The 144179-nt window shown below is 47.9% G+C and overlaps 1 protein-coding gene across 1 annotated transcript; it reads left to right on the top strand.

The window, feature by feature from the left end:
* Positions 1–1923: 1923 nt before the first annotated feature.
* Positions 1924–78192, top strand: NME4 (NME/NM23 nucleoside diphosphate kinase 4). The gene is made up of 5 exons (XM_078664320.1): positions 1924–2227; positions 45099–45229; positions 48028–48129; positions 74288–74400; positions 77765–78192. Exons 1-5 carry the CDS (start codon positions 2098–2100, stop codon positions 77883–77885), a joined length of 597 nt encoding a protein of 198 aa, XP_078520446.1. The 5' UTR covers positions 1924–2097; the 3' UTR covers positions 77886–78192.
* The last annotated feature ends 65987 nt before the right edge of the window (positions 78193–144179 follow it).

Consider the following 144179-nt stretch of genomic DNA (forward strand, 5'->3'; position numbering starts at 1 on the left):
ATTTTAATGAACAGTCCTTATAATTTTTGTTTCTGACCTATTTACGGCATTTCGCACAGTACAGCCTTCAATTTCAGTTCCGATTCACATTCTGTACCATTCCAACATGGTGCGCCCAAGACATAGTCCTTCATTTGTGTTTGCTATCTTTTCGCGGTCATAACTTCCCCCTAGCGAGTCATTTCCTGCTAGTTGTTTACCACACCGGCACTGCTGAGCACTTGCATGAACACACGCGTCTACGAATAACGGTAAGAACACTTCCCCGACTTTACACCTAGTCGCCTCTGTTTTTATCGACAAGAGACAAGTAATAGCCTCGTACTCTTTGTTTTTCACAGAGAGACACTCAAGGAAGTCAACGCGGTAATATCGCTTTTCAATCTTTGAGCACGGGTGCACATTAATAGTAATTTCGACCATAACTGTTTGGGTTAATTTATCCCCCGCAGGTTCTCGATTTGGGAAGGTTTATCGTCCGACACTTAGAACGTCTTTTGCGCATTAAAAGTCTCTTGCGCATGTAAGTTTTTTATGCATGTCCCTCACAAAGTTTCTCTCTCGCTAGACATCACTCCCGCTTTTTTTAATGGTTACGCATGGCATGATGAAAACACTTAGTGTCACTCGTGTACATTGAAAGCATGGCAAGATAATGTACGTCATAAGCAGAGTTTAACACAGACGAGGTAATCCCTCACAAGGGCTCAAGCACGGGACATTTTCCCCTGTCACTTTTTCCCTACGTTTAAGCATGTGATATTGCGCACTTAGAATGTGATGTTTAAATGATCATGCTTTCCGGGTGTTTAGTTTATGCATGTAACAAGGTTATGCTCTACCAATCCTGACCCCTCTCTAGTGTAACCCTGTATCCTCTGCCGCTATGAGAGATTTAAAACCATGTTGTGTTGTCCTGCAGATTCCCCTGACGAAGGGCACCAGACTTTGCCCGAAATGCATTGGGATGCGCTATATAACAATGCTGCTCAACATTGATGCTTGTGAATTGTCAACAACATATAATGTTTTTTCTAGAAAATCTTCAAAGGAATTATAAATTGAATAAAACAAGAATGTTTCGAAATGTCTATTGATACATGATTACAATGTTTAAAGTTATGAATTTGAGTTGAACAGACTGTAAACTAGTTGAACTTTGGATTTACACTCTGTATGAGTGATTAGAGCAGTGCATCAGTGTCCTGGACAGCGTCCAGGAATTTCATTATACTTTCAGAATAAGGGTCTCAGCAGAACCCCTTTAACCGATGCACGCCATGGTCAAACCATTGAATGTAGAACAGAATATTTGAGTACATGATTAACTAGACTATTGAGTGCAAACGCTGCTGCGTTAATCCCTCTGTTTCCCCAATGGCTTATGTCAGCACCTTAATATAGATGCCATCGAAAGTAGACATTTTGTCTTCGATGTTGTAATCATGCAGTTATTCTGGAGATGTCAATTATTGTGATGTCAGCAGAGTTACGGTTATTTGACATCATATACTGGGAAAATTCAGGGTCAAAGACCATATGATGTCACTTTCTGGAAAGACATTACGATGTAAGGGTGATGATGTCACTTTCGCAACTCCTGACATTTTTGGTCAATATATACCCATGAGGCCTTATTTATGAAGGCCTTGCGCCGCCGGTGCGTCACTTTTTCCCATTTTAAAAGTGGCGCACCGGCGGCGCAAGGCCTTCATAAATAAGGCCCATGGTGTTTATGAATGGTTAAAATAACTCGACCACAATTAAAAAAAAAAAAAAGTAGCGTCTCATTTTCTTAAATTTAATATTTGATGCAGAGGGTGAATAAAAACAATACACGGGAAATGAATGCACTGTTTCTGACTTGGCTGCACCAGACTCTGGAGTGAGTTCAAAGGGACAGAGACCTGCTGGGAGAGGGGGACCCGGCCGGCGGTGGGTGGGAGCTGGTTGCCCTGGTCCCCCGTGGATAGGGGTTGGCCGGACCCAAGGAGGGAGGGGACTGCGCCGACTCTGGCGCGAGCCGGGCAGCGTGGCGGTGGGAGAGGCTGCCGTCCTCGCTCCGGAGAGGTCAGCGCAGGGTTACCGGGGCGGACCATGGCTCTCTTCCTGCCGCGCGGGCTGCTCCGGAGCCTCCGGGCGAGCTTCAACCGGCCCCGGCCCGGGGGAGAGCAGGGGCTCCCTGCCGCCGCCTGGAGGATGCACCGGGGCAGAAGCTACAGCAGCGGTGAGTGCGCAGCGGGGCTAGAGAGCGATGGTAATGAGGAGAGGCTCCCCAACACCCCATGGAGAAAAAACATGGAAAAACAGCTTATTTGCTCCTAGTTTCAAAACTCGGCCCCCCACAAAACTACAAATAATGGTACTAGCTAACTTCGTGGCTCCAACTCGGCCCTGTGGGTACATCGTCATGTGGTCCGCGCATATGGGGATGCAACAAGTTTGTTTCTGTAGCCGCTGCCGCCTCACCCTGCTCGCGTGGGGGGCTCCCCAGCACCCGCGGAAGACGTTAGTATGGTGCAGAGCTCCCCACCCACAGAGCACGGCTCTCCTCGCGGAGGCTCCCTTCCCCCACCGCCAGGGCCTGCCTTTAGTCACGGCGCTTCCTCGAACCCTCCGCGGCCACTGGAGCCGCCCTGACACCCACCCGGGGGGCGGCTGCGTGGAGGAGGGGGCGCGAGCGGTGCGGCAGACCCCGTTTCCCTCGTGTTTTCATACTTTAATCCTTGTTTAACGTGTGTGCGGTTTGAGATCACTTTGAATGCATGGAAGCGACTTTCCTTGCTTTCTTGTTGGTCGCCGCTGGGACGTTCTTTTCACTCATTTACGTCCTATCTGCTCCTTGAAACCCGCCTCGGGGTTCCAGGCACCCTCTGTGTTGAATCTGCTGCCACATCAATGGAAGCCATGTGAGAGATGTTTACCGCTCTGTCCGCCCGCGTGCATGGAGGCAGTCGATAACGTGTCATTTAGTGTGGGTTGTAACTGGTCAGGCCAGATGTTGAACAGCGCCAGAAGGGAGATGGCAATAACTTGTATTTTTCGCCCGTACTTAATACCTGACGTCTGCGTTTCGACTCGCGGTAACTAAGTACGTTTCTCCCTCAACTTTGTTGTCACTTACTTCTCAACAACCCCGCGTCATCATTTTACTAAAGATTTCAGGAAGGATGTGGTAGGTTCTAGGGCTGTTGCGGGCCAAGTCTTCTGAAAATACGGGCTTGACTAAAAAGCAAAGACAAAGCATAACATTGTTACAGAAAGCAATGTGTCAGGAAGTGGCATACGCATCACGAGTGAAAATCCTCTATTTTGTTGCTCAAGTCTGGGTACAATCTTAACAAGTTAAAACAGTGTGTATGTGCACACAACACAAGCCTAGTCTAGTTAAAAGAACACTATATGTTTGAAAAAATCCTAATGTCGAATAAAACCAATAAATTGCTGTAGATTTAAATGCACGTTAAGGAGAGCAGACATCGCATTAGGAAGCTAGGCTGATTTCCTTTAGACATGGAACTAATTTGTTTGATATTAGGGATCACTGCAAAGGCTAGACAAATAAACGACACGACATTGCCCCCATGTTTTTCATTAGTTTTGGATTTCTATAAGGTTTATGAAACTCCCATGCTTGACTCACGAGTCACAGCACCAGCCATCGAAAGACGTACACGAGGTAGCACATTCAAAAAAATCGTCTAAAATGAAACAAATATTTCTCAGCATCTCAAATAAATACATACTCATATAATTGAATGACATTCACTGAAAGTAAGTTTTAAAAAAAAAAAATGAAACTTTGGCAAAAATTCCCATGACCTGACAACATTGACACGTTATTCAAAATGTCAGTTTGTCATGTTATTTATTTCTATAGGCTATATTGTTATTAAATGTTAGCACGGTCGTTTACATTAACCATGTACTTGAGGATTTTATCCTGCGCTAAATTACTTCATTGTGCTCTCGTATTGTATGGCTAAGCAAAATGACAGTGAAGTGATGGGCCGTGGATCACACAGTTTGGTCAAGTGGGAAGTCAGGATTTTTCATCCCGAATAGCATATTGTGCAGTTTAGAAACTCTAAAAGTACATCCAGCTCTATTCTGTTTAATACGAAGTCATTGCTATGCGTTCAGCTATTCAACTAGTGATACTATGGGGAGTTCATCACCTTTAACCAGACTGACACTATACGCATATGTGTGTGCAGTCAGTTAAAAAAGCTTTATTCGGTTTGTATAACACGACCATATAAGCTGAACAATATTATTAAAATAAAAATACAAGGTTAAAATGTTATTACTCTTTCTAATTAGTCGTCATAAACACAAATGTATCATGCTCCTCTTCTTATACAATTGTTATGAATTTATTTTCACGGATCGAACTTCATGGAAACCTATTACTAAACTGAAAACACACTATTATAAATTCAAGTAATAAATACTTCAAAAAGTAAACAGTTTATACAGTATGCAATAATAACCTACACAAACGGTATACTAATGCTTTATACTAAAGTGCATAGTGCTAAAAAGTATGTGCCAAGGTCCAGATGTGCAAAAATCGCTATATCTAATTCCCTTATACAGTACTCGAAAAATTGTGCAAATTCTCTATAAAGTGGCATATGCATAAGTGCAAAATTACGATTTAGGATAAAATTTCACAATACTATCGGTTATCTAGCAGCTCTGCATTTCATTATAGTTTTCGCAACATAACAAACAGATAACTGGGCTTTCAAGTGGACTTTTACAGTACATAGGGCGCTCCCAATCTGCTATAAAGTGACATATGCATAAGTGCAAATTAGCATTATAAAACACAATTTCACAGTACTATCAATTTTCTAGCAGCTCTACATTTCATTATAAAATTTGCAACATACAAACAGATATCTGGGCTCTCAAATGAACATAATAATTTCATGGCATTTGCAGTTAATCGGATGTTATATTTTAAAAGGATAGGCTTTAGATAACATTTCCTAAAAAATACATAAAAGTTACAAAATAATAAGAAATGGCAGCAACTCTGTTTTGAGATATTATCACATGGGCACTTCTCATTAGGGCTTTTTCCTATTACAGGGAAGGCTACGAGGTGGTGGGCGATTCCCAACCTAAGGCGTGTTAGTACAAATCGATGTGAGGGTCTTGACACATCTACCAAGTATGCCTGAAACCCACTTTTAAGTTCAAGTTGCCTAAAAAAGACAAATGTCTTTTGGGTCCTGATTAATTTAACTCGTTCCCCCCTCTTGTAAGATAGAAAGGAGTCTTTTATCTCTTTTTTAGAAAATGGTATTGGGTATTCAGACTCCTCAAAGATATTAAAATCAAATAATAAGTTATACCAATAAGTAATATAACTTAACCATGGTATGCGGGAACAGTAATCCAACTTTAGACAGTCCCTGATTATGGACTGTGTGAACTCCGTTTCGCTCTTGGACCATATGGAGCGCCATAGAAGTAGGGGACGTAAAGCAGCCAAATCGGATATATAATTAAGGCCAGTTTCTTGATGAATTAACTCAGTGGAGGCTGAAGCCGGGGCACTCAACAACCGTTTGAGGAAACTGTTTTCGTCTGTTTGGAGTTGGACTGCAGAAGAGTGGCCCCATACAGGGCTGAGGAAACACATCTTGTGTTATATATGGTCACCATGTCCTTTACCCTACGGTCCCCTAGTTTGGCAGCAAACCTAAATATACCATTCGTGTTCCTGACCATCTTATATCTAATATTTTCTTGTTCGCCAGTCCATTTGCCATTTCCCTCAAAGGTGATACCTAAATAACAAAAGGTTTTAACAGCTTGTATTTTAGAACCATCTAAAAAAAAAAAGGGCCTTGATGACTTAATTTTCTTCCCACATATCATGATATATGTTTTAGATTTATTAATTAAAAGTTTCCTGCCTTTAATAAAATCTGTAAAATTATTAATAAGCCGTTGAAGGCCTAACGGGGTATGGGAAATTAAAACAGCATCATCGGCATATAATAATACCGGCACAACCTTGTTGTCTATCGTTGATGCGTCTGCTGAGTTTTAATTTAATACCGTAGCTATTTGGTTAATAAAAAGGGAAAATAAAAGAGGGGCCAAAGCACACCCTTGCCTAATGCCTCTTCTCACAGCAAAAAAGGGTGTTAGTTCGCCAGTTGGCCCATATCGAACACTGCAGGATAGTTTCTCATATACTCGTGCTAAAAAGAACACTATCTCTTTTGGGGCCCCAGATTCGAGCAGTACGGTCCACAGAAGAGAGTGGACCACTAAATCAAACGCACTGCTCCCTTTCACTACTGTGTATTTGTTAAGGAGTAGGTCCAGATTCACGCATTGTTCTAGGGTGCCTAGGCTCTTCCTGAATCCATACTGAACAGGAGATAAAATCTTATAATCTGAGGCCCAGGTTTCCAGTCTTTTTAAAAGCACCCTACTCATCACCTTTATAGATGAATCCAACCGTGATATTGGACGGTTATTACAGGCTTCAGAACGAGAACCCTTTTTGTAAAGTGGGACAATTAATGATTGGCCCCAAGATGTTGGGAAATTCCCCAAAGCTGCAGTGTTAAAAATCCTTGTACGGATCGGGGCCCATAAATCCATTGCGTTCCTATATAAATCAATCAGAACCCCGTCCGGGCCCAGTGCCTTCCCCCCATTGCTATTTACTAGCCCTTCCTGCACCTCTTCAACATCAATTAACATTGGTAATGTGGGCCACGTAAAATCATCATTTGAAAATGAAGTTAATAACACCCTATCCGGATTAAAAATTAAAAAAAAATGTTTGATCCATTCTGTGCAATTTACGTAGGACGTCAATTCAGGAGTACAGTTATCTTTTAAAAAAGGACTATTTACAGTTTCCCAAAAAAGTTTACTATTCTTGGTATTGGCTGCCATACTTAGTTTGTCCCAGGCATCTACTCGCAGCTCTTTTTTGTGGGCCAATACAGCTTGCTTATATTCAATTCTTAACTCATGGACATGCAGTTGGTTACGAGGTTTAGTCCCCAGTGCCAGTTTCAACTTATGCAATTCCTGGGTACATTTGGAGTCAAACCACCTCGTGCCAGCCTTTTTCTGACCTTTAGTATTTCTGGTTAATATACTCTTAATTTCTCTGTTAATATCAGAGAATGTAGTTAGCAGGATGTCGGGGAGGACCTCTTCACTAAGGCAGTAGTCTATTTTCTTTTCTGCAGTTAGTGACCACTTCCTTTTGGACTTTGGGTGGGTCTAATCCATCCCACTTAATTCTCATTCCATTGGGCCTGACAGGGAGGATATCAAAGATACAGTCCTCGGTATTAGTTAATTTGTTACCCCAATCTAAAAGTACTATGGAAATACTGTTGTGGTCACAGACCGCCTGTTCAGATATCCAAAGGTCAGTATAGAAACTGTTTTTAGAAATTAAAATATGGTCTATGTAACTGTTCCCGTTTCTCCCAGTAAAAGTTGGACATTTAATATGGCCCTTTCTCATAGAACAGTCTAATAAATCAAGGTCGAACTTTGCCATTATCGTATTTAGGGTCATACCATATCTACAATGGGGAAAATGTAACAAATAATCATTGTTCCCAACAGTAGTATTGTGGGCCTACATAAACCCACATGAATTGGTTTGTATTGCGGGGCAGACTCGGATATTAAAATCGCCAGCCCACAAAATGATGGCAAGTTTACTAGAGAGTGTCAGTGCCCTGTCTATCTCCTTATCCAGTGCATCTAATAGTGCTCCCCTATCATTAATGAAAATATTATTGTAATGATTGATTAAAACCAGATCCTTGCCCTGTGGGAGCTCATGTCTCAGCACTTGGCTATGATTACCAATAGATGAGTAACTGATAATTTGACACCCAATTAATTTATTTGATATAAGCAGCAGCAGTCCACCCTTAGCTCTTCCTGCTGGGGAGGGTATAGCATTTAGACAATGGGATGTATAACCTTCCACTACAACCTGATCTGTACTCCAAGTTTCCTGTATACAAATAAAGTCGTTACCACAAGTGATAACATCCTGCCAAAAGGGGGTATCTAATTTTCTGCCAAGGCCTGCAATATTCCATGTTGTAAGTGTATAACCCTCCTGTATTACTGTTTGTATTCCTTGGCTAGCAGTTGGATTTATGGCCATTGCCACATTCTCTGGAAACTCGTCACCCTGTTGCCTAGTCTTGTTTTTTTTTTAGCAGAGTTTGATAGTATGATCACCATTTTCACTGTTGTCAGAACATATATACACCTTATTGGGGTCTGTATATGGGGGTTGTGTATCACTTATTTAATTTCCCCTTTTAGTTGATCTATGAACTACCCTCATACCTAGCTCATCCTTTGGGGGTACCCCCTCAAGACTTATATGTCAATCATTGTCCTCCATCGGGCTCAAGGACTGGAATCTATTATACAATGGAATGGAGAAACGTGTGGGGCAGGCTACTGATGGGGGCAATAGGTTAATATTAGAGTGATAAGCCATATGGTTGGTAGCCAAATCACTTGTCTGTAAAAATAGCCAAATGGGAATAGTGTTATATTAAAATCCCAACATGAGGGAGGGGGAGCATTAAGTAAGGTTTTGTGTGCCCAACCCGGCGACCTAAAATTATTACACAGTCTCCATCAAATATTTTTGGTAAGGGGCCTATCCACCCCACTCTTTGTGTAAGTATTATCTGTTCTGCCTCTATTGGTGGGAAGCCACAGTTTTTTGATAGCCAATAAAGAGTTTTATTTTTTAGGGTTTCATATGTTTCTGGTTGACCGTCCCGCAGTTTAGGTACATTAGAAAGGACTGCGACATATGCTCCACATTCTGGCGGTAAGTTTATAACTGCTGGTGTGTCAGTAACTTTAGGGTTAACTGGATTACGTGGCCCTTTTGTCTGCTCCGTGGAGTTCTCCCTTGGTTTCCCATTGCCTATCTATCGGTGGAATTACACTATTCTCCTGTGGTGGTTTATTTAGTATTTCTAAACTTTCACCATCATCTGGTTTTCTGGCTACAGTCATGTCTGTACTAGGCCCAGCCGTCGCTAGAATTGGCTGGGTAGTCTTTGCCTGATTAGCAATAACATTATTTGTGGTCACACTAGCCTGGTCCTTGGGGTTGGCTAATTGATCTCTCAATCTAAGTTTGTCCACATGCCCACTAAGGTTGTGTAACTCTCTTGCCAAGTTATCGATTTTATAATGTAGCGGCAAAACTAATTTGTTTATCTTTTCCATAAAAACATCCATACTGAATGTAAGATTGGGTTGTTCATTACCGGAAGCAGCTCCCTGTTTCGCCAAGGTCCCTCTTGTGTTAATTTGCTTTTCCTTAGCTGGCTTTCCTTGTCCCTGGCCTGAAATTTTCTTTTTACACCCTTTGGTTATATTTGCAGGTGGGGGCGAAGGGGACAGGTTAGATAAATTCGGTGCAACTGAGATACGTGAGAGGCAAGAATTCTCAGCTCCAACTGTGACTGTATCAGGTGTCACTTCTATTGTATCGGTGGCCCAGTCTGCAGAGATCAGTCCTTCCTCTCTATTTCTATGGATCTCTGCAATCAAACTAACTTGTTCCCCTCCCTTTGAGCCAGTACCCATTGATATACGTCTTTCTGTGCGGTCTATTTCTTCCGCCAAAGCGCTAACTGCTTTGGTCAAATAAGTATCACTCGAATTATGTGTTTTATCCATTAGGGGTTTTACACGACGTCTAGTCATGTTTAAATAGCAATGTATACTATAAGTCAAAAATCAAAATCAAAAGCAGCAATCTATATGGGGCAATAGATATAAGATGGTACTAGCCAACACCTCCTACTGTGTCGTATGACTTATAGAACCATATGAAAAACAGGATATAACCCCACAATCTTACTCGGTTAGCAAATGTCAATATGGTGGCCCAGCCGGCCTCAGACGGCCCGCCCTTTGCCCACACGCATCCCGCGACGCGGGGGCTGACCTTGATTTTAAGCACCTCCGGGCGCTGAATAGGCGGGTGTGGCTACCTGCCGCAAGTGCCCCTGGGAATTGGAGTGTCGCCCCCTCCCCGCGGCTGTGCCGGGATGGCAAGAGGCTGCGGCGGCGGGGGGGAGACACAAACGCCAGGAGCAGGGAGCCAAAACCAGCGGTGAGTGGCTGAAGCAGGGAAAAGGCTGCAGGCAAAGTCTATCCCGGTACATAAAATGTAAACATGTGCTTTTCTGTTTGGAATATTCTGGTGGATACTGAAGATCAAGCACCAGTGATAGAGCACATCTATCTGGAAAAAAAATCCTGCTTTTCACAATTGTCACCCTGACGGCCTTTAACCTAAGGAGCAAACTCATGGGCTCCAAGACCTGAGGTCTTTTTTCCCCGGAGAGGTGTTGAGACACTCCTAAAATCAATCTTTTTCTCAAGCCAGCAGAGACAGAAGTTGCCCTGTAGCAAGCAATGATTGAAGAATGGTGCTGCTGACCAATTCCCTGAGGCTTCAAGAAGGGTTGTCCACACATAACCTATAAATTGAGCTGGCTTGGTCTTGTCCAATATGGAAATCACTGTTGATCAGATTCTTAATTCTGGTTTTCCCTAAAGTGTTTTTCCTCTATACTTAAGTTTTTAAAGATAATTTAGGTCCCCATCAAATACCGGTAGATTAAAAATGGCTGCCCTACTTTGAAAGTCACGACAGATTTACAGCCCTTCACTCCTAGTTTACTCCCCCAGTTCTACAGAAGCTGCGACTTTGTGCATTTGGCACTGGTTCAGTATCTCAGCCAAATTTCAAATGTTCTTAAATTAAACTGCTTTGGGGATCTAAAGAGATGCTTGGCCGCATAGAAGAGAGGAATCAAAATTTGTTTTGGGGAGCATGGCTTGGGTGGGACTTTTGAGAAACGCTTTATTTGTAGTTTGAAAAATGTTCTATGTAGTTGTTTTTTAAATTTTATTATTATATTTTATGTAGTCTGGCAATTCACCTTGTTAGTTTTGTGGCTTTTAGCAAGGTAGTGGCTCGTGTCCTTTGTCAACAGCTAGAGTGCCCATGTCTGTGTATCTGTGCTCCCATGCAACTCTTTTATTGTGGAGTGGCAGTGTGTGTGTCCTGTAACTTCCCAGGTCTGGCATTTTTTTAGGTCTTGCCTGAGCCAGAGCATGCGTTGCTCTGCGAGACATTTTAGTAAGCGGGTTTTGAAAGTGCTACCACAGGCTTTTGGTGTCCTTAAGCTTGCGGTTACGCACGCGTGCAGCCGCCATCTGTCTTTCCTCTGTCACAGGTCATTAAGTGCATCGCGATCACTTTCGCGGCCCTGCACGGCGCAGATGCGCCATCTGGTTTTCCTCTCTCCCTTTGCGCTCGCACAACACTCGCGCCACACAACACCCGGTCGCGGCCGCACGTTTTCTTTTTGCTGGCGGCCAATGCTTGTTTCTTCTTTTCCTGGTGCCCTGCATGCGAACTTCCATCGCCACCCTGATGAGCAATGATCGCATATATGCACCTTTGTGGTGCACGTTTTCTATTTCACTTTCCCTTTGGTTTAATGCGGCAACCCTGTCCTGCTGTACTGTAGAGCTCTGCCTCCCTCACCAGGCATGCTGTGCCACCACTGACCTTCCCAGCCGAATGGACCCAGGTTGCTTGCAGCCGTTATTCAGTAAAAACGAGAGGTATTCACATGGTGCACGTGTGTCTAGTCACAGGAGAACCCCCTCATTACTCTGCCATTTGTTACCCATCGCACGATTCGTGCAGCCCGCCTCCTCTGCGTTAATTAAATTGAGTTTTGAAATGGCTAGTGACCGTGCATTAGAACAATAAAGGTTGCCTCCCTCTGTCTTCAATCGACCCTCTCAAAAATGGGACATGGCTGAATTTAGGAAAATCTACCGGGAGATATGACGAAAAACCGGGACTTTCCCCTCGACACCGGGACTCCTGGCACCTCTCGGAGGAGCATGCCCTTGTGTGACTTGTTTCCCTTTGCCTTCCCAGCGCACCGCAGCTCCACAGGTGAGTATGTGTTGTGCTCTCTGTGATCAAAAGCTTCCTGACCTGCACACTTGTCCCCGAATGTGCATTCTACCCTGTACAGGTGAGTGCAGTGTGCTCAGTCATCGCAGAGCTATCTCTCAGATTACCCGCCTGCTGCAGCCCTCCGCTTTATTTTCCCTCTCCATTGGATTATTGGGAAAAATATAAATCACTGTATACTATTAGATTAACTCCAGCTCAGCCTCAGATTATATATGCGCGTGTTCGCCTTTTGATGGCGGAGTTATTAAAATGAGCTCAGAACAAGCACCTGCCACCGTGAATAATTAATGCACCTTCTGGGCGCTTCCTTCAGCGCTGCTTCTCTCCCTCCCACTACCTCTGAGTGCCTCCCCTCCCACCACCTCAGTGCCTCCCCTCCCACCAGCCCACTCTTCTCTCCCTCCTGCTACCTCTGTGTCCATCCCCTCCCACCCACCCGCGCTGCTTCTCTCTCCTTCCACCCGCGCTGCTTCTCTCTCCTTCCACCCGCGCTGCTTCTCTCCCTCCCACTACCTCTGTGTCCCTCTCCTCTCACCCATGCTGCTTCTCTCTCCTTCTACCCTAGTTTTACTAGAACCCAGGCGTTTTGGTGCTTGTGGCACGCACAGAGCCTTGCTTCTCTCCCTCCCACTACCTCAGAGTGCCTCCCCTCCCACCACCTCAGTGCCTCTCCTCCCACCAGCCCACTCTTCTCTCCCTCCTGCTACCTCTGTGTCCCTCCCTCCCACCCACCCGCGCTGCTTCTCTCTCCTTCCACCCGCGCTGCTTCTCTCTCCTTCCACCCGCGCTGCTTCTCTCCCTCCCACTACCTCTGTGTCCATCTCCTCTCACCCTTGCTGCTTCTCTCTCCTTCTACCCTAGTTTTACTAGAACCTAGGCATTTTGGTGCTTGTGGCACGCACATAGCCTTGCTCCCTTTCTTTCTCTAGCCACTTCAATGTTAGTTTCAGCATTTACACCCGCAAAAACGATTTTTTAGGGCATTTTCTTTCTAGTTGAAGAACCTATGTTGCGTCTTTGTAAAAAACACATTTTTTATGTCATTGAAATGAGTATAATTATGCAAAAACGCTCTGCATTTATTTTTATTCCCCAGTCATTTCACTGATTTACACAAATGAGTTCCTGGTTGTTGCAAACGAAATAAACCTCCTGTCATTAAATCAGCATGTATTTTTTCGCATTGTCTGTTTTCTATTTTCATGTTGATACCGGGAGGCAGTGGGCAGACCTTCAGACGGACACTGTCAGCTTCTTATATTGAGAACTGTGAGGGTGAGGGCAAAATTGGACCCTCGTTGCATCTGCTTTTTAGAACTTTTGGTGTTGAGCACCAGCAGGACCCGGCCTACTTAAAGCCCTTGCTGACGTGATATGTCAGTGATAGATATCTGATAACCGTGCACAGGACATGAAGCAGAGGGAATTATCTCATGTATAGTGGCCTGGATAACAGAAAATGCTATCACGAGAAATAAACAATATGGCTTAAATGAGTGAGGCACAGTGCAAAGAATTGTAGTAACACTTGCAGTCCAAATTAGAACATCTTTGTGGCTATCCCCAATACCTCGTTCACTTCTTTGTAAAGGTGTAATCACAATCGGTGTTCAAATGGAACACTCGCAGTCATTCAGTACCTGTTACCTGATGTTGATAAGTGCCAGCCATCAGGGCTTAAGTGGCACAGGTCTTGCCAGTGCTGAGCACCGGCAGTTCCAACAAGCATTGGCATAGCCAATAGGTCTCACATTTGGGATCTTATAAGTGCTTTGCCATGCAACAGTTGATGTTGTTGCACCAAGGATATTATGCTGCATAACTAAACACTTATAAGGTACCAAAGGCGAGACCTATTGGCTATGACAATCCTTGTTTTGTTTGTGTCGTCCTGTAGCTTCCCAAGAGTGGCATACAGGGGCTCTGCTGCCAATGGTGCAGCGGGTGCTATGGCACCTGAACCCAGAGGCTTTAGGCGTGCACTGAACCCAGTTTCGTATTTATTAGCCATCCAACAGTATGGAGACCCATTTTCCATGCCATGCCCACACCACTCTTGGTATACCACTGGTGGTAGAACAGTGGATACCATATGTTTGGGAATCGAATCTGATATTAAACATTTCAGATCATGCAAAGTGAAATACAGGTCTTTCAAAGGCCAACACGCCCACCCACCGTGCAGCACCATTGCTGGTGTAAGGTAGAACTCTCACATGCCCAATCCCCTTTATTACCTCTGGCAACTGCCAAGAGCAATTGATTTAATAAAAAAGGTATGTATGATTACAGATGCTTCCAGCCAGGCCTCTTCATCCATTGGTCTGTTGCTGTGTCATTCATATTTTTATTCCGCAGGGGGTAATGCAATAGTCTATGACAACAAAACTGGGTGTTAAGTGGTAAAAGGCATTGTATGCATCACACTTGATTTGCATTTATGCAAATTATAGTTATTTTGTGCACTTAAATATATTTAGAATCTTCATGTTTAAAAAAAAAACAGTTGCCTCCCTTGATTTGTACAGCATTTAGCTTGACGATGTTCCGCGGGGACTGTCCCGCCAAGCAAGATTAGAGTTGCATTGATTGAAGCCAACCAGTCTCCAGGGGTGTGCTGGACAATGCACTTTCTAAACTGAACCGTAGGGTGGTAGAAAAGCATAGAATGCTGACTGTGAAGTCTCTTTAGCAGTCTCTTTCTATTGGGCATTTGTAAACTTCAAGCATGCATTCGTGGTTTCCTTGGGGTGTTTCCATTTTGCATGGCTGGTAGCGGTGCCACAAATTCTGCTCCATTGTCAGTATTTAGGCAGAAGACTGACTCCCTAAATCAGACTGTAATGGAACTTGCTGGGCCACTTCTAGCTTAATATTGAGCCCCAAGTCACAGTTATGCGGCAGTAAGGGATCAAAATATTTGTCATTTTTGACTAAATTATGCAGCAAGAAAAACTAATTATGCTATACATTGTGGCACAATCTGTAATATTGGGATATTTTACACAGTTATTTGTCTCGGCTAAAGTTTGATATCTTTAACACCGGGATACAGCAAACCTCAGCTGAAATGTGTCGCCATTTATTCTTTGCATCGGGTCTGACACAAAACAGCCTTACGTGTTCGGCTTGTGTTTTTTAGTGTGTGTTAAAAAAGAGATTGTTCCTGGTGAAAACTCCAAATTATGTTGTAAAGGCTTTATTGTGTGGCAAGTGCAGTAAGTTAATGAGTATTGCATTGCAAAATTTGTATAGAGCTTTACTACCTCTGCGGGGCACAGAAGCACTTGCTTTCAAAGGTAGCATAGTAAAGTATGTAAAGGTATGTGGTTAGATGAGTATGTAAAGGTTTGTGGTTAGAAGCATGTTTGTTTTGATCCAGTGTGAGTAGTGTTTCCATGCAATTAATTAGAAAAATTTAATAAACACAATTACAAAAAATCCAATAAGGTGAGATCGAGAGATGAATTTAAAAAAGTTTTAAATAGGTATAGCGCAAATAAGTACAAAGTGTCAATGATGTCAATGGTCATGGTAGACCGGGACCTAGGCACAATTTGACATTGACCGCCATATAGCGGGTGTGAGATACACCTAACCAGGTTCGTCCTGGTCAGAGGTTTTACTTTCTATGTTTAAAGTATTTTATTAAGACATTACAAAAAAAAAGGAAATGGAAGCAGTCGTCTCAAAGAATCAGTGCCATGGTACAACTATACAGGAGCGCAACCAGCGCGCAAAGGCTCTGCAATCGTAGTGTCCATCTGAGCGTGGTGCTTGGTGCGTATGCAGCAACAACAACTTCAAGAACAAACTACCCCTTTTCGAACTCCCCCCTCCCTTCCCATCCCCTCGAGCCCCCTCCCGCCCTCCCCTCGTACAGTGCTAAATTCCCCCACCTGTGTCACCTCCCTCAGTTCGTACTTCCCTCCCATCTGACCGCAACTCTAGACTAATTGGTTAGCGGGACCCGCCGGTGATGTTAATCTCAACAATCGGAGATATCGGGGGCATGTAAGTTCTGTAAATTCCGTTACAAGTAGGGAGTGAAACGACTGCCACAGGTCATTAAACTGCTCCACCTCTCCCGCCACCATGAGCGACAACTTCTCCATCCCCAGGACATGCCACAACCTATGCAGCCAACCCGTAGTGGAGGGGAGTGTGGTGGTGCGCCAGTGAATGAGTATGTTTTGGACAGCAGAGCCCAGTGCAATCGCAATCTGCCTACCCCTGCGAGATTTCAGAGGGTACATCAGCTCGTTGGGCAAGCCCAACAGGACATATGCGGGGAAGCGAGGCAGTTCAATGTCAAAGCGTGAGTCAATCTCGTCCAAGACTTCTCTCCAATAGGGGCCTAGCAGGGGGCAGTCCCATAAAACATGTGTAAGTGTGCCTATCTGCCCACAATCCCGACAACAAGTGTTCTCAATGTTACGGTTCATTTCATGCAGTCTCTCTGGTGTATAATACCAATATGTGGATACCTTAGTGAACGTCTCCGTGAGTCCGGTGTGGTACGCGGAGTGTCGTGCCCGGTAGGAAATGTGGTCCCATTCTGTGTGACTTAGGGCCCTCCCCAGTTCACGTTCCCAGCGTTCCCTTCCCAGGTTATAAATATGAGAGGAGGAAGGCTGCAGTAACTTATATAGATCCGAGATGAGTTTTGAGTCTGAGGTGCGTGTCACGAGCCACTTCTCATAAGGCCGGAGCCTTCTGTCCGCCGATTCGCGCACCTGCGGCTGGAGTGCCCAATGACGCACTTGCATATACCGCATCCTTTCCGTTTTGGGCAGTTGGTATTCTCGCCTGAATTCTTGAAACGGGCTGACGCCGTCCGGGTTGTACACGTGGAACAGCGCACTGCATCCCGCCAGCGCGCGAAAGCCCCGGGCTCCATCCCGGGATGAAAATCTGGGTTCCCAACCAATGGCGTGAATGGCGAGGGGAAGGTAGTGAGATCATGCGCAACATTAGTAGCGTCCCACACTCGCATCGGGACTCGCGTGGCGAAGGACGCATACAGGTTGGGGGGACGATGAGCCCTGCGCATGAAGGGCACTTCCTGCAAAGTCAGGCCCGCGACCGCCTGGTCCTGAAAAAGCCAGTGCTTATCTGACTCCCACTTGCTCTACTCCACGAGATATCGTAGTTGTACCGCCTGGAAATACTTGCGTAAGTCCGGTATGCCCAGTCCTCCAGCCTCAGGGGCCAGTGTGGATAAGGCTCTCTTGAGTCTGGGCTTGCAGCCCTGCCAGATGAAGCGTGCAAGGTCCGCTTGAGTCTGCTGGATCCACCCTTTCGGGGGTTGGAGCGGCAGAGCCCGGAATAGGTATAGCACCTGCGGCAGGAGAGTCATCTTCACTGCGGCTATTCTGCCCAGCCAAGACAGCGTTCCCCTGCTCCACCGGCCCAGCTCCTCTTTAATTTTTCTTCCTATGGCCGCATAGTTGGCGGTCACCATAGCGGGTAGGGTGGGTGCCAATAGTATGCCCAGGTATGGCACCAGGTCTTTAGATCAGTGCATGGGGAAGAGGTCCTGCAAAGCGGTTCTTGTGGCAGCAGTCAATGAAACGCCAAGGGCCGCCGATTTCCCCATATTCATCTTGAAGCCTGCGACGGCGGCGAAATCCTCTAGCTCAGCGATACAAGCAGGGTGTGCCCTCCTTGGATCAGCCAGCGTTAATATAATGTCGTCTGCGTAAAGGCTAATGGTGTGCGTATACCTCCCCATCCGTATGCCAGTCGCATTCGGATTTTGGCGTATCCTTTGGGCGAGGGGCTCCATATAGAGAGCGAAGAGCAGCAGGGACAATGGGCACCCTTGTCTGGTGCCCCGCTCTATCGCAAATCTCGGAGAGCTACAGCCATTCACCCGTACTACCGCAGACGGAAATCTGTAGCAGTTGAATACTAGGGTGCGAAATTTCTCTCCTATGCCCACCTTCGATAGAACCCTCTCCAAGTAAGGCCAGTGTACCCGGTCGAAGGCCTTCTCCGCGTCGACAGCTAGCAGCATCCTCTCCCCGGGGATCCGGGAGGCCTTCTCCAGAATATGAACCACTCTCTTGGTATTGTCCACCGTTTGCCTCCCGGGGACAAACCCCGCCTGGTCCGGATCCACCAGCCCCGGTAGATGAGGAGCCAGGCGGGCCGCCAGGATCCCAGTGTACAATTTGAGGTCGATGTTTAAAAGAGAGATCGGCCTGTACGAGCTGCATTGAGTCCGGTCCTTCCCTGATTTGGGGATGACCGACACCGTTGCCTGGAGTAGATCCGGAGGGATAGCTCCAGGGGCGGAGAAGGAATTGAAGAGGCGTGTAAGGATAGGCGCCAACGCGGGGCAAAACGTTTTATAAAAAAGGGACGTGTGACCGTCCGGGCCCGGAGCCTTCCCGTGTTTGAGCTTGGAGATGGCTATGATCACCTCCTCAACTCGAATGTCTCGTTCCAGATGTTCCGCCTGTCCCGCGGTGAGGGAGGGAAGGTCAACCGAGTCCAGATACTCTGCCTCCGCCTGCGCCGATGGGGGCTCGCTCGCGTACAGTTCGGCGTAGAACCGACGGAAACCCTCCGCTATCTGGCTATCCTTCGTGGTTGTCACCCCAGCGGAGACCGATATCTCCTTCACCAAGTGTCTTTGATGCGCCACTCGGAGCTTGTTCGCCAGTAGCCGGCCACACTTATCGCCGCCCGTGTAGTACGCGTGTTTGAAGCGTAACGCAGCGTATTCCGCCCTGTCCATGTCTAACGCTGACAGGAGCTTCCTCGCTGCCTTTAATTGCTTCCAGACTCTGGGGGCCCCCGTTCTCTGATGTACCTGTTCCAGCTCACGCACCTTACGGGTGAGTTCGTCCCGCTTTTGCTGCCGCGCTCTATTCTCCGCCGAGGAGATAGCAATGAATTCTCCTCGGAGCACCGCCTTCAGTGCTGCCCACTGTGTCGCCCGGGTGGTGTCAGCATTATCATTGTGCGTCTGGTAATCGCGAATTGCGTCCTGTATGTGCTTCACCACCACCTTCTTATGCAGAAGTGTGTCCCTGAGGCGCCACACCCCGCGTGAGGGAGACATCAGTGGTAGCCGGAAACTGCCCGCAACGGGGGCGTGGTCCGATAGTGAGAGAACCCCTATTTCCGAGGCTATGGCCAGGTCACAGACCAGTCCCGTGACCAGAAGGTGGTCCAGTCTTGCGTAGGTCTTATGTGCATGTGAGTAATAGGAGTAGTCCCGGGCGGTAGGGTGGAAGCGGCGCCATAGATCGTGGAGATCTAGTTCGCCCAGCTGGGAGGTTTTACTTTCTAACTTTAATACTTTTAAGTCCCAGTCCACCGAAGGAGTACACATAAACGCCCCCTCAGAACTCAAGAACAGCACTTGGAGACTCACAGGGTGTCAAGCAGAGGCCAAAAGTAGGTTCCGGGTTCAGCTAGCGCTGGGCACTTGCATTAAAGGCTTGTTGTAGACGTGTAGCTTTAGAAGAGGGTTCGCATTATGGCCCTTTGAGGCCACTTCTTTGTCCTGGGTTTCAAGAGGGATCATGTCCAGATCTTTGAGGCTCCTCTCAGGTCACAGACAGCAGGTCCAGTCCTCTTCTGTTCTTACTGAGGTCCAAGTATGTTATTCTGATCCTCCACAGGTCCAAGAGGTGTTCGGCAGTGGGTATCTGGAGACGCCACATTTATGCCTGGCACAAGCTAATGGATGGAATTGACTCCTGGGCATGCCCTGACCAGTGGGGTAAAAGTTCCTGGGGCCAACCCTACCCAGTTTGGGCATTTGCAGAGTCATTGGTCACACTAAACTTGGGCTCCGAGGGCTGGAGGTGTGTGTTGGGGGTGCATTACTTTAATCCTAGTGTCTTCCTACACTATACAAACATCCAATTTGAAGCTGCCCCAGTACACACAAATACAGAAGTCCGGTGGAACAAAGCAAGCCCTTCAGCAACTAGACGGTGGCTATACAAGAATTATTTTGCCACCCAATTTTACTTCATTTCAAGTGCTCCCCAAAGTGTAATATGTAAACACAGCAGACCTGTCAAGCAGGATTTGACGTTTAAGCAGGATTGGACACATTATTGTCAAAAAGGATGCTTCCAGTCAAGCTCTACATAGTTTGGAATGGTCCAAGGAGTCATCACAGCTCATTCAGGTCAGCCTATTGCTTGCTTTGGTAGCCATTTCGCATATTTTTCTGATTTGAATGCTAATTAGTGGCTGGCAAAAGTTTGAAAGCAAGTACAAATTAGCTTCCAGGAATGCCAGGCAGTCAAAAGGTAACATTCTAAAAGTTACTTTTCTTTAATATTCATTAAACATCTATCTTCACCATTGAATTGGTTTTGTATTCACTTAAAAATATTTATTTTTTCTAGCTAGTCCCTTTCCTGAGTTACAGTATTAGGATTTTCAATCTGTTCTCCAGTTTTCTACATAGAGCAAGTAGGCCTGCTACAGTAAAAATAAAAATATACCTTTTGTATGTGAGTCACTGAAAGGACGTTAACATTAAATTTCTGTCTCTTACTTTTAAAGGGCGGCTTCTTCCTGAAAACGGAGAAGTGTCGCTCCATTGCCATAAATGCCCTCCCAGGAAAGCCCTCAAAATGAAAAATGGAATGTTGATAGTTAATTTATTAACATTTTATTTTTCATCCACCTGTCCTGAACAGTGTTGGGCAGGGCCAGTGCTGCTGAGTGGCAGCAGTGAGCTGTGCACTTCAGTTTAAAGTGCGCATGTCTTTTTGGTTGGCCGTCTTACGACGGCTTGCCAGACATTCATGTTTTAAACTTCCCTAACCTAGCTGTCTTAAGACCACTGGATTAGACCAAGTGCATGCCTCCAGTGCCCTTGAGAGCGCTGAGAGAGGCCTCTCCCTTCAGTCCTGGCTCTGCTCTCATGCTGGTAAGAGCAGCGTCCAGATTGGTTAGGGGAATTTGCTGGAGACCGAGCAGAATACAGACGGAGTGTGGAGGACATTGAACGTCATACAGCAAGCATGGTAAGTGGTTATTTCTTTATATTTACACTCCTCACTCACGAATCATGAATGCACTGATCACACATTTGCCCCTCCCACCCCGTCTGACTACTTGCCAGCCGTTGCTGCTTTTAAATACCATGCACCCTGCCTTGTGGGTGACAAGACCTACTTACGGTTGACTTATTAAAATTTAAAAGGTGGGGTATAACCTAAAAGAAGGCTTTATTTTGACTGATCGAATTGCAGTTTTTACCCTGCTACGATTGGCGTACACTGGTAGACCAGGAAGGCATGTTTGCACTGACATTGTAGTAAATGACCCACAGGTGCTGCAATCCACTCATGGCATCTAATTTCCAGGCCCTGGGTACATTATGTACCATACACTAGAGACTTCTAGGTAAGTTAGATATATCAGTTAGAAATATGCCCATTTGACCATGTTTAAAGACGGAACACATACAGTTTACTACTGATTTGCAAGGGTAAAGTGCACAGAATTCTAATACAAGCAACATTAAAAGGTCCAGCAATAGGTGAAACGTCCTGGTTACCATACAGAAAAGGAGGATTTCCTACACATCTTATGGTCACAGCTGGTTACCGTACCAGGTTGTCCATTAAAAAAAAAAAAAAAAATATATATATATATTTATGGTCCTGAGCGACATAGGTTCCCGAGAGAGAGGTCCCCTGAAAATCTGGAATGTACTTTGTTACAATAATTCCTTCGAGTATGAATCATTGGAAATTCCACGGAATCTTATCATTCCAGTGGTCCTGAAACGAGTTCAGTACTTTGGATGGGCACCGTGTGGGCTTTTTGTGCACATTTCAGCACATAGCAACCTCAAGGCTAAGGAATGAAGCCCCAAAAGTAGTCCTTGTCGTCTTCACTCTGGTTTCTCTTCGTGGTGTTCACGTAAAAAGCAGGAAAAAAGGCAGTGCTATGCACTGCTGCTCTCTGCTCCAAGAATGTTGATGTTATTCGGTGCCAGCACAACATATACACAGGAAATGTGTTCCTCTCCCCCTACTGAATCACTTGCAGGTCTAGCCTCACCCCCAGTTTTCCCACTGACGCGTGCCATTGTTTTTATGATTTCAGGGGTTACTCCATGAGATAAGTGGTTACCAGCATGCAGGTCATCTAGGGTTACCATTAAAAGGTAGAATTGAAATGGAACCCAGCTCAAGAGGACTGTTACTGATTGGTCCTTGACTTTATGCAACATGCTTTAGAGCTTCGAATCCAGTAAGATTACCCCCCTCCTCCCCCAATGCTTCTGGATATTCAACTGAGCGGGTGCTCTGTTTTGTATTGATGGTAGAGTGTGGGTTTATAGGGTGATCCATGTGGGAAACGTTTGGGTGATGAGCACGCAGTGGTTAAAGTGCATTAAAAAAAAAAGATGGAATCTGAATGCAATGGGGGCGGGCTCAAAGGTGTGGCTAAAAAACTAAATATTTTTTTAATAAATTGGTCTTTCACCCTCAGGTAGCTACATATAAAATAAAGCGCAGCTTAAATGAAAAATACATTTTTAAAATATGTTACTCAGTTGGAAATGCATTACTGCTCAGTTTAAAACCTCTATTAGCTAATGTACTACAGAGGTATGTGTCTATAATTAGAGAGCCACAGAATTAAATCTTGGTTGATGCAGTGGAGAATAGCAACTTGTGTATTTTTAGTTATGAGGTCACAGCCTGCGATAAAAAGCACGGAGAATATGCAAGCCACTAATTTAAAGTTGCATTACACACAGTAAAACATAGACTTCTACAATTAGAGTAACAAGGTTTAAGACAAAAAGGTGTTTCCAAAATAAAGATTTTAGTAATACCCATGTTCACTCTTTGCACTACCATTCAAAAATATTTTGTTTTGGTCATCCCGAAGCTTCTAGTGATGAGATCAATTGAAGCCAGTACCCGCTCAAAGCATCCCTTACATTTGCAGAATTCGCTGGTTGCAGAAATTTGCATTTCTTCGAAATGTAAAAGACATCTGAAATGGAATAAGGTTTCATCTCAAGAAATTAAACTAATTAGCATCAGGGAAGTTGTCATGACAAGTACATTAGAGCTATAGGCAACCCTGCTGATCACTGAGTCCTGTGTAGGAGCTTCCCTAGTTCATTCTCGCACAATAGTGCACCTAAGCACTTTCTTTTTAGCCACTGATAACCATATCAAAACCAAGGCCCCCCAAAAAAAGGCAACAACCTGTGGTTCACTAAGAAATGCAGGTTAAAAAGGCGGACTCTAGCTGTTGCGATCAGGACAAAGAACCGTAATGTGGTTATATCAGCAAGAAAGGAGTATAAGGTTGCCCGTCACTGTGCCAAAATTGAGTGGGATGAATCATACTGGCAGGGTTTGAAAGCTACCAGCCTGGAGAAAAACAAGAACCAGTTTTGTTCCTTAGTAAGCATGGACAACACTAGACATCCCTCCACTGTATCTAACCACATTACCAGCCAAAAGTGGTAAGACCATTTCAGGAAACTATATTCCGCTCCCATTGACGGATGTCTGGAGGAGTTCAGCGACTCCACAGACACCCCTCTGGTAGGGAATACGAGAGAACCATATTCTATGGCCGAAATTGAAATGGCAATAACAAAAATAGTTCCTGAAAAGACTCCTGGACCCGATGGTCTTCCTGGCGACCTCTTTCTGGCTGTTCCAAAAAACTGGTAGCGCCACATCCAACGCTTGATGAACGCCATAGTTAATGGATGCCCTATCCCGGATTCCTGGAAAGGTGCGACGGTGGTCCCGATATTCAAGAAGGGGGACAGGGAAGACCCATCAAACTACAGGCCAATAAGCTTAATCAATGCTATGCAAAAACTGGTAGGTAGGATCCTCCTCCATAGAATACACACTTGGGTTGAAGAGGAAGATGTCCTTTCCCAATACCAGGCCGGGTTCAGGTCTAATACAGGAACGATTGGCAAAGTTTTTAGATTATTACTCATATATTGGAAGGTCGTTGTCATTGGCAAGGATAGCCTTTACCTTGCATTCATCAACTTGAAAACCGCTTTTTACCTTGTACCCAGGATAGGATTATGGCAGACTTTAAGGGATTTGGGTATTCGTCCCCCAGTACTCTATTTTTTAATTCGCTTACATGAAGGAAATTATGCCCAAGTGAGATGGGGGCACCAAGGGCAAGTCACTGAGAAGATCCCAGTCGGCAGAGGAGTACGCCAGGGCTGCACCCTGTTCTCCTTATATGTCAATGGGTGGTGATATTTCTTCGGGAGGTCTCGGCCTATGCATCAATCCTGGCGGGCGACAAAGTCCCAACCCTCTTGTTTGCCGACGACACCCTGTTGGTGTCGAAAACTCCATCTGGGTTACAAAAATTGTTAAATAGATACAAATTCTTTTGTGACTCTCGGGGTTTAGTTATAATCGCCACTAAAACAAAATGTATGGCTTTTACTCCTCACAAGTCTTTTAAAAACAACCTAATGCTAAAAGACACCTTACTGGAGACAGTAAATATGTTTTGGGCATAAGGCTTTCTGACAAAATGCATTGGAAGCCCCACTTAGCGAAGATGCTCATGAACCATACGCGTGTAGTTGGGGCTTTAAGTAAAGAACACCGGTCTTCGTACAGTAGGTCGGTTGCACCAGCCCTCGCAATTTACGATGCCAAAGCAGTCAGCTCCGCACTGTATGGTGCGGAGTCTGGGGCGTTGAAAACATTGAGGATATCTGCAGATTTGAGCACAAGTTCCTGAGGGACCTGGTGATGCTTCCTTGCAACACCCCTCTAACTCCCTTAATGTTTGACATGGGTAGACGGCTGCTCAGGCATATTGCTAAGTTGCGCCCATTGCTCTTTTGGGCTCCCGTAATGTGCACCCCTGAGCTCGCAAATTATGCTGCTCCCCTGATTGAGGTGCCTAATCTAGATGTGGAGCACAGGGTCAAGTGGATATCCAATGTTGGAAAGACGCTGACTAAGCTGGACCTTTCGAATTTATGGGAAACACGAACACCCCCCCCCCCCCCCCCCCCCCCCCCCCCCACCAAACAAGCTAGAGCTGAAGCATATCTATTGGAACTGGGTTGATTCCAATGAGCTAAGCAAAACAAATTTGGGGAGATTGACAGATGAGTTCTTCAGTCTTAAACAGTGTAGAGCCCTAGAGCCTTACCTAGATATTATCCAGGTTCCACGTGATAGGCTGCTATACACCCAATTTAGGCTAGGCACACATCCAGTACATGCTGCAAAAATCTAAATGGAGTACTCGCGAACATCGAATCGAGGCTTGCCCTTGTTGTAGAGCCCTGTCGGAAAGTGTGTCCCACGTTTTATTTGCATGCCTGGCTTATTCCACTGCAAGGTCAAACTGTTAATCCATGGGCAAACGTGACCACAAGGTCGCCCTGCGTATTCTTAAAACTGACTCAAGGCAGCGCGTTTTTTTCCTGTGGGGTGGCCAAGTTCTTGAATATCAGACATAAAGCTTTGAAGGACTCTCACATGCCGAGTGAAAAGTGATAATGGCAGCTCCTCAATCATTTCAGATCTATCATAATATGTTGAGGAGCCCACTAATTTTGAACCCCTCGTGGAACGTATGCGTTAAAAAAAAAAGTGTCCAATTTCGAGATACATTCCCCTTGTTTGTTAGAGTTCCTCTATAGTTTGTACATATTTACGTCTTACATATTACTGTTTGGTGGTGTTTTAACGCCTCCCCTTCTACTGTTTTATTCATTCTTGTTTTTACAATTTTAACAAAAGGAAAAATCATTACTCTGGCCCTTTTTAGGTCGAGCTAGAACAGCGCATCGGCTGTTGCTCGACTTATAGTAAAGGGGCTTTTCAAAGTGCGATCCACCGGCCTAAAGCTTGCGTTCATGGGGCCTAAAGCTTGCGTTCATGTGGCCTAAAGCTTGCGTTCATGGGGCCTAAAGCTTGCGTTCATGTGAACGCGCGCAGATGCCATCTGCCTTAAACAGCCTGCCCATTTGGCAAAAGCCTCTTCCAGCTACAGTAATGAGCCGCTGTGCCGGGCTCCAACTTGTTTTCCTTACTAGTATCCTCCCTTACTGCATAACCTTTTATAAATTTAGCAACTTGAAAACTCAGTTTAATCATGTTTTAACTTGATGCGAACCCCCACAGATTTTTTATGTTTTGTATGTTTGTTGCATATTGCTTTTATGATAAAAGTGATCAAATAAAGCATTATTTGATTTGATTAGATCAATGAAGCCAGTACCCGCTCCAGGCATCCTTACATTTGCAGAATTCGCTGGTTGCAGGAATTGGCATTTCATTTAACCCCTTCGGTGCTGATGACGGAACCGCTCCGTCATCAGCCGCGGTCGCGCTGTGCTGATGACGGAGCGGTTCCGTCATGGCCCGCCCAGCTCGATAGAACGCTCATGCGCGGCGCGAATTCCGCGCCTGCGCTGAGGGTTCTATTGAGCGGGGCGGGCCGTGACTGAACCGCTCCGTCACGAGCACAGCTCAACCGACGCTGGTGACGGAGCAGTTCCGTCACCAGCATGCGCCCGCCGCGTGGCCACTCAAAACCCGTAGCACTGCGGCGGAATAGCCGCCGCAGTGAAGGTCCGCAGTGAAGGTGTTAAACAAGCTGACTCCGTGGCAAGAAGGCATGTTTCTTGTTTAGCTGTGTCTCTGGAGCCCGTTTCACAGCACAGGAGACTCGCTGAATCACACTCCAGCTGAAGCATTTAAACCATCGGAATTAACCGTCCCGGGACGGTTATCTTTGTAAACAAAAGTCGGGGAACGTTTTTCATGAATCAAAAAAGTAAAGGCACGTCGTGCCTCTCCGATCCCGCCCACTTCGACCTCTGGGTGCACGAGGTACTGAAATGTTTAGTCGTGTCTTGTAACTTGATAATTAATTAGTGGCCAGAACTGCTTGTAAATATTGGCCAGAAAAAAAACACAGTAACGTCCTTGCTCGAAAATAATGTTCCCCTTCTTCTAGGGAGGGCGCCATGCTCTATCCTACGTTAGTTATGTTGGGGTGAGTGGTAGCACTACTGCGTCCCCCTGGTCTGTAAACGCCATAATAATTAAATTATCTTCTCCTATGGTCTCATCCGTGGCCGGGCCGGGTACTGATCAGCGGGTGGTCCCGACTTTGCTTCCCACGAAAGACATTTGCCGTTTGCCACCCACCGAAAACCAGCTGCGACTTTTCTTCGGAGATATTTTGAATTTTCTATTTTTCTTTATTTTGTATGACGCACTTTAAATGTTTCAGTCGTTAGGAAATATGTTATCTTGAATCCTTCTTTAGTGTTCATATTTATCTGATGGGCCTCGCTGGTTCAGGACATGTTGAGCTCTGTAAGTATTTGAGCCTGTCCCGCGGGTACTGCGATGGCACAGATATAGGCCTAACTAGTGGGTAAGTGGGAGGTGTACTGTTCCCAGTACAGAACTCTGGTGAGACTGGGAAAGGATGCCATTTTGGGACAAATTGCTTACGCGTGCATGAAGGTCGCGCAGGGACGGAAAAGTTACATTTCTGTTCATTATTGTAAGATGGTCTTTATAAGACCTTAATTCGTTTCCTCTTGGTGTCCACTATGCCTTTGTATGGCATGCTTATGTTCCTCCTGACACTACTTAACTCTCCTGATCAAATCAAATACTTTATTAATACTAATTCACGTACAGGCAGAGCCTGGTGTCTTGTGACTGACTGCCTGCGGTGCTGATTTGTTCTTGTGACTGAACGTACAGCTCTCCCTTTGCATTAGCCATGATAACGACTTCTGAGGTCACAGGGGCCCATGGGATGCCCTGTGGCGTGAGAGGGTTAAACAGACCTGCTTCAGGGACCTGGAGGGTGGGGCGTGGGGGGAGCAGGGCTTAGAGGAGCCCCCTGCACCACAATATAGCTTTTTTTTTTTTACTACTAAACCATTGGATGCGGGCCATTTTCTGTGCTTGCTTTATGGCCTATGTCACCGGTGCTACTCCACTAACCTGGTCAGGTTACGCCCAATGATAATGGCTTTACGTATTAGCTGGTGCTGGGATTTTAATTTGGAAATCCCCCTTTAAAGCTGAGTTAGAAAACATCCGTATAGATTTGTGCCATTAGGGTTCACTGAATCAAGAGCAACTTATGTTTTGGAGCTATTTGATTGCTCTTATGAGCAAGGGTCATTTATGCTTACATCATTCCTAGGTCCTCAGTTATTGGTAGGATGGTAGGAGACGAACCTTCTGCTTTGACCCTTCGAGGCCTATTACGATGTCGGTCAGGGTTTCCTCCGAACAACACCGTGGCAGAAACACGACCCACCGGCCTAATTATGATGCAGTCGATTTCTCTATGGGAGCTTGTGTTATGGCCGGAAACCGGATTTCAGTCTATCCTGGGCCTGGGAGGCTGCCTCGGTGGGTGGTCACAGATTTCAGCACTAGTGAGACAGCTCAGCGGCTCAAAGCGCCTGTGGCAGAGATCGGAGTATGCTGCCTCTGTGAATGTAGCTCCTCTTACAGATCTGTGTGTAAGAGGCGCTTGGTCACAGGCTCCACCAGTAGTGAGACAGCTCAGCGGCTCAAAGCGCCTGTGGCAGAGATCAGAGTGTACCTTGGAGTAAGAGAGCTGCTTGGGCACAGCAGCCTGCTGGGAGATGGGTGTAACCAGGAATGTGAGAACAGCAAGTTTGCAATATGCAGATGACATTGTGCTGCTCTCCCAAACGCCTCGTGGCCTCCGTCTGATAAATAAACTAGTAGAATACACAGACCTAAATCAACTACAAATAAACTTCAAAAAAACAAAGGTCATGTGTTTTTCAAGCCCACATAAAAAAATACCAAAATTCACCTGGACGATCAACAGTAACCACCTGGACCGCGAGGGGACATACAAGTATCTGGGATTAATTTTGGATCACCACCTTAATTATAAGCAACACCAAGAACAGCGGAAAACAAAAGCTAAACAGCAATTATTTGCATTCAAAACCCTGCAAAAAAAAATCAGTGACTGTTCAACCACCCACTTATTAAAGGTCGTGGCATCAAAATTTTTACCTTCAATTACATATGGTTCCGAACTCTTAAACTCAAGACGCAACATCTTTGAACATCGCCCAAACCAGTCTCTTCAAAAAATTGTTTAATATTCCGCGTCATATTTCTCAAACGTGGACCAGACTTGAATTTGGGTTAAAAAACTAGACCATGTCAAGACCAGGAACACTGGTTAAACATTACTGGAGAATGCGGGCAGCAGAGGATGACTCTCTGGCACATTATTGTTTCCTGGAGGTCGAAAAGCAATCCAAATCGAGTAATTCAGTTTATCCATTCTTAAAGAAATCAATTGAGGCCTTAAAGTTAGAGGAAGCATGGCACACAATTCCATCCTATCCGGAGCTTAAACAATTAGTCAACAAAACAGTTAATCAAATGTCTCAAGAACAGGATAAAGCTGCATTGACTATGAAAACCAATGCATGGATCATGCTGCCAACATATAAAATGTTAAAGCCCCAATCATACCTTTTGGAACACTTTGCAAATCGAATGAAACAGCAACTGATCTTGCTGAGACTGGGAGTTCACCCAACCAAAGATCTAACTCCAAAATGGAAACGCACCTGGCTCTCAAGGGACTGCCGCCTCTGCGGGCAAGGAGACGAATCGGTGCTCCACTTACTTTGTATTTGCCCGACCATTATCATCCAAACGAAAAGAACTGTTGCGGCCGTTAATGAAAAAAGAGCAGATAAGGACTTGTAGGTCCGCAGTTATAAAATGTTTAGGAGGGTCAACTGTGCAACTGGCATGTAAAGCAATAACGTTTTTAAGTCAGCTGCAAACGCACTAGAAAAGAGAGATACAGAACTTGAACTGGCTAAGCAAGTAACGTGAAAAAGTTTAGACAATTACCTCGAAGCCAGCATAAGAATTAGATATCTCATCTTTTTTTTATATAAACTTTAAATGAGAAGTTTATCGACTAACTTGTATTTTACTCATGAATTTTATGCCATAAGTGTTTGTGTTTTAGCTGTTAAGCCGCTCTTTTTATAATTTAAACCAAATCAAATAAAGTAATTTACTACTTTTGGGTGTAACCAGCAGAGAAGTGTATCCTACGGGCCACATGTCGGATCGGAATAAGACAGCTCACTTGGTTACTGCACCTGTAGCAGAGACCTGTGTCTACACAGTTCTCAGTAAGCTGACTCAGTTGGTTAATGCACCTATGGCAGAGGGGGCTCATTGGGTAACAAGCATGCGCAATAGCATGCAGAGGTCCCTGTAAGTAACCTAGCTGAGTCTGTTCATGCGCCTCCTGCATAGAGTTCCATGCCACATGCTCCACTTCTAGAGATTGTTTTCGGTATTAACGCCCCTGCTGCTCTGATCTCTCGCTCTCCATCTGTTTGAATCCTGCAGGTCCACGAGTGAGATAGCTCAGCGGTTTATACCCCTGGTGCTGAGATCGCTTTGTAACAGCAGGCACACTACGCTACACCATAGCTTAAACACACTGGCAAAGGCAATAGCTCTCGCTAAACACTTATAAGTTCCCAAAGACGAGACCTATTGGCCATTCCAATGCTTGTTATTAAAGTTCTTTGTTATATTCCATATAGCTGTCTCTCATGGTTCGCACTTACTGGAAAGGTCGCTCAATGACCTTTCATTCGTTATATAGATTAAGCCATAGCGTACAAAGTCAGTAAAATGGGCGTTCCCCAAACACCTCTTTGGAAATCAACAACACCCATTTTAAGCAAAACCTGACTTTAATGGGCTACCGCAGGGGCATGCTCGAGGCATTTGCGCTTGCATGCTTCGCATATCAAAACCAGACCTATTGTCTTTGCCAGTGTTTGTTTGTGGTAAGTGTAAGCACCATGCAACATATAAACACCTAGGGCAGAGGGTGAGCTTACTAATAGTGAAATGGTTCATTATCATTATAATAGTTTAAGCAGGCCCTTTATTTGCTTCCTTAGTCCAGAGAGGGTGGGGCTACCAAGGGGCGAGGTTTGGGGAGATAAGACATCAGGGCCGCCTGCGGAATTAAAGGCCTCTATCGGTCCATCTGCATTCTTCTCCCAGTCGACGCCTGGGTTGAGCGCAGCTGCTTCCCAGAGCGATACGGGTCTGTTTATTTCTTTGGAGATATGGCGCACTTCCGCTTTCCAAGCTGTGAATGGGATACTTGCCCGCTCTGGCCTTGCCTCATTCCTCGTGCGTAATGTACAGAAACGAGGATTAGACTTTGTTGTTGTATGATATTTGCCAATAGAAGACTATTTGTGCACAGACGTCAGATTTTCTGTATACCCGCATCACGAAACTTTTCTTTCACTGCGCCGTGCCTTTGTGTGATGTTTGCACGTTTCATGTGTCGCGTGATATTTTCAGGGACACTTTATCGCAAGCATTTGACGAAGCACTGGCAAAGTCAACAGGTTTCGCCTTTTTCGTTTACTTGGCTTTGCGAGTGTTTTTTTTGCCGATGCTGTGCTGCATCGGAGGAAAATAGACAAATTTGATTGGCGGCTGCATTGGTCTGGAGGCTCATGCATGTGTCGTGATGCAGGCATTTGCCTATGCAATGCAGCAGGCAGCATTTCTCCTTTTTTTTTTTTTTTTTTTTTTTACATCAGTCCATGATGGCATATGCCATTAGGATTGGTAAATAAAAAAATAAATTACAGTTTACCTCTCGCAAAAGCATATTTTATGGAGCAGCTAGTTGAAGAGCGCCGGGGAATGAGAGGAAGAAACAGAGGCACTTGAGGCTGGGGAGAACAAAAGTTCTAAATGGTGAAAAAAGTAAAAATGTAGGGGTAGAGGTTTGGGGGAGGTGAAGTGAGGGAGCAACACGGAGTAGGCCCTGGGGGGCTTGTTTGTAGGGAAAGAAGCAGAACAGAAGAGAGCAAGAAGGCCTATGGCGAGATGAAAGAACATGCATTGGAAATGAAATAGGTCTCGCATTTGCTTGAGTTAGAGCTATTTGCGTTGTAAATTACAATGTTTTTACCCATGTGTGTTGGAGTGTATGCATGTGGTGTGTAGTGGAATTATGTGGGTTGGATTGGAATTGTTAGTTGTGGAGTTAAGTTGTGTAGTGGAATTGTGTGCAGTGGAAATATGTGGTTAGTAATTCTTTGGTATTGTGTGTACTGGAATTATGTGGAGTGGGATTGTGTGTTGAGCGGTATGTAGGGGAGTTTAATTATGTGGTATTCTGTTGAATTCCAGTTCTCCTTCCTACTGGCTGGTGAACAGCGGAGCCAAATGGACAGTCCTACTTCTGAACTCACAACTAAGAGAAACCCCCGGGGACTGAGGGGGGCAGGGAAGGCCCTTCCTGTTGCTCTTTCACCTTTGCCTCTCAGGCATTCCGCTGCCTCCTGGGGCTGCTGGCATTAAAAGCTTACTGTATTTGCTTTAAAAAAACACAAATTCCGTCTGTGGTGGTTCTGCAGGCTCTTGCCAATACAAGCCTGCAGAAACCCACATGCCAGCAAGGTTGCAAACTGGTATTGCCCTGTCCTGCGCTCTTCTCTAGAGGGGATTCGGAGAGCTGTACTTTGTTACTGAAATAGGAATTGGGTACCCTGTTATGTTGAAGTTGGCACCCTGATTAACATATACCCGGTGATGGTGTGTAGAATCTAAAACAAGTATAAACACCATATAACGGTGGACTATGTGCTCAAAACATACATTAAACAACACAATAGAAGAGTGCAGGGATTATAAAGGTTACCAATATAAGCAAGATAACTGAATGAATGCTTACATAACCCCTGCGCTCTTACGCCTTTGGTGCCCTCTGGCCACCCCCCAAATGCTGCCACTCTCCGAGAGAAAGCGTCTGTCGTGCAGCGCTAATTCAAACCGCGCTTCCAGAAATGCACTTTGAGATAACCAAGAAAACATGGGGGAGGCTGGGGTCACAGCAAGAGGGGTCCCGTTAGCCTGCAGTGCCCATTATATAACACCCACTGCTCCTGGTTCAAACATCAGCCACCAGAACCTAGTTATTTTCCAGATTAAACAACTCTATGAGGTGTTATTTTAAACGGCAACGCCGTATACATGACTTTTCTATTTTAATGAGCTACAAAGTTGGAGTGAAAAAATGCTGGGCTGTGCGGGGATTTAACCTGCGACTTTTTAAGGACAGCCATCGGACTCAGAAACACAAGAGGTAGTAGGTGAATAAACGTGGCATCCAGCGCTAGCCTGTTAAAGACCTTAAAATGAATTTGATAAGGGAAATGGTGCGCTTCATCCAGGAGGGACTGAACATGCATTTATTTTATGCTGTTAAATTGATAATCATTTCTACCATTATATGACGTACTCCATCTGAATTTTTGTGATTGGTGAGGCCAGTTCCGTATTGGCCCTAAATATTAATTTTATATGTTACCGGGTTTTTACTTATGGATGGATTGAGCACGCATCATTCTCACTTGTTATGTGGCCTGTTTTTTATTATGATGTATTTCAGTCTTCCACTTTACTTACGAGGTCTGACTTAGGACACCTCTGCTTATATTGTGACTAAACTTTAAAATATACATAGAATTAGTTCTGGCTCCACCCAGTATAGTGACGGTCTTTCACCTCGTGCTACTAGTTGTTAGAAGCATCATTCTGCCTCCTATGGAGTGTTTGCATTTCAATGCCGGAGCCTAGGGACTATTTTACATCTCAAAAGTACTCCGAATCACTTTGCATTAAATTATGTCTTTTAGATACATTGTATATATAAAGCTATTTTTGTTGTCTAGTGGAGAAGGATGATTTAATGTATCAGTCAGGACTCAAATGCATGCCAAACCGATTGCCAAGGTTTGTTACTTTTATAGCTCCGCATATGGTGCAGAGCATATTTTCATACTGATGGTTAATTTAGCAATTTGGCCGGAAACCTACATTTTGGTGAACATTGTGCTATATAAATTACATGACTGTTCAAAGTAATCCCTTTAATCCATAACTTTTGACTTTACCATTACATTGGATTTATGTTCTGTAGCTGGCAAAGTCAGATTTTTATCAAATGTATGGGATATGTAACTATAAGAAAGTTACCGTTACCCTACCTGAAGCTTGAGGTAGCTCCCAAGCAATTGCCCAGCCTGTCATTGGGCAGAATTAGGTCTAAAAACTGTTCCCAGAGTGGAGACAATGGCCACGGCTGCAAACATGAAGCTCAGGGTAGCAACCCACACTAGTGACCGGAGCTGCAAATAAAACAAACAAGCATTTACAATGCAACGGTCTCGCCTTTGCAAAAGTTAGAGCTATTGGCATTGTAAATGACAAACTTTTTATTTATGTGCTGGTTTTGAAAACAGATAAATAAATGGCATTGTCATTTACAATGCCAATAGCTTAATCTCTCGCAAATGTCTGTGCCGCTACTCCTGCAATTCCAATTTGTGATCAATTACATGTGGGTCGATATACAATCTCAAACGTGACTTCCATTCCGAGGTGATCTCCAGCACCTTAACATAGTAAGTCAATCATTATTTCAGCCATAACTTGCAAACATACCTATCACTGCCCAAGCACCCCCAACCCTTCCTTAGATTCTCCAATCCACATTCGTGATGCACTACCGTACTCCTGATCTCACCTCCTCGCCCCCTTCCTCCAGGCTCTGGAAGCTCCATCCCAGAAGCACCTGTAGCAAAAGGATCAGCAACGCGGTGAACAGTAGTAGCAGGTACCTTCGGAGGAGCGACTGCACCCGTGCCCGGCCCACCATCTCCAAACGTTGCTGCTTTAGGGTGTGTGCACGTACTGGTGGTACGGTTGTCGCTGACATAAATGACGGACTACATGGCACATCGGATTACTACAGGGCTGCCAGGTAGACAAAGAAGCAGGGACGCCGAGGTAATCACACTCGCCTGAGTTGAGACTAAGAAATGCCATGCTAGATTCTCCCCAAGGGGGGGGGGGATTCGCCACCTTGGAGCCTCTGGGTAAATTGTGTTTCTAGCTCTTACCCGCCTCCTCCTGCTAACCGGAGCTATCCTCCAATACTTGAGGAAATCAACCGCTTCGGGCCACCACTGCCCCCACCGACCCCAAAACGAAGGCTGGCCTCCTTAACTCTAAGCGGCTCTCACAGAGAAAGCAGTTAATGAACCATTGAGGTAAGTGCTCTCTGCACTAGGAGCACTCGAGGCGCACAGAGGGATGTGTGACCCATCAACACTATGCCAAGGGTCAGCTGCTCTCTCCCCCATCGTGGGTAACCCGCCGAGGGAACTTGCTCGCCAGCTAGGCAGGCCCCTTCGAATGACGCCACGTGATGACCCCGACTCCTCTGCTGACTAACCTTGTTGTCCCACAGAGAGGGCTGTGACAAGTCGAGTGGGGAGGTGACAAGGCCGGAAATAAAGAGCATTTTAAAAGCGCAACCCTTATTTATTTATTTATTTATAAAGTTTTATATAGCACAAACTTGATCCCGAAGGATATCAGAGCGCTTTACAATTTGAGGGAAAGGAAGGTAACAAATCAAAACATGAGTCTAACATGGGGAATCTAATAGGCATTGAGTCAAATAGTGCACACATAACAGATCATTTTTAGACCTGGGTGAACGAGAAATGGGCTAGACGATGGAGTATAATGTGGGTCACAGGGCGCTTTAAATGGAAGGCCTATCCACCGAGAGCAAGGTAGCGGCCTTGCCAACTAGGCCTGAGGCAGCTGCTGCCAGCGGGACCCTAACCCTTCCCGCCCCGACCCCCGTCCCGCTCCCAAACCACCGAACACCCATGATCACAACAACAGTTGACTGAGTGGGACGAGGCTGGAGCTGGGACAGAGCCCCTCACGGGCGATGCCTGCGTGGCGGGGCCCCTCCTTGGGCCGGGGAGGAGGGGGGCGATGAATAAGGCCCGCACTACACTAACCTCGTGGTCCAACGCGACCTCGAAGCAGCAGCTGCAAACGGCGACAGGGTGAGGGGGTGGGAACGGAGACACGGGGAGCGGGAGGGGGGGCGGGGGAAGGCAGGACAGCAAGCACGAATAACAAGGGGGGGGCAGGACAGCGGCAAGCACTCACCAGAGGCGGCGGTCGGGGCAAATGGTAAAATAAAAGGCTGCCAAAAGAAAAAGTACCGCCCACCGCCGCAATGACGTTCTAAAAGAGGCGGGATGCGAAAAAATCTAGGGAACGCCCACGAATCTGCTCCGAGAATTACGGACAGATCTCTATTCCAATGGCTAGCCTCCATTTATGGAGCTAGCCAATGGAACAGAGAGGCGGGACAAAGCCCCGTACTGCTAAAACATAAGATTTCGCCTGCGCAGTGCTACGCCAGGCGAAACCTAAAAACAGTTACTGCTTCTAAATGTTTTAAGAGCAGCTTCATGCAACAGTGCTTATACTGCTGCTTTAAAAGCAAGGGGCCCAGGGAAAATATATCCCATGTTATCTTGCATACTGATAGTTCTGTATGGATCTAATGAGAGAAGCAAAACAACAAGTGGTTTTCTGCAGGCCATGGCTCCGCTTCATTGATGAGGGACCTTCTGTACCAATCAGTAAATAATGTGTGTGTTCTTCAGTGGTCGGTTCCTGGTATGTGAAAGTTGTGATTCAGCTCAGGATTGTCAGAGTGCCTCAATATGTTGTTGGTGAAACTACAATGACCTAGGAATGCTGCGTCTCTTAAAACAATCTTTGTACCAGAGCAGGCAGTCCTGCGTCATTAGATATCCATATGCATATCCCTACGTTTTCTCTCTGGCACATTATGGCCAGTTAGCTCATTCGGTTAGAGTTGGGGCTAACACCAAAGTCACAGGTTCAATTCAATTCAAAATACTTTATTCGGTTACATGAAGTTTGTAGAGGTCATTGTCACGAGGATGGTAGGAAGTGGGTGGGAAGTCATGCGTGGCTTGCCGGGTACAAGTGGTCAGGAAAGAGTTTAAAACTAGGCCTACTGATGCCCACTAATAACTACAATGAGAGAGATGGGCTGCAGACGTCAATCTTTGGTCTTGACCCTTAACGTGGGTGAAGCTCATGTAAAGCGCTCTGATACCTCCGGGTCTAGCCAGCTCTATATAAAACTTTGCAAATAAAAATAAATTACTAAAATAAACTATCTAGTTTGAAACTCTTGTAAGAAATCAGAAAGGACAAAAGGGTTCGAAACAGTGCTCTCACTAGAAAGATAAGTGGACATAGCGTTTCCAAGGCAGGCTTCCACGAGGCAATGCAGCTTGTAGCTGATCTTTGACCTTTTGATTTTACTAAAATTATATGTTGTAAGCCGCGAGCGAAGATGGCCGCGCTCTGCTGAGCTCCGCAGTCAGTGGGGACGAATTTGGCTATCCAACCCAAAATCCGACAGAACTCTAATAAACTAAAACCTGCAGAGAGATCCCGAAGATGCAGTGGGCTGAAGGAACCGGAGATACTTGAATGGGATCTGCGTCTTGGTAGTGAATGGCGGAGTCCTGAAGATGATCTGTGCATCATGAGGCCTTGCCCTGAGAAGTGAGTCTGAGCGCTCAGACGAGGATCCCGGCCCTGGAGTAACTGCCTGAAGCCCGTATGGAGACGGAAGGTATCTGGGGGCGGGGGCAGGCGGTGTGTTACTGGGGATAGTCTGAAGTGCCCGTGAAACTAGGTCAGAGTGCGAAGGGGGCCGACCGCAAAGACAGTGGCATGTATACCCCAAAGCAAGCGACGGAGTGTGTGTGGCGTGGGAGCCGGGGTTGAGGAGCTCCGGGGCCTTGCCTGGAAGCAGAGAAGCAGCCGAGTGTTACAGAGTGCCACAGCCTGAAGACCCGAGCCGAGGGTGGGGACAATCTGAACCCTCCACGCCAGTTGCCGGGGCCCAGTGCCTCAGTTCTTCAGATAGCGACCGACCGCGAACCCAGGGTGGCGTGGAACGTCAAGCGGCCTGAGCGGGGGGCTTTCTTGAGGAGTATCCGGCACGCAGCAGAAAGTAGAGTAGAGGACATATAACAAAACACCAGTGGCAGAAGTGCTAGATCCTTGGGCGCGAAGGGCAATCAGAGGAGGGCCGCTGGGGAGATTTTGACTGCCCGACCCCGTCCCCTCTGTGAATCAGCTTTATCACTTCCAATGCTATACCTGAACCTAGATGTTGACAAACTCATCTCCCAATGCCTCACAGCCGAAATCAATAATGTCGCTCCACTCAAAAGCATAAAGATAAGGCCCACTGCCTCAGCACCTTGGTTCAACAAATCCCTCTATGAAGAAAGAAAGCAGCTAAGATTCTTGAAGAAACAATGGAGGCAAGTGCCCTCCACCGATAATTTGGCCACGCTTCGTTCAGCAACAGCCAAGAACCACAATCACATCTTCCTTGGGAAAGCGTCGCACTTCAAAACCCTCCTTGACTCAGGCAAAAATAGACCCAAAAAACTATTCGATCTCATCAAGATTCCTAACCGCTCTCCCCCAACCTCCATGTTGGAGGATTCTACAAAGAAAGCAGCGGATTTCGCTATATTCTTTGTTGTAAAAGTGAAATCACTTGTGGATCAGGTCCCTCATCCTACCCCTCCAGAGGAGCGCAAATCCTCAGTCATTTGGCAGAACTTTGACCCCCTATCTAAAGATGCCTTCCTCAAATGCATCCTCGAAACAAAGCCCTCCAACCATTCTCTGGACCCCACCCCCATTGCCATTGACGTATATACCCATTCCCTTTTCTAGTGGACCACTCTGGTCAACCTCTCCCTCTGTCAAGGCTCCCTTCCTGTCTCCTTCAAAACTGGGCAGGTCAACCCTCTGCTTAAAAAACCCGCTGCTGATGCGAATGACTTCAACAGCTTCCGCCCCATCACTAACCTACCCTTTCTTGAGAAGATCACAGAAAGATGTGTAGCGAAACAACTCTTTTCATATCAAGGACAATGATCTTCTTGACTATTGTCAGTCTGGCTTCTTCCAAAACTGCAGCACTGAAACAGCCCTACTGCAAGTGATGGATGACGCGCTGAGGATACTTGATTCGGGGGCAGGGGGGGTGTCCTGTCTTCTAATTCTCCTTGACCTTTCTGCAGCCTTTGACACTGTCAATCACAACACCCTCCTCAACACTCTTCAACAGAGAATGGGCATGGAGGGCACTGTGCTTAAATGGTTTGCTTCCTTCCTCTCACATAGATCCCAAATGATCAAAATAGCGAACAGTCTTTCATCTCCTGTGGCGGTAGGTCAAGGTGTTCCTCAAGGCTCTATACTTGCACCCACATTGTTCAATCTCTATTTAGAACCACTGGGAAATCTCCTAAGACTTCATTATGAACACACTAAAACCAGAGAGGTTGTCCATGTTTTTCTCCATTGAAAGAGCACACAGAGCGCCGGTCCCGCCGCTTAGGCCCAGGTCCCCTCCAAGAACAATAACCGGCCAACTTTTTAATTACCGCAATCGAGATTTCATCCTTCAGGCTGCCAGGTGTGCTTGAATCAGAATTTTTCCAGATTTCACTCTGTTGGTGCAGAAACAACGCCGGAGCTTTGAGGAAGCAAAGAGGAAACTACGCGAGAAGGGTTTTAAATATATGATGGTCTTTCCAGCCAAACTTAAAATCACCAGCAATGGTTAGGCATGGCACTTCACCAACCCAAATGAAGTATGGGACTGGCTGGAGAGGCAATATCCGGGATCTCGTACCCAAGGAAGCGGCCGTGACAGAATCATAGGGACCCTGACAGAGCACAAAACACCAAAGCTCGTTCGAGATCCATGGAGGCCGGGGAGAGGGACGATAGAGTCCTGAATGAAGCGGTAGCTGTGGCACGGTGAGTCTGACTGAGGCCACACAGTGGAAGAATCCGAAGAAGGGACTTACTGCTGGACCACTGTGGTAAAGTACTTGGGAATTGAAAGACTGCCAACCACAAGAACACTAGTGTAGCAGACAGAGATTAATAATTTTAGTAGTAACAAGGATTGTCATAACGCTTGAGTGGAGCGGTGCGCGCTTGAGGTTGAGACACCCCCCCATCATTGTGTTGAAACAGTTCTGTTTTAGGGCGACAGGCGCTCTGCGCGTTGACAAGTTGGGAAGGTACAACCTATTTAGCAGGGTGGGGGGGGCGGATGGTGGTTATTTCCTGTTAGGGATTATGGCTGGTATTAGTTTAATAGTTCAGGTTCAAGCTAAGGCAAAGATAAGAGTAGTTGCATCTGTAGACAGACTGACACTTTAGTCATTATGCTCCACACCAAGACATGGGAAGAATGGAGGGAGCCTGAATTCAGACTCTGTGCATGGCGTCCCGGAACCTATTGGGGGACAGGTAAAGATCTGGTCCTGGAATGTCAGTGGTCTGAACGGGGGACTGAAGCGAACGATGATGCTTCAGTTCATCAAGCGACATGACCCAGACATTGTCCTGATTCAGGAATCCCACCTCCTCGGCAGCCAATGTAAAGCGCTGCATAGATTTGGGTACACCTTGCTGGCCCACGCAGGCTACACCACAGACTCCAGGGGGGTGGGAATATTGGGCAAAGTATTATTTCCATACATTGTGATGGTGCAGTGGTCGGACCCCCTGGGCAGATATATGGCAGTGAGTGGCCGTTGGGACGGTAAGATCCTAAACCTATTTTTGGTGTACCCCCCCCCCCTCGGTCTACAGGGGGCAACACTTGACTCACTTGGTCTGGTGCTGCTGGCGCTCCCAGAGGGCCGAATGATATTTGGGGGCGACATGAATGATTTGGTCTCCGGGGACCTGGACACCTTGAGAGGTGCGGTGGGGGAAAGAGGACTGAGGCCGTTGGGAGACTTCCTCCGAACACTTTGACTTGGTGACATTTGGCGACATTTACACCCGGGGTTTAAACAATACACACGTCTCCACGTCGCATGGGAGCCTTGCTCGGCTGGACTACATTCCCACACTGGCTGCTACTCTGGGGACTTTAGCAGGGCTTCCCATGTGGCTCGGGGAGTGTCTGACCACTCCCCAGTAAAGGTGATTCTGGATGGGCCGCGGAGAGATCATACCCTAACCCCCAGAATTGTCCTGTGATATCTCAAAGACCCGAAATTCAAGAAGCGTTAAGGAAGGAAGCTCAGCACTATTTTAGCAAAAACATGGGGTCTGTGGCTTCGAAAATGACTCTGGGAAGTGTTTAAAACGGTCATGAGAGGGCAGGCATAGGCACATATTGGAGTGATCAAGAAAGACAAGATTCAGAAATGTCAAGCCCTAGAGCGTGAGGTGGCAGGCGTTGAGGCACAACTGGGTAGAGGGGAGGCAGACGACGCTAGCATACGACGCAAGTTACAATTAAAGCCAAAGGAGTTGAGGGACTTAGTGGATGACCGTGCTAGAATCTTGGTCTGGGCCGCACAGCATAGGCTCTATGATATAGTGGAGGAGGCAAGCAAGCGATTGGCTCGATGAGGAAAGATTGAAACGTAACTGGGTTCCCAGAATAATAGACGAGGGAGGCCACCTACACGAGACTGGGACTGAAATAGCAGAGGCGTTTGCTACATACTACGGGCGTTATATTTAGCCCCCTCCTCAAAATCATAAATGGAATGCAAGGAATTCCTAAAAGACATCTGGATGCCACTTCTATCCGAGGCTGACCGGGACAACAAGGCAGCCACACGAGCGCTGCAATCTGGGAAGGCGGCGGTACCAAATGGTCTGCCACAACAATTTTAAGTACTGCTAGATAAAACAGCTGAGCACCTCCTGCCAATGTAAGAGGAGGTCAAAACGGTGGGGAGTCTCCTGCACGATCAGTGGCTGGCGACAATAGTCGTAATCCCAAAGGAAGGTAAACCCCCTGAAAAATGTAAATCGTATAGGCCAAATTCTTTGATAAATTACGAGGCAAATGTCCTGGCCAAGGCCATGGAGACACGACTATTGAAGGTAATTACATCCCCTATACATCTGATCAGGAAGGGTTTATGCCACACAGAAGCACAAGACTCAATGTACGGAGATTGTTCGGGGTCCTCCATATAACATCCACAGAGGATTCACACCTGGCAGCCTTGCTGTCCCTCAATGCCAGAATGGCCTTTGATAACATTGAGTTGAATTACCTGTTTGCAGTACTGGACCACCTGGGCTTTGGACCCAATTTTGTCCAATGGGTGAAGCTTCTTTACAGTCAGCCCATAGCACGAGTGAGGGTTAACTCATCGGTATCCTGAGCATTCACATTGCAGAAGAGAACTAGCCTTTCCCCACTCCTATTTGCCTTGTCTCTCGAGCTTCTTGCGGTGTGGATTCGCTGCAACTCACTGATCTGGGGATATCCATTGGAGAGGAGTGGGAGCAGCGCATATCGTTACACGCGGACAATGTCCTACTGTATGCAAGGAAACCCAGACAATCGATAGATCGGCTGCTCCAGATTCTACGCATATACAGCAATTATGCAGCCTATCGCATACATTTGGGTAAATCGTTGCTCTTCCATTGGCAGGTGGCATCCCAACACTCGCAAGTAGATGTGTGATCCCAATTGGAACTCTAGGCTTCTAATATCTGGGTATTTATATTACCAGGAGTTCACAGGACTTTCATCAGAGAAACATTGAACGGCCGTTGACCTGCTTAAAAACTGACACGGAATGATGGAAAAAATTGCCCCTCACTTTAATGGGCCGAGCGGCCCTTTTCAAAATGATGATCCTCCCACGACTTCTCTACGCCATACACAACACACCTTTCGAGGTTCCTCGCGCATTCTTTACTCGGGTGGAGGCCAAGCTGAGAGCCCTAATCTGGAACGGTGGCCCACCGCGCATAGCTCTGCGGAAATTACAGAGGGGGATTTATGATGAGTGGGTTAGCGATGCCAAACATTAGGCTATACTATTGGGTCTCGCAGTTAGTATATGTTAATGATTGGGTATTTGGAGACAAGGCGGACCCGGCCTATCGTGTTGACAGAGATAGTATGGGAGAGGGAGGCTACCCACGCCTCCTTTATGAAAGTTGAAGCTCTGTTGCCGCGCCCACTTAGTCATAAAGGTATGGAATGCTGCCCACAAACACTTAGCGTGGAAAGGGGTACTAACGGAAATGACGCCACTCTGGGAAAGTAAGCAACTTGAGGGGTCGGGCAACCTGAAAGGCTTTCACAAATGGAGGTTACTGGGCTTAGAACGACTGGGGGATGTGTGGAGGGTCAGAACCTACATAACAAAACCTGCAAAAGGACTACGACCTAAATCAGGGCGAATGGTTGTGGTATCTCCAGTTGGGACATGCCCTAAAAGCATACATGCAGGAGGGGAAAGCCTTGCCCGCGTCGTCTTCATTGGAAGACAGGCTGCTGACAGATCCATTTACCAGTAAAGCCATATCCGGTATATAAAAAAAAAAGCTCACCAATAACTCCCCAGAACCCTTGGTGACATTGAAAGCCCAATGGGAGGTGGACCTAGGGCAGGACATTGAAAGCCCAATGGGAGGTGTACCTAGGGCAGATAGATGAGGAAGAATGGAGTTACGTGGTACAGGAGCCACGAGAAGCTGCGATCCGTGCTCGCTTCCAAGTCATCCAATTAAAAATCCTGCATAGGGTATATTACTCACATGAGGCAATATTCGGCATGGGACGTATAGAGAATAATCAATGCCAGTCGATGCGGGCAGATGCAGTCTTATTTTCATATGTTGCAGGATTGCTCAGTGCCACAAATGTACTGGAAGAAAGTAGGGACGTTATGACAGAAAAGTGGTGGGGTAGTAGGTCTTACAAGACCCAAGATGGTTCCTGCTGCTTATTCCCAATGAACAGTCGTGGCCCAGATACACAGAAAATGGTTAAAATTGGCAGCAATCATTGCAAAACGGAACATTGCTAAGCACTTGGGGGGCGGCCATACCAGAGGTGTCACAATGGGTTGCGGACCTTGATTGGTGTCAACAAGCAGAGCACACAGTTTATTTGAGCAGAGGGTGCCCGAAGAAATGGGAAAGAATCTGGGAACATTGGCGTGCATATTGGGGCGGGGGATGACTGACATGTACTAAGGATAGGTGGGGGGGGGGTGACATTGAGGACGGTTGTGGGAACTTTTATGTTTATTACAAATTTGAAAACGAAGACTTAACTTATTCTGTGCTGCAATGTAACCTAAGGAAATTACTGAATGCTGAGCATGTTAATAAAAAAAGATTTATACAAAAAATATATGTATAATATGCCTATAGGCCCTTTCAGCGACACCTTTTCGTCCATTGGTCTAATATTGCTTCATTCACGTTTATATTTTGCCAAGTACTGTATAGAGCACTGAATGGTTCAGCCCACTGCACTAACTTCACTGTGAGTGATGCTATTCTGTTCTTTCGCAAGGAGCACATCTATACACAAAGTAATTGCTGGTGGCCAATATGTCCAATGTGAGCTTTTCGAGACCAAAAAAAGATTTACTTTTAGACGATGTTCATGTTTAAAAAAAAAAAAAAAAAAAGTTACAAACCAGGCACTGACAAAGCCAAAATGCAGGGTATATTGGCTTTGCAGTGCTTATTTTTGCATACGATAGAATTGTGTGCGTTTCAGTTACATCCTTGTTAGTGTGTAGGCCAATAATGAATAAACCAGTATTGGTGCCATAAGGGCAAATCTGTGAGTAGATGTGCTGAAGCAAAGTGTCTTCATTTTAAGGCTCTTGATTTGAGGAAGACTTAAGCATTACCTGTGTCTATTTATGGTAAAATGGAAAATCCTAGCGTTCCAAATTGGACCTCAGGGGAGTACACTGGAATTTATTTGCAAAGAGGGTGATGGGACCAAAACCATCGATAGCACAAGCCTTGGGATTGGCCAGTGTAAGCAGTGGGCTGTGTTTCCAACCCAAAATTAAAAAAAAGCTCCTCGAAGGCCCATTGGATCCAGAAGGGAGGGTTCCCGAGTAGGAATGACCACTGAGTTCGCGGTGCTGTTGCCCAGCACGCAGAACCGCGCCCCTTGACTTGGCGTTTGTGTTCTCTCCTTGCAGTTCTCCCAGGGATCCAGGAGAGGACGCTGATTGCGGTGAAGCCAGATGGGGTGCAGAGGCGGCTGGTCGGTGACATCATCTGTCGCTTCGAGAAGCGTGGCTTCAAGTTGGTGGGCATGAAACTCCTGAAGGTAAGTACACACAAGCCTGTCATCCTTTTATTTAATCTTTTATACACACCACAGCAGAAAGATCCCCAATATCCTTGTTGACAGTCTTTGCCAAATGACCTGCTTATATTGTGCTACATTCCTACTGCTACGAAGTGCAATAATGTCTGTTTCCTTCCAGAAGCGGGGGATGTCGAGGCAGAGTGGGTGGTGGGGTGGGAGGACAAAGAAAATAAAAAATAACTTCACTGCCGCCCGCTGCTCTTCTGCTCCTCTCTGGCTCCAGTCCACTGCAGCACAGGCTCCCAGACTCTGCTGCCAATCCATACGCTGTTCTCATGCTGTTGGCAGCATGAGAGCAGCGTCAGGATTGACCCAAGCGCCTTGGATTTGCGCTTTTGGAGAGACTGGGAGCCTATGCCTGCTGTCTCCAACCTGGCAGTTTAGCTTGGGTTGGAGACATCTCAGTGTGTGTGTTGGTTTGGCCGTCCTAAGACAGCCAGCCAAACCGACATGCGCACTAACAGCAGGGCGCATCGCTTCTTCATGCAGCCTGTCACCAATTAGGCCCGCTCCCAAAACTCTGCCCACAAAAGCAAAAAAGATATAAACTTGTTTTATTATCGTTATTTCAAAGTTTTGCAGTTGCTGGGAGGGGCGACGCTCCACCACCATAGCGGAGGAGCTACTGCTGTTCCCTTCACGTTACAGTGACCCAACACTGCGTAAACCGGTAGCAATACAGAAATAAAATGCAAAAATAGATAAGTCGTTTAGGGTTCACCTAATGGTTAGACTAATCGGTTAACAAAGCTCTGGGTCGATTTTTATAAGTGTGTAAAAATAAGATTGGATCAAGCGTGGCTGGAAAAGGATTTGTGTTTCAGTTAGTGGAATGTGTAAGTGCAATAGAGTTCCCCCCACTCCTCTTATAAGAAGGCGGGCATTTTGTAAACCGTAGATGGTTCTATCTAGGGCGAGACCACTGACTTCTCTAGCGGTATAGTGGGGGAGGCGTATGGGGGGCAGATGGGACCCGTGCCCTAGCTAAATTTTTCGTGCCCCACCCCCTTGGGCCACAATACCAACGCTGTTGAATATTGCCTGGAAGACAACTTCGCATAAACTAAACACTACACTATGTTAAACCCAATTAGCGTTTACTGGATAGCAGAGATTGTTTGTGGCTATATGTGAGCCTTCTTTTGTACTTAAAATGCTTGTAACGCTTATTTAAAATGCTTGTAACGTCCAATGTTTATCTGCATTTTCATGTATAGAGATACATCAATGAAAATCATATTTAAACATTTGAAACATTTATATACCTAATATATGTTACATCTATGCGTAGATGCACAATTTATTCACCATTGCCCTTTGCAGGTGTACCCTCCAATTTCACCTGACTTCTGTGTCTTCCTAAAAATCTCTGGAGATGCCACTGCGCGAGACCAAAATATGCCCCTTTAAATGAGCTCTAAAGCTCAGTACAGCTGGGGTTACATGGGCACCTGTATCGCACAAAGCTTCGAAAGTGATTAGTCTGCTGTTCCAAGGGCCTTTGAACAATGTTGAGAAATAGGGACCTGATCATGGCAGCCAAGTAGGCACAGTAAATTTGTGGCAAAGGTGTGGGATGGGGCATTCAACGAGCAGACTATTGGGGACATTGATGTAGGGCGCATTACATTAGTCCATTTGGAAAGCATAGCTAAGCTTCTTGGAAACTCAGCAATTTGTTGGTGCCATTAGCTCTTTTAGGTGGTGTGCTATAAAGTGCAAAACTGATCAAAGTTAGTTTCTGGTGAGACATGTCCTCTCCTGCACCAAGCCTCACAAACCCTTCTTTCACCTCTCCACAATGGGCAGTAAGGCACTTGATGTGATTTATCCCGTCTTACCAGGACTAGGGGTTTGTGCGAAACAAGAAGCATTTACTTTTATGTAATTAAGTACAATTTCAGAAAAATTGCATAAATTACATGAAATGCAAAACCGGCACTTTGTGCTAAATTTTAGTGCGTCGTTGTGTCCATTTTGGTTCAGAGGTGCATTTTGCATTAAACAGTGCAGAAAATACAAGCACCGAAAATAGCAGCAACTTGCATCCTATTCATTCGCTTTGTTCGCATGAGCTCATGAAGTTTTTACCACGAATGGTGCGTACTTGTGCAGTGTGGTGCAATAGTGTAATTTTGAGAATTTCGCTAAACAACCATAATGCCAAATTACAGGAGAGTACTATGGCAAAATGATCTAAACAAGCAATGCCTACAACAGATTGTGGTTATTCTCAGTTTGTGGTGAGGTCAGAGGAGTGAGTCTGGACTGGTCCTGAAAGTCCATGCTGCAGCATTTAAGCACTTCACCTTGTGTTTCTTTGACTCCTCAATGGACCGGCCGCTCAGATAGATGTTTACCATTTCTCTATTTCCATTGTCCCTTCCTGTACTTGTCGCTGCTGCCCAGTACTTTTCATCAGATCCCTTATGGCATGCCCATGGTCAGATAAGAAGAAATGGATAATGTCTCCCGACTCTGGGGATATACCCAATATATTATTATCTTCTTCAGCTTTTGCTTTTTTGGGTAAAATTATAAAAGCTGTGATGGCTGTACCACAAGACTAAACCATGGGGGTTTCTCATTTCTGGAATAATGGGGAGAAGGTGTGATCTGTTTTAAGATGCATTGAAAGAGCTTTTTGTGAAGACTTGTTTCCGGAAGAGAGTGTGGAACTGCAGTACCAGACTGAGGCAGAAGGGTGTAACTGGTGTTTCTTGACTTCTGCTGTCTCATCTTGCATTTCATTTCAGGCTCCTGAGGGCATTTTGGCAGCTCACTACCATGACTTGAAGAGGAAACCTTTCTACCCTGCCTTGATCCGCTACATGAGCTCCGGCCCAGTCATCGCCATGGTAATGCTGGGGGAGTGGCTTAATCTCCTAGCGCTCTTGTATCACGTGATGCTTTGGCCGGGTTTGAGTTTTACTCTTGCCAACTGCTGTACTACTGAACTTAGATTAGACTTTATGCATGTACGGTCTATAATGTGGTAGTCATATAGGCCAAACCTAGCTAGGTAGCTATGGAGGGATGGATGCTCCTATGCAGGTTGCCTTGGAGGGGCCAGAGCAATAATACTGGAAAAAGGGATGACAGGCCCAAGGAAAAAGGTCCCTTAAAGAAGGGGAAAGGAGAGTTGACCCCCCCTCTTTCATTCTACCCCGAATAAAGGTGGGAAAGAGCATGAGAAATTGGTGCCAAGTATCCCCCACCCTGGGCAAGGAGCTGGGGCAAGGTGCTCTTCGATTAATTAAAAGAGATACTAGGTAAACTGAACAACCACAAACTGTACTTGTGCTGCATCTGAAAGAAGGGTTTTGTGTGGACTGCCTTGCAGTATTTTTCCAAGTAAATTAATAGATGATTTACCCATCCAATTACACAGTTACCATGCATTTCAGTGATTTACAACTGGATTAAGTCACGCATATATGCCCATATATGCAGAGGGAGATTAAGGGATTTGTCCAAAAGTGCCATAGCTATGATCGGAACACTTATTCATGCCTACACTAAGAATCACCTTTTGACGTACGGTTCCTACTCATTCAGTATAACTGCATTTGCACAACATAAGCTTAAAAAATATGGGGACTGAGTCCACTCATACCCTCAGAATATGTTGGCCGGATTCCTGGCTAGCTCACAGTGTGCCATCTGGAACCCTAAACCTCACAGGGTATCAGATGGTGTTTGTAACCTCAGAACATGACAACTATATTTTCATCAAGGAAATTGTGGAAACTGAGCTATCCTTTCTTTATTAATGTATGCATGCCCAAAGGGAGAAACAAGAAATACAAATATCGGCAGTTCAAACATTTATTGAAGCTATTGGATTCATGTGTAAAATACGGGCACTTAAAATGCTTAGTAAAAGAAAATGGAGCATTGTAACCAGAATTAAAACAATGGTGAAGAAGATACGTTATTCAACCATTATGATTATTTCATTGATTATATGAGTATATTAATTAGTACTCCTACCTATTGCATGCAGACACACAAGCAAAATGTGTGAAGTCTTTGTCTAAAAAGATGTCAACTTCAAATGTGAACATGTAGAAAAATTGGAGCATTTGTGCATGGCCCTTATTAACCTCCCAACACTTTTCTAATGCTTGACCTGTGATGTTTCAAATGCACCTACTCGTGTACTGTTCTATTCAAATTATAAGAGATGGGTGATCTGTTTTTACTTTACATTTTCTATTGCAAACATTAAACCTCTTTGTTTAGAAGGCAACATGTTTTGATTTACTTTTCTTCTTTCTAGTTTTTGGGGCCTATGCTTGCAATAAAAAATAAAATCAATAATATTATAAAACTAACAAAAAACATCAACCGCTCTTTTAAATAAAAAGAAACTTTATTGCATTGTACAAATATTTCAAGTTTGTGTGTCAACAAATATATTTAAAACTTATTCCAGTCCATGCTTATTTTCATACTCCTTATGTATTTCATCAGGCATTATTAAGTCCATCTGGTTTACTCTCAAGGTTTCATAGATAAACTCTTGCTGTGTCTACCTATGAGAGAGGAAACGTCTTCCCTCCATATGCTTGACAGCTTTTCACCTCCAATTCTCTCTTCCTGCTGAAGAATTTTCCTTTAATGCTCAAAAGCTTTCTTCTCCTTGTTATGGTGGCGAGGTTCAGATCCGATGGGAACAACAAAGTTTCATCCATTATTACTGATATACTTGCATGAGCCCCCTTCAGGAACTAACCTTGCCCTTAGCAGGGCATACCATTACCATACCCACATTGGTTTAACGTGTTCCTTGTTTTGTAGTAAGTCGAAGTACGTTGGATACCTGCTAAAGCTTCCTCTCTTCACGTTTAAAAGCTCAGCCAGTGAGACATCTCTGCTGGTACACCTAGAATCCTGAGGTGTGTGTTCCACATCCGTTTTGTTCAAAATCTCAAATCACTGCTTCATATGCAGTCCTTTAGAAATATATTCTGTGCCATACATCAGTTAAAAAATAACTTGCCCAGTGAAACCGGTCGCCTTCACTTCATAACATACTTGTGCTCTGTAGCATCACCAGCAGAATGCGGTTACCTTGGTGACTATACTCTAGAAGACCACAAGTCCCTGCTTCCAGGACCTCCCTGTAAACAAAACCCACCACCCTCTAATCCAGTCTTTTATCAGTGTATACTTGCTATTTTAAAATAATCACATTTTATTAGGTTTAAAAGTTTGCATCCTCATCCACCAACATTCACGAAACATTATGTTCGAGGCATGTGTGCTTTAGATACACATGCTTTGCATACTCCTGCCATCTAGTATCTTGTCCGGATGTTTGCAAGTTGTTTTTCTTCGAAGAAGTCTTTCCAGTCACGAGGTAAGGTGGCTCCTTCTTTCGGTGATAGTGCGCATGGGCATCGACTCCATTGTTTGTCTTTTCCCGTCATCAAGTTTGGATATGTACTGCTGTGCATAGATTCGAAACCATTCTTTGGGTTCCCCTCGATGCGCAATTCACTCTACCCTCGACGGTATGGTTTTGTATGCGGTTCTGGATTCCGTTCTAATTCTGTCCTCTGTGCCACGCCAAGTGCCCATGCACTGAGAATCACACCAAGTGCGTAACTTGTGCTTGTCTCCAGAGCACAAAGAAGAAGACTCTGCGGTCGTCGGGCTCGACGTTTAGAGATGCAGCGACAAAACGTTGACGAGACGCCAGATATCTTTGTTGAAGACTCTGAGCAAGATAACCTCGAGCCCTCATCAGCTGAGGAAGAACAGGCCTTCTCCGGGTCGGATTCAGAGTTGGAACCTCAAAGTCGACGATGTGCTGCAGGGACAGGGTGATGTGAGTACAGAAGAACCCTCGCCCTCTCCACCCACTCCCAAACAATTCAAGGCTTCGGCACCAGCTCTGCCTTCTGGCCAAGGTCGGCACCGAGACGATGTTTCTGACGCTCTGCCTCCCAGCTTGACAGCGAAACATATCGTCAAGCCTTCCGGTTCAGGACTGAGTGAGTCGACATCCATCTCTGAGCTGAAACCTTCCGGTCTCAAGCACAAAGTTGGCTTGAAGACGAAACCCTCCACGCCGAAAAAAGAAACAGCCTTCGGAGCCAAAACCACCTGTGCCGAAAGGCCATTCTATCTCTGCCCTAAAACTGTTGGTGCCGAAAACCAAAGATGTCACTTCAGCACCATCGGATCCGAAAATAGACATAGTACTTTCCAAATAGGATCCCAAACAAAAGAAACTGTACAGTAATCCTGATAAAAGGACATATTCACGTCAAGCCACCTTCTAAGCACAAGCTTCCTGATGACCACAGCCATTACAAAATCCACAACCGCCATCTCCTCCACCCTCCTCAACTTTTAGATCCTTTGGACATCACACCTCCCAACTCTCCACTATCTCACCTTGAAGGAGATAATATTGATGAGGGAGACACACTTACCAGGAGATCCATGGACTGATTATACAATTGACCCTCCATTGGATAATGATCCAGACCTTTACCCTGCCAATCCATCTCCACCTGATGACAATATATCCTATCAAGAATGTATTGCCAGGGCCGCACAATACCATGAATCCTTAGAAGAGGATTTTGACACTAGGATCCACACACAGATCGAGCCAAACACTCCCTATGTGCAAAGGAATGATGAGGCACTCAGATGAAAATTTTAACGACCCTGTACATGCACGAATCCGGACTCCTAGAGTCAACAAAAAATACAAACCTTCCTCAACAGGTTAAAGGCCAGTTACCACTTGTCTCCTTGGTAGTATCCAATGCTTGCAAGAGAGCTCATTCCCAAACCTCAAGGGACTCTCCTCCCCCGGATAAGGAATCAAAACTTATTGACGCTTCAGGCAAATGCATAGCTGCTCAAGCTGCCAATCACTGGCATATTGCCAACACTCCGGGCCTTCTAGTCAGGTACAACAGGGCGCACTGGGACGAAATGGAGCAATTGCTACAATATCTCCCAGATGAGCATGAAGCCCAAGACTTGGTCCAAGAAGGATACTTAATTTCCAACTCTTCCATAAGGTGTGCTCTAGATGCTGCTGACACCGCAACTAGAGAGGTCAACACTAGCGTCCTACTCAGAAGGCATGCTTGGTTAAGGATCTTGGGTTTTAAGCCCGAAGTCCAGCAATTTATTTTAAATACACCTTTTGACAAAGAACATCTTTTTGGCGCTGGGGTTCATCAAGCTCTTGAAAAATGAAAAGGGACACTGGGGAAGCAAAATACATGGAATCTCTTCAGTCTCTTCCAAACAGGGGCTTCTTTCGGCACGCCTTTTACCAGGGAGGGTCCAAGTCAACACCGTCAGACCTAAAAACTTCCTCATACAAGGGTAACAACCAATCCTCTTCCTCAAGAGGCATTTTTAGAGGAGGGTGTAGAGGAAACAACTCTAATGGCCAAGGTAAGGGCACCACACCCGTAACTCCCCATCCCCTAGTAAACAGTGACTTCCCTCCGAATATTCCACACCTGTCAGGGGGAAGCCTTCAACAATTTTTCCCCATTTGGCAATCTAGAACAACCGACAAATGGGTGCTTGGAATTATTCAACATCGTTATTGCCTGGAACTTACCTCCAATCCTCCAAATATTCTACCTCGCTCTCACAAACTGTCACCAGACCACTTGCGGTTGTGCGAACAAGAAGTGCAATCTCTTACTGAAAGGAGCCATAAAACCAGTTCCACTTCAGTACTAAGGTACAGGGGTTTACTCTCGATTTTCTGATCTCCAAAAAAAGGACGGCTCATTAAGACCTATTCTGGAGCTCAGAGAGGTGAACCAATACATACTGTCAGAGCACTTTCATATGGTGACCCTCCAACAGGTACTTCCACTTTAACAGCAGCGCGACTTTGTCTACTCTAGACTTGTAAGATGCATATTTTCACATTCCAATTCATCCAGCTCATCACAAATACCTCAGATTTGTGATAGCAGGCAAATATTACAAAACAGAAAGGTATGCAGTTCCTAGTGAACACTGTTGGTTGATGTGCAAATAGTGTGTACAGAAGTACACACTAGAGGCAGGAGGAGGGTTCCTCCTTTTGGAAAGGGACCCTTACACACCCCCCATCAGTGGGGTGTCTTGCTTCATCATCGGGTCTGCTCCTTATCGGGTCGGCGCTGCAATATTCGATCGGCACCCTTGGCAGAGCCTTTTAGCGGAGATCTATTTAGGTCTCACCTAGCAACGCAGCGCATGTATTGCGCGCTCCTGGCGAGATCCTATTGTCGTTGGTTTGGCTTGCGAAGTGAGGGTGGAAGCTCCACCCACGCTTCTTACTGGCGCGCTTGCCAAATCCGTGCTTTCGATTGGGAAGCAAGCATGTTTGGTTCCCTCCCTGTCTTCCTTCCGCGTGCCTGCCCGGACACTGCATGTGCACGTGCCCATAAAGGCGATGTGCACATACAGCTTGCGGCATTTCAACACTGCGCGTGCACGGCGTGCTTTCACTTTCCCTCCCTCGTGTGGACAGGAGATGTGCCGCGTGGCTCCAGGTGGCAGCTATGTAGCTTGGCACTATTGGGGATTGTTTGTACGGAAAAATTGCAAAGATGAAAAACATATGCCTTAAGATTTGAAGCAATGGTGTACAGCAAAAGAATGCAGAATGCAAAGAACGGCCAACCAAGTTTACCATATATTACAAATATACATTGGCCTTAAGCGGAATGAATGGTGTGAACGTTTTGTGGGCCGCTGAAGGGTTAGCCCTCGCCCCCAACCGCAGGGGCTTCAGGGGCCTTTGTTATGTCCCTGACTCCGAGGCTGATGCACGCGCCACAAAACGGGTTTTTCTTAGAATTTGTTCAAAAAAAGGAAGTAAAGAATGTTATTTTCTGAAGCTGTGGTAGCGTGAGAGGAGGAAGCGCGAGCGGCGGGAGGCGCTGGGTGGATCCCGGTAAACCTCGGCTAGTTTTAGGGTCATGCCTGAATGTTTATATGTGTACGAGGCCCACCCCGTCTGTTAGGGCGAGCAGCGGCTCGTGAGGTGGACAGCGGGCGTGTCTGGGGGTGTGAGCCAGACCCGGGTGGGCGCTGACTTCGGGCTCGCATTTCACTAGTGATAACACAGGGATAAACTTGACCTAGCTGTTTGGTTGATGCAGAGATATTCGTCCCGAAAAGCTCCCTCGGCTGCTCTCCTGGCTGCCTCTGCACAGGTGTTTACTCAGCACTTTTCCTCAGTTTAACTTAAGGGGACGCCGTCGCCAGCCTCGTGGGATGGAGTCCAATTTTACATTGTTGTCGCTGGGAAGGCGGAGATGTATTTGACATCTTGTTGCATCTCCCGTTGATAGTTGCGGCCTGCCTCCTCCTTTCATCTTGCTCCCCTTCCATAGTTGTCCCATGCCCCACTTTAGCTGTTCTATCCATTTGTAGGTGCACTCTGCTCCTTTAGCAGCTCCCCTGCTCGCTCTTTAGCATTATCCTCCCTAACCCTTTTAGCTGCACCCTGTTTCCTGTTTGGTTACGACCTGCCCTCCATAGCTCTGCATCTTACAAGAGTTAGCCCATCACTCGGGAACAGGGGGAGCAGAGTCTGACGCATGTATCTTTCTGGGGAGTGGAGCACTGCGAGTGTTTAATCCCATCGAAGAATAAACGCCTGCCAGTCAGTGCCTGGCACTGTGGCGAGCTGCTGAGCGTGCAGGGGGGGGTCGGAGACTGTGTCAGACCGTGCTCGCACCCTCCTTCCCAGGGAGGTGAACCCTCTTTGGTGGCTGTTGGGCGCTGGTTATCGGGTGACGGGGCTACAGTGCTTAATTTGTAAAAAACATAGTGCCGTGGCTCCTGACAGGAGGAAACTAGAGCTTGCACCATCAATAGCCCCTGGCAGCACTGCCAATGATAGCACCAACACACTACTAATCATCACACTCTTAATTAAAAGTGTGACCATTCATACTATTACAGGCCCCCAAAGCTATAAAAATTGATTTGGAGGCAAATACTAATAATCGGAAATGTAAATTGAAATAAGAAACAGAAGTTCTTGTGCTCATACCTAAATTGGCAGACACCACTATCATGTGGCAGACTGTCATAAGTCCCGGTGCTGGCAAGTAAGTCCCGGAAGCACCAGCACAAATTAAGCACTGACTGGGCATGTCCATGCACTGTCACCCCGCACTCGGGTGTCGCTGAAGGTGATGTATGCCTTTACCTTGCTTAGTGCCTGGCCAGTGGGAGACCTTCTTTGCAAACGCTTTGTACATTAACCACAATACAAAGGCGAGGTAGGGTTCACACAGCAGTCCCTGTGGAAGAAACAGCAAATGCTTTGAGACCCGACATTTGTTCATCGGGTCTCAAAAGTCTTAGCGCCTGATACATGAAGGATCAGGTGGAAAAGTGTTTGCTCAATTTGCACAATGCTTCATTAATACCCAATTTGTATTTGTTCTGTGGTTTACGTACTAATCTGAAATACTGATATTTAGTAGAATTTACAGAAATCAGGTGAATGAGGAAGGTTCCGTCTGTGAATCCTACTGAGTGGCTGTGAATGCAGTGCTGGAGGCCTACAAGGGACAATGGACAGCCATTCACAACATTCTGTAAACCTAGTTCCATATAGGGACAGAGCTACAGCCAAAATATAAACAAGCATTTGCAATGCGATAGGTCTCGCACTTACACTTTCCCGTTGTTCGTGTTCTCTGTTTGCTGGCATCTTTACAAGGCCCCGGTTTCCAGTGCGTAACCTGCTGCCGCAGCGAGTTTCTTTTCATCGTCCGGCCATGCTCTCCTGAGGGAGGCCGCGCACGTCACAGGGCGAGCCGCAGGTAAACGGTGAGCCGGAGAGGGCGGGGTAGGATCTCCAGATGACTGAAACCTGGTGGGACGGGATCCAACCTGCCCTTCTGGGACTAATCCCGCACAGTATAGACTCCAGACCAGCGAGCGCCGTCCTTCGGTCTCTTCTCTCCAAGGTACACATTTCATCATCTGGGAGGGCTCTGGGGACAGGGTGTAGCGCTGCGAACGGGCAGGCTTCTAGATTGAGGGAAAGTTACTACATCATTCATTCCAGGCCGAACTGTTTTTCTGTTTTATTCAATTTTTTTGTTGCAATTTCAAGGTAAAGGACAGTTAGTTGACTTTTGCTTTTAGATGATTTTCGCAGTTTGGGGGCCGGGGGGGGGGGGGGGGGGGTAGTTAGTTATTCTCAGAGAGATCTGATGTTACATTATTCATTACATGAATTTTACGATGATGAATGATATCAGGTCGATTATTTTGGAAATACCACAAACTCATCTAGGCTCTTCGACTGTGTCTTGTGTCAGGGCCGGCTCTAGGCTCATGGTGGCCCTGGGCTAGAAGCGTAGGTAGGGGGCCCGGAAGAGGGGGTCCGGGCGGGGCGGAGCGCGCAGGCCAGTAAAGAGGGGAGGGGGTTTAGAAGTGGAATAGAGCCGGAGGCCGCCAAATCCCTGCCAGGGGCCACCACGCAAATATGTATCCATCTTCAGAGGATTAATATATTAAGGATATATATTGGTTTGGTGGCCCTGTGCAGGTGCACAGCTTGCACATGCCTAGAGCCGGCCCTGCTTGTGTGGAGGGTGAAGGTTATGGAGGTAACCCTTAGTGCACCCATTTAACCCCCTGGCCTGCTGTGAGCCCCTTCGGATCAGGAGTTAAAGCAACAGTTCTTCCGGTGCTCTCAAGTGAAACTTTTCTGTTTTTCTTTCTAACAGTCCAGCTGGACCACCTCCAAATTTTTAAAACACATTTATTAGGCCATTTCACTTTTCTTTTACGTTATTCATTCTTTGAGTAGAGGCTGCACTTTTAACGTGGCAGGGCAACACACTTCTCAGCATGCAGCGAGCAGACCCCGCTTTCAATTAGATAGTACCAGCACTTCTCAGAACGGCTGCTATACCTTCAATGTGAGAGTTAGGGCTTTCAGAGGGATAAAAAAAACTGGAGGGTCTCTAAAAGGGGCATGGAAAACCTGTGGAAGTGGCGTGGGCAACACAGTTAGGGGCACAGCCTAAATCATGACAACTAGAATTGTGTGCTTAATACATTCATGAAGTCACATTCAACAAATGGTAATAAAATAACAAAAAGGTATATTTATGTACAATAAAAACAAGAAAGCATATACAAATCTAGGAATCTAAATGTTGCATTAAGATAGCTTTATGGTTAACTGGCAGCCGTGCTGGGGTGCCTGCTTTCTCTGATCAGAGCTAAATAGATAGTAGCCTTTTCTGACTCCGTGCTGCCTTTCCCGGTAAACTGTCATTTCGAGCAATGTCCAACGTTTTCAGTAGCCCTCCTTGTTCGATGCCCAGGCCGACATTCGCCTACAGTTGTATCTTCAAGAGCAATCTGTTGTTTTTTTGTGTCGGTAGCTATCTGCTAGTAACAGGCTCCATAGATCTACTAAAGGCATCGTGGAAGCACTTTTCTGGGAGAAGGCTAGGGGTAGATTAGGGTCGATCTGTAATTCCCTGGTTCAACTGTTTGGTCCTGCTTTGGATAAACTGGAATTAGGCGCGGAGTGGTAATCAAACCGACACTGAGTTAATTATCTGAGCTGTGAGACCTGATTTAGATAATCATAGGAGAGGAGAAAGAACATTGGCAAACCATTAGGTAGTGCACATTGTCTTCAGGATACAAAAGTCCTATATGTTGTATTGTAGTTCACAATACCAACGCATGCAATTAAATTACCGCTACTGTTAATTTGTTATGTTAATTTTGCTTGTATAGCGCATGGCTACCCCAGCAACGGGGTAAATAAAATGTACACTAACAACTTACAATATCTCAAATTGTGATTTTATTTTTGCAGGGGGGGGGAGGAGGAACAGGTTTTTACTCGTCCCCTTCCTCACCACCTCCACCCCTTCCTTCGTCCTTTTTCGCCATCCTCTCTGCCCCAAGACCTCCTGCCTAATAACCGCATTTAGTCCTAATTGCTGTGAAAATGGTGCATTTCCTTGATCAAGTTTTCTTCTGCAGTGGGTGGGGTGGAAAGGAAGAAGGCAAATGTGATTTGTTCCTCCACCCCAACTGCTTCCTGTCTCCTATTGGCCTCTAGTTCGGCCAAAAACACGCTCGCCTCGTGTACTGTTTATTCTTTTAGGAAGTTGGGTGTTTCCATCGCAGACTTGTGGCTTCATTGTATAAACTACCTTTCCAGTGTAAACCCTCACATGGGAATGCTAGTGTTTCGTGACGATACCACCTACTCCAAGGATTCCAGCCTTGGAGGGGCAGCTTCCTTGGTAGAAGAAAATCCAACGAGGAGGGACTTTCTGTATTTAACAGATCAGCGAGTGCACAACCCCTTAAATACTAAGCCGTTTTAGGTACTTGACAAGAGCGAGTTACGCACAACATTCATTTTCCTCTAGAATTATAAATGAAGGGCAGACTTTTAAATCTACAAGCATACTAGGGCGGTTAAAATTCAGATTTCTAAAAATGTAAATAATAGGGTCAGTCTTTCTACAGGCTAAAGAGATGACAAAAACGGAGAAAGGAGCAGTTTCCTTACTTTGACCGTGCAAAAAAAAAAAACTCTTCACTTCCGTAAACGTGATTACATTTGCAGGTGTTTCCTGGCCCTGCAGAGGCGTCCGTTGGAGACTTGTCTTGAGTTCTCCGTGTGGCATGCACACGTGCCGGTTCTCGTCCCTCCACCCAAGAGGGTTCACCGAGCAGCGGCAGCTCTGGTAATGTCTTCTGCACTCGAGGGCCCGAGGGCTCAGTGAGCGGTACTGGGGCTGCGAGCTCACTGGGCAGAAGAGTGCTGGCTGATGGGACTGTCCTGAGGCCGCCTTTTAAAAGTTGTCAGCAAAACTTGAAAAGCGCTGGTAATGCCCTAGCAGCATAAATGAATTTTAAAGATGTGAAAAATAGTCTGCCCCGTAAACCTCTGTAGTGTAACTAACCACACATGTATGGCGTGTCTCGCTGGCCATTATTTACTCCTGCGTGTCACCTGAACCCAGTGAAAATGGGGGCAGCCCCAGAGCAGAGGAAGAATATCCAAATTATTAGGTGTAGTCGGCCAGTTTTTGTGTTTGTATAACTGTACACTGAAAGATTTCTATATAACAAGCATTTGCAATGCAATAGGTCTCGCATTTACGCGAGTTTGAGCTATTGACACAGCAAATAACAGTGACTTTTATTTTTGTTTTTGTTTATAAAACATAAATAAAAGGCATTGTCATTTACAATGCTAATGGCTTAAACTTGCGTAAATGCGAGACCTATTGCATTGCAAATGCTTGTTTCCTTTTTGCCGTAAGGTGCAGTGCGTGTGAGGACCCTAGTGAGTGTAGATGTAGAAAGTAAAGAAGTGAGGTTAAAATAGGAGGTGGTGGTCCACCCAGAACTTTTTAATGATTTGGCCACTCTCCTGGTTAAAAACGTGAATGTTGTACACCCCTGTATACCGTCACAGGGACGTGCACTATCGGGGTCAAAATGTTTCTTGCCTTTGTTTCTATTTGAAGGCAATTCTTCAGGACCAATGCAAGATCTATCCACACATTTTGGTGGTGGTCCCTAATCAATAAATTAAGTGACCACCCATACAGCACCCTAAAAAGTGGTACCTGCAGATCTAGGACATCAACCTGTACGGAAAAAAGTGGGGAAGCATAGAGATATGTCATAGCATTGCAGACACCTACTATACTTGTCTCGTGTTCTAATAGTATATAAGGTGATAAAAGGCATGCGTCACTCAGGGTGGTTGTGATCATGCACAGGGCAATTTGGAGCAGCGTTTAAAAACAGCAGTATTAAGAAGCAGCATAAAAAGGGCAGCCCAACTGGTACAGATGCTGCGGGCGTTAAGGGAACTCGCCCATTAGGGTCAGACTTTTGTTTCGGCGGTGGCCGGCAGGTTTCAACACTGAATAGTGTAGTGTCCTTAGAAAGGTGGGAGATATAAAGGAAGGTTCATATCACGATCGGTATAGTTCTTGAGAGCTAATTGACAAATCCTAAAATCCCGTATTTCTACACCCTGCCCAAAGTGCACAAGGGGGTTTCCCCAGTCCCCGGGAAGCCCCATTGTCTCAGGGATCGGCTCTACCCTTCGAAACAATGGCAAGAAACATGTTGACCCCGATAGCGTCACCTTATAACAGGGGTGCGCAACATTCATGTTTTTAACCAGGAGAGTGGCCACAATCCTCAAAATAGTTCTGGGTGTACAACTACCTCCTGTTTTAGCCTCACTTCTTTACTATCTACACTCACTAGGGCCCTTACACACACTGCACCTTATGGCAAAAAGGAAACAAGCATTTACAATGCAATGGTTTCGCCTTTTGAAAAGTTTGAGCTATTGGCATTGTAAATGACAAAATTTGTATGTATGTGTTGGTTTTGAAAACAGATAAATAAATGGCATTGTCATTTACAATTGGTAAAATTTTGTAAAAACTCTGCACTCCCTAAAAATTTGGTAAAACTGCTGGAAGGTGCGCACCTGTGGGTGAAAGTGCTGGATGGGCTCTTTGTACAAGGTGCGCACCTGCGGGTGAAAGTGCTGGATGGGCTCTTTGTACAAGGTGCGCACCTGTGGGTGAAAGTGCTGGATGGGCTCTTTGTACAAGGCGCGCACCTGTGGGTGAAAGTGCTGGATGGGCTCTTTGTACAAGGCGCGCACCTGTGGGTGAAAATGCTGGATGGGGTTGTGCAGTCGACTGTCGTGGTGCAACATGTTGGAGGCGACCATTGTGCAGGTCCAGTCTGCGTGCTCTTGTCCGTTCGTCTGACTGAGGCCAGGGGGGTCAGGGGCAGTGCGGTGTCGGACGCGGTGCTTGCGGCCTCTCGGGGTGGACAGAATAGGGCGTGTTGGGGTCATTGGCGGTGCAGAAAAAATGCTGCGGGGAAAGCGAGGCTCGGGATGGCTGGTAATGCAGGAGACGTGGGGTGCTGTAGGAGGCTGTCGGGTGAGAGCATGTGGATTCTGAAGCACGGGAAATGCGGGCGATGGTCGAGTGTAAGCACCACTTGGCACGGAGGTGCCGACTGAGTCCTTGGTTAGGGGCATGGGTATGCTCTTGGTGCGGAGTGGGAGCCCGTTGCGTGTGGGGTGGGCACGGGTCCACGCGGGGGAGAGCGGCAGCCAGGCAGGATGCAGGTCGCACTCCAGCACACTAGGCTGTGGTCGGGTCTTTTTGCATCTCGACAATCCCCCTCCCCCCCCATATGCGGGTGTGCAGTTTGTGTGATGGGTGGAGGGGGTTTTGGCTCAGAGTGCCTTCCCGGCAGGACGTGGGGGTGGCCATGGGTGCAGGGGGTTGCGTGACACAATGTTGGAGACGCCACGGCGTTGTATTTTGCTCCGTAAGTATGGTTGCGGTTCCTATGGGGAAGGGCTCGGTCACCTCTCCCCTAGCCGACCAGAGGAAAACATCTGCTCTGAAGGTTATAATTAATAGATGTCACGGACGTCGCGAGGGGGGGTGCGCACAGCGCGGGTGACACCATTGGTTTTGGTGGTAAAGTGGCTGGGGATGGCACAGTGCGAGGAGAGCAAGGGGGAGGGAGAGAAAATGGCGCCAAGGGGAGTGGGGAGGTACTGGGGGGGATGGGGCACCAACACGAGCAGCAAGGAAATAACAGCTGGGGGGGGTTAAGGACAAGGAAAAGGGGTCCGTCCGAGTAAAGGAAGGGGTAAGATGTAACAAGGTATGGCTGCTCTGTGGATGCGCCACGGAGACACGCAAAGACTTAGCACAGAAACAACGTAAACATGCCGACGAAAGCATTCCATTGGAAAGGACATGAGACGGGGGCAAAAGAGAAAACACCACGGAGACACAGACAGGGAGACAACGAGGCGAGATAGACGTACAAAGGGAAAAGATATTAGAAACAAATGCTGCTTACCTGATCGCAAATACACAGTACTTCCTGGCAACTTAAAACTCGCAGCCCACTCCAACAGAAGACACTTCGAAAAAGACAAAAACATGACCGAAAAAAAGAAAATACGCCCACCGCCGCATGGCGATCGCAAGGGGGCGGGATGAGTAAAAATTGCGGGAACGCCCACGAATCTGCTCCGGCAATGACAGACAGATCGCTCTTCCAATGGCTAGCCTCCATTTATGGAGCTAGCCAATGGAAGAGAAGGCGGGACCAAAGCCAGTACTGTTCTAACATTAGATTTCGCCTGCGCGAACGCTGCTGCGCAGCGGACGCCAGGCGAAACCTAAAAAGATCTCCGCTAAAAGGTCCCGCCAAGGGCGCCGATCGGGTATTGCAGCGCCGACCCGATAAGTAGCAGATCCGATCATGAAGCAAGACACCCCACTGATAGAGGGTGTGTGAGGGTCCCTTTTCAAAAGACCAACAGTGTTCAGTAGGAACTGCATACCTTTCTGTTTTGTTGTACTCAAGGGCTTGTATGCGTGACCTGGATAAATATAGCCCGCAGTCCCTCCTTTGTTAGTAAGCAGGCAAATATTACTAGTTCAAAGTACTTCCGTTCGGAGTCACCTCTGCTCCCAGAATATTTACCAAATGTCTGGCAGTAGTAGCAGCTCATCTCCGAAGACTACGTATTCATGTCTTCCCCTACCTAGACGACTGGCTCATCAAGCCAGCACTTACCAACATTGTCTGCAACACACAAACTACAATAGACCTACTGCATCAATTGGGCTTCATGGTCAATGCACAGAAATCTCACCTGCATCCTTCACAGATGCAGTCTTATCTAGGAGCCACTATCAACACTCCCAAGCGTCTAGCGTCTCCCAATGCAGCCAGAATTCACAACATTCAGTCTACGATACTATAGTTTCAACCCACCCAGACATTACCAGCCAGAGTTTTCATTCAACTGCTGGGAATGATGGCGTCTTGCATCGCAATTGTACCCCATGCAAGGTTTTCCATGCATCCCCTAAAAGAGTGCTTAGCACGTCTGTGGAATCAGTCGCAGGGCCAAATAACCGATCTAGTGTTGGTAGATTACTGCACCCATCGCTCTCTGCAGTGGTGGAACCTACAAAATATATCAAAAGTGCGGCCCTTCATAGACCCCTATTCCACAGATCGCGCTTACAGACCCATCTCTCACTGGTTGGGGTGCCCATCTCCAAGATTACACAATCCAGGGTCAAAAATCACAAAAGTCTCCACATCAACTCCCTAAAACTTCTGGCGGTGTTCCCAGCACGCAAAGCTTTTCAAACTCACCTCGTAGGCAAAGCGGTCCTAGTCCGCACAGACATCATGACAGCAATGACCTATGTACAAAAACAGGGATGGGCACACTCTCCAACTGTCACGCCTCTCTCAAAATATTTGGATTTGGGCAATACATCACAGGATCTATCTCCTGGCGGAACAACTTCTAGGAGTAAATCAAATTGCCTACCTCCTCAGCAGAAAGAGGCAGCAAATTCACATGTGGGAACTACATCCCCAAGTTCTCCATCCATACTTCGAACAATTGGGATTTCTACAATTAGACCTGTTCGCCACAGTACACAGGGCAAAATGCCCAAACTTTGCATCCAGGTTCCCACACCCCCTATCCAAAGGCAATGACTTATAGTGAACTGGTCAGGAATATTTGCCAACACTTTTCCACCTCTTCCTTTGCTAGTTCGGAAGCTCAGGCAAACATCCCTCACACTGACTCTAATAGCCCCCACATGTCTTGTCGACCTCGGTACACCACTCTGTTAGAACTGTCAGAGGTTCCACTTAAAAACATCTCACTTCCAGTCTCCTCACTCTGAGCCATGGAGAAATCAGACATCCAAATCCCAAGGAGCTCAACCTAGCGATTTGGTTCCTGAAGTCATAGTTTGGTTATTTAAATCCACCACCACTATGTATCTGCCTTGTTGGCTTCCGCCTTAGCGCCAGGACACCTCAGCGGAGGTAGCTGAGCACTTTATAAACACCCTTCATGATTATTATTACCATCATCATCAAAAGAAGCAAGAAAGTCTACTACCAGAGCTTGCTATGCAGCGAAGTGGAAAAGATTTGGTGTGGATTGTATTAACAAGATCAATTCCCCAGACACTTCTGTACAAAACATTATCCGTTACCTGCTGCTCTTACAGAAAACTGGGATGGCTTGCACATCTATTTGTTTACACCTTCAGCGATGGCTGCATATTAGCAAAATAGGCCACATTCATCTCTATTCAAAACCCCTGTAATCAAATCTTTTATGGAAGGCTTGGAAAGAGTAATACCACCAAGAGTTCCACTTGCACCAGTGATGAATCTTGACATTGTCCTTACAAGATTTATGGGTCCACCTTTTGAACCCTTACATAATTGCATTCTGCAGTTTCTTCATGGAAAGTTGCTTTCCTTATTGCCATCACTTCATTGAGTAGAGTTGGTGAGTTACAGGCCTTAGCCTTAGAAGAACCATTCTTTCAACTCCACAAAGATAGTTGTTGTTCGCACCAATCCGTAATTCCTTCCCAAAGTGGTTTCTGCTTTTCATATTAACCAATCAGTACCCGTCTTCTTCCTCAACCTGATTCAGTAGCAGAACGAGCTCTCCACATGCTGGACGTTAGAAGAGCCTTATTGTATTACATAGAAAGGACCAAGGATTTACGCAAAACAATTGTTTGTTGCATTTGCTCCACCTCACAAAGGCAACCCCATCTCTAAATCAGGCATTTCAAGATGGATTGTGAAATGCATCCAAACATGCTATGCAAAAGCAAAGAGGGTGCATTCTACACGCAAAATAGGGGCTACAATGGCCATGGTCAACATTCCTTTAGCTGACATCTGTAAAGCAGCTACATGGTCTATACCACACATTTAACAAAGACTATTGTGTAGATGTGTTAGCACAACAGTCTAATGTAGGCCAACCAGTGCTTAAGGTACTATTTCAGACAACTTCAACATCTACAGGTTAGCCATCGCTTGGGGAGCATACTGCTTTATAGTCTATGCAAAGCATGTGTATTTGCAGCACACATGCTTCGAACCGATGATGTTACTTACCCAGCAAGCATCTGTCCTTGGCACGTAGAGTTGTAGATTCACATGCGCCCACCCGCCTTCCTGGACACCTATAGTAGTTGCAGTTCTTCCTATTTACATGCATACGCATGGACATCTCTATTCTACACTCACTCCATTCTCACCCTCTTGCTGGAAAACAATCGAACAATGGGGTAGATGCCCATTCGCACTAAATCACTGAAAGGAGGAGTCTCCTTACCTCGGGATTGGAAAGATGACTTCTAAGAAAAATAACTTTCAAACATTCGGACCCAACACTAGATGGCAGGAGCATGCAAAGCATGTGAATCTGCAGCTCTACATGCCAAGAGCTGATGCTTACTGGGTAAGTAACATTATCCTTTCCGTATCGGACTATAACAGAAGATAATCACAGTGGTAAGCAACAACATCATTACATCAGCAGTCCGCGTGGTCTCCACCTCCAGCCCCATATCCTCTTATGTTTTTGAGAACAGCCCCTCGCTTCATAAATTGGCTTTTCTTGGTCCACGCACCAGTCCTCTCCCTTTCTCCAGACTACCAGTGAAGGGGGTTCCGACTTCTTCCAGGCTCGGGTAATGTCCCGTTTGGCTACCAAGGAGGTCCCTCCTATGAAAGCTCTTTCGGACCTTGGTCCCTCTACCTCCTCCAGGTGACTCAGTAGGGCCACTCGACCCAAATCAATGTGGCTGCCCAGCACCTCTGAAATCTCGCACACCCAACCCACTCCAAAAGGATAACGGGGCCAGACCATATGGAAGAAGGTGTATATATACTAGATTAGAAGGAGAAGTGGAACTGAAAAGGGAAAGCTGATCAGGCGTGGGCGAGTCCCAAGTGTGGATAGATTCATACATGAGCTGTGGCTGTCTGATATTCTCACTGCTAGTGTAGATTGTTGAGGCCGCTTCCTCTTTTGATGACGTGCATCTACTGGGTGTAAACAGAGTAGACGTGCTTATGAACTAAGCGTATGGAAGTTTAACTTTTGCAGCGTGAATCTTTCTGGATTCACTATGCTGTGCATTATTCCGCGGTCTTGTGGTTGGGTCCGGATTCGTAGTCTTTTCTTTGTTTTTTTTTTTTTTTTTTTCTTTTTCTTAGCCCAGGTGGGCGTCGGCGTCACACCCCCTTGGGTGTATTTCCGGTGACGTCGGCATGCTTCCTGCGGAAGCTCCCACTCTTGGGCGCCATCTTCAGATTCTTTTTTTCCGCGGTCGGGTCTGGATCGTTCCCGTTTGGGCTCCAGACATTTTTGGAGAAAGAAGAAAGAAAATACAGAAAAGACGAGGAGAAGTCATCTGAAGACTCCAGGGGACCTCATCGACGAGTAACCAGCAAGGATAAGGCGTTTTCCATCGAGATCTTCGACGACCGTCGACGAACACGCGACCAGAGAGGCCCTGGGCACTCGAGGATGGACAACACGCCGTTCAAGTTCTGCCGTAACTGCCACCACAAGTACGCGCAGAAGGACCAGCACCCGGTATGCAACCTTTGCCTACCGGTGGACCACGAAAGCGGAGACTGCAACGCCTGTTCCGCCTTCACCCCGAAGACCCTTCGTGTGAGAGAGAGGCAGAGGGTAGCACACGCCGCCCTGCAGGGGAAGGCCCCGACTCCGTCACTCTACGAGCTGGGGATGTCCTCCGAGGAAGAAGACAACGCTGCCGCCGAAGACGACAGCTACACGGTCGTAGAGACCGATTACACGAAGACTTCTGACAAGGTAGGAGACTCTTCGGCCCCCAAGAACCCGAGAGACTCTGAGTCTAGAAAGATCGAGGGCAAGACCCCGAAAGCGCCGACGCCAAAAAAGGGCGGCGTCCGCGACTACTCCCAGGCCCAGCGGATCCTCCGAGAAGGAGTCCCCGGCGCCGAGAGCTGCTGATCAGCACAAAACGTCGAAAATCGTCCCCGAAAAGGATCGATCGACGCCGAGGGAGAAAGACCCAAAACTCACGACGACGACCAGAGAACCGAAATCCGGTTCGACGTCAAACTTCGACTCCGAGAGGCACGGCGACGAGCCTTCCGCCGAAGAGAGCGGCCGACCCATCCGACGCGGAACACGCGGCCGAGATGGAAAAGAAGAGAAGGCGCCTCGAGGCAGAAATGGAGAACATCATGCAGCGGAAGAAAGATTTCGATGCAAAGATGAAAGCCTTCACGATCCCTCACAAGACCAAGCCACCGGTGATGGAGCCGGTCGAGGAGGAAGAGGAGATCGCCGAAGTCACCGAGGAACAAGACCAGGACGTCGAGGTGATCGACGACCAGGAGGAGTACGAGAACCCCTACGATAGTTACAACTATGGGGAGGAGGAGGAGGGCAGGACAGACACAGAGTCGGCACCCTCGGACCTTCAGGAGGTAGATTACATCGATGTCGACACCGACAGCCCGGAGGAGGTGGTCGACACCTACCCCTCGAGGCCCTCGCCGCCGGACGACATCGGGGCCTACAACTCGGTGATACAATCTGCCGCAGCAGCTTTCAAGCTCAAGCTCGACGAAGAGAAGCAGAAAGCAGACTTCCTTCTAGAAACATTGCTCCCAACACAAACGAGGAGCCAGTTCCTTCCAATGCTCGAGAGCGTCTTGGCTCAGGGGAAGGAAGCTTTCAGGGAGCCCGCAACATGCAAGGCAGTAACTCCCAGAACTGAGAAGAAGTACAAGCATGCCACAAAGGACCCGGCCTACATTCAGGGCACGGTCTCCGCAGACTCCATTATCACGGCCACAGCAAGGAGGAGGGCTAACGTACCCACTACCTCGGGGCCACCACCGGATAAGGAGAGCAAAAGGATGGATCTGGTGGGCAGAAGGATCGAACGGAATGCCGCGACCCACTGGCGCATGGCTAATTCCAACGCCCTGATAAACAGGCACATGTACCAAATCATGGAGGGACTAGGGCAGTTGGTGAAGGACTTGCCCCAGGATGCCAGGCAGAAAGCCGAAAAGCTGGTTGAAGAGGGAAAGAATGCGGCAAATTCTTGCCTTAAGACGGCCCTGGATGGGGCAGACACCGCCAGCAGGCTCATGATGATGGGCGTCACGGAAAGGAGGCACGCCTGGCTCAGAATATCCGGTTTCAAACCGGAAGTGCTACACAGTATCCTGAACACACCGTTCAACGGCAGCACGCTTTTCGGACCAACAGTGGATGAACAGCTCAGCCAACTGAAGAAGGATAACGAAACAGCAAGATCCATGGGAGCATTGCAGTTCAGAGGGAACAAGAGGGGCACCCCGTCACGGAGGCCCGGCGGGAGAGGTGGAAACCAGCCAGGTACATCACACCAGGCTTTCCAGCAAACGCACCAGGCAGACTCGCAGAGTCAGCAGGGTCATCAGAAGCAGCCCTGGCAGTACCAACAAAGAGGCCAGTCCTTTCGAGGGAGAAATGGACGGGGACAAAATAGAAGAGGGGGCCAGCAGCCCACCTCCAAGTGACTTCAAAAAACTCCGTGTGCCCGCCCGCAAAAAAGACCCCAGGGGGCAGCACGTACAGATGGGTCAAGACAAACTAGACACCTACGACCACAGGACACCAGTGGGAGGAAGACTAAGATTCCACCTCCAGGAGTGGAGAGAAATCACATCAGACAAATGGATCCTCAACATTATCCAATTCGGATACTGCATAGAGTTGGAGGCGAGGCCAACAAGCAGAAAACCAAAAAGAAAGCCACTAGCAAGCAAGCAGCTGCAGTGCCTTCAGGAAGAAGCAAAAGAACTCCTGCAGAAGCAGGCCATAGAACGGGTACCCTTCAAGGAAAGAAACACAGGAGTATACTCAACGTACTTCCTGGTACCAAAAGTAGACGAGACAATGAGACCCATTCTCGATTTACGGTTCGTGAACAAATTCATAAGAACGCAAAAATTCAAAATGACCTCCCTGCAAGAAGTGCTCCCACAGTTGCAGACCGGGGACTTCATGGTCACTATAGACCTCAAAGACGCATACCTGCACATCCCAATGAACAGAAAGCACAAGCACATGCGCAGGTTCACCGTCGGAGAAAGCCACTACCAGTTCACGACACTGGCCTTCGGTCTAAAATCGGCACCAAGAGTTTTCACAAAGTGCCTCGCAGCAGTCGTAGCGCACCTAAGAAGACGGGGAATACACGTATACCCTTACCTGGACGACTGGCTGGTGAAAGCAAACTCATACCAGAAATGCAAGCTGCATGCACACACAGTGACCAGCACGCTCATAAACCTGGGGTTCTCCATCCATTGGAAGAAATCATCAATGGAGCCGGAACAAGTGAAGATCTTCCTGGGAGCACAGATCAACACCTTACAGGGCAAGGTGTTCCCCAGCGAGAAGAGGGCGAGGGCGCTGGTGAAGGAAACTCGCCTCTACCGGAAGGGACAAGCTCGGACAGTGAGGACTGCGAGCAAGATCATGGGGATGATGGCATCATGCATCCACCTGGTACCGAATGTACGACTCCACATGAGACCCATTCAAGAATGGCTACAGGAGCAATGGTCACAAGCTACAGGCAGTTGGGAGGATCTAGTGGTTGTAACGCACGCAGTGCAGAAGGAGATGACATGGTGGACCATGGAGAACATAGCAAAGGGAAAGCCTCTAACGCCCCCAACGCCAACAGTGACCATCACCACAGACGCATCCCTGAAGGGATGGGGCGCTCACATGGAGGAGCTCAAGGTGAGAGGACTGTGGACACCGACGGAGGCCACAAAGCACATCAATTACTTAGAATTGAAGACGATCTTCCTTGCACTGAAAGCCTTCCAAACAAGACTGTACAAGCACAAGGTGTTGATACAAACAGACAACACCACTGCGATGTTCTACATCAACAAGCAGGGGGGCACCCAGTCGGCCCCGCTTTCAACGCTAGCGCAGGAGATATGGAGATGGGCCATCCCTCTCAAGATAGACCTGCTGGCCATACACCTGCCAGGCAAGGACAACATACAAGCAGATTGGCTCAGCAGGCAGACATCGGCATCCCACGAGTGGGAGCTCAATGCTCAGGAGACAAGGCGCCTATTCGACAGATGGGGAACTCCATCGGTGGACCTGTTTGCCACACGCCAGAATGCAAAATGCCGAAACTTCGCATCCAGGCAGCCCGAGGAAGGGTCACTAGGGAATGCCCTATGGATAGATTGGTCAAGGACATTTGCCTACGCCTTTCCCCCGATACCACTGATGCACAGAGTACTGAGCAAGTGCAGAGCGAGCAACATGACACTGATACTGGTCGCACCACAGTGGGCGAGGCAGACATGGTACTCGCAGATCATGGAGATGACACAGTGTGCACCCCACAGATTCAGCAGGCGAAAAGACTTACTCTCCATGCAGAACGGAGAGGTGCTACACCCAGAGCCAGAGAGCATGAGCCTAGTAGCGTGGCTCCTGAGGACATAGAGTTCGCACATTTAAGATTGCCAGAAAGTACACTGAAGGTCCTGCGGGAGGCAAGAAGGCCTAGCACTCGGAAGTGCTATGTGGCAAAATGGAAGAGGTTCACAATATGGTGTAGACAAGAAAGACTTCACAATAAAATGAAGAAGGATTCCACAGTGCTAAAGTACCTGACGCACTTGCTAGAGAAGATCCTTAGCTCATCCTCCTTGAGGGTTCACTTAGCAGCGATAGTCGCCTACACAAGGGGTGAAACTTGCAGGAGTTTCTTCACGTCACAGGTGGTGAAGAGATTCCTAGAAGGGGCGAAAAGGATCGCACCGCCCAAGCGGGTGCCGCCACCGGCATGGAACTTGAACATAGTCCTAACGGAACTCATGAAAGAGCCCTTTGAACCGCTCCACAAGGCGTCCTTAAAGATGCTAACTATGAAAACAGCTTTCCTGGTTGCAATAACGTCCCTACGCAGAGTAAGCGAGCTTCAGGCTCTGACGCTGCAAGAACCCTACATACAAATACACAATGACAGGGTTGTGATGAGGACTGACCCAAACTTCATGCCGAAGGTGGTATCTAAATTTCACATGAACCAGTCTATACAGATACCGAGTTTTTTCCAAAAACCAACAACTGCGGCAGAGCGAGCTCTGCACACCCTGGACGCCAGAAGGGCAGTCATGCACTACATCGAAAGGACGAAGGGACACAGGAAGACAAAACAGTTCTTTGTGTCATTCGCCAACAGTTACATGGGAAAAGCAGTAACCAAAAAGACCATTGCACGATGGATCGCACACACAATCCAACTCTGCCACAAGCGGGCAGGACAAGAGCTAGCAGAGGGGACACGTGCCCACTCCACTAGGAAAAAGGGCGCTACAATAGCCTTCCTGGCTAACACACCCATACAAGACATATGCCTGGCGGCAACATGGGCTTCGGTGCACACGTTCACGAAGCACTACTGTGTGGACATACAGATGAACAAGGAAGCTCAAGTTGGACAGAAGGTGCTACAGCACATATTCAATACCCAACGCTCATCTTCCACCCAACCGCCACAGAAATGAGAAACCGCTACAAAATCTATGCACAGCATAGTGAATCCAGAAAGATTCACGCTGCAAAACGAATAGTTTTCTTACCTGTCGGTGTAGTTTTGCAGCTTGAAGATCTTTCTGGATTCACTAGCGAACCCACCCACCTCCGCCAGAAAGATGAGGCTGGAGAGAGAAGAGGTGGTTAACAAAAGAAAGGATATTTAAAAAAGTACAAAGCGGTAAAATACCAACTAATTACAACATTGCCATTACTTCGGAAACGAAAGAAACACGGAAAAAAAGAACCCGAAGATGGCGCCCAAGAGTGGGAGCTTCCGCAGGAAGCATGCCGACGTCACCGGAAATACACCCAAGGGGGTGTGACGCCGACGCCCACCTGGGCTAAGAAAAAGAAAAAAAAAAACAAAAACAAAGAAAAGACTACGAATCCGGACCCAACCACAAGACCGCGGAATAATGCACAGCATAGTGAATCCAGAAAGATCTTCAAGCTGCAAAACTACACCGACAGGTAAGAAAACTATTCGTTTCAGTAACTTCTGCTTTTTAGTTCTCGCTTAAAGACTGCATCAGATGTCTTACAAGAACTCATGTTGTTGCAAAAACACACTGAAAGGGCTTTTGGACAGTTCCTTTCAGTTGTTGGCTACTGACAGCTGGCTTCTAGCATTAGCTGACAAAGCTGTTCATCAGCATTTTTATCAGGCCGCGACATTTCACAGATGTGATTTTTTTTAAAGTAGATTATGCATGCATTTGCTTGGATTTTTAAAAAATGATTATATATATATTTTTTTTTCTAAGGAGGTTCACCGATTTTGCGCTCTCTTGGTGCTACGTATTCCACTTCCACCACCCATCTCATGTTTATTTATTTGTTTACATTTATTTGTCTCCAAGAGCCATTCACTTGACTTTTAAGCTCTTCCGTGCACTTAAAAAAAAACTTAGTTTGCGGTTCCATCATGGATATTTGGCCATTTTAGACCGATAAAGTAAAAAAAAATGGCTGCCAGAGTTCCATGACGCATTTGTAGGCATTCATCACAATGCGTGGGCCGACTCATACATTGCATGCGTCACAATGCATGGTCCCAGACCGTGGTTCTCTTTGAACACACTCCTTTACATGCATGGTGGCACATTCACATGCTTGGCTCATGGCATGTCAGGAAGATGCAATTGCTAATGCAAGCATTGGCAAAGTCAATTGTTCAGGCTCGCCTTCTGAAGACTAGCCTTATTGACTTTGCCAATGCTTGCTCAATCATAGTTTCAATCTACTACTGTCCTACGTATTTCAGGATGAAACCCGTGAAGAGCAGTCTTCCCACAGTATAGTGGGCCGCCTGTGATCAACTCTTTGGCAGGGCTCTGTGATCACTGCCCCCTCCACCAGACAAGCCTCATTCTCCCCAAAAGCGTTCTCACCAGCTACGGTGCCTATAATACCTAAGAGTTTGTATAACTACAGGACCTAAGCGATGGGAGTGGTCCAAGGAGAACATGTCTACTCAACCTGTTGTAGCGGCAGCACCCACCTAAGCAGGCGCTCAATAACACAAACGGGCACAGTGTCTAGTTTGTGCTGCTCAACCTCTAAGAAATTAATCCAACACATTCATATGTACACATAAGCCACTGTCTTTTCATTCTTTTCTACCTGTGTGTTGCAACTGATTAACATAGAGTTCAGTTTGTATGTTATACTGCATCATTTCCCTCACACTTTTACTCTCCTGTCCCCCACATGCTCTTCCTTCATCCCTCTCCCAACGCTTGTCCCATTCTCTTGACATATGGATAACTAAGTGCTACGCAGACCCCAAAATAATGGACATAGTCTGTTTTACCACCGTGATCATTGTTCTTAATCGGTCTCTGAGATCCTCCTCCCTTACTCCGTGACCTACTTGGATTTGTTTACATCTGACCTGGCCCTCTCCCCCTCTCCCCCCCCTCTCCCCCTCTCCCCCCCCCTCTCCCCCTCTCCTTCTCTCTCCCTCTCCTTCTCTCCCCCTCTCCCCCTCTCCCCCCCTCCCCCTCTCCCCCTCCCCCTCTCCCCCTCCCCCTCTCCCCCTCTCCCCCTCTCCCCCTCTCCCCCTCTCCCCCCTCCCCCTCTCCCCCTCCCCCTCTCCCCCTCCCCCTCTCCCCCTCTCCCCCTCTCCCCCTCTCCCCCTCTCCCCCTCTCCCCCCCTCCCCCCCTCCCCCTCTCCCCCTCTCCCCCTCTCCCCCTCCCCCTCTCTCCCTCTCCCCCTCTCCTCCCTCTCCCTCTCCCCCTCTCCCCCTCCCCCTCTCTCTCCCTCGCTCTCCCTCCCTCTCTCTCCCTCTCTCTCTCCCTCTCTCTCTCCCTCTCCCTCTCCCTCTCCCTCTCTCTCTCCCTCTCTCTCTCCCTCTCTCTCCCCCTCCCTCTCCCCCTCCCTCTCCCCCTCCCTCCCCCCCTCCCTCCCTCTCTCTCCAGCAGTGCTGATTCATGTTGTCATTTCTTTGCAGGTGTGGGAAGGCTACAACGTAGTGAGGTCTTCCAGGTGTATGGTGGGTGAGACTAACTCTGCTGAGGCAAAGCCAGGCACGATCCGCGGGGACTACAGTGTCCACATCAGCAGGTAGGTGACTTAACACGGCTGCTGTCAGCTTTGATGCCGCACTGCAATTCGTAGCAGGTGAAAGGTTGGGCAAGGTGCATTGGGAAAAGGTAATAGCATGCCGACCAGCAACCATGCCACCTGCAGCACCTAAGCTGTACAGGGCAGCTATTCGGCGGTGTGTAGTTCGACTGATGGGACTTACCCTGCAAACACAAACATCTTCTAATACTCTGAACCGAACACTTGAAAGCAGGAGAGCAAAGATCATGCGGATCTACAACATTACGAACGCAAACTGAGGGTTTATATATGGGGTAAAGCACCTCCTGCTGTACATCATAAGGATATTGCAAGTCACCGAGGAGCAGGGCTCGAGTCGGGGTACCACGCAGGTGGACAGCATCCCCCCACTTATTTTACCGGGAGCTCGATAACTATAAACTGCAACTGAGTACAAGCCACCTTTCGTGAAGTCACTTCCTTTTGTGACGTCAGCGACCCACTTTTTTTTTTAGGACTTGTGCCCTGCCGAAGAGTCTGACCATACAGAGGAACGAGGCCAAAAGCAGCGTTCCTGTTATTAGGTTATAGAACTCTGGTAGCCATGTGCTCTACAAATGCCCATTCATTCATTCAGGAGGCTTGCAAAATCGTTATGCGCGGCAGGGGGTCCTTTTTTTCCCTATAATACATGGTCACACTTCCCCTTTTCCTCACACCACTTAAATTTTTGGTGCATAGGTCTTTCATATGAAAAAAGAGCATGTTTGCAAACATAATGAAAAAAAACTGAATCTCAAGTGCAAAAGTAAACGCTTCAAAAAAGCTGTTACATATTTGTTACAAAAAGAGATTGGAATCAGTTTAACACAAGCAAGTATTTTTCAAATAGGCACAGTAACTCAAAAGGTGTAGAAGCATGCAGAAAGATTCCAGCGTTCCTACAATTACCTAAGAATTGCAATAAATAAACATGTCAAAAATATCGCATTTCTGCTGGTCACTGTACCGCCAGAAAAGTAAGAAAAGCCATGTTTTTGTTGTTGTTTTTAAACTGCTGGTTTAATTCTGCTCGGTGAAATGACCTCATTCCCCTCAGCTGCTGGCTTTAGCAGCAGGCATTGTGACATCAGAACTCAACTGTAATAAGTTATTTCAGCTCAGCAACTACGCCAATTCTTTTTAATGGGTGACTAGGTGCATCACAAGTCGCCTATTCTAAAGAATTACATTTTTTTTTTTACAGGGATTGTAGAATCCCGTTAATTATAAGTGATTAACGTTTCCTTGATCTGAGAGGAAAACAGACTAGCATCAGTGATCGAAATTACAGCTCCCCATTAACAGTGAGGGGCGTAGTACACCAGTCATGCAACAATTTTTCGATATGAAAGATAGAAATAAATGCTGCATAATGTGACCAGACCACGCGTCGGGACCTCCGCATCACCCCCAAGTCTTCCGACATTAAATATTCTAACACCATGACCATCTTCAACCAAACTAAATCAAGGATTAGGTGGTTTTATGGGACAACCTCCCAGTAGCAGGCTCCCAGCATACTGACTTTATTAAAGTAGTTCAGTGTTGTGGTGGATTCTAGCATTTTCATTGCTTTAAATAATATTCCTTTCACACAGGGTCACACATTTGTAGTGCTTAGATATGTTTTGTTTCAAGTATTATAGATATTCAGTCCAACGGCGTTGTGTGTTTAAAAAAAAACTAGCATGAAAAGTATATGGTTTCTTCTTGCAACGTGACGAACCCACTGGAATCCATGCACAAATATACATTGTTCAAAGATGGTGGAAAATCTAAAGGAACATTGTTTTTTCATGGAATAAAAAGTAATTGTGGATAAATACTGATAAAAGAATATAGATATAGAATATGCAGATGAATAAGGTGGGAATGCTTTTTAACAAATCCCCAAATCTGAAGCCTTTTTAAAACTCACACTAATTGTGCTGGAAAGGAATCCATCTGCATAGGCTGGGGACAAGGGAATGCTGTCTGCTTTTGAGCGGATATCTATGGGGGCTTGAGCACAGGGTGAACACTGTCACCATGAGACTTGTAAGGTGTAGTCTGCAGAATCTAGGGGGGGGGGGGAGAATGACCTTGCAGTAGAAGAGGAAGAAAATTGTTAATAGAGGAAACCAGATGAGTGCTCTTAGCTGAGAGCGGAGGTTGTAGCATGGGGGGTCCACAGGGGCGGTTCCGCTCGGCACAAAAATCCTAGGGGGCAGAAAGTTTTAAAAGAAGCTAATGCGCCCCCTAACTCGTGGACTGTTGGCACTTCTTGAGCTAACGGTCCATGGGTTAGGAGGCGCAGTACTTGCTTAAAAATCTTGCCCCGGCTGCTGGCAACCTATTCTACGCCGCTGGCTGGGTGAAGTAGAGTTTAACAAACTCCCGCTGGAACTGCGCCTAGAACCTTCAGAGTCTAGATTTAGGGGCAGACTTAAAACTCATCTTTTTGTTCGATAGACTGGTGCTGTGTTAAGTTGCGAGGGTTCTGGCGTTACCACCCACCACAGCGCGGGGAGACGCCGTTGAGCGTAACCAGGCGCTTTATAAACCTGCCTATTATTATTATTATTATTAACATCCTGTGCGCATCGGTTGTGAGCAGACCTTTGGGTGGAATTCTTCTGGTACAGGTAGGCAGAGTACACTTTGCACAGAACAGAGGAGGCACTGTTGGTTGAAGGAGGTCGCTTTTGTGCCTGGGACAGGTCGGGGTGCTGTTTGCATAGGAAAGATTGGCAACCTACTCTCGCAGTGGCAGGGTGGCACACTGTTTGCCAAGGATCGAGTGTGGGGCAAAGGAAACTGCTGCTGTTCTCTGTGCATCACTGAGAAGAGCTACTTGCACAATAACTGGGAGATGTGAAATACTATTTTAGTGGTTACGGGAGGAACATAGTACAGGACAGGGTGCATGGAGGATCGCAGGGGTGGAAGAATGAACTCTGTGAAGAGGAAACACTTGTAATTGGAAGGGGTATTTAAAGAGAATTGGTAAATGTTAATTTTTTAATACAGTATGGTTGTCTAGAGTATTTTTTGTTTGATAGGGAGTTGCTGTACTCTAATTACATTTCTGATGGAGCCATTTTTGTGTGGTGCGTGGTAGGGGTTGCACTGTTGTTGCAGTGTGAAGTGTTCTGTAGATTCAAATGCTGTGTTAATTCCACCATCTAGTGTTTGGACCCAGATGTGTGGTAGTGTAAAAAAATGTTTTTATGTTTGCTGGGTGTCAACATAGGTGGAATCTAGGTATGTCAGCGGGAAGCCCACAATACTCTAGAACATGAGCACCATTTTGGATTCTTATTTTCTGAAAAAAGATGTCCTCTCTTGTAACCTCTTACAGGAATGTGATTCACGCCAGTGACTCGGTGGAGGTGGCCCAGAAGGAGATCAGCCTGTGGTTCCACAGTGATGAGCTGGTGGACTGGGAGCTCTGTGACTATGGCAACCTATACCAGGAATGAACACCCCTTGGCTGGGTAGGGTCACCCCATGCCCTCTGTTTGGCACATACTGTGGGATCTGAACTACCTCTTTACTACCTTTGACAGCACAGCTACCTCCTGCCAGTGAGCTCCATGCAGTAAAAGAGGTTTGCACCCTGCCTGGGGTCTGTCTCTATGCACAGATGGACAAATAGTGCATAGTCCCTCGCTGGCCCCTCTCCACAGTGCTGCGAATCCTATGCCAGCCGATCTTCACTATGACCTACAAGAAGGAAGGAAGTTGCATTTCTTCAAGGATTTCTAATAAATACAATTTTGTTACAAACATGTCTGCACTTTCCTGTTTATTCTAGTATGCCCTGTTTAGTCTTCTCTTTGAAGAATATTGGGAAGGGTTGAGTTGCAAAAACACTGGTTCATATATCTTTATTTAAACTGAGCAAGAGGAAGTGGCTTCTTTAGGGCTTTTAGGATTTTGTAAACCGCGTGTAGGTTGGATGGACATTTGTGCAACTGATAAACTACTTTTAGAACTAATCTGCTCTCTTTACCTAACTTGCCTTTATCAATGTTTACTTTTTTTTGCTAAATAGAAAATAATGGAGATCGTGTTTTTTCAGTGCTTATAAAAAAAATGCATGTATTACCTTCCTTCTTAATTCATATTGTCAATTATTCTTCCCTTCTTTCTTGTTCTCAATTTCCTACTTTGCATCCTTTCCTTTCAGGTAACTTTTCATTATTTCACCTCACTGCCTATCTGATTTCTCAATACTCAAACCCCTCTTTTCAGCAGTCCTGTCTCATCCCACAGCAAGCGTGTTAATGGATGAAGATATGTTTGTACCTCATTAAGATTTGATTGGTTATTGGTATGCAATTAACACACTTCGCTGCTGCTCTGTTTTTTTTTTCTTTAGACCAATGACAAAGATCGATTGAATGAAGGTTTTCTGCTCGAGACATGGGCTATATATTGCGGGGTGTTTTGGTGCTGTTATTACGAAACTGTATCCCACTGCCCTGTTCTTTGCCATGAGATAACAAAAAAGAATAGGCTAGTACATGTATTAATATTTTCTTACCTGGGCCTGTTTTTGCTCTCTCTGGCCATAGGAGAGAAGCCCGCTAAGGGATTAATAAGCATTTTATTAGCTATAGGGATTTGGTTTACTACAGTAGCTGCTTCTTTATACGGAAGCTCAGTTTGTGGTCACCAAACTTTATCTATCAACCTGTTTGTGCTGAAACTGTGATATCGATAACAAATACTAGGAACCTAGAGTAGTGATTGGCCTTTATGGTTGTCTACAGCTCATATCACTTTATGTACTAAGAACAGCATAGTTACAGCCACAAAAACCTCTTCTGGGCCTAAGAATGGGCTCCTGTATGAGTAGATGTGGCTGACACAGGCCTACTTTTCAGCCCGTCACTAATTAAACCTAGGAAAAAGGACTGTTGGATGTAGTGTTTTATGGGAGGACATTCATTCTGATGGCACCCATATGCACTGTGATCTTTGTTACTACAATCCAGATATCAGAGCTTTGAGGAGGCAAAACTTGGATAACACGGTCAGTGAAGAAGAATGTTATGTTATGTTCATTTTTTATTTATAGAGCGCTCCTACGCCCGCAGGCTTCATGGCGCTATTGAATCTTTAGAACACAACACAGCTTTGGGTACTTAAGCAGGAGTAAATCATGTCCTAGTTTAGTTGCAGTAAGCTTGTCTAAAGAGCAGAGTTTTAAATGCCTGCCTAAAGTCAAGAAGATCCCCACTCTGTTTCAGGGTTAACGGCAGAGAGTTCCATAGGGAAGAGGCGAGATAGTGGAAGCTACTACCGCCCTGACGCTTCTTCCTGTATGCTGGGATCATCAGTAGCTCTTGTTGAGCTGATCGAAGGTTTCGTGGAGGGATGTATTTACAAACTAAATTCCGAATAAATTTCGGACCTTTGCCCTGCAAGGCTTTAAAAATGATGCAGCCTGCTTTGAAGCTAGCTCTCTGAGCCACTGGTAGCCAGTGGAGTTTTTCCAACCCTGATCTAATGGATTGCCATTTAGTTTGTTTAAAAATAAGCCTGGCTGCCTGATTTTGGGCGTATTGCAGTCTCTTCAACTGCCCTACTGGGAGGCCAAGATACAGGCTATTGGAGAAGTCAATCCGTGATAAAATTAAAGCAGCAATTGCCTGAATCAAGGCAGAGTGAATTAGAAATTGAGATATTTTCTTTATCTTTCTCAGTTGAAAGAAACACGTTGAAACTACCGTCCCTATATGATTTTTTAGTGAGAGATCCTCACTGAGAGTCACCCCTAAACTCTTAACTGTGTGGGACTTAATCGGTGGTATACCCATGTTAGGTAGCCAGAAATGGGGACCCCAACTAATTTCACTCTTCCCGGGCAGGATTAGTTCCGTCTTGCCCGGGTTGAGTTTGAGATAGTTTAAATTCATCCATTTCTGGATATGAGACATGGTGTCCTGAAAGTCTGCCACAGCATTAGGGGAGTCTAGTGCAAAGACCAATTGCAGATCATCTGCATAATTGAAGATTGTGACTTTATGGTTTTTCAGGGAGTACAGTAGAGGACGTAAGTATAAATTAAAAAGGAGTGGGGAAAGGGATGATCCCTGAGGGACACCACAGGTGGAAACAATTTTTGGAGCTGTAAATGACCCTAGTCTGACTGACTGAGTACGTTCAGAAATGAAAGACTCTAGCCAGCTCAGAGCCGTGCCCCTGATGCCGGCTTGCTCGACACGGTTGACAAGAATGGTGTGGTCAACCGTGTCGAACGCAGCCGACAAATCAAGGAGCACCAGAGCCTGATGGACCTCTCTGTCTGCGTTGGATCTCAAGGTATTCTGGACCGCTAATATCACTGTCTCGGTAGAGTGGCCTGGACGGAAGCCTGCCTGAATGACCTCAGAAGGTGCTACATACTATGGGCTCACACATGCTCGGAGTTCAGTTGCAAACCTACAGAAATGTACAGTGAACAGCAAGCTGAAGACATATGAGGATAGACAGTATCCTATAAAATGAGTGGAATGAAGTAGGTCTGGGGTTCAGGACCCTTTTTGATGACCACAATGGCATTTTAAGTGGTTTACCATGACTAGAGTGAGTCGAAGCGGGGCATCCTTCACAGAAAAGAGCTTAGAAGTAGGGACTGCACTTGAGACCGTTTGAAACAGAGGTCAGTAAAAGTTAATCAACATCTGGTGTCTTCTGGTTTCTACTAAAAACCAAATGTTCTTTTCTGTGGTGTTGTATCATTGTAATCTGATTTACCTGAACACTTGAATCCCTACCCACTCATTAGGCTAATCTAAAATTCAGTTTAATTCTTTCATTGTAGGATCTATTTTTATCTTGTATCTTTTCTTCCTCTCTGCTGCTTACCACTGGCTATGGTGCAATATATTTTTTAATTTTCTTCGACTTATTACAGTTGCATGTTTGGACCAATTACTTCCAATGCTTTCTGCCACACTCATTCACCCTTAGTACATCCCCAAATTATTGATATTCTTACTTCTTTCAAATTGAATTTAATAACAAAGATTGTACGGCCAACTTGTTTTCAGTCCTCCTAATCACAGGAACATGTTGGAGAGTCATTTCCTTTTTGTCAGGTCTTCAAAATTGTCTTTCTTCATCACATGAATATTTGTCTAGACTAGCGACACCAGAGAACATCATTGGGTTCTTCAGTCCAGCAGCATTGATTAATCTAGCCACACTCTCCAAAAAGCTTTTCAGTTCTTTCACATATTTCTTTGCAACTGCATTTAGAAATCGCTCGAGATCAGGTCAGACAAATGCCCCTCTCATAAACTTCATCAATAGGATTTTTTCGTTTTAATAGGAGTAATTGCAGAACTATGTGCATCTAATGACTCCCAAAGCACTTTCAAGGAGGCTTTAGACCACTACATGACCTTGAATACCTTCTCGCCTCTATTTTAGGTGATCTATGGATTCAGCTAAATGATGGTGATGACAGCCGGATGGTGTTAATTCTCCCTGTGTTGGTTGAATGTTAGCTATGGTGCTCTTTAGAATGTCTCGCTGAGATATGGATTGCCACTTAATCCTATTTATCCCAACCTTAGGTCGGCTGTGTCTATCCCTGAACACCTTTCTGTCCTCATTAGAATCTGTTGTGCATGGGATCCCCAAGATGTCAGCACTCCTACTTATGCTTTTTCATTTTTTGTGGATTTAATTGCTATGCAGATATCGATCCTTTAGTATTTTGTTATCTTATCTTTATCTAATCTTTATCTTATCCTGATTTGTATAGCTCACTAATCACCTGTGAAGGTAGCGAGGCACTTTGTAGGTGGCAAGGCAAGAGTCTTCCTGGAGATTATTCAAAAAGCCTGGTATTCAGTATCCTGCGGAACTCAAGAAGTGATAAGGAGACTATGATGCTCTGCGGGAGGTCATTCCATGCTTTGGGGGAGATGTATGAGGAGGCACAACCTCCTGCTCTGCTTTTGGTTATGTGGGTTATGTGTGCCAGTGAGAGTTCGGCTGAGCGTCTGTGTCTGGAGGGTTGGTGAAAGTGTATGCCTCTTTTGAGGTAGGCGGGCCTATGTTGTGTAGTGCTTTGTATGTGTGTGTGTGTGCAAGGAGTTCCAATTTAATGCATTTGTGTAGGGAGAGCGAGTGGAGTTTTCTGAGGTGTAGCATAATGCATGTGTGGAGTGATAAGTTGAGGAGGAGACTGGCTGCTGCATTCTGAACGGTTTGGAGTATGTTTAGGAGCTGTTTGGTGATTCCTGGATACAGCGCCTTGTCATAGCCAAGTCTGCTGGTCATGAGAGCTCATGTGACTGTTTTCCTGGTATTATCTGGTAGCCACTTTGATTTTTTGCAGCATCCTCAACATTTGGAAGCAGATTGTGGTGAGTTCACCTGGGTAATCATGTCCAGCTTATTGTCCTAGATGATTCCTAGGTGTCTTGGGGGTGGACCCTAGGTCTGTCAGCAACCAGGCGGAGTCTCATAGTGAGATCTTCTTTCTGAAAATCTCAACTTTGATCTTGTCGGGCTGAGCTTGAGGCAGTTTGACTTCATCCAGGTGGCCACTGCAGTCATGCTGGGGTAGAACTTGATCCTTGTCCTGGGCATCTGGTCAGTGAGGGACAGTATTATTTGGGTGTTGTCTGCGTAGAGGAGCATGTTGATGCCATGCATTCTGATATGTTGGCCAGTGACGACATGTAGATGTTGAAAAGTGTGGGGCTTATTAAAGATCCTTGAGGTACTTCACAGATGAGGTTCCTGACTTCTGAAGTGTAAGGTGTCATGTGTCTTCCACCCTGGACTCTCTCTATTCCTGAGAAGCTGGACAAACAGGGGCAACTCCTCCATTTGAGCAGAGGAGCGGTGCCCCACTTAATTGCCCCAGACAAAAAAATAAAATGGTAATGAAGTTAGTCCATTACCATTTTATTTTCAGTCAACCCGTCCGGAACTGGGTGGCAGGACGGGGTGCGGCCTGCTGTGTGGGAGCAGTGGTTGGTTTCATGACTGTGCAGTAGTTTATAGTGAGCATGTCCCTTTGCCCGATCGTCTTACGATGGCCAGCCTGACGTGCACACTGTGAAGCTCTCATCCTAGCTTTCTTAGACAACCGGGTTGAGAGCCCCGCCCTCCAATCCTGGCACTGCTCTCATGCAGCGCCAGGATTTGTTAAGCCCAGGTGGATGTGACATCAGGAGATGAAGACGACCGGAGCAAGGAGGACGTGTCTCCGCAAACCATGGTAAGTAACTTTTTATTTATTTCTTTTGTGTATTTACTCATATTTATGTTATTTTAATGGACTTACTTTTTCCTGCCCTTCCAATCGCCTTAATTTCCAGCCGCCAGTGTGGACAAACACTTTAAGGGCTATTCTAATGGCTATCAATTTCAAGTAACTGATGTTGCGACCCAGGTGCTGTTGACCTCCGGTGCATTGGATCGTCATGTGGTGAATGCAGGCATGCCACCCTACATGAGACACATGTGAGGTGATGGTCACTTGCAGGAGGGGGTTGGGAAACTCCTGCAGATCAACACATTGTTGCTGTTCCACCAGTGGAGAGAATGCTGGGCCCTTATAATTGCAACCACTAGATTCTTCCATTGCCCTCTACTTAAGCCTATTGGCGTGATACACTCCAGTCATGGTTGCATGCCTAACCTCACTTTGGGGGACGTTTGCTATTCAATAAGCCATCATTCCCATTAGTTTCATTACACTGTGGGCATTGATCGGACTGTGCATCTGAAAAAGAGGCAGCAGCTGTTGGAACGCCTACACCCACCCTTTGTTGGTTCGGGTGTACCTTACCTGTATGTGCATTGAGGTTTGATCCTAGTAAGGGCTGAATCTGCTGGGGTTATAGATGGTTTCTCACTCATGGTGAAGCCCAGTCTGTACAATAGCACATTGCTATCTGAGTGTGTGCTGGGCTTTGTTTTCTGCCTGCCGCCTAGGTATGGAAATACATGGATTGCATGTAAGCTTAGATGAGCTACCATGACTGCCAGACACTTCGTACATACCTTTGGGATTGTAGTAACTCTGCAGAGGAGGATTTTCAACTGGAAATGTTTTTCAATTACCATGAAGCGAAGGAACCAGTTGTGTGCTGGATATATGCAGATGTGAAAATATGCATCTTTCAAATCCAACGCAGCTATGAAGCTGCCTGGTCCTATCAACCGTGCGGTTTACAAAAAGCAGGTTTTGGCATTGGGACTGTAAGACGCTCATCGACTTGGTGGTGGTCATATCCTCTTCAGTATTTTCAAGCATGTGGTCCGTGGGCTGAAAGGGAGCCCCATCAAAGGGTACATTTAGAAGGTCCTGTTGCACCTCTGGCTTAAATCCTGACACCCTAAACCAGGCATGCCTATGGAGCAGGGGTGGCTCCTCCATTGATGCGGAGGATCGTCTCCACACCTATTGAAATGCTCCTCATACCCCAGAGATGAAAAATAAAATGGTAATACAGTGAAATGTATTACCATTTTATTTTTCCATAACCTCGTCCCGAGCATCAGGACGGGACGGGGCAGCTGCTGACGCAGCAACAGAAAGAAGTTATGGGCAGGGCACTTAAGTTTAAAGTGTGCAGGCCTTTTTGGCCGGCTGTCTTGCAAAGGCCAGCCAGACATGCGCACTTAAACAAAACCCAGCTGTCATGGACAGCTGGGTTGAGACCCAGCAAAGGCCTCCAGTGCTCTTTGGAGCACTGAGAGAGCCTGCTCCATCCAATCCTGGGGCTGCTCTCTTGTTGGTTGAGAGCAGTGCCAGGATTGATTAGGGGAGTTGCCTTGGGCCCGAGTTGGAGGAGTGAAAGACACTGGACGGGAGTGTGGACGTCCCACAAGGTAATTGAATTGTCTTTTTTTAAAATGTTTTATATGTGCATAATGTACCATAAAATAGGAGCACAAAATCGCTGACATGCATTACATTACTGTTTAATAGTTGCAATAATGTATTGCATGTTGTCAATTTTGTTGATTTAATGTTGCACCGTCACCCACCTCCTGTTTGCCCGCCAACCACTCCCCGTAGGTAGCAGCCGCCACTGATACAGAGTAATAGGCTGGTGTTAAAGTCCCTAGCTGCTGTCTGCCACAGCAACCGGACACCTTATATTTGGTTGCTGATGGTTTTACCCTCTGCAACACCATCCTCTCCCTTCTTGAGAGTGTGCCTGATGAGCTCCTCCATGGCCTCTCAACAGCTGTACCTAGAGAAGAGGCCCACCGACTTTGCAACCCTCCAATGAGTGGCCGCCCCAAGAGCTACCACTTTCCCTGCATAAACAATGTTTTTCGATTCCTTATCTAGCGGAGAAGAATTCCCTGTAGCCTGAGTGGAGGCCCTCTCACGAGTAGTGTGCACTATCGGTGAGTCAGGCACTCTAGCCCCGAAGCCAAATCCTGTGGAGCTGGCTTGTACTTTTTCTTCATGTGGTCCATGGTCTTGACTGGGTCCCTGTAAGTGTCTGCAGAGGACTTCAGCATGCCCTTAAGCAAAAGCTGGTAATTGACTGACTGACCTCTCTGTTTTGGACACTGCTTCCAGCAGGAAATACTCCTCATCCTCTACTGTGTGCAGTTCGACCAGTTGATGTTGAGCTGCTCATCCATTGTATCACTCCACGATACGCCGTGGTATCATTTGGTTGAGACTGCTTGGTCTGGGTCATCCCGTGGGTCAATAATAATCCACATTTGTATAGCGCACAATCACCCGTTAGGGTCTCTAGGCGCTGGGGGCCGTCGGGAAGATTAAGAGAGCTATTGCCCAGAGTCACATGGTGCTGGGCTAACCTGCCGCCGGAGTCGGGGATCGAACCCTGATCCCCAGATTCCAGCGTCAGTCGCCCTGGCCGCGGCGCCACACCTCTCCCACCTACTCCCGTCAACTATATAGTCTTCTCATGGATCCGCCCCCTTCCAAGGGGGTTTCAGATTTTACATTTATCAAGATGCTCATCCTTTATAATAATACAGGCTCCCAAGTAGGTCTACTTCATCCATTGTTATGAGTCTTTGAATTAAGAAACTGATCTAACTGAGTTCAGAGTGTCGGGGTGCAGTCTGATTTTGCAACCTTTGACCTTCTGATTTGACCTTGCCCCACACTTGTACCTTTGGTCAGAATTTTGAGGTCCTCCTTTAATGCTAATTTCACTGTAGGCACATCAATATTATTGTTCTAGCTTTTTCCAGTTTCTTTGAGCTACCCAGCCGAATGTGGTTTCTTGTTCTAGATTTTGAGATCATGTCCAGGAGCAGTGGCGTAGTGAGCTTTTTATGAGTGGCAACATATTCTCCATGGGCCCAATGATAATCTTAAAGCAATTGAACTTTTCAACTCAAGTGTTAGATATAAAGGGCTGCCATTAAAAGTGGCAGCTGACTGCACAGGGCAAGTGAATCAAGTTGTAATAGCTCTTTGGAGGCTTGGGGTGGAAGGAAGGTGATCTAAATGCGGATAATTGTGTACAAATGGATCTATGACGTGTCTTTTCCCGCAGAATTTGTACATGAATAGGCTTTATAGCCATATGGTCTGAAGGTGCACGTATGAATTAGCCAATACTCGTGTGTCAAGCAAGTCTGACCTGCACCAGAGTTGGTAGTGGTTCAACTCTCCACAAGACCACTTTGATTAAAATCAAAACCCAAAGGTACTTAAGGCAGTTAAGCCTAGATGTGCAGTTTCTCTTGCCCTGTATTTTTTAAAACCTATGTAGAAGAATCCTCTTCCTTCAACTCTACATTACACACCTGCGATTTTTTTTTTCTTCTTTTTTTCCCCCATCCCGCCCCTTATAAGCAAATTGTCATTCATGGTTTAGGACTGAAAAATCTACCTGGAAGTGGCATGCTGGAGAAAAATTAAGTAGCATATAATTTGCAATCCAAGGCTAGCTACAGTAGGGGTAGGCAGATGGTACAGGGTTCAACAACAAAGCTACAGCTCCCACTTCCAATGTAACAGGCTTAGCCAACAGTAGTCTGAATGTCTTAAAAATCCTAATCTAGAGGATGAAATGCCTCCACCAGTAATGTAATGCAGCTGTGAAGGAAATGTTCTCTTGCACCATAGAAACAAGCATTTGCAATGCAATTGTTCTTGCATTTGTGAAAGTTAGAGCTATTTGCATTGTAGATTGTTTTTACTTCTGTTTTTGTTTGCAGTGGAGTGGATGTATGCTGTTTGTAGTACGGTTATTTGGTTTGAATTGGGATTATGTGGAATTGTGTGGTGTGTGGTGTATTTGTGTACTGAAACTGTGGTATGGTGAACAGATTGGGTGAGAGCTGTATAAAATAGAAAGTAAGATTGAGAGTTATAGGTAGTTTGTGTATAAAGTGTTAAATGAACTCTAGATAGAGTAGTAGAAAGAGTGTGAGGGAGACTGAAGGGGAGAGAAGGTTATAGCTGTATAAAGAATCTGCACTTGTATACGCAGAAGACAACGAAAGAAGAAGAGGAGAATGTGTGTGTTTGTGGTTTGTATTTTTAGAAAAGTTATGGTAAAGAAACTGTGATGAAATACCTGAAGTGAACCAATATGAGAAATGCTGCATCAGTGTTTGTGCACTGGAATTATGGGGATAGTAATTATGTGGTATTAAGTGTGGTTGATTATGCGTAGTGATGTTGTGGAGTAGCATGTATTGAGTGAATTATGTGGCATGAAGTGGACTTATGTGGTGTGGATGTATGTGATGTGATGTGAAATTGTCGAGTAGAACTTTGTGGGATGGAATGGAATTGTGTGAAGTTAAATTGCGTTGTGTGGAATTGTATGGCATTGAGTGAAATTATGTTGAGCGGAATTGTCATGGTGTGGAGTGTATTTATGTGAAGGGTTGCTATGTGGCATGGAACAGAGTTATGTGGAGTGTACTTATCTGGTATCAAGTGGAGTGTAATTATGTTGTGTGGTATGGAATTGTGTACTGCTGAAGTGTGCAGTGTGGCATGGTGTGGAATTATTGGAGTGTAAATATGGGACACGTTGCGGAGTTGAATTACGTTGGGTGTAATTATGTTTTTGGGAACTGTGTGGCTGTGTGGGGCGTGTAACGGTGTGGAGTGAAGTGTAATTATGTAGTTTGGAGTGTGTGTAGTTTTGTTGAGTGTTGTGGATTTTTGGTGGAGGTGGGAACTGCAGCTTTAAAATCACACAATAAACCTGGCGACATTTTTTAGTTCAAGTTGCATAGCGAGCTGTTACACGTATCACTTTCTGTCTTCAATCGAGTTCCATCCACAGCCAGAAGAGATCCTGTGTTTTTACTGCAATCCCTTCTCATAAATCCCTCCAAGGATGGACAGACAGCTGTTCTGGTGTTCTCCCCTTTACTTTAAATCCTGGGCACCATCGCCACACAGACATGCGAACAAACATCATGTCAGAGGTGAGCGCACTGGAACCCTTCATTCCACTGAGGTTTGAATCATTAGGGAGAATACTGGCAGTAGAATGTGTGAACACAAAATGATTATCAATATGTCGATATGGCATTTTGAGGGGACTAGCATTCTGCGGGTCCGTCCAGATAGTGTTGTGACTCCCGCTAAGACTGTTGTCAAGGTAATACCAGTGAGACTCACAGGATGACCGTTGGGTCACGTAATAGGAAGCCATCAAAGGCAAAATACTTCACAGACAGGAAGGCCCTTGAATGTTTCATTCCTTCCTGGATATGAATGCGTTACATTGTGACCTCAACACCAGTACTATGTGAAGCCTCTGCTTGCGCAGAACTAACTGCACAAGAAAAAGTATGCTATTTATAGTCCATGGTACTTGACTATGCTAAGCACATGATATAAGTAATTTCACGTTTGCAGTGTTGTGAAGGGTCCCATGAATCACCACACAGCTGGAGTGCAACGTCTTGGGCCTCTGTTCTGACAGTCAAGAACACTAAAGTGTCATATCCGTGGGAAAGTGCACCAATATGAGCAATATGTGTCGTATGTGGCCGACAAGCTTCTGATCCGTATGTTGGCACAGGACAATGAACAAGCGGAAGAGGATTTTAAGCTATGTCTAGCTGACCGGGCTAATTGGATGAAAAACAGCTGCCTTAGACAAAATGCCAGTAAAGTTGATATTTTCGTGGTAGGGAAGCAACCATCTATTTGGTACTTGATCTGGTGGCCCAGTGAGCTGGGATCCCCACCCTTCCCGAACCACAAAGTAAAAAACCTTGGTGTTTGGTTCAATTCTATTCTATCTTTCTCTGACGAAATCTCCACCCTTACAGGTACCTGCTTCGGGATTCTAAAAATGATCAGGAAAATCCTTCGGCTTATTCCGGACTGCACAAAAAAAAGCGGTCCAGGCCCTTGTTGCTTCAAGATTAGACTATTACAACATCCTTTACTTGGGGGCATCCGAGAGGAGCATACATATGCTCCAGCAGGAGCAAAAAGCAGCAACACGTATGCTGCTGAACATCCCCACATTTGCTCCCACAGGGCGAGCCCTGGAAACACTTCACTGGCTCCCTATTGAGGAAAGGATATCCTTCAAAACCCTGTTCTATTCACAGAATACTTCAGGGCAAAGGTCCAAAATACTTTCTTCCGATAATCCAACCTTACCATCCCATGCGCGGTCTGAGATCGGCTGAAACAGGGCTGGTCAGTGTCCCCAAATTTAACAGAAACCGTTTTGGCGGTGTCTCGTTCAGGTTCCTGGCAACGAAACATGGAAGTCACTCCCCCTACTTAGTTTGGAGGCTTCTGAAATGGCTTTCCGAAACCATCTAAAAACCTGGTTGTTTAAGAAAAATCTTTACCAACAGTAATATCAACCCAGTCTTTCTAATTTTCTTGGTCTTGTCGGAATTCAGCACAGGGACACCCTGAACTGGAGTAACCATGCGCTATACAAGCTGCCAACATAACATATTTTCACAGGGTGGTTGGTGAAGTTAATACTTTATTTTTTTATACAAAATAATTTTCCATTACAAGACAAAATATATATAAAACGGCTTGCTTTGTAAGTACTTATTTCCACAACGTGAGCCTCCACATACTTAGGGTTAAAATAATCTGGCATAAATACAGAATACTTTTTAAAATAACTTGTAAAATGTGGGCACTTGAGGTATTTGGAAATCAAGAAATCATATATAGATCTTCCCATCCCTCAGCTTGTGATTTAATTCTGCATAAACTCGATAGATCTCTTTATGAATGCCTATCACACATCTCTCCCTTTCTAACCCGGAACGTGGTTTTTAATGTCAGCAAAGTGAATTAATTTAAGCGCTGTGGAAGAATTCTGTGTTGTGACGACATTCTCAATTCAAGATAAACATCTCAGTAAATCAAGCCACTAGCTTAACTAATCTATCCTATATAGGACCTGCACGTCACAGTAATATAGAGCAACCATATGGTGTGACTGTTTAAAATTGGGCCTTCGGGTAAAGTTTTAAACCGCTCAGGATAACAGTGTAAATCTCCCTCCCTCCCTTACTGTGGTTATAACGCAGAAATTACCTTCATAATATGCACACTTGCTTCCCATTCTTTTTTATGGAACACGTTTATTTTCCATGCGGTATGACATTTATTTGTACACCTAGGTATGTGTTGTACTGTTTTCGATAGTGAATTATTTTTGTCATCTGGCCTCAGCTTCATTTATTGCAAGTTTATGGTTTCCATTTTTGTGTTATCAATAGAAAGGTATGAAACACACTTTTTCTCTCACAGTCTCCACATAGAGAAACTACTCTCTGCACCTGAGGTGAACGCAGCAGATGGTCACATATTCAGTCTTGCCTGAGCCAGCGCAAGCGCTGTCTCAAGCGAGACATTTAGTACGCGGGTTTTGAAAGTGCTACCCATAGGCTGCCCGCAACCAACTTGCGGTTACGCGCACAATGACCAGCAGAGGCGCCATATGGCTTTCCTCTCTCGCCATGGTGTGCGCACATCGCACACCACTCGCATGCCAGATTTCACTTTTGTCATTGTGTACGTGCGCGCGTGCACCACTGGTGTCTTTTTTTTTTTTTTTAGCTCGCGCGCACACATCACCCAGGCTTGTTGCTGATATGTTACTCCTCAGTGCTGAGAACTGCTAATGGAACGGGACCTCTTTCAGTCCTAGCATTGCCTCATGTCTCGGTCCCCGAGAGCCTCTTACAGGACTCGCTGTAGCCCCCTCGCACTCTGCACACGCAGGTTCAAGTCTCCTGGAAGCGAGCCACTCCGCCCCCATGCTGTGCCGGTAAGGGCAGCGGACGCCCTTTCTCCTGAAGAAGTGAAGGTGTTACAGCCCTGATCTGCTCCTACCAGAGGCTTCTCTGGCGTGCCAGCAAGCACGCGCAGCTCTGTCCCAGTTTCCCTCCTCTGCAAGTCTGTCGCCATGACCCATGAGACGTACTGAGACACCCATTGAACTGGCATCTCTTCTAAGACACTCACTACCCAGCTCTGCTCTGCCAGTGTGCATTTAGCCTGGCCCGAGCACTGCCTGCCTCCGCCCTGCGCTGCAGAGCCCCTCAAGATGCAGCCCTGGGACCCATGGACATTGAGCCAGTTCACCACCTCACTGACCTGGGCCTTCTCCGCTTCCGGGAGCCATGCGCAGGTCTGCATTGGATCTGAGGCAGCCACTGCATCAGCTCAGTGGAGGTGTAGTATGACAACCACAACTGTCACTACTTCTCAGCCCTGCCTTGCAGCAGGACTGTGAAACAGTAAAGGTATTGGATCCTACAACTGCCCAACCCGGATCTCAACAATAGGGAAAACAGAACAGGGTGGTTGGACAGGATTATTCGCACAACAATTCCCCAGACACACAGTCAATCTGTACCATGTGACCCCTGGATTAGTATTCCAAACGAATTTATTTTTCTTTTTTATACATTTGTCAACGAATATTTGAAAAACAGACACAAACAGAACCACTGTCAGATCAAAAGGTTCATATATACAGTATCTACAAATGTACACATTTACAAATTTGCAATAATGAATTAAACAAAAGTGGTTTGACACACCAAAGAAAACAATAACATATACAATAGTCCAAATGAATTGCAATTATATACAGTGCAAAAATTAGTCCATAAACAGAAGACTGGCACCAGTCCTAGGAATTGAAGAACCAGGTGACAGGCGGGATTGAGATTGAAAACAAGCCTGCCTGTCTACAAAAGCCTGTGGTATAATGTTTTTCAGGGTTACGAAGCTAGGGTACAGAGTGGAAGTATGATTTACATCCTAGCGGCACCCTTAGTTGTAGCCACAGGGTGGTATTGTCGACGCGTTTCGAACCTCAATGTTCGAGGTTCTCTTCAGGACGGGGACTGGGAGAAAGATTCTGCACGAGGGCACAAAAGATTGCCGTAGTGTAGGTATGTCGTGATTCGTGGTCACACCTGCAGTTAACGCAGAGCAGAACTTTGGGCATAGTGTCAGACTTAAGAGCGTTCGAGGATCAAAGCAGCTCACATTATTATTGCGCGTTGGTCTGGGTCTAGGGACCACCGAGAAGAGAGTGACCGGTCACTGACCTCAATTCAGGCCGGCAGGCGAGGTTGGCCCGTTCAATGGAGAAATTAATCCAGCCTCAGAGGAATCTTTGTTGCTCACTCACTCCCAACGAATAGCAGTCTATAGACCTATAGACTGCTATTCGTTGGGAGTGAGTGACCTATAGACTGCTATTCGTTGGGAGTGAGTGAGCAACAAAGATTCCTCTGAGGCTGGATTAATTTCTCCATTGAACGGGCCAACCTCGCCTGCCGGCCTGAATTGAGGTCAGTGACCGGTCACTCTCTTCTCGGTGGTCCCTAGACCCAGACCAACGCGCAATAATAATGTGAGCTGCTTTGATCCTCGAACGCTCTTGAAGTCTGACACTACGCCCAAAGTTCTGCTCTGCGTTAACTGCAGGTGTGACCACGAATCACGACATACCTACACTACGGCAATCTTTTGTGCCCTCGTGCAGAATCTTTCTCCCAGTCCCCGTCCTGAAGAGAACCTCGAACATTGAGGTTCGAAACGCGTCGACAATACCACCCTGTGGCTACAACTAAGGGTGCCGCTAGGATGTAAATCATACTTCCACTCTGTACCCTAGCTTCGTAACCCTGAAAAACATTATACCACAGGCTTTTGTAGACAGGCAGGCTTGTTTTCAATCTCAATCCCGCCTGTCACCTGGTTCTTCAATTCCTAGGACTGGTGCCCGTCTTCTGTTTATGGACTAATTTTTGCACTGTATATAATTGCAATTCATTTGGACTATTGTATATGTTATTGTTTTCTTTGGTGTGTCAAACCACTTTTGTTTAATTCATTATTGCAAATTTGTAAATGTGTACATTTGTAGATACTGTATATATGAACCTTTTGATCTGACAGTGGTTCTGTTTGTGTCTGTTTTTCAAAAAATCGTTGACAAATGTATAAAAAAGAAAAATAAATTCGTTTGGAATACTAATCCAGGGGTCACATGGTACAGATTGACTGTGTGTCTGGGGAATTGTTGCAGCAGGACTGGCAGTTCTGTGATTTCGACTTAGATGAAGGTTCATTTATTACCTTCTCCCCCCCCCCCCCTCCCACTCGCTTTTCCGGTATTAAGAAAGGCCTGCGCGACCTCTTCCAGGACTACCTGCTGTGTTAAGTAATGAATACAGTTCTTTTAAAGTCACTCAAACCTGACCTCAAGCACCCGGGCCTCTGCTTGTTCAGTGATGGGAGCAGCAAATACCTCTTCCCAGGGACATCTGTCCTGCTCCGTTGATGATCTGTCAATACACCTCAGTCCTCTTCTGCGGGATCCTCTTTTATCCAGTACGTGGGTCCATTCCTAGATTTGCCACTGCACCTCAATGCCAGCAGCGCCTACTCTTCCATCACTTTGATTCACGGAGAAACGTCAATGTATCTCAGTCTTGTCCTGTGTAATCCCTGCCATGTCAGTTCTGGGCTCCCCGGAGCTAGCCTGGAGTTGGAGATACAGCATCAGTACTGAGTCGTACGTACAGCTTCTCTTATGTACCCCATCTTGTCATGTTTAATCCCTGCATGTCAGTCCTGGGCTCCACAGAGGACGCTTCCTCCTCTGTACTGCAGTCTAGCCTGGAGTCTGAGATACAATATCAGTACTGAGTTGCAGGTACAGCTTCTCTGATGCACCTTAGTCTTGTCATGTGTAATCCCTGACATTTTAGTTGTGGGCTCCATAGAGGACGCTTCTTCCCATACGGTAAATATACTAAAACCTAAGGTCTGCCCCTCTAATGTTCCTCATTCATGATAATTATTGTTTTAACAATTTATATTTTATAATTGTATTGTGATCTTGGAATGTAAGATAACGGTTCAGTTATGAAACAAAAGGAACTCTTTTTTTATTTTTTAGTGTTGAATAAACATTCTTTTACGTTTCTCATTTACAGTGACCTTTGAATTCCAACTCCCCTCCCCTCACACTCCACCATACATTGGCCCTTGTGTGAGCCTTGCTCAGCGATTTGTCTTGCATCAGTCCCTTCCCTCACACACTTCTATTATTAATACTTTTTAGAATCTCTTGCTGCCACAGTTTTAAAGTCTCGCCTATTCCATCCTGTAGGGATAAAAGGCGAGATTTATAGTAACGCTTCCGAAAAGTCTACCCAACTGCGGATCGCGTACAGTTCATATGAGCCAGGCGTGTGCACAGCGCCAGCCAGCCTCGGCATCAGACTTCAAAGGAATCCGCATTCCCCGCCACCCCATCGGACTTCAAAGGAACAGGCTACCCGGCCCCCGCCACAGCAATGCCGAGAGCTTCAAATGCACAACAATTGTCGTGCTTTCACTCGCTCCCTTTCTCCTCCCACCCAGCATGTCTGTCTTGCTGCCCCCGCCCCACACCTCTCCCCACCGTCACCGCTGGTTTAACAAGTAATGTATTTCGTGCTTGATGCAAATTTGTGTTCTCTTATGTTTTTTTACACTGATAGAATTCGAAACAAAGCACAAACCAATAACGGTGCTATGTTTGCCATTCCTGTAGCCACTTTTACCTTCATACTACGTCGAGCGTCATTACAGTGTCAAGTAAAGGCTGCACTTTGTGCTGGGCTAAACATGCCGTGGCACTTAATTGTGCGCGCCTTGCGAGGGCGGCGGAGCGCGCAGGGCCACTGAGCTTCAGATGATTCAGGTTGTGGAGCAGGGAGCCCTGACAACCGGATTTGTCACCAAGACCTATTCCTGGCACTTCCTCTCATTAAAGACAGGTTCCGTATAAATAGAATCCTTATAACTTATTTTTTTCCTCTCTAGGGAAAGGCAAGGTGTCCAAGTTGCTTACAGTCTGTTATGCAATGTGAGTAGGCAATGTACGCTGTTTGCCCAGCGAGCGCCGCACATTAAACGAACGGAGTCAACTGACATTTTGGGGTACTGTAATCACTTGCAACCACAATGCGACTTTCAGTCACACCCAAAGCAGACTGGCGGCTGAATTGTCGAGTGTGGAGCTGCACAAAACCAGTGACCTCTCGCTGCCACCAAGAGCCCTCCTGTCACTATGAAGCGTTGCTGCATGTGTAGTTTAACTATGCAGGGGCTCACTGCCAGTTCCAACCTGTCTAAACTGGACTACTAGATGTGATATGCACACACATGTCACACCCAGACGTTTCTTCCATTCGCCAGGTGAGCCACTCCTGGCAAAATGTATGTAGAGTGGAAGACGCAGCATGTCGACTTTTCAGCTCGGAAAGGGAGAACAGTGATTTATTGTCATATTATTTGACATTCTTGCCTGTGAAGCTCGCCATGGTGAGGGAACGCAGCATCTGGGAACACTTCATTCTGCTGCATGAATATTTAACGCGTGCAATATTATGTCACTCAATAGTGGGGCACAGTCTCCTATGCTCTGATAAATCGTACAGATGGGGGCCCAACATGTTGTTTGTCAGCCTCGCATCTCCAGCAACAGGTACCTTGTGCCTCAGTATTTCACCTTTGAAGAAGCCGGAGAGCAGTGATGCCCACCGAGGCCTCTCCTACTAAACTTGCTCTTCCTATCCTGTGCTCTGAGCGGCTCACATAGAGCAGGGCAGCAGGCCATACACGTGCCAGCGTGCTGTTCATCCCCCTGTTTTGCGTTTATAGAAAATGTCTGCTTTATGACCAGGCTTTAGGTCTGTAGTCTTGCCAGGAACCCGTCTGTTCCTTTATATTAGACCCACCGGCCAATTTTTTGCTTTAACAAAAGTCAAGGTCTCATTCTTTTTTTCTGTGGACCTTAGAAATAACAGACTCACAGCCACAAAACACTTTCTTTGTAAATAAAAAGTGTAGGAGTGTAAATATTAATGAGCAATTATACTCCAAGTTCATGTGTGAAATCCTGAACAGTTTAAGAAACAGCTTACAGACTTTGAATTCGAAAGAACATTAGCTAGAGTTTTCTGAACAGTTTAAGAAACAGCTTACAGACTGATTTAGATAGAACATTAGCTAGAGTCTTCTAGCAAGAGAACAAGTTTCAAAAGCTTAACATTTAGTTATTTCAGGTAAGTTGACTGTCAGAATGGTCGACTCCCATCTGATCTGGTGTTAATGTTTATAGTAGAATACAATGAATCTTGTTTTGTTTACTTGTACCATCACAGAAACAGAATATGGAGGGAGAAGAGATTCTCCAGTAAACCCCTATGTTTGTGTAACAACCGACAATGAAGATCTTGGGTTTGATGACGACCTTTCAGTCTGACAAATAGTTCCACTGATAATTCCGCTTTTGATTCGGTCCTTCATTTAATATGCCAACCACACTGTGGCTGCTTTAAACCTTATTTCATCACAATTCTTTTTTGTGTTCTCTTTACGCTTTGAGAAGAAGAATCACTCAGCTTGTATATGCTATAGAAATGGTGATTGGCCACCTGCAGTGGTCACCGAAAATGATTCTAAACAGCTGTCCGTGACCCATAACACTCTTTTGTGCTCGCTATAGCAAGAGCTTTTTGCCAGAAATTGCCAGAAATGATCTCCAAGAGAAATGCAAATTTCCTTTTGCCATTTAGTTGGGTACTAGTAACATTTATTTATAGTACTTAGACGCTGCAAAACTACAGAAGCAAAGGTTCTATAAAACACGTTGTAGCAAGTTATTCAATGGGAGTCTGCAGGGCCAACACCACAGAGCATAGTTAGAACAGGCCACCCGCCCACTCTATCTATCTATCTGTCGCCCTCACTCTATCCATCAGTCGCCTTCACTCTATCCACCTCCCTCGCTCTATCTACCTCTGTCGCCCTCCCTCTATCTATCGCCCTCCCTCTATCTATCGCCCTCACTCTATCTATCGCCCTCACTCTATCTATCGCCCTCACTCTATCTATCGCCCTCACTCTATCTATCGCCCTCGCTCTATCGTCCTCGCTCTATCGCCCTATCGCCCTCGCTCTATCGCCCTCGCTCTATCGCCCTCGCTCTATCGCCCTCGCTCTATCGCCCTCGCTCTATCGCCCTCGCTCTAGCGCCCTCGCTCTATCGCCCTCGCTCTATCTATCGCCCCCTCGCTCTATCTATCGCCCTCGCTCTATCTATCGCCCCCTCGCTCTATCTATCGCCCCCTCGCTCTATCTATCGCCCCCTCACTCTATCTATCGCCCCCTCGCTCTATCTATCGCCCCCTCGCTCTATCGCCCCCTCGCTCTATCTATCGCCCCCTCGCTCTATCGCCCCCTCGCTCTATCGCCCCCTCGCTCTATCTATCGCCCCCTCGCTCTGTCGCTCCCTCGCTCTGTCGCTCCCTCGCTCTGTCGCGCCCTTGCTTTGTCGCGCCCTCACTCCTTCGCCCTATCTATCTATCGCCCACCCTCTATCTATCTATCGCCCACCCTCTATCTATCTATCGCCCACCCTCTATCTATCGCGCCACCACCGCGTCTCAGCGCCACCACCGGTATCACTGTGTAACCATTCAACAACAACTGGTTCAAATATGTTCTCTCGATGTTTTAAGCTGTATTACAAATGTCTCAAAAAGATGTTAATATTTCACTTCTGTTCTTGGATTTTCGTCACAATAAAATACACTGAACATAATCTTCACAAAAGTTATTTACAAAAGTTTAAGCTATTGCCATTATAAATTACAATAACTTTTATTTAAGTATTAATTATTAAAAGCCATTGTTATTTGTAATATCAATACATCTAAGTCACGTAAATACAACACATATTGCATTACAAATGCTATAGGTATCACATTCGCGAAAGTTAAAACTATTGGCATTGTAAATGACAAAGCTATTAATTTCGCTATTTTCAAAACCAACACATAAATAAAAAATGTGTCATTTACAACACCAATAGCTCAAACTTTCCTAATGCGAGACTTATTGCATTGCAAATGCTTGTTTCGTTTGTGGCACTTCTGCTGGGCGGTTGCTTTGTTCATTCACCTTGTGTTTTTTAATATGCACTTTTGGTAATGTCAATCAAATGAGTTGGCACTAATGTTCTTTCTATTCATTGAATAACATTTTTGATTTGTTGCTCAAGAGGTGGCTGCCTATATTTATACATGGTTAACTAAGGATGACCATGAAGTATTGAAGGTGAATGTCAAGGGTGGCCACCAAAGGACATATTAAGAAGGGAGACTTGGATCTTTAATGTGTTTTGCCACAATTTTATGATAATGGCAATTTGGTGTATGATGATATTTACTACAACTGGGGATTTCCAAAACAAATGCTGAAAGCGAACTGGCGCTTGTTTATAACTGCTGCTGCCTTTCAAATGATCTGCCTTCTAGAAGGAATAAAGGTAGATTCCCAACGCTTCACCTTGTCCAATATTGTATTGCAAGGACTGCACTGGTTATATGGATGTGTACATCATTGTACAATCTGTCCCTCTTACATGCACCTGTCAGTGAGTTAACTCCATGTCAGCTATTGGCATTCCATTTTAAAGTCTCTGGTTTACTAAGCTTTGAAGTAGCCCACAAATTTGGAAATATAAAACACTATAAAATGTAATTAAAAAAGAAATTAAGGTTGCCCCACCCTCAAGGCACGCATTGCCAAAAAATACAAACACAGCCTAGTACCAGTTAGAACCTCAAATCCCTTCTTCCAGAAAGTGACTTCAAAACTGCTATTCAATCCCTCATACTCTCACATATGGATGGTGGTAATGCCCTTCTGCATTGCTCCGAGGCTCTACACTGGTATGATTGAGGAGCACCCTAAATGTTGCAGTACATGTCATTCTGGGCCTGAAAAAATATGATCACATCACCATCAAGTTTATAAACTTCATTCCGTACAACCTGCAACACTAGGTTTTCTGTCTTGCTCTCCCATACACACACCTATTTCTCTCTCTCCTTCCCCATCTCTCTCTGAACCACACGTTGTCTCTTCTATCAAAAGGCTTTTATTTCTCTCCAAAGCCCATCTCACCTCTTTTAACCACCTTCTATTTTCACTACACAAAGCGCATGCTCTCTTCCTCTCTAATGTAAAAAAGCATTGGCATTGCCAATAGGTCTAGCCTTTGGGACCTTATAAGTATTTAGTTATGCAGCACAATATCCTTGGTGCAACAACATCACCTGTTGCATGGCTAAACACTTATAAGGTACACTGTTTAGCCATGCAACAGCTGATGTTGATGCACCAAGGATATTGTGCTGCAAAACTAAATACTTATAAGGTCCCAAAAGCGAGACCTATTGGCTATGCCAATGCTTGTTATTCTCGGAAGGCGGCGCTCGATTAATCAAATGTGCATTTAAATGACCGTGGCTGTGTCTAGTGGAAAGAGACATCCGCGGGGACGGGGCCTACAGATTTGCCACCCTAAGCAGGGCTGTTTTTCTTCATGTTCCTCCCACGCCGGCAATGCATACGTTCCGGCCACTGGGTGTTCATCGACATCTAAGGGCAGCAGTGGGTTGCAGGGAGATTGCCGAGTGGCCAAGATTAGTTTGATGGGGACAAAAGGGGTAGCGTTGTGTTCCCCTGATGTTTTGGGCAGGAAGGAAGCCTGCATATGGTGATTTAATGAAGGACGTGGGCGTTATGTCTGCTACACCGAAGTATTCTCCATTTCAATGAATCAATGATAGCATTTATAAAGCACGCTACTCACCCAGGGGGTCTCAAGGCGCTTGGGGAGGGGGGGTCCGCTACTGCTCGAACAGCCAGGTCTTGAGCTGCTTCCTGAAGGTGAGGTGGTCTTGGGTCAGGCGGAGGTGGGTCGGGGGGGAGTTCCACGTCTTGGCGGCGAGGTATGAGAAGGATCTTCCTCCTGTGGTTGCTCTTCGGATGCGGGGGACGGCGGCGAGGGCATGGTTGGCTGATCGAAGCTGGCGTGCGGGAGTGTAGAAGTTGAAGGGGCTGTTGAGGTATCTTGGTCCTTGGTTGTGTAGGGCCTTGTGTGCGTGGGTGAGGAGTCGGAACGTGATTCTCTTGTTGACCGGGAGCCAGTGCAGGTCTCTCAGGTGTCCGGAGATGTGGTTGTGTCGGGGGATGTCCAGGATGAGCCTTGCAGAGGCGTTCTGGATTCGCTCGAGTCTCTTCTGGAGTCTGGCAGTGGTTCCGGCGTAGAGGGAGTTGCCGTAGTCCAGTCGGCTGGTGACGAGGGCCTGGGTGACCGTCTTCCTGGTCTCGGTGGGGATCCATCGGAAGATCTTACGTAGCATGCGCAGGATGTTGAAGCATGACGAGGAGACAGCGTTGACTTGTCTGGTCATGGAGAGGGAGGAGTCCAGGATGAAGCCCAGGTTGCGTGCGTGGTCTGTTGGTTTGGGTGCGCTGCCCAGGGCGGGGGGCCACCAGGAGTTGTCCCAGGCGGAGGGTGAAGGTCCCAGGATGAGGACTTCCGTCTTGTCTGAGTTCAGTTTCAGGCGGCTGTTCTTCATCCACTCGGCTACGTCTTTCATCCCCTCGTGTAGGCTGGCTCTGGCGGTGGCGGGGTCGTTGGTGAGGGAGAGGATCAGCTGGGTGTCGTCGGCATAAGAGATGATGTTGAGGTTGTGCTGGCGTGCGATGGCCGCGAGGGGGCTCATGTAGACATTGAAGAGGGTGGGGCTGAGCGAGGAGCCTTGAGGAACGCTGCAGATGACTTTGGTGGCTTCTGATCTGAAGGGGGGGAGGCGGACTCTGAGTCCTTCCGGCAAGGAAGGAGATGATCCAGTCTAGTGCTTTCTCTTGGATTCCGACGTTGCTGAGGCGCTGCTCTAGGGTGCGGTGGCAGACAGTGTCGAAAGCCGCGGAAAGGTCCAGGAGGATGAGGGCCGCTGTTTCCCCGTTGTCGAGCAGGGCTCGGATGTCATCAGTGGCAGCGATGAGGGCGGTCTCGGTGCTGTGGTTGGCCCGGAAGCCGGACTGTGAGTGGTCGAGGGATCCATTCGTCTCGAGGAAGGCGGCCAGCTGCTTGTTGACGGTCTTCTCGATGACTTTGGCCGGGAACGGGAGGAGCGAGATGGGGCGGTAGTTTTTGAGTTCGGTGGGGTCCGCTGATGGTTTCTTCAGTAGAGCGCTGAGTTCCGCATGCTTCCAGCTCTCCGGGAAGGTCGCTGTGTCAAAGGAGGTGTTGATGATGTCGCGCAGGTGGGGTGCGATGACGGAGTCGGCCTTGTTGAAGACGTGGTGGGGGCAGGGGTCGGTTGGAGATCCGGAGTGGATGGAGTTCATCGTGCGTAGAGTTTCCTCGGTGTTGATCGGGATCCAGGCGCCGAGGGTGGTGGTGGGGGGTGCAGGTACTGTCGTGGGGTGCGTCGGCTCTGTGCTGAAGCTGTTGTGTATGTCCGCGATCTTGTTGTGGAAGTAGGAGGCGAGGGAGTTGCAGAGGTCTTGTGATGGGGTGATGTCGTTGTTTCCGGCGCTGGGGTTGGAGAGCTCTTTGACGATGTTGAAGAGTTCCTTGCTGTTGTGGGCGTTGTTGTCCAGTCGTTCCTTGAATGCGGTTTTCTTGGTGGTGTGGATCAGTTGGTGGTGTTTTCGAGTGGCGAGCTTGAGGGTGGTCATGTTGTCTGGTGTTGGGTCTCTGCGCCAGGCTCTCTCGAGGGCTCGGCAGTTTCTCTTGGAGCTCTTGAGTTCGTTGGTGAACCATGGTGCTTTCTTGCTGCCGGGTCTGCTGGGCGGGTTCCTTAGTGGGGCGAGGTCATCTGCGCAGTTGCTGATCCACTTTGTGTGGTTGTTGGCGGCCTGGCTGGGGTTCGCTGAGCATGCGGGGGGGTACTGGCTCAGGGAGGCGGCGAGCTGGTCGGCTGTGATCTTGTTCCATCTTCTGCGTGCAACCTGTTGCTGGTGGTGGTGTATCGTGTTCTTTTTGTAGCTGAAGTGGACGCAGCTGTGGTCCGTCCAGTGGAGTCCGGTGGCGTGGCTGAAGGAGATGTCTTTGCTGGAGGAGAAGACAGGGTCGAGTGTGTGTCCGGCGTAGTGGGTGGGGGAGGTCACCAGCTGCTTGAGGCCGAGGGTGGCGAGGTTGTCCAGCAGGGTGGTGGTGTTGCGGTCGTTGTTGTTCTCCAGGTGGAAGTTGAGGTCCCCGAGGAGGATGTAGTCAGCGGAGGGGAGAGCGTGCGGGCTGATGAAGTTGGCGATGTCTTCGCTGAATTGTGTGCGTGGTCCCGGGGGTCTGTAGATGAGGGTGCCTCTGAGGGTGGTTTTGGGGTCAGTGTGGATCTGGAAGTGCAGGTGTTCGGCGGTTGAGAGGGTGTCGTCGGAGTTGCTCGTGATGCGGATGGTGTTCCTGTGGATGATGGCAATGCCTCTTCCGGTCTGGTTGCCGCGGTCCCTCCGGATGATCTTGTAACCGTCTGGGATGGCGATGGCGATGTCGGGCGCTGAGGAGGCGTTCATCCAGGTTTCCGTGATGAAGGCTACGTCTGGTGATGTTGTGTCGAGGAGGTTCCAAAGCTCGACGGCGTGTCTGTGGACGGAGCGGGTGTTGATCAGGATGCACTTCAGGTGGTTGCTGTTGGTTCTCGGCTTGGTGGGTGCGGGTGCGGTGCAGGTCCGGATGCAGGAGAACTTGCAGGAGTGGCAGCTGAAGGGTCCGTGGGTGCGCTTCGGGGTGGCTTGGTAGCAGCCAGGGATCCCGCCGGTGTTGAGTGCGAAGAGTTCGGTGGGGTCGTAGGTCAGTCGGGACGTCTTCCGTCGATGGGGGCCAGGGGTCCTGGCACTGGGCGCGGTCCAGGCGCAGACGGGCTTACCTTTGGCGTGCCTTCGGCGCACAATCGGCGCGCCCGCTGTGCGTCAATGCTGCGCGTACGCACGTTCGCCATTTATGGTGAAGTGGGAGGGAGGGAGGAGCAGCTGGGAGGCGGGCGCGGGGAGGGCACAGAAAGAAAAGGGGGCGTGGCCGCACGCAGGTGGCGGGGAGCGGGGCGGGGGGCACAGGGGGAGAGAGGGAAACGACAGAGATCAACAGTATTGGGAGACAATCTGGGAACAGGCGATCTAAACACACAATATGGGGGACAGTGCAGAAAGATGTACAAAACGAGGAGAACAGACAGAGTCAAAAACAATCACGTTATAACGGCGGAGGGCGGGGTCGTCTGGGCGGGCTCAGCGAGGCTGAGATCAGCAGCGGGGGAAACGCACACGCTAGAGCTGGTGGCCATGTGGCGCGGGGGTGTCCTGAGGGCAGGTCACACTCACCTGCGCCGCACGGTCGCCATTTATGGCCAAGTGGGAGGGAGGGAGGAGCAGCTGGAAGGCGGGCGCGGGGAGGGCACAGAAAGAAAAGGGGGAGTGGCCACACGCAGGCGGCGGGAAGCGGGGAGCGGGGTGGGGTGCACAGGGGGAGAGAGGGAAACGACAGAGATCAACAGTATTGGGAGACAATCTGGGAACAGGCGATCTAAACACACAATATGGGGGACAGTGCAGAAAGATGTATAAAACGAGGAGAACAGACAGAGTCAAAAACAATCACGTTATAACGGCGGAGGGCGGGGTCGTCGGGGCGGGCTCAGCGAGGCTGAGATCAGCAGCGGGGGAAACGCACAAGCTACAGCTGGTGGCCGTGCGGCGCGGGGGTGTCCTGAGGGCAGGTCATTTCGAAGGGGTGCTGTCCAAAGCAGCTTATAGTTTGCACCCGAGCCACGGCGGCGTTGCCCTGAATAAATTATTAAAGAGGCGTGTACCACAGAAGCTTGGTATAGCTGGAACGGGCGTCTGTGAAGTGGCGCCATGCTAATAAAGTGAAACACCAGTAAATGTATGTGTGGAGCAATATATAAGGAAGAATGAAGCGAATGTGCCATACTGATAACAGCAGCAAAAAGCCACTTTAAATTAAGTAAATAAATCAAATAAAGTGGTCAAAAAGCACAAAGGGTATTCAGTGTGGAACAGTGGTGCGTGGGAGTAAGCAGCCGCACGGCTTTCTTTGCTGAACACAGCGCATGGAGAGAGCGACAGTGGGAAACCACTTAATGAAAATAAATCAGCAAAGTAAAGTGGGCACGCAACATGAAGGGTGTGGATGCAGGGCTGGACTGAGAACCACAACCAGCCCTGGCAAAGTGCTCGGCCGGCCCCCCTCCCCACTCAGTGGAGTTGGAGGTGCCGCCGAGATCTTTGCCGGGAACGGTTTTCGGCTGATTTTGGTACAGGGGCGATTTTGCAGCTACACTGCAAAAACGGCCCTGTAACAAAAACGGCCCCAGGGGCCCAAAACCGGCCCCCACCCGTGCGGCGCACCGGGGGATTGCCCGCTGCCCGCTATGGGCCTGTGTGGATGTGGGGGAAGGGTGAGTAATGACATACGAGTAAGTGGCAGCACAGCTTATTTTTAATCAACACTGCATGGAGAGAAGAGTGGAACACGCTGAGCCAAAAAAAAACCTGTGCAAAAATAGCACTAACACAAAGGGTACAAGGACAATGGGAGGGGGCGGGAGCAAAGGCAAAAGGGGCAATGGGTAGCCTGCAGAGCAGATCCTAGATATCCAAAACGAGAGTGGCAGCGGCCAAGCAAGCAAATGCAAATTTGGTGAGCCGCCCACAATGAGACGCGTGGCTGCCATTTAAGTATGTAACTATGAGACCAGAGTTTTAAAAGTAAGACCGCACCCGCCTTGCAGACATTGGGAGAGAGGGGGGCAGACCAGACGCAAGACCACTTCTGTGTGAAAAGGCTGCTTTAGTGAAACAGGTTCACTTTACAATAACATACCTGGCAACTGCCTTACAAAACTAAAACCACGCTGTCCACCCGATACCCAACACCTGATCCCACCCCTACGATCCCCTCAACATGTCCCAACCCTACCATTAACCTATTACAAACATTCCAATGCATTGCAATTAAAAAAACACAATTCTATTAAACTACATCCTATGCCTGCACTTCTGTAAGAGTAAATACCCAAACGTCTACAACTGAACCTTAAACTAGCTGCCTACCCTTTCTCTGCCAACCAAGCTTCTGCCAACTTTGCAAACCCCCGCCACCCAGAAAAAGGGTGGTGTCTACTATCCTTTTTCTATCCCCCCCCCCTTCTCTCCTGCTAACTAACCTTCCACATTCTGGCCAGAACTTCCCTGATCTCTAACAGATACAAATCCATGCCTTTCCTTGATAAGTGCACATCGTCCCTAAAGAACCCAATGTGTCAAAGCAGATCTCCGAGTGGCAAATCCTACCAAGGCCAAGACCCCTACAAAAACGATCCATTTCACTATGCACTTTCTGTCTTGCCCTTTCTACTGCACCTGGGTTTACTGCTCCTCTCCACATCTTCCGTGGTACAAACTCGGTCCACAACACAAAACACCCTGCCCACTGCTCTTTGACAAGGTCTAAATCTTTTTTCATTCTACGTATCAGCACAACACCCTTCTCTATGCACAAATCGTTTTCCCCTAGATATAAAACCAAAATATCCGTGCACTGGCCACCCACCAACATTCTATTCACACATGGGACCAGCTCCTTCCAACATATTCCCCCCTTTCCATGTAATTTTGAACAAACACTCATTAAATCCGAGGTTCTGACCAAAATAGCTCTGTCGAGCCTGTACTTGAGCCCATTTTATAAACGAGTGCCGCACGACCCAAATAGCCATCTCTGGGACGGACACTGAACCTGAAACGTGAAAAATGTGAATAAATCTCACATATTACCGCTCACCGCACGCACATCCTCCCCTACCCCTCTCACAAAGCGCCTGTAAAAGTCAGATGATCAGCGACCCAGCCGCATAATTTCCTCCTGCCCTGACTCTGTGAGAAGTTGGCCTGATGTATGATGTTCACTATTCTAGTGAGCACCTTGTATCAGTCCAAACAACCCTTATGGTGGTGGTTGTAAGTCAACCTTATAGACAAGCTATCCTAGGGGTAGCATAGGCCTAAGCAGTCTTAGGCTTAACTCAAGAGGGCATGTGAAGCCAGCTGTTTTACCATATGCAATCCTTTAAATACCAAATGAAAGGACACCACACAAGTTATATATTATAAAAATATATGTATTTATTACTAGAATAATCCTCTGTACTCTTTATGAGGACAGAGGCATAAGCATTTAACCGCATGCGCGCTGCGGCGATTTTCGCGCTACGCGGCTTTTTTCTAAAAGCCGCGTTACATGACGAGCTCAGCTCATCATCAGCGTGTGAGCGGCGCAACTGATGACGAGCTGAGCTAGTCATCAGCGCCGAAGGGGTTAAACAAAAGCACAGTTAAAGATACAAAAGTTGCACAATTATGGATAGGGCCGGTGGCCACTTAAGCCATATACTAAAATAGTGGTATAAGTACCATGTCTCGAACAATGGTAAGGCCTATGGCCTTGAGAATCGCTGGGGCTACACTGGTCTAACAGTAGTTAGGACGGGAGAGGCCAGCGGGATTCGGGTGCAGCGCTTAAAGCACACGCATGCACCAATGCAAAGTCAATGGTGCGTAAAAGTTACTGTTTTGGAAGTCTTCCGACTGGACTAGAACTTCCCCACTTTAGACTAGAACACTAGAGGTGTAAACCACTACAGGAGCACCGGAGTACTCTCGTTACCTCACCCACAGGAAGCGGGTGCATAGGTGTCAATGTGTGTCAGGTTTCGTCGTGGAGTTCTATGGAGCCTGGAGATGAAGATGCTGCAGACGGCCAGGGGAGAAGAGTCCGGTTGGATCCAAGGGTGGATCGAAGATGTAGAGTACCTGAAAGCAGAGGGCACAGAGTCTGGGTCACCAGCCAGTGACCAGGGTGGAACCAGGAAGGAACCAGGCGATGTCGGGCGTAATCAGGTGGTTGTTGAGAAGCTTGACTTGGAGTGGATCACAGACTGTCCCACAAAGGCTCTCGCTGTCGGCGGTGTCGGCTTCCGGATCGGAGTCAACAGGCCTTGGCAAATGCAACCCACGCAGGATTTGAAGATCGCTTCTTACTCGGACCAGCAAGGTCAGAGAGGCTGCTCCTTTTCAGGAGAGCGAGGGCCAGTCTGGAGCAACCAGACCAGCAGTGTAAATTCAAAGGTTCGTCGTCGTAGTGACCACTAGCCAACGGGTAAGTGACCGGACAGACGCGTCAAGCAGGAAAATGCAAAAGGGCCCCACGCAGTACTCTGTGAGTGTGGAGGGGTGATCTTCGGTGCAAAAGCTGCTCGGGCTGGGGCTTCTCAAACCCCAGTGCACAGCTTCGAGGGTGCCTCTGGAGCTGCACTGGAAGCACTTTGCAGTCTTTTCAAGATGGCCGGTCCCACGTCTCACGTCGCCTCCACGGGTCTCAGCTTTGCTGTGACTGTGGATCGGGCTGTTGGATGTCTGGAAATCTGGTTCTTGTTGATCTCTGTTGCTCGAGCTCCGGCGGGAGGTGCAATAAAGCAAACCATTGGGCGCTGGATGGTGCCTGTTTGCACAGGGTGGTCACTCCTTGACCACAAGGGAGATTCTTCAGTCTTCCACGTCGAGTGGGATGTCGAAGGGTCCAGAGTTTTGTTTCAAAGTTTCAGTCAGGATTATCTAATGCTCCTGGGCACAGCTCCTACCTTTATTCCAAATCAAGGGGCTGGATTACCTGCTAGGTCCCTCCTATGGGTGGGACCCAGGAAGGGGGTGGTTACACCCCTTTCCCTTTGTCCAGTTTTGCGCCAGAGCTGGGGCTGGAGTGCCCCAGCACCGGTTTGAACTGGGCTATGCATGGGGAGCCTTGTGCGCCCCAGGCAGTGTCTAGTTTCACTCGCCCTGCCTGCCACAATTCACTATCTCCTGTCTGGGGTGGTGTAACACCTCCCTGTGACAGGATACCATTTGTCCAGGCTTCCCCTGCCGGGCAGCAGCAGGAGGCCAGACTTGTGTCTGTGGCAGCAGCATCCATTTTGTGATGCTAAGGCTCTGGTTAGATTTAACCGCCTTTAAGTAAAGTAACATGTCTTCTCCCTCTAGAAGGGTGGAATGCTACCCCCGTCGCCAGATCTGGCGAGGGGGTAGTATTCCAAAGTGTGACACCTTACACCTTACACAACATGTTTTGATAAAGCCAAACCAAAGTTAGCAATAACCGCGAGGATTATAATGCACTTAAGAGTATATGGTATGGCAATATCCTGGAACAGCTATGAGGAAATGGTTCCGAAAGCTGCAGACAGGCTCAGCTCATGCTAGAGCACCATCTCACATAAAACCAAGCACTCTGCCTCCAGGATTGTTAAGGCCTGCCATAGGAGTGATTTATAGGTGTATATGTGTCTAGATATAGGTTTAGACATAGGTATACTATATCTAAGCAAGGGGTGATTACACAACCTTGCCCCAGCTGAGTGATCAGCCAGTTGTGTCTGTTTGGATGGCCAGCCAGGGGTGGCAAAAGATATGCTGCAGCCCCTGGTAGGCCTTGGATGCACCTATGCCCTGGATACCTATAGTACACTGTACAGGGACTGATAAGGTGACTCAATATCCAATTAGTTATGTACCTAGGGTACATGGAGTCCATTTTACAGAGATAGCAGATAGCCTGGGGCCCTGATTAGCAGGGTCCCAGGCCAACTAAGTCGAAAACCAGCTAAACACAAGGCACAAAAATCTGGGGTAACCATAGTCAGATATCCATCCTCCTACACTGACCCTCTGTTGCTTGCCTCTAATGCTGCCCCAATGTGGAAGGAGTACGTCCCATAACCTGCCCCGTCCACCCCCATACGTTGCAAGCCTTTCCTCAATAATGCTAACTGCTGATGTGCGGTCACTCTGACTCCTTTAGCATTTTTGAAAACTGCCCCCCCACCCCCCCCGATAAACCCGTTAGACCCGACCATTGTAAAGCCCGCCAGAGCGGGCAGGTACCGGCTGATTACAACGCCTTTCGCACAACTCATTTGCCTCATCCCCTCTGATCTGTGTTAGACCGCCTCAACCATATCTGGACCCAACTGCTATGCATCACCATGTCCTGCCACAAAACACCCCTCTCCCCCTTTTTACCCAGCAATTCCGACACCCGAAAAGCCCCAAAAAACATCCACACCATCAACGTCAAAAACAGACACGTTGGGGAGGCGCTAGGGGGCGCACAGCGGGATGGCTGCCTGAACTGCAGCTCCGCCGGGCGATCACCAACAATGTAATCTATCGCCGCTGCAACCCCACTAACCCACCTTTCAAATTCATCCACGGGTGGGGGAAGCCAAGGCGCATCAGCGGGCGTGGAAGAACTCAACCTCCCACTGTGTTTGCAGCTTTCCTTCGTGGTAATCGAAGGGAGACGCGGAGCGCCTGACAAAATGGCGGACACAGACTCACCGACCTCCTGAACTACGCAGTGTACTGGAGCGGGACTGGCTTGCTGAGACTGGAGACACAACACGGGGGTAAGAGACGGCATGCCAGACCTCCGTTAGCGTTGAGGAATGCTTACAGTCCCGGGCTCCGACACCCGTTCCTCTTGTTGCTCCGGGTCGCGCGCCTGACAAAATGGCGGTGCCCGGTGCGAGTGTAAAGCTGTAGGCACCCTTGCGCGGTTGCAGGCAGACCTGACCGGGCTGAATTGGCCGACTTTGGAGGCAGAGCGGAGGATCACCACCATAGGGGCCGCTTTTGGGTGCATGTACCCCGCCAATTAATCCCCGGCAGCTCTCCACCGCCACCTAACGGGGTTTTGCCCACGTGGGAGTCACCTTTGGAAATAGCGCAGACCATGGGAGGGACCGCGATCCGACTCCCTACGGTCTGGGTTGGGGTCCTAGCCTGTGGGGCGGACGCACGCTCTCGCCCCAGACCTCGCGGATAAAGACATTGCCGGCCGCACCCCCCCCAGGCCACACGAACCGGCTCAGGACACGCAGCAGCCACTTGGCCAGCCATAGAGCCGACCGCGCGTGCAACCAGCCGTCACCCTCACAAGTCCATCACGGTGACGGCGACCAGAGTCACGAGGGCGTCTGGGCCAGCTATCAGAACGGCGATTTCTCCGGCTGGCGCGATGGGGAAGCCTGATAAGCAACAACCGAAGCTATCATTTGACAACAGAAAAGCGAATAAACCTGCGGAGGAAATGGCGGACTCCGGTGGAACTACTGCGCTACCGGCAGGCAGCAACATGGAGAAGATACTGCTCGCCATCCAGTCGAATCTGCAACACATAAACGGTAAACTGGACAACCTGACGTGCAGAATGGATGGCATGGCCGCGCGGCAGGAGAAACATGGGGAGCGGTTAGACGAGGCCGAAACGCGAATATCAGCAGTTGAAGATGAGGCGCGAACCTCCACCACCAAATGCGCGGGAATGGAACGCATCCTCGAAGTGATTAAAGCGAAGGAGGAGGATTTGGAAGCGCGCTCGAGGCGCAATAATGTGCGAATTACAGGCCTGCCGGAGTCGACCAACACTGGGCGAATGGAACACTACGTCGAGAACCTTTGCAAGGACCTCTTTGGCACGGAGGCGTTGTCGCCAATCTTCATAGTGGAGCGGGCCCACAGGTCGTTGGCACCCCGACCACCACCCGGAGCACAGCCTAGACCAATTGTGGCGAGGATACTCAATTATCGAGACAGGGACACGATCCTCAGACTGGCGAGGGAAAAGGGCAAAATCACACATCAAGGCAACTCCCTGGAATTCTACCCGGATCACACGATTGCAGTTCAGCAGGCACGTAAAGAATATACCTCCGTAAAGGCTAAACTGCGAGACCTAAACATCGGCTATTCAATGCTGTACCCTGCCAGACTTCGAGTGATGTGGAAAGAGAAGGCGATCGTGCTGGCAACACCCAAGGCGGCCCTAGATTTTGTCAAGAAGGTGCAGCAAGAGACGAGGTCTAATTTGCAAAACGACCAACAGAGGGACTCGGACTAACATTGCTGGCAGACGCCATCATCAACCGGCGGTGAGTTGTTCAGTAGAAATGGGTTAAGAATGTTCAAAATGCAGCCTCAATCAGCCATGCTGGGTGGATCGGCCTAGTGCAGGACTCCTAATGCAACGGCTGTTACAATTCCAATTGCCTTTCCATGCCATTGTGGGAATGGGGCCTATAAGAGTCGAGGGGACTAAAGAGTACTTCAGACTGTGACGCTCGCCACCGCCCAGAGCTAACCCCCTTTACCACACATTCCCCGTTTCATATTCATTAACATTTCCCTGCCAGGCAAGACAACTTCCCGGTAACCTGGGCGACTCTCCATGTCTTCCCCCGAACTCTGGCACTGAAAGCATCCTATAGGGGGTTAGGGGGTAGTGGGTGCACATTCGCGTGCAGCACTCCAAATGGCACCACAACAGAGCGTAGACTTTACCAATACGCACACGCTCCTGTGCACCCCCGTTGCAGTAAGCCCTTGAGACGCAGCACTCGTTGGATGGGAAGGGGTTGGACTCTGTGCAGTACGGAACTTATTACTTTTCACGCACGAGCAATAATGACTGTGCCTAGCTGTAATGCAACTACAACTGTACTGACATATGGGTAATGCTGCAGAGACTATCGGAGGGTGTGGGGACAGAGGGTCCATAGACACATGTATTGCGTATATGTACAGCTTTTCTAGTATCGCCTATACCCGACAATCGGGTGTAGCGTTGTGCTCCCGGCGGTCCTCCACAAGGGTAATACCCGCCACAAGTTCTCCGAATGGTAACTGAGTTGATTGTTGTGTGTTTGTGGGATTTGTACTTTAAGGGGCTGAGGCTTCAGCAGGTTGGGGATGCTGGAGTGGGTGGGATGAGGGGGGGGAGGGGACTGAATGTTTACAAAGACCAGAAACATTGAATTTGAACTATTTCTTAAGTTCTCCTTTGCGATTGGCTGCCATTACCAGATGTGTTACTGTGGATGTGCTGGGACAGACACCACATGCGAAAATGGGTAGTATAGGGATAAGACACTACACGTTATCAGATGACGCCAGGTACTAGGCACGAAGGCAGACTGAGCTTAAACGTTCTCACTTGGAACGTACGGGGGTTCTCACAGCCACAGAAAATCAGGCAGGTTTTCGCGAGCCTCACCAGATGGAACATAGATATAGCATTCCTACAGGAATCACACCTAGCTCCCAACACACATGCGCATTTGGGTGCGAGATGGGCAGAGTCAACGTACAGGGCTTCCTACTCCTCTTATTCTCGTGGGGTACTTATTTTGATTAAGAAAGGGGTTAATTTCAAGACACAACAGGTGACACATGATTCCAATGGTAGATATGTGATGGTGATGGGCACGTTAAGAGGCCAACACGTTACACTCCTTAACGTATATGGTCCGAACACTGATGCTCCGGAATTCTTTCGGGAAGTCTCGGGCCATTTGCAATCACAGGCCAACACACACATACTATGCGGAGGAGACTGGAACGTGACATTACAGGATGGGCGGGACCGTTCCTCCCACTCATTAGAACAACATAAGCAGTCGAGATTGATGATGGATCACATGATGAATGACCTGGCATTGTCGGATCTTTGGAGGCTGCGTCACACTGACACGCCAGGCGCCACCCACATAACAACGTCTCACAATAGCTGGTCCAGACTAGATTACTGGCTAGGCACAAGGGACATCGCCCTGTGGGTTAGAAAGATACAAGTACTACCACGCACATTATCGGACCACAACCCCGTCCTGTTGCAGATCGATATACCACATTATACACCCCCTCCATTCCAGTGGCGGTTCAATTCCCAGGCTCTGTCCGACTCAGTTTATGGTGACACCTTACAGAAAGCAATAAAGGAATATTTCGATATAAATTCGCAGACAGTGGACGACCCGTGTATCTTATGGGAGGCCTTCAAGGCCACGATAAGAGGTGTCTGCATCGGCACCACTATAGGGGTTCGTAAAGACATAAGGCACCAGATACACCGCTGTGAGGCACAAATGAGGGACATAGAACAAATGTATGAGACAACGCAAGACATTTCACTGTTACCTAAATTGCGCGAATTGCACACTGAACATGCTGAGTTTATGGCGGCGGAAATTAAATACTTAGATCGCAAACACATAGCTAGAACCTTTGGAGAGGGAGGTAGGCCAGGGAGAACATTAGCGAGGAAAATATGTGAAGGAAGAGGGCAGTCGACAATACTCCGAGTTAGATCTAGGGAGGGTATATTGCAGACACACTCCACAGATATACTGAAGAACTTTGTGGAATCCTTTAGCTCGCTATATCAATCGCAACCCGCAGCGAAAGCAGAAGAGGTTTATGAGTACTTGCAAAATGTGGCGATTGGTTGGCTATCGGATGCACAAAGGGAACACTTAGCTAGACCCATCACAGTGGAAGAAGTGCTTGATGTGATCAAGTCACTGCCCAATGGCAAAGCACCAGGCCCCGACGGGTACACGGCTGAGTTTTATAAACAATTTGCGGACATTATCGCACCCTATTTAGTGGACATGTTTGGCACCTCCTTTGATAATTCGATACTTCCCCCCCACTCTACGGGAAGCCCTAGTCATTGCTCTCCTGAAGCCGTCCAAAGATCCGGAGGAATGTGATTCCTACAGACCCCTATCCCTCATTAACGTTGACTCAAAAATCCTTGCAAAACTCCTGGCGGAACGTTTGTCCCCTCTGATGACCCGTCTGGTCCTTCCGGATCAATCGGGATTTATCCCCACAAGGTCCACATCGCACAACACTAGATCCTTGTTTGCGCTCTCTCACTATCTCGATCCCTCGGTTAAAGCGGTGGCTGTCATGCTTGACGCCGCTAAAGCATTCGACTCCATTGAATGGAGTTATATGATAGCCATCTTACACAGGATGGGCTTCCCTAAGCGATTTGTTCAGTGGATCTCCTTGCTATATACGCAGCCATGTGCTAGAGTCCGGATTAATGGCTATGTCTCTGCCCCATTTGACATTGAGCGTGGAACGAGGCAGGGCTGCCCCCTCTCGCCCCTTCTGTTCGCGTTGGCGTTGGAGCCCCTCGCTTGCATAGTGCGACAAAAGTACAAATCTTCGGCACTGCAGTTCGCTGCCAGGCCGCTCCACATATCCCTCTACGCAGACGATATGCTGCTGTATATCCGCGACCCTAGCGTCCATCTAAATCCTCTACTTAGAGAATACATTCGATTCGGGGGATACTCGGGGTTAATGATTAATTGGTCGAAATCCTCCATAATACCCCTGACGGACACTACCACTCCCTTTGAGATCGACTACCCGCTAGAGTGGCAACAGGATCCGATTCGTTACCTAGGGGTCATGTTTCATAGGGATCCAGAGGAAGTCATGCGCGCGAACTATGGTGTAGTGATATCTAAACTTGAAGATAAAGTCAGACGATGGGTCCAATTGCCTCTATCTCTAGCTGATAGAATCGCGATAGTCAAAATGAACATTTTACCTAAATTATTGTATCTTTTTAATAACATACCCATCACACCCTCGGGGGAGGTTTTCCGTCGCATTAAATCCCTAGTACTGACCCTGATATGGGCCGGTAAACAAGCCCGCATTGATCTTCAGACATTAACACTCCCGTTTGCGAGAGGCGGTTTCGGAGTACCTGATTTTCTCCTCTATTATCTTTGTGCACAGGCGCAATATGCAGCATATTGGGATCATGAGATCCCGTACCTCACCCACGTGGCCATAGAGGAGGGAGATGCACACCCTGTTCCCCTGTCAGCAATACTAACACACACCAGACCACCACTACATGCAAAAGACATAAACACCATAGATACCACGATCAAAGCATGGCATAAACTTGGACGGTTAGCTCACAGAACCCCGTTGTACGCGCCAGCGATGCCATTACAACATCATCAGGCACTATCCGTCACTAGTGAACAGGTAGGAATATCATTACTGAGCAGAGCTGGAATTGACAAGCTGGGTGATGTGTTTAAAGAGGGCACGCACATAGGCCTTGATCAATTGACCTATATACAGAACCAGACACCCTTGTTTCGCTTCACGTACTATAGACTAACCAGAGCGCTGAGGGAACACTACCCGACATTCCCCACAGAACCGGAGTGCTTGGCTCCATTACAGCTCTTGATCACTACACAGGACCTATCGCATCTGGTGTCCAGATTGTATGCAGCAGCGCAATCAGAGATAGCACGACCCACACTTAAGGCTAAGGAGAGGTGGGATGCGGTATTGGACACTCCGTTAACGGATGATGAATGGCGTAGCACATGCGCACTAACACAGATACTCACGCCTAATGGCAATTTGAGAATTATACACTTCAAATTTATTCACCAGGCATACTACAGCCCAGCAAAACTTCATAAATTTGGCTTACAGGAGGAAGACAGGTGCAAGAGATGTAATGGGGAAGGTGCGAACTTCGTGCATCTGGCCTGGTCTTGCACAAAGATAGCGGAGTATTGGGTGGAGGTTACGTCCATGCTAGCTGTTATGTTGGAGGAAGAGGTACAATGCACGCTTCAGATCTGTCTCCTGGGTATAGTACCACAATTTAGAGCGCTGAAACGCAAATTCTGCACTATTGCGTTATTGTTAGCGAAAAGACAGGTGGCGCAATGTTGGCACAGCCGTAAGGTACCGAAAACATCAACGTGGCTTCATGACATGTCCGTCTGTAGGGATAAACTGCAAACATATGAGGAGAACCTACCAGCGAAATCTAAGCCAAAGGACTCCTGGTGTTTTTTGACAGACTACCTTAACTCATTACAGGACAGCGTGGAGGAATAGCTAATATTCTGTATCACTCAATAAGCGGTAGTGTGGGGTGAATGGGCCGCGATCTGATGGCGGCCAGTCCGAGGGTGAGAACCAGAACCACTGATGCACTCACTGAATCGGATGTGTGTGTTGTCAATGTATGGTCTTCAGTTGAGTTATGTTACTGTTCTTTATTTATAAAATGAGAAAATGTAAGACTCATGACACACTGCTAGCTAAGAGTCATACGAAGGGAGCGGAGGGCGGTTCTAACTAAAGTCTATATGCTATTTTTCATAACTGCCTTGTTACTTCCTTAGATGATCATTACAACGTGGCGAGCCGGCCCCAGGGTTGTAGGCTCATGCTGTGTAAACTGCATTGAATTAATAAAGGTCTTACGCAAAAAAAAAAACAAAAAAAAACGTTTCTACCTCACTCCTGCATACTTCTGGCAACACTGCCAGCACCTGATGCAATATTTGCCAAGACAGTGGATTCCTTAAACTGACCCCGGGCCCTCCTCCAGCGCCCAACCTTCGAATTCTCCTCCCCAATTCCCCTGCCGATTGGGGGGGGTCCCCATGAAAGCAATTTCTTCTAGTCTCCCGACAATTGTGACTCTTGACAAGCCTCTGTCAATGAGGTCCAGTATATATTGAATCTGGTCCTCTGCCCGCCACCATCCTTCAACCCGCCTATAAGCACCTGAACGCCGTTCTAGTGGATCCCGCCAGCGACCCTACCACCAATTGTAACATCCAACTTTGCCTACGTACCACAGATGCAGAGGCATTGGTGTCTGGGTACTGTCGGTGTCCTTGGCTAGCCCACTGAATCTTCCCCACTGTGAACAATACAAATCATCCTCAATCTCATTGTCCACACCCAGTACGCGCAGGGCTTTGAATGCAATAACATAACTCAAGCATCGTAACACAAATACTCACAACAGTTTCAGCACCTGTTCATCCCTGGTAGACTGGCGATTCACGATCTCTACCAATGCCATATTGTGCACCCTAAACAGCACCTTCATGTGTGCCAATCCCCCCCCCCCTAAAGTGTCGCCGGGACCACAAGAGGAAAAAATTCCAAGAAAGCCATGCTTGTGCCACCCTTCCGCCAGCGTGCTGGCCATTGTTCTGCACACCACCTCCCTTGCCAGAAAAGCCCAAAGTCCGTTCTGCCTGCCGCATATTAAAAAATGTGCACATCCCACTGTAAGTCTTTGTCCCTTGCAAGAGAAAGTCCATTGAATGACTGTAAAAACACGCTCCACATCCTCAAGTCCTCCTTAACTCCGGCTGAATGCCGAACTTGATGGTGAAGTAAATGTTTTCCTGACTCCTACAAAATGTCCAACCCGCCCTCACTATTCTGCAAGCAAAACTGAGATGAATCAAGAGGATTTGAATTTCTTTGACCTTCACTTTCTCATGGGCCAACATGTCCCGCAACAACTGTAACATTTTGTCTGTCTTATCTTGTGGCAAATGTGCCTGCATTTTCCTTGAATCGATCTCAATTCCCAAAAAATACAGCACTGCTTTAAGGCCCATTGTATTTTCGGTGCCAGAAAAACCCAAGCTCTCCCATCAGCTCTTGGAAACTTTCCAGTGCCTTCTGGCATTCCGCAGAGCTGAGAGAGCCAACAAAGAAAAAGTCATCCAGGTAGTGCATCACCAACTGGTGCACTGTGCGCCATGATAACAGCCACTGCAAAAATATGCTGAAACACTCATAACGCGCACAAAATGGATCAGCCCATCGGCAGTGCTTTGTCCATGTACCACTTTCTTTCAAACTGTATACCCAGAAGTTCCCAATCATCTGGGTCCACTGGAAGCAATTGAAACACCGATTTTATATCACATTTTGCCATTGGTGCAGCTGTGCCCGCCGTCACTACCATTGGCTACGTCAACTGATGAGTAAGATAGGGTGGCCACCTCCTCATCGATTAAGTCATTGATTTCCTTTCTGGCCATGACAAATGTAGAGTCAGCCTGTATTGTCCCAACACTTTTTTGGCACTACTCCAATGGAAGAAACAATCAACCTCTCCATGGGCCAATCATCATCATCATCAAATCGGCTTTATTCGGTACGTTAAAATCGACCATAAAAGCATTCTAATCATAATATACAGTTTACATAGTTAAGTCGTAAAAAAACTGTACATTCCGAACAGAGTGATTTATATACATGTGTACAGTTCAATTTTAGTTTATATTTCAAAATATTAAGTGGGCCAATCCTCGAAAGGACCTGCCATCCTCCCCTCCTACTTCTCTCTATCCAGTATGTCTTGCACTGCTTGCTTATCTTCTGCAGCTTATCTCAGATTCTCTGCTCATCTCCTAGTCGGTGGACCCATGTAGCCCAAATGAAACCCTTCTTGAAATCCCTCCTGTAACACCCTCACTGCCCCTTGATTCTCATACCACGGTAGCCCCATTTCCAGTTTTTCTAATCTAACCAGAGTATGAGCTCTTGGGCCCACCCCCCTGTGGTCCCATACCTCCTCAGGCGCCAGTGAGCTGCTGTTGGTGATCTCTGGCATTACCGCCTGTCTGTTGCCATTGATGTCCTCCCTGATGGTATCCTGCCCGAAGCGTCGACCAGTGCATGCCGACCCCCACACTTTGAGCATTCATGGCAAAATTTTCAAAACTTGTGTGTGCCTCAGCCCCTTATTGAAGTCCCAGCAGCACCGTCCCCCCCGTCCCCCCCTTCCCCCGGGGTGGATCGCCCCTGAAAGGGTCGTAAACTATGGGCAGCGCACTCGCTGTGAATATTGTCTCCCCCCCCCACACTTTTGCTGCCCCCATCGCGTGCTGCCACAAATCGTTATTTAAGCTCTCCCCGTTTTGCTTCAGGGTCCCATGCTAAGCGTGCCCTAAATTCCTTGTCGTATTGGGCCCACACATATCCCCTCCTGTGATTTGTGCCTTCCTGATAACGTCCATATACTTACAGAGCTGCGCATCGCTCTGGATATTTCTCACAATAGACGCTTGCATGAATCAGGAATGCTGCCGTCCAATTCTTTTGTCAGCTGCACTTTTGGCCGTTTTGCCAATTCCTATTGCTTCTCTTTGGATCCCTCCTTGGACCTGACCTCCCTATGCAATAGCTTAAGCATCTCTACATTTTCTCCTTTCCAAATGCTCTCTTTGGTGACCGGCATAAGAAGTGCCCCCAATGGTTTAGTCACCCCCATGTACGGAAGTTTCTTAAACTTCAATTCCTTACTGTCTGGGCCATCTTCTTTTATCCCCTTTTTGGTTTCCTTTCCCTAACCCCTTGTCTGTATCAGCCCCATTTTCTACTTTTGTTGACCCTGAGCACCCTGCATCACTGGTACCCACTCCCACGTCTGTGATGTACTTCCCGTTTCGTATCCTGCCCTCCCCTTCCTCTCACAGCTTCCCAGCACCTATTCCAATTGAAACCATGACAGGTTTCCCTTCCGTGCTTTTAGCCTTACCTGGCTCCAAGGAGTGAGCCTGTAATGTTGCAGTCCACCTCACCAGTGGCCCTGTCCTTTCCGTTATTCTTGCCGGTCTTGCCACAGGCTACAATGCCTTTGCTGGCTTCTCTGCTGTCCCCTGTAACACACTATGCAAGACATTAGAGTACCCCCCATCCCTTTCCCTTTCCTCTTCCTCCCGTAGCTCGCCCTCTTCAAGGCTCTCTTCATCAAAATCCAATACTTCGTCACCTTGCCACAAATCATGTGGCCATTCGTGGCCTTTATGCAACTACATTAGTGGGGCCTTAGTGGCCCATCCACCTCTGGACCCCCCTCTTTTCCGGGGGGGGGCAGACTGTACCCTACGGTGCTCTTCCGCACCCCCATGCGCCTATTTTCCTTCACCTTTGCCCCAGAAGTCATACCAAACCTCCGGGTGTTGGGGCCAGCAAGGTTGTTCTGGGCCTACTTTTGCTGGCCGCGACGGGCTCCCTTGGCGGTATCGGGCGTGATGTTCTGGGCCCAGCCCTCCCTTCGCCTTGGCGCCAATGAGCCACCCCCAGCCCTGCTGAGTCAGCCACGCCGCGCCCATTGTCGGCCTGCAAAACAAACGACTGGACTGGTGTGCTGGTTCCCTGCCACAAACCTCCCGCCCTACCCTTCTCCTAGAATACGTCACTTTATCCCTGCATGAGTTTACAACGCGTGCCATTTGTGAGAAGTTGGCCTGGCATATGATGTCCACTATTCTAGTGGGCACCTTGCACCAGTCCAAACGACCCTTATTGATGGTAGGTTTAAAGTCAACCTTATAGAAAGCTATCCTAGTGGTAGCTGCGGAGAGCATTCTTCAGGCTAAGACTTAGAGGCGAGTTAAGCAAGTTGTTTTACCAGTCTATAATCTCTTGAATGATGAAATGAAAGTACACCACACAAGGTATATATCAAATATATATATGTATTTATTCTAAACACATCCCCTCTGGTCTCTTTATGAGGTCAGAGGTAAAAGTACAATACAAGGAACTTAATTAGCATACAATAAGTTGCACAGTATGCGTTATGCTCTAGGGGCCTCACAAACCATATTCTAAAATAGTGGTATAAGAACCACGTGATAGTTAGAAAGCAGGCCTAGGGCCTGTAGAACCGCTGGGGCAATTGGGAACCACCCAAGGTAGGGACACAGGAGACCCACGGGGACGCGTGCAGTGTCTAAACACAGCCGCGAATCACCATTGACTTTCTATGGAGAAAGAACATGTTACAATTTTAAAGAATAAGGGCACTTAGAGGTGAACTACGATGGAACCCTTTTAGACTAGGACACTTCGAGAGTCAAGACCCACGGGAGCACCGGAGTACTCTTGTTACCTCACCCAGGGAATCCGGGTGCGTAGGTGTCTTTTGGTGTCGGGTTTCGTCGTCGATTCCAATGGAGAGCTGCGAAGAAAAGCTGCAGGCGACCAGTGGAAAAGAGTCTGGGTGAATCGGAGATGTGAAGAACCTGAAAGCAGAGGGGACAGAGTCTGGGTCACTAGCCAGTGACCAGGATGGTGACAAGAAGAAGCCAGCCGATATCGGGTGTTTTCAGGTGAAAGAGGTGAAGCTTGACTCTTCAGCCATGAGGACCAGGAGGCGTTGACGATGACCAGGAGCTGGATTCGAGCTGTCCCATTAAAGATGTCGAGTGCTGCAGTGTCGGAATCTGGATTGGACCCAACAAGCCCTGGCAACAGCAACCCACGCAAGATGGCAAGATTGGCTTCGGTGCAGACCAGCAAGGTCTTGAGGGACCCACCCTTTGGAGGGGAGTCAGGGCACTTCTGGAGCAACCAGGTAAGCTCAAGAAACAAAGGATTGGCCTTCGTGGGGGCTCACTAGCCAACGGACTAGGAACCGCGAAGGAGCCTCAAGCTGCGGTGAAGAAAGGTGACTCACGGGTCACTCGTGGAGTGCTGGCCTCTGTACTTCAGTGCAAGAGGTGCTTGGGGCAGGGGCTTCAAATACCCCAATGCTCAACTTCAGGAAACTTTGGGAAGTAGGTGCAGTTGCAAAAATGCAGGGTGTCCAGGAGTTTCGGTCCCACGTCTCTTGTATCAGCTACAGGTCTCAGCTCTGCTGGGAACTCGTGTCAGCTTCAGAGATGTCTGGAAGTCTGAGTCCTGTGTCGCAGATTCTTCGGGATCCGGCGGGAGCCTCGAAAATGCAGACCGGCAAAGATTTGTCTTTGGTGCCTGTTTGAGCAGGGAGGTCACTCCTTGACCACAAGGGAGATTCTTCATTCTTTCAGTCGAAATGAAATGTCGAAGGTCCAAGATTTCTTCTTCAGAGTTTCGTCCAGGGTAATCTAAAATCCTAGGGACTGGGTTCCTATACTTATATCAAGTTTAGGGGTTGGACTAACTCTAGGGTCCCACCTATGGAAGGACCTGGGGAGGGGGTGGTTACACCATTTCCCCTTTGCTTTGTCCAGTTTCACGCCAGAGCTGGGGCAGAGTGACCCAGTAACCGGTTTGAACTGGGAAATGCATGGATCACCTTGTGTGCCCCAGGCAGTGTCTGAAAAGCGTTCATTGAATGCAACCCACCCTGCCCCAATACACTAAAGCCTGTCTTATCTGTGGCAGCAGCATCCATTTTGTGATGCTGGGGCTCTGTTTAACTTTAACCGGGTATACCAGTGTGTACCTGTCTTCTCCCTCTAGTATTCCAAAGTGTTTAACACCAAACACGACATGTTTTGATAAAGCCAAACCAAACTTTGTATTAACCGCGAGGATTATAATGCACTTAAGAGTATATGGTATGGCTATATCATAGAACAGCTATAAGGAGATATTTCCGAAAGCTGCAGAGGGGCTCAGCTCATGCTAGGGCACCCTCTCACACAAAACCAAGCACTCTACCTTCAGGATTGTCAAGGCCTGCCATAGGAGTGACTTATAGGTTAGATATAGGTATACTACATCTAAGTAAGGGGTGCTTACACCGCCTTACCCAGACTGCAAGTGCAGACCTGTGGTGCCAATTTGGAAGGCTTCCCAGGGGTGGCATAATACATGCTTCAGCCCCTGGTAGGCCTCTGGGGTACCTATGCCTTGGGGACCTAAGGTACCATATACAGGGACTCACAAGGGTAACCCAGTAACCAATCTGGTAAGCACCTAAAGTACATCGTATCAATTTTATAGAGATAGCAGAAAGACTGGGGCCCTGAATAGCAGGATCCCAGTCCAACTAAGTCGAAAACCAACAAAACACCAGGCAAAAAGTGGGGGTAACCATATTGCCAGATTCCACCTTCCTACACCATTACCCTGCATTTTTTACCCCACAAAATGTTTTACAACGCAGGGTTTTACAATGCATTCCATTACAATGCATTATCCATTACAACGCAATTTACTATTGGAACTCCACCGGGGTGTTGTAATGTGGAACGTATTGTAATGGTTTGCGGTGTAAAAGATTTTGCAGAGTAAAAAATGTGGGGTAATGGACTGCGTTGTAACGCAGTTGTTGTAAAGGATGTTTACCCTCCTCCTCTTCCCTTGCCCTTCCGTGCCCTGCGCCTGTCCCTCCCCCAACTCCATTCCCTGCTCCTCCGCTCCTTGCCCTCCTTCATCTTTGGTCCACTCCAGCATCTCAGCGATAAGCGCCGACGCCGCCCCCATCCCAAACTTATCACTTCCCTGCCTGTTTTCCTGCACCCTTCTTATCTGCCCTCTCCCCAAACCCCTTCTTCCTCCTTTGGTTTTCCCTCTCCCACTGGAGTGACTGCCCTTTGCCAAGTAAGCTTCCAACTGGGACACCGTATCCCCCCCTTACCCCCTCCCCCCATGACTGGAAGATATCTAAACCCTCCTAGGCATGAGGGTCCCCGCTGGCTCCTGCTCCTCTGGCACCTCATTTTCTCCTTCCTCTACCGACTCCTGGTCCTCATCTGAGGGGGCCTAGCCACTCTTCTTGGCCAGGCACCAAAATTGCTTAAGCTCCCAATAGCCCCCCCCCCCCCCCCACACACACACACTGGGTCCCTCCCTGGAATCGAAGTGGACTGCCCCACAAACCTCACCGGGTGTGCCCAGGTCCTCCCTCCCCCTCCATTCTTCGCCTTGCTGCAAAACAGGCCCGGCGAGCACCTCACACATGGCCCCTCGCCGGTAACAACCCCTCCCCCCTCATGACTCTCTCACCGCCTTCTCCTCCGCTGCAGAGGAGGAGGCTCTGCCCTGTGAATTCCCCTCTAGTGCAGCTCGAGGCAAACGTGTCTCCCCTTCCGGGGTCACGCTGAACATGTCTCCAGTCCTGCTTGGGTGGTGGGGGAAGCCTCATCCCTGTCTGGCCATGGCTCTGTAGTGTTGTGGTGTGAGCGCAACCACTGTAGCCAGAAACCGGGGTAGCCCTGATGCCCCGCCCCCCCCCCCCCCACCAGCGTGGGACAATTGGTTCTGCCCGACGTTAGCACGGAGGGCACGTTAAGGAGTTAATAAAAAGCCCAGGACCCTGGGCGTGGCAGGCAGAGTACTGACCACTAATGCAACCAACGTGTGGTCTCTCTTTGTTTAAGTACTAGGCCACACCAGTACTTTACATTGGCGACGAAGGTGGTCTCGCCACCCCCATCGTGTGCCTCCCTCCACTGCTCGGCCACTCCCGAGCCCACAACGGCAGCCCCTGTAGCTTGCCACCCTGCTGCGCACCCTGCGCGCCCCTGCTGGAAGTGCAGGCCCTTCACCCCGGCAGGCAACCTTACCGGGCGGCGTCCCCGTCCATCGGGACCAGCGATCTGCCCCGCAGCGCTCCCTCGTGTGGGTGTGACCTGCTCCAGTGACCCGACGCCCAGCGGCCCTGCCTCTTCGCCCTGGAGTGTGGCCTCGCTGGCCTCAGGTGCGTGCTGTGCCCCCCGGCGCCACCGCCGCCTCCTCTGCGCTCCCGCTCCCTCATCCAGCCAAGCGCCAGCCAGCCTCCAGCCTCCTACGCAGTTTGGGCCTGACGCGTGCGCCGGCATGCGCTTCCTCACGCCTTCCGCGTGCAACGCTGCGGTCCCTATCAAGTCCCACGGATCTCGCATGTAGCGGGCCTGCCGTTTCTCACGCATTTCGCGTGCAACGCTGTTTGGGACGTTCCTGGACCCCGGAAGCCACCCCAACGTGCTCCTGTGCTCCTGGCCCCCCCTGGTGGCCCAGCAGAAGCCGGCTGACGTCCCCCTCCACATCACCCGATGGCCATGGCCGCTGTGCCCCCGCTGGAGCCCTTCGCAGTCACGGGCACGCCGCCGTCGCAGGCAGCTCGGTGGAGAAAATGGGTGGAACGCCTGGAGAACTACTTTGTGGGGGCGGACATCGCGGTGAAACGACGGCGTGCGATGCTTCTACATCTGGGTGGTGAAGCGATCCACGACATTTCCAAAGACGTGGTTGAAGGAGGCCCGCCCCGGAACTACACCACGCTACGCGACGCCATAACGGAATATTTTGAACCATTCGCCAGCGCGGATTATGAGAGATTCCTACTCCGCCAAGCCCGCCAGCTCCCTGAAGAATCGGTGGACGTTTTCTATGCAAGACTAAAGAAACTGGCCAGCACGTGCACCCTTCCGGATGTCGACGATGAGATCCGCGCCCAGTTCATTCAAGGCTGCGCTTCCTCAAAACAACGCAAAAGAGTCTTAGAGACGGACATCATGCCCATGCGTGACATCCTGGCGCTAGGGCGATCCAAAGAACTGTCGAAGGCCAGAGCCGCGCACATGGAGCCAAAACCCACCGTTGCAGTCAAAGTGGAACCAGTGTGCGCCATCAATACCAGTGCCACCGAGACATGCACGAGACAACCCCGGCGAGGGAAGCCAGGCCCGACCCCTTCCTCCCGCGACCGCCCCTGTGCATGGTGCGGAGGAGCTACGCCCCACTACGGAGCATGTCCGGCCCAAGGAAAGATCTGCAGCGCCTGCGGAAAAGCCAACCATTTTGCAAGCGTGTGCCTATCAACACAGAGAAAAAAGCAGAGTGGCCCACCCCGGAGAGTGAGACAACTAGAGCCACTACCAAGCACCTCTACCAATAGCGACATGGACGATGACGACGCCGACACAGCCTCCGTCCATGTGGTGCGAATGCTCAACACCCTGGCAGCCACACCATCCGCAGAACCCATGTGTACAGTCAACGTGCAAGATCAGGCTGTGGCGGCCCTGATTGACACCGGAGCGACAATTAACCTAATGGCGGCCAGCGTATACCGGACTTTAGACACCCCACCAGTACTCCATCCCACGAGAGTACAGGTATATGCCTACGGCACCAGTCGCCCACTACGTCTGTGTGGGGTCTTCCGGACAACATTGTGGCACGACTCCGCTCACCTGCATACCAAAATCTATGTGTCGCAAGAAGGTTCCGGATTCCTACTTGGGTGCAGAACAGCCCAAGACCTAGGACTGATACACTTTGCTCTCACGCCCACAGCCTCGACCATCTCGTGCTGGAACACACCTCACTCTTTGAAGGGATTGGCTGTTTGAAAGGACCCGCCATCCATCTCCACATAGACCGATCGGTCGCCCCGGTAGCCCTCAGGCACCGGCGTATCGCGTTCCACCTATGACCCAAAGTGGAGGCAGAACTACGGGTGCTCGAGAGGGCTGGAATCATCGAAAGGGTAAGCGGACCCACCCCATGGGTGTCGCCCATCGTGGTAGCCAAGAAGCCGAAGCAACCCGACGCTGTGCGGATCTGCGGGGATATGCGTATCCCCAACCTCGCCATCAAGCGAGAGCGCCATCTGACACCAACCATAGACGACATCATCGGAGAGCTCTCAGGCTCCAAATGGTTCTCGAAGATGGACCTGAGGTCAGGGTACCACCAGATCCCACTACACCCTGACTCACGCCAGATCACAACATTCTCCACACACGCAGGCCTGTGGAGGTATACCCGGCTCAACTTCGGGATATCAAGCGCAGCAGAGGTGTTTCAGAACATCATTCAGAATGTCCTGCAAGGGCTGGACGGCGTGCTAAATGTAAGCGATGACATTTTAGTCCATGCCCCAACCCTGGATGAACACTTCCGGCGTCTCCAAGCCGTCTTTGCCAGGCTACAAGAGCGAGGTCTAACCCTCCATAGGGAAAAGTGCGAGTTCCTCCGAAATGACATGCGTTTCTTTGGCTACAAATTCTCTGACCAGGGTGTAGGACCGGACCCTGACAAGGTCAAGGACATCCACGAAGCTCCCGCCCCGACATCTGTGACCGCTGTCCGCAGTTTTCTTGGAATGGTCACATACTGCGGGCGGTTCATCAAAGATCTGTCAGACCTCACCGGCCCTCTACGCGACCTCACGAAATCTACAGCCACTTGGGAGTGGGGGCTACCACAGCAAGAATCTTTCCAAAAGACCAAGGCGGCGCTCTCAGCAGACACGACCCTGGCCTATTTCGACCCTCGCAACGAGTCACAGCTCGTGGTGGACGCAAGCCGACAGGTTTGGGAGCCGTTCTGACTCAACAACAAGCATGCGGGGAATGGGCCCCCGTGGCGTACGCGAGTAGATCCCTCACGGCAACGGAGCAACGATACTCACAGATCGAGAGGGAGGCCATCGCCATCTTGTGGGGGTGCCGGCATTTCCACATCTATTTGTACGGGCATCCGTTTGTGGTAATTACTGACCACAAGCCCCTCGTCCCGCTCTTCCAAGGGTCATCTTCACGGCCTCCCCCTCGCATTGAGAAGTGGGTATTCCAACTCCAGGAATTCCAGTTCACCGTGGAGTATCGGCCCGGCACCCGGAATCCTGCCGACTACCTGTCGAGACACGCCCCCCCCGGCCACTGAAGCGGAAACGGCTGAAGCAGATGCCACTGAGGAATACGTCAGGATGATTGTGGAAAGATCCAGACCCCTGCCGATCTCCCTAGAAGACGTGACGCAAGCCACCAAGGACGACGACTGTTTGCAGATCGCTATCCAGGCCATCAAGTCGGGAAATTGGAAGCCACTCCAGAGTCCCGCGTCTTTCCGCACCCTAGATGCCCAAGCGACACTGAGAGCGCTACACCAAGTCCGAGGCGAACTGTCTATCTCTCTGGAAGGATGCCTCCTGAGAGGCCCTCGTCTGGTGCTGCCGGACAGTCTCACACAGCAAGCAGCCCTCCTGGCCCATGGCGCACACCAGGGCATTGTAAAATCGAAGAACCGACTTCGGAGCAAACTCTGGTTCCCAGGACTTGACAAAGTAGTAGAAGAAGTTGTCCAACAATGCCCCGTATGCCTAGCGACCAGCCTGCCCAACCCCCCAGCGCCTGTGATCACAGAGGAAGGACCGACATCTCCATGGGTGCGCGCCAGCAAAGATTTTGGCAGCCTTCCCGGTGGGAAGTACATGTTTGTAGTGGTAGATGATTTCTCAAGATACCCTGAAATCGAGATCCTGCCCTCCACCGCAGCCTCCGAGGTGATTCCCAAGCTGGAGAAGATAATCGCCACTCATGGCCTCATGGAGGAGCTACGCACAGATAATGGGCCCCCCTTCAACAGCTGCTAACTAGCAGAATATCTACAATCACACCGCATCAAACACCGTAAAATTACCCCTAGGTGGCCTCAAGCAAACGGGGAGGTCGAGAGGCTATTGAGAACTCTGAACAAGACTATTCAAATTGCAATGACCGACGGCCAAAGCCTAGAACTGGCCCTTTACCAGTTCCTACGGGAATACAGACTGACACCCCACTGCACCACAGGGGTTCCTCCAAGCCGTTTATGTTTCAATAGAGCAGTTGTGGACACTATCCCACACCACCCAATGTGGGCATCGTCTCCGACCCCTTGCAACCGATCCACAGAACAGCGAACAAAGTCTAACAGAGAAGCATCCCGGAGAAGAAGAGCTGCCGACAGCCCCATCTAAGTAGGCGACCGGGTGCTAGTGAAAGACCGCCATCCAGGCGGGAAATTCCGCCTCCCATTCGCGCTAGACCCATGGACTGTTACCAACGTCAATGGCACCATGATCACGGCGGCAAGAGGTAGAGAGAGAGTCACAAGAAACGTGTCATTTTTCAAGAAAATCACGAGGGGAGAAAGTGATGAGTTCCCCGACCCCGCAGAGCCCTATCCAAGGCCGACACAAGAGCCAAGAGGAGCAGCGGAAGTGGACGTCCCTAGTGAGGAGGAACACCCAAGAACAGACTCGGCCACATCGGCTCTAAGCGGACTCGAGTCACAGGTGGCCCAAAGCCACCCAGGTACCCCAGAGGCAAGTGACTCTGAAGAACCAGTTCCAACCCCCTCTGGTGAGCGCAGCCAAAGCAGGTACAATCTACGCCCTTGCCCGAAGCCGTCCCAGAAGTACCGAGACTTTTTGGCCAGATGCAGACCGTGAAGGAGTGTCGAATACACCAGTGTCTATGCAAAAGTAAGACTGTTCCTTTTTGCATCATTGCAGTTTTCCAGAGACTACGTTTCAAAGTTTAAGATCGTGTAATGTTTATTTGATATTTTTCATTTTGGGGTAAAGGAGGAATGTAGTGTTGTGGTGTGAGCGCAACCACTGTAGCCAGAAACCGGGGTAGCCCTGATGCCCCCACCAGCGTGGGACAATTGGTTCTGCCCGACGTTAGCACGGAGGGCACGTTAAGGAGTTAATAAAAAGCCCAGGACCCTGGGCGTGGCAGGCAGAGTACTGACCACTAATGCAACCAACGTGTGGTCTCTCTTTGTTTAAGTACTAGGCCACACCAGCACTTTACAGCCTCGACATCACAGAATGCCACCGGAGCCGCATTGAGCGCTCCACTGCTGACCTCAATACAGCATGCCTCAAAGAGCTGCCTAGGCAAGACCTAAAAACATCAGGAGTATGGCTCCCGAGCTCGGGAGCTCAAATAATCAACTTCTCAGTTTCTGGAGATATACATGCTTTTCTATCAAACGCAAGTTTATTGATAACGTTGAATTTCCCACACCAAGGATTGGTATTTTCATGATATAGAATTTTGTCCTGGAATATTATTTTTTTGTACGGTAAATAAGAGTTTGATTTCCACATATCTGGGTGCCGTAAGTGGGAAGATTCTGCCTTACATGTGTAATGTATAATGATCACCTGGACGAAATGCCTTTGTAATGCCAAATATTTCCACCACCTGTGTTAGGGTTGAACACAAGCATTGATTAGCGGCCCACAATTTGCCAGTGTATTATTAGTAATTATAGCTGGAGCGGGAACTATCATCCTGTGGATCGCCCGGAGCCTGCCGGTAACCATCATTACTTGAGGGGCAACAGTCTGGCAGGTGTGGACACATCTTGGCACATGTGGCTGTTCCCACAGTGCCCAGACATAATATTGGTAACATTTAGCACAAACATGCCAGGAGTTGGCACCATCATGCCATTGACCCCATATATGCCTAGAATTACAATCATTATGCAGGTTGTTGCCCTCTTTCTAGCCAGATTTGGTCACAGTAAGTTGGCATCTCATTCATGGTGCTAGGGATCAATTGTGCACGGATGGTAGAGTGTAGATGTATAGACTGGCTTTACAAACGTTGCTACTGTACATAAACAGATTTACTAGAAGTAGAAGCAAGTCCATGACGGGCGTCTACTCGCTTGCACCTACAAGGTTTTCTGTCTGCTTCTGCTCTTTAGCCTCCTATATAACACACACCCCTTCCTTTGTGACAGCACATATTGAAAGCCAATCTGCAATCATACCTTTTTGTGCACTGTAATAGTTTACAGATGATCAGGTGAACAGAATCACTCTTGTAATGCCCTCTGTGGTGGATTTATTTGTCTGGGAGACCTTTTCACTTTTGCATCTATGGTTTGATCTTCCTCGGTTTGGGTAGGTGAATCCACTGAGGATACACATGCCAGGTCACCACTGGAATCGAGGACTCACAAGCCCGGCAATAATAGTTGACATCCATTTCCATCACATTCCTGATCATGTCCAATATTGAATCAGTCCCATTCTTCTTACCAGCTTCATTTTTGGCTTGCATATTCCCCCACTGCATGTGTACACCTTTCCCATGTTCCAGCATTTACTGTCCTCAGTCACCATATTACCTTTGACTGGACAAAATCTCTGATCTTGGTTCCAGGGACCTTGAATGTGTCTTGTATCACCAATGTGTACTGTACTTGCTTTTGCATAATCTTTTCCACCAAAGCGGCATAATTCATAGCAGGGGGCTTTTTTGATCTCCACTGTTGCTTATTACAGTTGCAGTTCACAAAGCCCCGTGTAAATATTAGTTACCAAAGAAAATTACAGGCTTTTTACTGCATATACTTTTGCTTAGATTCTTCTCTAATTCATAGGTGTTCGTGTTTGAGATAAGGACTGCATACATTATGTGTGTGTAGTGCACGTTTTCATGTACATTAGAGAGTTATACTTTTTCCCCCTAAATACAGGATTACATCCTGAACAAATGCTTAGACTTTGCGGGATAATGCACTGTGTCAGACACCGGGTGTAGGAAGCTGTCTCTATATATACTATACCAAAGTGACGTATAGTGGTCACAGAGTCTAGTGGATCCCCAGAGGTATAGCAGAGGCTAAAGTAGATAATACCTTACTCTCTTTTGTGGTAGTGTGGTTGAGCAGTCGGGCTTTTCAGGACAGTAGTGTTAAGCATTTGTGGTTAAGCCTCAGACAAGCAATGGAGTCACACACAGACATAATCCACACCAATTGTTTGTATAAAAAGTTATTACTTTGTTGTTTTATTTCTAGAACCAATATTTACTTTGTAGCAGGAAGTTAAACTCTTCAGACAATGTTACTTTGAGCAATACAGTAAATACTGGGTTTGAAGGAACATTCAGATTTCTTTTACAGTTGAGAAAACGATTTGTAAATTGTTAAAAAATGCTTGTAATTACTTTTAGATTACTTCATGATTATTTTCTAGTTTGTCATGAAACGCACTCCTAACATGGTTCAAGCAACACAGGATGTCGATAAACAGGTTCATTCTGGTGGGGGCCTAAGTTACTCTTTGTTACAGTACAAGACAGTTCAACACTTAAAAGAATTTTCACAGAAAACCCACCATTCAGTCCTATTGAGAAAACTAGTTTTATGGTTACAGGGGAGTTAAAGGGTTTTAAGATGGAGCTTTGGGGGTAGAAAAAGGTTTCCCCTAGGTTCAGGTTGGCACTCAAGGGGCACCACCAGTAGCATTAGGGCAGCCGGGTGCACAGTGCCAATATTAGCCAGTGGGGTTGGAGGGCACCTTTGTTGGGGACTGCTCACGGGCAGGCCATTGGTCTCAGGAGCCAATCTCCTGGCGTTAAGGTCAGGGCAAAGGGGGACTCATGTTGGCACCAAGTCTACACTAACAGTGGCGCCAGGGTGCAGGGTGCTCAGAAGTTGTCGGGAGCCCAATGTTTTTCAATGAAGAATGATGGTCATGAAAAAGTGCAGCAGGCTGGAGCAAGAGGACTGAACAGAGGGACCCAACAAGTGGAGGATGTAGAGTTGCTGGACACCAGGACACCATTGGTTGTTCATCTCAGGACTCCGAAGCTGTGGGTGCACGGGTGTCCTTTCATGTCGGGTTCTTCTCACTGGTACAGGTTGCAGTTGGTGGGCCCCTTTAGGATGAGGCTGCAGGCATTGAGGTGGTGGTCTTTAGAGGTCGTCCAACACTGGATCACCATCAGGATTGCCGGCGGGACCTCACTGGGGAGTTGAGCCACTCTAACTCGGCCTGTGGGCATCTGGTGCAGAGTGATGAGGACTTGTGGATCCGGCAGGATCTGAAGTCCTGGCTTGGTGTTGGACAAATGCGGTTTCCACAGGAGATCAGAGGCAGGGCATGTCCCCGGGGTTCTTGGAGGCTGTAGGACATGCCAATTTCAGCTTGCATGGTTTCAGAGCAGGACACAGGCCGGTAGGGCAGGGCCCAAAGCAGTTGTCGTCCTCCTCTTTTGCAGCATTGGTCTTCGGTCCTTCTTCGAGTCACGTCAAATCTGAAGAGGCAAGGCTCAGGGGTGCCCCTAAATACTAGACTTCGGGGATGTTACAGGTTGGGATCAATCGGTCCCTTCCTGGTGTGTCTACACCCCTTAGTATGCCACCCTCCAGTGGTAGTGGGGCATAAGTCTTTCTAATTTGAGCCCCCCCACCCATATAAAAGATTGCATAACTGAGATGTGGGCTTCACCTCACCTCCCCCAACTCTGCGGGGTGGGATGGCACAGGTGGGCACACCTCTTTCCTAGCTAGGTTTTCCTGCCTGTTCTGGTGCTCAAGATGGGGTCAGAACCAGTGGGAGCCAGTTGCTGATAGCAGCAGAAGGCTGGGGGCAGCTAACAAAGGTGGAAGGCCTTGGAAACTCCCTCTTATTTGACCCTGCCCATCCTGGGGGAGGAGGCAGGACACCTCTGCCCAGGGTGTGCTTTGTTCCCAGAGACAGAGGGCTCTTTACCCAAGGGTCCAGACACCTGTCTGGTGGTGGCAGATGGCTGGGAGCCTGTCAGAAACCACACCAGAGCTGGTATGTTTTCAGGGGGCATCTCATAAGATGCCTTCCATGTGTATTTTTATTAAATCCAACACTGGCATCAGTGTGGGTTTAATGTGCTGGGAAGTTTGATACCAAACTACTCAGCTTTCAGTAAAGCCATCATGGAGCTGTGGAGTTTGTAGTGAGAAACGTCCAGCCCATGTGCTCAAAATGGCACCACAGCACTTACAATGTCTGTGAATGGCACAGGCACTGTAGGGGCATAGTGCTCGTGCAGCTACACCCGCAGCTGTGGTATGGTGCTCCCTGTCTTTTGGGCTGTAAGGCCTGCTAGAGGGATGACTTACCCATGCCACAGGCACTGTTTGTGGGCATGGCACAGGGATGTGTGCCATGTCGACTCTTCAGGTTGGTCAGTGCCATAATACGCAGCCTGCTCTGGCAGTGTGTGGGTGTTATGGTGAGAGGTCCCTGAGGATGGCACAATACATGCTGCAGCCCTCAGAGGACCATTCTGGTCATAAGACCCTTGGACCAGGGGTACCTTTTACAAGAGAATTACTGGTTGCCCATAGGTGTTCCAATTGTGGGTAACAAAGGTACAGTTTTGGGAAAGAACACTGGTGCTGAGGCCTGATTAGCAGGATCCCAGCTCACACTCAGTCAAGTTGGCATCAGGTATCTGGCAAAAAGTTTCGGTATAACCATGCAAAAAAGGGCGCTTTCTTACACCGGGCCACAGTGCAAATGGGCTACTCGGTCCAAATCATGGTGTTTGAGGTCGTTTGCTACACTCCGTTGTAGTTAGCTTTCCCTGGGTGTTCCTCATGCAGGGAATGGGAGGGCTTATCCTCCTGGACAGTCTCTCCACCTGCATAGCCAAGCACTCCCCTCCCTTCTCTCTCTGCAGGCAGGCTTCTAGGTGTTATGCAGATCCACTGCTCCTCCAGCAGAAAGGGAAGACTTCAAGTGATGCCCCCTCACCTCTGGGAGACTGGGTCTCGGCAACCACAGCCCTTGCGCACACAGAAACTCTAGGAGTACTCTGCAGTGGTCTCTCTTCTTTGTTCAAGACGAACGTGGAACAGCAAGAATGTGGGATGCTTCGGATCCACTTTTAGAGGCATTTTCTAGAGATGGTATCTGGATGTACTGTCGAAGGCTTCAGAACCAGCTTGATTTTGAATCTCGTTCAGATCCCACGTTTTGGCTGCTCTTCAGGCACAGCTTTTGTACAATGTGATCGCTCATAGCAGATACCAATGGGGCTGGATCCAAGCAGGAGTATCCAAAACAAGGGTGCAATAAAGTATGAAATCTCGGTTCGAGGCTGTTGCCAGCTTTCCTGAAGCAACAATCGGAGACGGTCAAAGGGTCTGACCCTACTGCCATGATCCCATTTGAGAGGAGAAAGCTTCAATACTAGTCTCCCACTTTTCATGATTAAAATCAGTAAGAGAAATCATTGGAATCTCAACCCTACTAGTTCATAATGGGCAAACTAGGATAGGGAGGTATATGAAATTGCATTATTAATTGGTGCCAGTGCTTACTGACCTCAAGGGAAAAAAATTACAATCCTTGTCAGGGTAACCCCCCAAAGTCACCAAAGTAATATGAGCTCAAGCCCCCCCAACAGCTATGGTACAGAGCTGACAGGCTTAACTTGTAGCAAAGTGTAAAGTATTTTTGCTGTACCAAAACAATAATAACGTTGAAATGCTACACAATAAAAAAATCCTAACTAAATTAGGAAAACGGAGTAAACAGTAATAAACAAAATGAGAATAATTCAAAAAGGGGAATCATAGATATATATTTTTTAATTTTAAGTAGGAATACAGCTAAGAAGCATAAAATGCCAATGGTCACAGTAGCCTTGGACATAGGAGGAATTTTATACTGACCGTGATGGAACACGGGTCAGATACACCAACCAGGTTCGTCCTGGTCAAAGATTTTAACTTCTGACCTTGGTCATTTAAGTTCCCAATTCACAACAAGAGTACGCTAATAAAAAACCCTAGGATTTCAGAGGAGGCGAAAAGTCTCATGGTGTCAGATAGATGCCATTCCAGGCCTAGTTGCAATTGGTCAGCTGGATAGTTACAGAGGTTGCAACTACCCAACAAATAATCTTGTAGCTTGTTGTTTTCATGGAGCTTTAACATCCGGTAGCCTTATTGTGGAAATATACAAACTGGGGGGCACTACCAACCAGAATATAAGATCCTTAATTATTGCCCGGCGATGTCGCCTCTTGAACCCACAAAGAAGTTAAACTATTGAAGAGGCAGGCGCTGGAGACTGGAAGGCAGGAAACAAGGTTTTTATTCGCTCCGGAGGAGAACACAACGAAAACGGACAGAAGGTATCGTTCTGAGGTGCTCTAACTGCATCCCGGAGGCCTGGCCTCTTATACACAAGTTTGTCTCTTTATTACATGTAACACATTCTCGTTGATACTTTGATGTATGGAAAGACATCCTCAGAATCCCCCCTTCCCAGCCCGTTCCCATGCAAGGCTACAGTGGAAGTCCCCGCCCCGTTCACAACAGGTGATGATCATCGCGCAGCTGGGTATTCCGCCGATTCACGGAGTGTGCGGGTTTCGATCGGATCTCGTGGGATGGGGGGGGCTTTGATCATCTCGGGGGTCCTTTGAGGAGGGAAGCTTCCTATTGTATGGGGAGGGGCAAGAGATTGGTATCGGCAGAGCTAGGTGTCGGCCTGGGAACGGGGAAGACAAACGGGCACACGGGGAAAAGGGGGTTGCATCAAAAAGGGCCGGAGGTCATGACGGGGAAGCAGGGAGGTGTCGCGCTGGGAACAGGATGAGAGCCTGGGGCAGAGCAGTGCCGAAGAGGGGTTTATGACTCAAGGCAGGTGCAAGCAGGGGGGGGGTTGCCAGCGAAGTTAGGAGAGAGAGAGAGAGACGCGCTGGCTCTCGGCGAGAGCGGGGAAGCCATGGTGTCCAAAATGGCGGCTGTTTTACGCGCACAAAAGGTTTAAGGAGAGCAAGAGGGCGCCGATAATGTTGACGGTTTTCAGCCTAACTTTTAACAGTCCTCCCTTTTCAACATATCTAGCCAACTTGCTTACTCAATGTCAATTTTCATCAAATTCCTAACTTCGGCATCATATAATGCCCTCATGTGTTCGCTTCCAATGTCCACAGTTTTGGGAAAAATACAACTCGCACATAAAGAACACATAGGTGGCAAACATTGAATTCCTAAGCATAGGCCACATATTACAACTACGGGAATCAGGATAATGGTGAGCAGTCTCCAGCCCCAACTTTTGATGGTGTCCCAGAACCAACCACCAAGCGACCATTCTTCTTGCTCTTGGTGAACTTCCGAAGAGAGTCTGTGAAGATGTTCGATGGCTTTGTACACTGAGGGTGAGTTGTCCGGTATGTATGTACAACAGCTGGCCCCAATAATGCGGCATGCTCCTCCACGGTCCGCCAGAACCACATCTAGAACGAGGCGGTTCTGAAGAGCCACCAAACGGACCGCTTGGAGCTCGGCAGTGTTGTTGGCAAAGATGCCCGCTGTGATGTTCATGGTTGTCTCGACTGCCTGAGTCAAATGTCGGATGGCACGGCTGTTTGCCATCGGGCCCCAGAGGGGGACGAGTCCTTTCATAGCATCGAGGAACTGTGCCCCTGTTGAGTCGGCTTGCTCAACGTCTTTGGCTCGTTTTTGTCTGTGGTGATTCGCTGGGGCCACATAAGTTGGAGGAAGGACGAAGGAGATGTAGCAAGTGCCCCCCCAGCCTTTGGGGAGCCAGGTGTAGGCCTTCGTGCCACAGATGAAATACATGTTTGGGGATGACACAAAGGAAGGTGGATCCGTGGAGCCCAAAGTTCTGGTAAAGCGGCAAGCGCTGTGACCCACCAGCTGTGTCCCAAGTCCTTCTACACACATATGGCCTGTGACGTTGATGACCGTCAGGGCCACAGTCAGAGTGGCAGCCGTTCGTTTCCGCAGATAGGAGAAGGTGGGTCTGGTTGGATTGTTGAACACCTGCATTTCGATTCGTTCTTTGGCCGGAATGTCCATTTGGATTGAGTCGCTGGGGGTCAGCGGGCAGAAGTGTGTCTTTGTCTTGTTTTGCCCGGCCTCATGAGAAGAATGTGCTGCAGCTCTGCTGGAAGTGGCATTTCCCGTATAGCTCTCTTGTAGGAGGATCAGCCAGGCAAGGCAGGAGCCGTGGACGGAGAAGGGTGAAGGGATGAATGGTATTGAATGTCCAGTGGCATGGGGTAGCAACCCACAGATCCAGCAGTTGGTGGCGTTGGTGGCAAGATTGTGCTGGTGAAGTAGCTGCACGAAAGAGTTGTTCCAAAACTCCTTTCGCCTCTCTCTTAGTTGAGGAGAGAGCGAAATTAGATAATGTTCCTTCATGGTGGTAGGCTGAGCAGTGGTTAGGAATGTTTCGTGAGCAGGTGCGTGTTCTTCCATAATCCAGAGCGTAGTCATGAGGAGAAAACAGAGGAGGATTACGATGAAGAGTGCAATTGTCTTTGAGCTATGGAGTCGGTCTGTTCTCGGATTTCTGTAGTGGGTATTTCCTGTTGTCTCAGTCGGCTTCTTGTTTGGCGCTTCCATCATCTTCTTATCTGGCGCTTCCATCATCTTCGTCTTCAAGGTGCTCGGTAGTGGGCAGGACCACAGACTCAGTTTTAGCTTCTCTCCAGGTAACCCTTGGTAGTTTGGGTCACCGTTCTGAGATTCTTAAACCTAGTCCGTGGCCTACTTAGCCGAAGCTCCCTCCTTTCGACGTAGGAAATACCCTTCTCGAGATGGTACAGTGGGGTCAGGATGTTTTGAAAGTTCAAGTGTCTCTGTATCAGGGTAGCAGTTCAACGATGGTCGGTCCCGGTTCAGGAGCTCTTCTTGGGTGCTGACGGTGTCTGTCGTGGCCAGGGCTGGAGAGACCTTTTTGCAGTGATGAGCGTGCAGCCAGTGTTTCTTCCCCTCCACTCGAAGTGCGGTCCGAGTGGTGATCAGCACTTGCCAGGGGCCCGTCCACCGGGGTTCCAAACTCTTTGATCGCTGAAAGTTTCGGATCAGTACGAAGTCCCCCGGCTGGATGGCGTGACCCGGACCCCTGGAAGCATCGGGGATGGCCTGCCGCACCTGCTGATGAAGGACAGACAAAGTTTCAGTCAATTTGTACAGATAATCAGACATTAGGACATCCGGAACGTCATGAATGGACGTTGGTTTCGGGGCAGACCAGACGCTCATGGGTCGACCGAAGACAACTTCATAAGGGGTTAAGTGATGTCGGGTGGGGGTAGAGCGCATCGATAGCAATGCCAATGGGAGGGCGTCTGGCCATTTCAGGCCCGTCGTAGCCACTATTTTGGCCAGTTTAAGCTTTAGTGTGGCGTTGTGTCGTTCGACAAGCCCAGCAGATTGAGGGTGGAAGACTGCGTGGAATTTCTGTTTGATACCCAGCCCATTTAGGATGAGCTGGATAACGTTGGCTACGAAGTGGGGGCCATTATCACTCCATAAAACACGACAGAGGCCATAACGGGGGAAAAACTCCTTTAACAGGACCTTTGCAGTGGCCATAGCGGTGTTGTCACGGGTTGGATATGCTTCCACCCATTTGCTAAATGCGCACACCACGACAAGTACATATTTCAGGCCTTGGCATCTGTCTAGCTGGATGTAGTCCATCTGCAGGACTTCAAATGGGTGGTTTGGGACCCCAAATCCCCCCCCGGGGTACTACAGTTCCCTTCCCGGGGTTGTGTTGCAGGCATATTAAGCATTGTTGGACCAGGCGTTTGGCGGAATCTGGGATCTTGTCATTGTGCCAAACCCTGGAGACAAGTTCGATCATGGGGGCTGATCCTATGTGGGCTGGGGAGTGTGCCATGGTTAATATGGGAATCAAGTATGAATCAGGTAGCAACCATCTGTTCGTGTCTTTTGTCCGCCAGCAGCCTTCATCGTCTTTCAATCCCACCCGTGCCCATTCAGTCAATTCGTGTTGTGTGCTAGCCGTTTGTATGTCTCTAATTGTGTCCTTGGCGTCAGTCCAGTTTTCTGCTTGTGACCTGGTCACGTACATACGTGTTGTCGTTCTATTTTCAGCTGTCGTTCGGGCGGTGATGTCGGCTAGTGCATTTCCCTGTCCAATAATGTCTGTCACCTTCTTGTGTGCCTGGCATTTGATAACGGCAAGTTTGTTGGGGAGGAGGACAGCTTCGATTAAGGCGGAGACTAAATCCCCGTGCAGAATGGGTGTGCCGTGTGAGGTCAAGTATCCTCTCTCCCTCCAGAGGAGCCCAAAATGGTGAACCACCCCGAAGGCATACTGGCTGTCGGTGTAAATGTTCGCCGTGGTTCCTGTTGCCAGGATGCAGGCTCTCGTCAAAGCAATCAGTTCCGCTGCCTGGGCAGATCGCTGGGTGATGCGGGCTGTTTCTACTACAGTTCGAGCCGTGGTGACTGCATAGGCAGCGGAAGTGGTACCATCGGAGAGTTTGATGCAAGAACCGTCCACCCACAACTCCCCGTCGGGGTCAGGGAAAGCTGTGTCTCTGAGATCGACCCTACTCCTGGTCTGTTCGTCCGTAAGAGTCACGCAGTCATGTACGGGGTGCACATTGGGGTCGTTCTCTGGCAGGGGTAACAGAGTTGCTGGGTTCAGTGTGGTGCATCTTTTCAGGGTGATATGGGGGGCAAGCAAGGTTAGTTCGTATCCAGTCAGTCGTGCACTCGTCAGATGTTGCGTCTTGGTTTGGTTCAGGAGGGTGTCGACAGCATGGGGTACCAGTACCGTGAGGGAATTCGAGAGTACAATCCCCTCACTCTGTCGGATAGAGACTGCAGCAGCAGCTACAGCTCGAAGGCAGGCAGGCAAGGCTCTGGCGACAGGGTCAAGAGTGGCAGAGAAGTAAGCGCACGGTCGTTGCTTAGGACCGATGGCCTGGGTCAGGACAGATAAAGCGCACCCCTCCCTTTCGTGAGTGTAAAGGGAGAAGGGCTTTCTGTAATCAGGGGTACCCAGGACAGGGGCTGAGCAAAGGGCATCTCGTAGTTCTGTGAAGGAGGTTTGACACTCAGGAGTCCAAGGGAGTGGGAAAGGGACGTCTTTGTTTAGGAGAGAGAGCAGTGGTTTTACAACGAGGCTGAAGTTTGGCAACCATTGTCGGCAGAAGGAGGTGAGGCCTAATAGGGAGCGGACCTGCTTCTGGGTTTTAGGGACAGGGGTGTCTAGAATGGTCTGGATTCGATCAGGGGTGAGTTTCCTTCCATCTTTGGACAGAAGGTGGCCTAGGTAAGTGACCTGGGGTAGGCAGAATTGCAACTTCTTCTTGGAGACCTTGTGGCCATTTTCCGCAAGGAAGTGCAAGAGTTGAATGGTGGCGGTAACCGCTAGAGGGGTGGTGTCGGCTGCCAAAAGGATGTCATCGACATATTGTACCAACACCACCCCGTCGGGTAACCGGACTTGGTCTAGTTGCCTTTTGAGGGCCTGGCTGTAGATGCTAGGGCTCTCCGTGTAGCCTTGAGGGGCTCGGCAAAACCTATATGAGCGGGATTTTAGGGTAAAGCCGAAGAGATATCGGCTGTCTGGGTGGATGGGGATGGAGAAGAATGCGTTCTTGAGGTCGATGACGGAAAAGGTGGTTGCAGTGGATGGAATCAAGGTCAGGATGGTGGTGATGTCTGAGACCACAGGGTACTGGGGTACTACCACTTTGTTGATCTCTCGGAGGTCGATGATGAAACGGTATGCTTTCTCATCTCCCTCTCCCTGCTTCTTGATAATGGGCAAGATAGGGCTGTTGCAAACGTTGCTAACCACTTCCTCTACCACTCCTGCGTCTATCAGTGACTGGATAATCATTACCAATGCCTTCTCGCCTTCTGGCGATATCCGATATTGGGGGAGTTTTGGGAGTGTTGCGTCTGGTCGGACAGTGATGTGCACTGGGTCAATTAACATACGCCCTACGTCCGAATCCGCTTTGGCCCACAGATACGGAGGTAGGGTGTCAAGCAGGGACGCGTCGACGTTGGTGATGGAAAACATGTGTCGGGGGGAACAATGTTTAAGCAGAACGGGGTTGTCGTAAAGAAACACTCGAACTCCATCTTGAGAACACCTAATCGTCGCTCGGAAGTGTTTCAGTAAGTCAAGTCCCATAATGGCGTCAGGGCTATTGGAGGAAAGCAAGAACGTGGTGTCGGTGGTGTTGTTTTCTACGTCAAAGAGAATCGGGGCAGACAAAGGGTTGGTGGAGGGCGTTCCATCGAAACCTGTCGATGTTATGAGTGAGCCAGACAAGGGTGCCCTTGGAATCAGTCGTTTAGATAACGCACTACGTGTTGCGCCAGTGTCTACCAGAAATGGAGACTTGGTACCCAGGACCTTAGCAGTGACATAAGGGCCCTGCTGGTCAACATAGAGCTCGACTGGATCCCTCCCTCGCCCTTGGCTGTCCTATGCAAAGGTGTGAGTGTCGTCATAGTCAGATTGTTGATATTGGTTCTGTCTGGGTCGATCGAACGTATTCGGTCTGCTTGATCTGTCATTAGTCGCGTCATTTGGGGGCCCTCGTTGTGGTCCCTTAGGTCTCGGTCCGTTTGCTACATCCCTGGGGTCTCTGTTCCTGATCATTTCCAGGAGAACTGGGCACTGGGATTTCCAATGGCCAGTCCCTTTGCAGAAAGCGCACTGGTCATCTCTAAGGTCTGTGCGTCCACTGTAGGGAGTCAGAGTGCGGTCCTGGGGAAATGCAGTCTTAGGGACGTTTGTCTGGTAGTTTCCCCGGTATTGGTCTCGTCCTATAGTCACCCCTTGCAGTTTGGCAATCATCACCCTCTCTTTTAAGTCTTTCTTCTTTTTCTCTGTCGCCCTATCGTTTTCATTTTTCTGATGCTCATAATATTGGGCCATTTGGAGAATCGCTGTAGGTTTGGAGGCTGCCCAACTACTCTCGCTGGCCTGTAGTTTCTGGGAGATGTCCAATGATAGGCCCTTAACATAATTCTGGACAAACAGATGGTGTCCGGTTGCAGTGGTCATGTCCTGGCCGCTGTAATCGGAGAACACCGTTTCAAACCGGGAGAAGTATTCCGATACATCCTCCTGGGGTTTTTGGCGACAGGCTGTTACTATCGACCAGTCCACTTTCTTTTCTGGGATTAGGGTTTTTAATTTCTCTACAATTTTATCTGGGAGGTCTAGAATGGATTTCAACGGCTTTTGTCCTGGTCCCCGTTGTTTGTCCAAGTCATCGAGTTGTGGCCAGGTATGTCCGAACAGCTCAAGGTGGTCGACTTTCCGGATTTGCTTCCACACATCAGCTGGTAGACATAACCCGAAGAACAAGTCGATGTCAGCCAGGGTCATGATAGTTGAACCCAGGGCTGTACCCAATTCAGTATAGAAGGCAGTGGGGTTTTTACGTAGGTCGGGTAGAGATTTCCGGAATGTCAGTATCTCTTGCCGGTCCCATGGCTGGTAGACCCAGTTGTATACTACCCTTCCCTTCGCATCTTGGTTGTTTGCATCATCGTGAGTCCCTGTACCTCGAGGGGGAACCCAGTAAGGGGCAGCCTCACGTATCGGCATCATGGTGTTAGATTGCTCGGTTGGTGGTTCGGTCACTACGGGGGCCGTGGATTTAGCTCCCGGCTTTCGTTCAGTGAGGTGGCGGAAAACCTCAAGCGTACGCGTAAGGAGGTCCGACACATCACACTCGCCCTCTTCCCCGATATCGACCTTCCGGTACAGAGTCCTTAGGCTCTCGGGACCTTTGTCTCGATATCGGTCCTCGTATGCATTCAAGACATGATAACACAGTCGTACGGTAAAATGTCGTCTGTGACTCCCTGTATACGAGCTGAACATATCTGTGATGTACTCTTCATCATCCTTCCTTTCTACCAGTGTCCTTGCTATTTTGTCGATCCCCGCTCGCTCATCTTTGTCTAGTCTGTTTGTTCTTGCAAGGCCAGCCCCTCGAGTCTCATGCTCGTCTAACGTTGCCGTTGATGCGGGTTTTAATACCAGGGGTTCGGCTGGCACAGAGGCCATTGGGGCCGACGCTGCGGCGGTACCTTCGCTTGTACCTGGGGGTGGCGCGTGCTGCGCCAAGGGTCGAGAAGGGGCATATGGAGGGGGCATGTAGATGATAGGGGGACCTAACAGCAGGTCCTCATTGGCTTGTCGTTTCGAGGGTAAATCAGGGTAGAGCATGGAGGGGGTTCTAACCGGACACTGGCTTGGCGTTTCCCTTTCTAGTTTCTGTTTAGCTTTCTCTCTTTCCTCTATCTCCTTTTTTAGCTTCTGAGCAGCTAGGTGGGCTGCTTTTTGCAGCTCTTTTTCCAACCTACTCTCGTTTTCTTTTTACGCTGTTCAGTTTCTTTTCGCCACATGCCGAAGCTATCAAGCATAGTAGGTGTTGTCTTGTTTTTACCTAGGGCAGTTTCTAGCGTTTTTATTTTATCATCATCGAAGGATCCTGTCAGGGGCCATTGACTTTCTTGACCCTGTTTTGTATATTTATGCCATAGTTTACTATAGGCAATAGCGGTCAATCCATGCTTCATGAACATGTCCTTATTAGGGGTGCCCTCCAGTGGG

The sequence above is a fragment of the Lissotriton helveticus genome, chromosome 10 (genome assembly GCF_964261635.1).
Source record: "Lissotriton helveticus chromosome 10, aLisHel1.1, whole genome shotgun sequence".
NCBI classification, from domain to species: domain Eukaryota; kingdom Metazoa; phylum Chordata; class Amphibia; order Caudata; family Salamandridae; genus Lissotriton; species Lissotriton helveticus.

Coding starts and splice junctions, on each gene's coding strand:
- NME4 (XM_078664320.1), top strand. CDS start 2,098: ATGGCTCTCTTCCTGCCGCGCGGGCTGCTCCGGAGCCTCCGGGCGAGC. Junction 45,230..48,027: donor TGGGCATGAAACTCCTGAAG/GTAAGTACACAC, acceptor ATTTCATTTCAG/GCTCCTGAGGGCATTTTGGC. Junction 48,130..74,287: donor CCGGCCCAGTCATCGCCATG/GTAATGCTGGGG, acceptor ATTTCTTTGCAG/GTGTGGGAAGGCTACAACGT.